Genomic DNA, 144,179 nt, shown 5'->3' with positions numbered 1-144,179 from the left:
ACGGGCCGAATGGCCTTCTTCTGTGCTGTAACCGTTCTATGATTCTATAATTCTATGATTCTATGAAATAGGTAGAAGGCAAAGTAAGCATTGTTTACATCCCATAGATGAAGACAAACACGTTGTATTTGGTGTTATAACACCAACAAATGGTTACTAGTTCCCCATTTATTTTTGATCATCATATCTTCCCTCCTACCATTTTGGCAAAGCAAGTGGAACCATGGAATTACAAATAGAATTAGCAATCCTCCTCTACAGGAAGAATCCTTTTGAAGAGGTGGACAGTGCAAAACACTGCAGTTCTACATTCAGTGTAAACACTGAATAATTTAATGAGTGAATCTTCTGTGGTGTTGCATGGTAAATCAATGAATATGGTCTCTCTCTCCTTTACCTATCTTTTGTCTTCTTGTTGCTGTTTCTCTGTCTTTTCTCTTCTGATTCAGTCTCTGACCTTTTGCCTCTTTCTCCCTAACTTTTGACTTCTATCTTTGTCTTGTTCTCACAATCTTATCTTTTCTACTCTCTCTGACTCCGATTCACATCAACTAATGGCAGGTGGTGAGGTCAGAGGTCCCTCATCATCAATCTGCTTTCTTCCTCCCTCCTTCAAAGTTTTTAAAGTTTTCTAAATGTAACATTAAAAAAAATAAAGGAAATCAAATTAAAATGGCGGTAAGACACTGCCTCACTGCTTTTCCTCTCTGTATCTGATGTGTTAGCAATTCGAGGCTTTCTAACAGCTTCAAAATGCAGGTCGATATGCTTTCTCAAGTTTATTGTACACAAAAGGTGTAATCAAAAGCCCCAAGTGTCAGGATGGCCAGCACTTGTATCACTCTGTCCTCAATATCAATTCAACCTAGTCAACTAAAGGCAGCTCAACACGCCTGCACACTTTTCATCATCATCATAGGCAGTCCGTCGAACGAGGATGACTTGCTTCCACACCAAAAGGGATGAGTTTGCAGATGTTTCAATGAAGGACCCAATATTCCAGTCCTGAACTCCAGGGGTAAAAGATGCCTGTGCATGGATTTTTTTAACATATGTTGACCATTGCACATCAGCCACCACACGGGCTTGACAGAGCTTGGCCTTTATCCAGAGGCAAGGGTTAACCAAGACGACTGGAGACCTGCTTTGCTGCACGGACCTAGTGCGCACACATATTGCGCACTTTTATTGTTCCATTCACAGACATGAAATCTAAATTCACAGACCTATGTCTCTCGTCCCTGAAGGCCTGCCTCTGATCTGCACCTTTAGGTTTTTCTACCTCCTTGTTTCTTACTTTCAGATCAGCCATGATCTTGTTGAATGGCGGAGCAGGCTCGAGGGGCCAAATGGCCTACTCCTGCTCTTATTTCTTATGTTCTTAATCAGGGACACCGGTGATGATATTGGGTGCCCATCTGCCTGCCACCATCCACTCCCCATAGTCCTAGTGCCCTAAAATAACAGGAGTTGATGTACACTTCATCGCAACTATCATATTTTCTCACACTCTCATGAGTGCATGCATACGCACATACACACCTTCTCTGGTTTTTTTTTAAAAAGCACTCAATATAAACTTGACCTGAGCATTGGAAATTTTTCCGCCAGCTTCTCTTCAAATAATCTTGAAACTAAAGAAAAATATTCAGAGCTGAGCTGAATAAATGGCTCTGTGCATCCAAGAAAACTGTGTACACAGCACATGCTCTGATTAACAAAGAAAATTATGTTATTATTTATTTAAGAGGTCAAATTCTAACAACAACAACTTGCATTATTAAACAAAATTTGACATTGAGCCACATAAGGAAATATTAGAACAGGTGAACAAAAGCTTGGTCAAAGAGATAGGTTTTCTGGAGCATCATAAAGGAGGAGAGAGAGGTAGGGAGGAAATTCCAGAGCTTAGAACCTTGGCAGCTGAAGGCATGGCTGCAATGGCGAAGCGAAGAAAACTGGGGATGTGTAAGAAGCCAGAATTGAAGTAGCGCAGAGATTTCGGAAGGTTGTGGAGCTGTAGATGTTACAAAGCTAGGGACGAGTGAGGCCAAGGAGGCATGTGAAAACAAGGATGGGAAATTTATAATTGAGGCATTGCCAGACTGGGAACTTTATCTGTGTAGGTAGCCCTTAGAGACAGAAACAGCCTCTGTGAGGAATGCATTTAACAGAATCAAATTAAACTTTGAATTTCAGCAATTATTGCAGAGCTTCATTCAACAGAATTCAGGCATGGAGCATAATGTGTCCGATTCACAGCCGAAAGGATTTTCTGTCTATTAAAATTAGTGGTCAGGAAACTGTTTAAGCCATGAATTCCTTTGTGCCCTGGTTGGGGACAGCAACATCCGTGAGGCGGGACTTTTTGCGGCAGACATGGAAGATCCACTCCGCTCTCAAAATTGGGCTTACCACCCTTGAGAGGAAGTGGATTGCAAAAAAACATGCTCTACTTCCTCCCTGGGATGTTAACAGGGTGGACAGGTCGGGAGCAGGGTGCAGAATTGGACACTGGGTCGTGTAGCTCTGCCGCGTAGGAGGGGCTCGCCCCTTCATTAAAGGGGAATGACCCCAATTTCTCCCGCACTGCTTTCTATCCTGAATTCCCACTGTGCACTGCCTTTGCATTAAGCTCTGTGATGGGAGCACAAACTCATTAAACTAGGCCTCATGTCTCTTTTTGGCGGCATGCTGTTCTCCTTGGAGCAGAGAAGGCTCACGAGGAGATTTGATAGAAGTGATTAAAATCTTGAAGGATTTAGATAGAGTTAATGAATAGAAATTGTTCCAATGGCTGAAGGGTTGCTAATGAGAGGGCACAGATTTAAGATTATTGGCAGAAGAACCAGAGGCGACATGAGGAAAACTTTTTTACGCAACTAGTGGTTAGGAGTTGGAATGCACTGCCTGATAGGGTGATGGATATAGATTCAATAGTAGCCTTAGAGAGGGAACTGGACAAAAAGTTAAAGAAAATAAATGCAGGGCTGTGGGGAAAGAGCGGGGTAGTGGGACTAAATGGATTGCTCTTTGAAAGAGCTGGCACAGACTCGATGAGCCGAATGGCCTCCTTCTGTGCTGTACTATTCTATGATTCTACAGGGCTGTAGTGATACCCATCCTCCTGTATGGCTCAGAGACATGGACCATGTACAGTAGACACCTCAAGTCGCTGAAGAAATACCACCAATGATGTCTCCGCAAGATCCTACAAATCCCCTGGGAGGACAGGCACACCAACATCAGCATCCTTGACCAGGCCAACATCCCCAGCATTGAAGCACTGACCACACTTGATCAGCTCTGCTGGGCAGGCCACATTGTCCGCATGCCAGATTCGAGACTCCCAAAGCAAGCGCTTTACTCGGAACTCCTTCACGGCAAATGAGCCAAAGGTGGGCAGAGGAAACGTTACAAGGACACCCTCAAAGCCTCCCTGATAAAGTGCAACATCCCCACTGATACCTGGGAGTCCCTGGCCAAAGACCGCCCTAATGGAGGAAGTGCATCCAGGAGGACGCTGAGCACCTCGAGTCTCATCGCCGAGAGCATGTAGAAATCAAGCGCAGGCAGCGGAAAGAGCGTGCGGCAAACCAGTCCCACCCACCCTTTCCCTCGATGACTATCTGTCCCACCTGTGACAGGGACTGTTGTTCTCGTATTCGACTGTTCAGCCACCTGAGGACTCATTTTAAGGGTGGAAGCAAGTCTTCCTCTATTCCGAGGGACTGCCTATGATGATGATGATTGTATGATTCTATGTCAACTACAATTTTATTAAACAGCGACAGTTGGAAATGACATTGTTGGACTGCCACGACCAAATAAATCCACATAAAATAGCCCTGTGCAGGATCCCATGGAGCACATGTTGGGCATCCAAACATGGTTCTGAAACAACAGAAATATGGTGAGCTTAGACGTATCCATCGAGTAAATAGATGAGGTACTAGTTTGAGAAATTCAAATGACAGACTGCTCAGACTCACACAAAAGTGTCAATTATTCTTAACAGCTGCATTGCAGCCAGGCATGTGAATAGGCCAGAAAATAATGGCCCTGAAATCTCAGCCTCACCGGGTCCGTATGGAGTGTGTACAGACCCGGGAATGCATCGCAAAAGCCGGTTTTCGGCATGCAATGCGCATGCGCCAAAAACCGGCTTTTCCGATCTGTCAAGTTCTAGCTTGACAGATCGCACGCATCTCGGCAGCCAGGACATTCGCATGGGCACGATTGCCATATTTGCCCATCTCTTGCCAAACAATGTCCTTAAAACTCTTGCGCCTGGTAAAAGCAGGTGCATAGCCTACTTTTACCAGCGTAAGAGTTTTAAAACATAAAAAAAAACATGTAAAATAAAATTTAAAACCATGTTTTTCTGTTGAAAACCCTGCTCCTAAGTGAAAAACTTTTTTAAAAAATCGGAAAAATATATATTTTTTGTAACACATTTATTAACTTTAATTTAAATTAATATTAAATATGTAACTTTTTTTCTATTTTTTATTTGTGTTTTGATATTGGGGGGGAGGGTTTCTCAATCATAATAATGGAAACTCCTACTTACGGAATTCCCTTTATTATGAATGAGAATACTTTACCTTGATTGGCTGTCCAGTGCCACGTGACTCCAGATTCTCCCTGCGCATCTGCAAAACATGAACACGCTCCGATGCACAGGGAGAGGAGGTCTCCGACCAGGACCGCTGGAGGGCGCAACAGCAAAAGGTAGGTGCAGATCTTTTTTACTGTTTTCTGGCGAGCGCCCACGGGATGCCCAACACCAGGATTTCAGGCCCATAGTTTTTTTTTGTATAAGACATCTCAGAGGCACAGCTCCCATTTAGGGCTCAATTTTCCCCAGCGCTTTGCGCCGTTTTGTTTGACGCAGGCTGTTTTTTTGGCCTAAGTTAAAAAACCCAAGTTTCCCCAATCAATTTGCACCAGCGTAACTCAGTTAGTTACGATTTTTTTTAGGTAAGTTTATTTTTCAGCCAAAGGGGACGTAACCTGCCACCCGCGCCAATTCTGGCCAGTTAGGCAGGTTTGGCCAACTGAGGGTTGCTCCAGTTCTGCTTAGGCCAGCATATGTGGCCTCTGTAGAAAAACCTTCTGGTGAGTTAAGGAAATCGGCACAGGTAAGTGCAGCAGATGCCCAGGCAGCAACAGCAGGAAAGGTAACAGACAGGGGGAGAGTGGGGGTGTGGGGGGAGGGGGGGGGTGTGGGATGCCTTTTGAGTATAGTTAGGTATGGAGACCAGGAGACCATTCGGCCTGGGATAGGTGTGGAACCGGGAGGGAGGAGGCCACTCGGTCAGGGCTAGGTGTGGGGGAGCGGACCGGGAAGCCACTTGGCCAGGGCTAGGAGCAGGAATCTGCACCAGCATCGGGAGGCAGGGAGGGGGACTTTAATAATTTAATGGAGGTAACCTACGCGAACTTCGACCCTAGCGCTCAATTCACCGCTGGGTCCCAAGCACGTCAGGTAATTCAGCGCTACCGGCAGCTGTTAAAGGGACACACATATCAATCAGGTCAGTTTGAATGGAAGGGGCTGACCTTAGTTTTTTAGATTTTATTGACGTGGTGGCTTGCTGCAATAGATGTGAAAAATCTTTTGAAGTGTTTTGGGAGTGCTGCTGGATGCTTGCATGGGCTCGGATGTCAAGTGAACGCCTTTGAGAAGACAAAACAAGCTGCGAATACTCAGCAGGTCACACTACATCTGTGGAGTTCACGTGTCAGGTTCACATGCTGCCTGACCAACTGAGTATTTCTGTCGTTTCACATTTACAGCATCTGCTTGCAGAGGGAAGAAGACGCAAATGAGGATGACGTAGATGAGGAGGAATCGAATGGAAGGATGCATCACAGACAGCCCCTTTATGGCTGGGATATCCAGGATGGAATTATCTGCCTGCGGTCTCACTGGCTGGGCAGCTGCCTCTTCTTGCTGATCCACTGGCTGGGCCTGCTGCACTCCTTGGGTGTGTGAAATAACCAAGACAAAAGGGTGGAGTTGTGTTGACTGGTGGGTGGGAAACCTAGAGGTGCATGTGAGAAAGGGGATTGTGTACGAGGATAACTGCATCGTGTATCCTTTCAGTCACGCCTCTGGCCAAGGGCTCGCCATTCCCTTGCCAAGAATGGCCTGCACCGTCTCCTCTAAGGGGGTGGGCTGATGCTAGGAGTGGGCGACGTGCCTCACCATGGTACAGATTGTTAGTAGGTGAGTGATTGGGGGTCCTGCATTGAGCAGTGTGTGAGGCTAGTGGTGCAGTTGAGAGGTGATGACCTTTGAAGGTGCATTTGCTGACCTTGGCCAGTGGTCTCAGGTCATGGAGCTTCTTTGGGCACTGGATCCAGGTGGTGGGGGCGACACTGCTGGCAGTGACAGCCTTGGTAATGTACTCCTACATTGTTCTTTCTGGAGGGCCTCCTGGCCCCTGTAGGTAGAGGACCACTCTTGCAGTGTTGACCCCCTGCACAAAGCTGGAGTGCTGCATGCAAGACCCTGGGTGCCCCTGCCCTGGCTTGCTGAGCCATTTGTGTTAGTGCTGAGGCAGTTCTCCCATTTGTTCAGTTAAGGAAAGTAATTCAGCTTTAAGAGCTGAATAATCACATTTGAAACTTCTTTTAAATATTGAATATTTGTAAAAAAAACAGAAAGGACTGAAAAATGTATTGAATCAGTGCATTTTATTTTGTCTTGCTTCAATGTGCATGGCCCCTTAAAATTCATAGAAACATAGAAACATAGAAAATAGGTGCAGGAGTAGGCCATTCGGCCCTTCTAGCCTGCACCGCCATTCAATGAGTTCATGGCTGAACATTCAACTTCAGTACCCCATTCCTGCTTTCTCGCCATACCCCTTGATCCCCCTAGTAGTAAGGACCTCATCTAACTCCTTTTTGAATATATTTAGTGAATTGGCCTCAACAACTTTCTGTGGTAGAGAATTCCACAGGTTCACCACTCTCTGGGTGAAGAAGTTCCTCCGCATCTCGGTCCTAAATGGCTTACCCCTTATCCTTAGACTGTGACCTCTGGTTCTGGACTTCCCCAACATTGGGAACATTCTTCCTGCATCTAACCTGTCTAACCCCGTCAGAATTTTAAATGTTTCTATGAGGTCCCCTCTCATTCTTCTGAACTCCAGTGAATACAAGCCCAGTTGATCCAGTCTTTCTTGATAGGTCAGTCCCGCCATCCCGGGAATCAGTCTGGTGAACCTTCGCTGCACTCCCTCAATAGCAAGAATGTCCTTCCTCAGGTTAGGAGACCAAAACTGTACACAATACTCCAGGTGTGGCCTCACCAATGCCCTGTACAACTGTAGCAACACCTCCCTGCCCCTGTACTCAAATCCCCTTGCTATGAAGGCCAACATGCCATTTGCTTTCTTAACCGCCTACTGCACCTGCATGCCAACCTTCAATGACTGATGTACCATGACACCCAGGTCTCTTTGCACCTTCCCTTTTCCTAATCTGTCACCATTCAGATAATAGTCTGTCTCTCTGTTTTTACCACCAAAGTGGATAACCTCACATTTATCCACATTATACTTCATCTGCCATGCATTTGCCCACTCACCTAACCTATCCAAGTCGCTCTGCAGCCTCCCAGCATCCTCCTCGCAGCTCACACTGCCACCCAACTTAGTGTCATCCGCAAATTTGGAGATACTACATTTAATCCCCTCATCTAAATCATTAATGTACAGTGTAAACAGCTGGGGCCCCAGCACAGAACCTTGCGGTACCCCACTAGTCACTGCCTGCCATTCTGAAAAGTACCCATTTACTCCTACTCTTTGCTTCCTGTCTGACAACCAGTTCTCAATCCATGTCAGTACACTACCCCCAATCCCATGTGCTCTAACTTTGCACATCAATCTCTTGTGTGGGACCTTGTCGAATGCCTTCTGAAAGTCCAAATATACCACATCAACTGGTTCTCCCTTGTCCACTCTACTGGAAACATCCTCAAAAAATTCCAGAAGATTTGTCAAGCATGATTTCCCTTTCACAAATCCATGCTGACTTGGACCTATCATGTCACCTCTTTCCAAATGCACTGCTATGACATCCTTAATAATTGATTCCATCATTTTACCCACTACCGATGTCAGGCTGACCGGTCTATAATTCCCTGTTTTCTCTCCCTCCTTTTTTAAAAAGTGGGGTTACATTGGTTACCCTCCACTCGATAGGAACTGATCCAGAGTCAATGGAATGTTGGAAAATGACTGTCAACGCATCCACTATTTCCAAGGCCACCTCCTTAAGTACTCTGGGATGCAGTCCATCAGGCCCTGGGGATTTATCGGCCTTCAATCCCATCAATTTCCCCAACACAATTTCCCGGCTAATAAGGATTTCCCTCAGTTCCTCCTCCTTACTAGACCCCTCATGCAGTGCCCCCAGGACGGTGTTGCACCTAAGGTTAGTGCTGCACCACCAATCACCATGTCTCCCACACCAATTTAGGTCGGTTAACGCAGTGGCCATGTTGGGTGGCTGTTAATGGCAGTTGGTGGTGACACGACACGAATACATAGAACAGTTTATGTATTTAACTCTTAAAGAATGTGGAACAGGCTGAGAAAGCCCATAAAGTCAAACCTGTAGAAACAAACACATTCCAAGAGGCAGAGATAACACATTCAAAGAAGCCAGGAGGGGTGCCAAATGCTCGGGAAGATGAAGGGATCAGCTCACACAGCAGGCAGTCTGATAAGGGTGAAACCAATGTTTAACTGAACTAAATTCCCGTCTTTCATGTTAACAAATGTTTCTGTGCTTTGTGAATTGAATGTTTTCTTTGACTGAACCAAATGCGGTAACAAATTGCATTATTTGTCTCTGCCTTACATTTATGTTATTTGTGGCAGTTAAATTGTCATTTCAAAAATTGTAGAGACCTCTGTGTTATTGTCACGGGTAGCGTTCTCAATCACTGTCACTTCAAAAGATTCGTTATCGGCCGGCCCACTAAAATTTGTATAAAGGCCGGTGAGACCTTGGGATCTTTGAAGATTCTGTCTTGGGTGACTAAGAACAGACCTTCCCCTCCATATGCCAGAATAAAATCGTTTAAAACCTATCTCTTTGAGTCTGTCATACATCAAGAGCGTCGATGTATTATTTCAGTGGATCCGTGAGGGAGAAAGGGAGATTTCTCCTCAACAGTCGTGAAAGAGAAATCATGCTCTGGGAAAGAGATCGTGGTCGGGGGGGAGAGATCGTGGTCAGGGGGAGTGATCGTGGTCGGGGGGGGAGAGATCGTGGTCAGGGGGAGTGATCGTGGTCATGGGGGAGGGAGTGATCGTGGTCAGGGGTGGGGCGAGATCGTGGTCGGGTGGAGAGAGATCGTGGTCGGGGGGAGGGAGAGATTGTGGTCGGGGGGGGCGAGATCGTGGTCAGGGGGAGTGATCGTGGTCATGGGGGAGGGAGTGATCGTGGTCAGGGGTGGGGCGAGATCGTGGTCGGGGGGAGAGAGATCGTGGTCGGGGGGAGGGAGAGATTGTGGTCGGGGGGGCGAGATCATGGTCGGGGGGGGGAGAGAGATCGTGGTCAGGGGGAGTGATCGTGGTCGTGGGGGAGGGAGTGATCGTGGTCGGGGGGGTGCAGTGATCGTGGTCGGGGGGGGGGAGAGATCGTGGTCAGGGGGAGTGATCGTGGTCGTGGGGGAGGGAGTGATCGTGGTCGGGGGGGGCAGTGATCGTGGTCGGGGGGAGGGAGTGATCGTGGTCGGGGGAGGGAGTGATCGTGGTCGGGGGGGGAGAGATCGTGGTCGGGGGGGGAGAGATCGTGGTCGGGGGGAGAGATCGTGGTCGGGGGAGGGAGTGATCGTGGTCGGGGGGAGGGAGAGATCGCGGTCGGGGGGAGAGATCGTGGTCGGGGGGAGGGAGTGATCGTGGTCGGGGGGAGGGAGAGATCGTGGTTGGGGGGGGAGAGATCGTGGTCGGGGGGGGAGAGATCGTGGTCGGGGGGAGGGAGTGATCGTGGTCGGGGGGAGGGAGAGATCGTGGTTGGGGGGGGAGAGATCGTGGTCGGGGGGGAGGGAGAGATCGTGGTGGGGGGGGAGAGATCGTGGTCGGGGGGGAGAGATCGTGGTCGGGGGGAGGGAGTGATCGTGGTCGGGGGGAGGGAGAGATCGTGGTTGGGGGGGGAGAGATCGTGGTCGGGGGGGGAGAGATCGTGGTCGGGGGGAGGGAGTGATCGTGGTCGGGGGGAGGGAGAGATCGTGGTTGGGGGGGGAGAGATCGTGGTCGGGGGGGAGAGAGATCGTGGTCTGGGGGAGGGAGAGATTGTGATTGGAGGGGGCGAGATCGCGGTCGGGGGGGGAGAGATCGTGGTCGGGGGGAGGGGGTGATTGTGGTCGTGGGGGAGGGAGTGATCGTGGTCGGGGGGAGGGAGTGATCGTGGTCGGGGGGGAGAGAGATCGTGGTCGGGGGGAGGGAGTGATCGTGTTTGGGGGGGGAGTGATCGTGGTCGGGGGGAGGGAGAGATCGTGGTCGGGGGGAGGGAGAGATCGTGGTCAGGGGGAGGGAGAGATCGTGGTTGGGGGGGGAGTGATCGTGGTCGGGGGGAGGGAGAGATCGTGGTCGGGGGGAGGGAGAGATCGTGGTCAGGGGGAGGGAGAGATCGTGGTTGGAGGGGGAGTGATCGTGGTCGGGGGGAGGGAGAGATCGTGTTTGGGGGGGGAGTGATCGTGGTCGGGGGGAGGGAGTGATCGTGGTCGGGGGGGAGAGCGATCGTGGTCGGGGGGAGGGAGTGATCGTGGTCAGGGGGAGGGAGAGATCGTGGTTGGGGGGGGAGTGATCGTGGTCGGGGGGAGGGAGAGATCGTGGTCGGGGGGAGGGAGAGATCGTGGTCAGGGGGAGGGAGAGATCGTGGTTGGAGGGGGAGTGATCGTGGTCGGGGGGAGGGAGAGATCGTGGTTGGGGGGGGGAGTGATCGTGGTCGGGGGGGGGGGTGATCGTGGTCGTGGGGGAGGGAGTGATCGTGGTCGTGGGGGAGGGAGTGATCGTGGTCGGGGGGAGGGAGATCGTGGTCAGGGAGAGAGATCGTGGTCGGGGGGGAGAGATCGTGGTCAGGGGGGAGAGATTGTGGTCAGTGGAGGGAGAGATTGTGGTCGGCGGGGAGAGAGATCGTGGTCAGGGGGTGAGAGATCGTGGTCAGGGGGAGTGATCGTTGTCGTGGGGGAGAGATTGTGGTCGGCGGGAGGAGAGACCGTGGTCGCCCAAGACAGAATCTTCAAAGATCCAAAGGTCTCAACGGCCTTTTTACAAATTTTAGTGGGCCGGCCGATAACGAATCTTTTGAAGTGACAGTGATTGAGAACGCTACCCGTGACAATAACACAGAGGTCTCTACAAGCTTTGAAATGACAATTTAACTGCCACAAATAACACAGATGTAAAAACTTTAATTTCTCACCTGTACCCAACCCAACGGTTCTTGGGGGTTAAAATGACCCCCTCCCCCCCGTGGTTTCAGTTTGATCATAAATGCCTTCCTCTCTTTGACCTTACTCAAATTATGTATTAATTGCCGAGATGAGAAAAGGGGCAGATTGCTCTGCCAATCCTGCTACTGCAGTGATTTTCTGAGAGGTGAGGAAGATTGACTGAGGGTTTCTTGATTGGTGATTTTTCTCTCCTCATGAGAAAGTGCAAAGCTTTTGCTTGAGAGTTTCCCTGAGGGCACAGCTGAGAATTACATTGTATGTAAAATCATTGACACAACTTGCATCCTTCCTCCCATGGGTCGATATCATCTTGCATCATTACATGGCTCTTCTGCTTGAATGATATTAAAATTTCCGTAATATCACCTTAAAATTCTTGTGGAGCAAAATGTTTCCCAAGTTACTTATCTATCCATAAGCCAACTATTAGGAATGATTATAAAACTGAATTCCTCACCTAAAGTGACTCAAATTGGGCTATTTCAATTACTGACGAGCACCCAAGGGACCCAATAATGCTTTGTTTTACTGTTGAAGACAACAACACTTGACATAAACCACTTTGAAAATCAAAGTACGAACTGCGATCATCTGTAACCATATCAACAATCTTGAACCTAATGGCCTGTAGCAGATGTGCCCTGTGAGGTTCTCTCGGCTTAATGTCAGTAAAATGCATGTTTCCAAACTGTAGTCACTGAACTCGATGAAAAAGATTATGAAGCAAAATGTGGAACTCTATAAGAAAGACCGTAAGCGGCTGAAATTCAGTGTTGGAATGGTGGCTGAGCAAAACTCCTGGCCGCCTTCCTCCATGGATGCGAACCGCGTCCAAAGTCCCAGGTATGGTGCCATTGGCTGCTCAGGGTGGGGGAATTGTTTATGATGCATCAGCTACTCCCAGCTCAATCTGCAAGAAGGGGAATTGGCACACTGTCTCTGCATTACAGACAATTGGAGCCCTTTGCTGGGCCAGAGGAAAAGTGGCTGCAAGGTATCTTCAGCTCCAATAGGAGCCATAACATAGGAGCAATTAAATCAATGTTGTCTATTCTCTCTGGGGGCTCAGCTCTGAGATGGTGTGAGTTTTCCACTGTGTAAAGAGTTTGAATTCCTGGAGTAACCTGACATGTCCTTCTAACATATGTCCTTGATATAGGAGGTTGGACAAAACCTAAAATGTGTGAAGCTAAAAACAGGGTGGAATCAGGTCCAACCTGGTTCCTTTCAAGTATTTATTTAATTTCCTTTTAAAAGTCACTAAGTGGATCTGCTTCCTCCACTCTTTGAGACAATTGAGACAACAATTTGCTGCATAAAAAATGTTCCTTAAATCTGTGTCCTCAGGTTACTGCCCTTTCTGCCACTGGAAACAGTTTCTCCTTATTTACTTGATCAAAACTGTTATGTATGTAAACATTACCAATGTGTAAGACTTGCCACCAGGGGGCGCACTTGTGGGAGAACCAAGGGTCACCTGCACACCCTGGGTAAGCAGGTATAAAAGGCAGACTACCATGCTGCCTCCTCACTCTGGAGTTACAATAAAGAGACCAAGGTCACAACAGTTTGAGCTGAAGATGTACAGTCTTGTGGAGTTATTCTAAACATAACAATTGTCGACGAGTAACAGATCATGAACTTTCACGCAGTTATGGCTGCTGTTGGTATTCTTGAGAGATTTGTTGATGGTGATGATTGGGAAGCCTTCATTTAGCGTCTTGACCAGTACTTCTTGGCCAACGAGTTGGAGAAGGAAGAAACCGCGGTCAAGCGCAGAACGATTCTCCTCACCGTTTGCGGGCCCACGATATATGGCCTCCTCAAAATTCTGCTAGCACCAACGAAACCAAGGGAGAAGACATATGAAGAGTTGTGCACGCTGGTTTGGGAACACCTCAAGCCAAAGGAGAGCATCTTGATGGCCAGGTATCGCTTTTATACGCACCACCGCTCCGAGGGCCAGGACGCGGCGAGCTATGTTGCCGACCTAAGGCACCTTGCGGGACCGAGCATATTTGCTGAATTTTTGGGGGAAGTGTTGCGGGACAGTTTCGTGCTTGAAATTGGCCACGAGGTCATTCTTCGCAAACTGCTGTCTGCCGAATCCCTAGATCAGAGCAAGGCCATCACGATAGCCCATGCTTTATGTCCACGAACGATAACACTAATCAGATATCATTGCAGCATTGAAACTCACCGGCAAGTACTGTGCATAAAATAACGCCAGCAACAGGCAGAACTGTACATGGCAGGGTCTACACGCCCGCAGTGGCCAGACCTATAATGACGCAGAGCCCGCAGTTGGGTGTGAATGTGAATCCATTAGCACCATGTTGGCGCTGCGGGGGTAATCATCGAGCCCATCAATGTCGATTCAAGCACTACGTGTGCAAGGGCTGTGGAACAATGGGGCACCTCCAGCAAATGTGCAGACGTGCTACGACTCACCACATGGCAGAGTCGGCAGAAGTTGACTGATCCGGCGCGGATCACGCAGAACGAGTAACTCAACCCGAGGCTGAAGAGGAAGTGTATGGGGTACACATCTTCACCATCAAAAGCCCTCCGATAATTTTAAAAGTCAAATTACACGGCATTCCAGTTTCCATGGAATTGGACACGAGGGCGAGTCAGTCAATTATGAGCCAGAAGGCTTTTGAGAAACTGTGGGGCAACAAGGCACAAAGGCCGAAACTAAGCCCGATCCACACCAAGTTGTGCACTTACACCAAAGAGCTCATACCAGTCATTGGCAGTGCGGCAGTGAAGGTATCGTACGATGGAAGTGTGCATGATTTACCACTATGGATTGTACCAGGCGATGCTGGCTAGGAAAGATCCGATGGAACTGGGATGACATCAAAGCATTGACTTCGGCGGAAGACGCCTTGTGCGCCCAAGTGCTAAACAAATTCCCATCGTTATTCGACCCAGGCATCGGCAACTTCACGGGCACCAAAGTGCAGATCCATCTAGTCCCTGATGCAGGACCCGTTCATCACAAGGCCCGAACGGTTCCATACATGATGCGAGGGAAAGTCGAGATCGAGCTGGACAGACTTCAACGAAAGGAGATCATATCGCCAGTTGAGTTCAACAAAAGGGCCAGTCCAATTGTGCCGATGTTGAAGAGCGATGGGATGGTCAGAATCTGTGGGGACTACAAGGTAACGATCAACTGAGTCTCGTTACAGGACCAGTGCCCATTACCCAAAACAGATGACCTGTTTGCAACACTAGCAGTGGGGTAGTCGTTCGCCAAGCTGGATCTAACCTCTGCTTACATGATACAGGAGCTGGCTGAACCTTCAAAAAAATTGATGTGCATCAACACGTACGTTCATATACCACAGGTGCCCCTTTGGGATTTGCTCGGCGGCGGCCATCTTCCAGAGGAACATGGAAAGTCTGCTGAAATCAGTTCCGCGGTGTTCCAAGACGACATCTTGATCACTGGCCGCAACATCACCGAATACTTGCACAACCTAGAAGAGGTTCTCAAGTGACTGGACAGAGTGGGACTCAGGCTGAAACGCCTGGCGGCAGAGGTTGAATTTCTGGGGAGGTAGATTGCGGCGGATGGCATCAGACCCACGGACTCCAAGACAGAGGCCATCAAGAATGCACCCAGACCACAGAATGTGATGGAGCTGCCTTCGTTCCTGGGAATCCTCAACTATTTTGGTAACTTTCTATTGGGGCTGAGCACTTTGCTGGAACCATTGCATTTATTGCTACACAAGAGTGCAGACTGGGTTTGGGGTAAATCTCAACAGACAACCTTTAACAAGGCCAGAAACCTGCTATGTTCTAACAAGTTACTTGTGTTGTATGACCCCTGTAAATGTTTAGTACTAGCTTGTGATGCATCTTCGTACGGGGTCGGTTGTGTGTTACAGCAAGCCAATGGGTCAGGCAAACTGCAAACGGTTGCATATGCGTCCAGAAGCTTATCTAAGGCTGAAAGATCCTACAGCATGGTTGAAAAAGAAGCATTAGCATGCGTATACGGAGTTAAGAAAATGCACCAATACATATTCAGGCTTCGATTCAAGCTCAAAACCGACCACAAGCCGCTCATTTCGTTGTTCTCAGAAAGCAAAGGTATTAACACCAATGCTTCATCCCGCATCCAAAGATGGGTACTAACGTTATCTGCGTATGATTATGTAATCCGCCACAGACCAGGCAATGAGAACTGTGCGGATGCCCTCAGTCGGCTACCATTGCCCACCACCGGGGTGGAAATGGCGCAACCCGCAGACTTGCTCCTTGTAATGGATGCTTTTGAGAGCGAGGGCTCGCCAGATCAGGACCTGGACTAGCCAGGACCCGATGCAATCACTAGTAAAAAGCTGCATCATCAATGGGAGCTGGTCGGCGGTCCCAGGGGAAATGCAAGACAAAATTAAGCCGTTCCACCGACGCAAGGAGGAAATGTCCATCCATTCGGACTGCCTCCTATGGGGGAATCGTGTAGTTTTGCCAAAAAAAGGCAGGGAAACGTTTATACGCGACCTTCACAGTACCTACCCAGGCATAGTCATTATGAAGGCTATCACCAGGTCGCACGTTTGGTGGCCCGGCATTGACTCGGAATTGGAGTCATGCATACACCAACGTAACACTTGCTCACAGTTGAGCAACACACCAAGGGAGGCCCACTGAATCTGTGGTCATGGCTCTCCAAACCGTAGTCAAGGGTCCACGAAGATTTCACTGGCTCCTTTCTAGGAAAGATGTTCCTAGTAACAGTGGACGCTTACTCTAAATTGATTGAATGTATAATAATGTCGTCATATATGTCCACTGCCACCATTGAAAGCCTTTGGGCCATGTTCGCCACCCATGGTTTGTCCGACATCCTTGTTAGTGACAATGGACCATGCTTCACCAGCTCGGAATTCAATGAGTTCATGACCCGCAATGGCATCATGCATGTCAGGTCTGCGCCGTTTAAGCCCGCATCCAATAGTCAAGCAGAACGGGCAGTCCAAACCATCGAGCAGAGCTTGAAACGTGTGATAGACGGTTCCCTGCAGACCCGGTTATCACAGATCCTGCTCAGCTACCGGACATGACCCCACTCGCTTATCGGGTTTCCCCTGCAGAATTGCTAATGAAGAGAGCACTCCTTAGTCCACCCCGATCTCAATGATCATGTAGAAACCCGGCGTCACCGGCATCGCGTGATCGCGGGGCTGTATCACGTGACATTGAGGTCAATGATCTTGTGTTTGTTCTTAATTATGGTCATGGTCCCAAATGGGTTGCTGGCACTGTGTTAGCCAAGGAGGGGAATAAAGTGTTTGTTGTCAAACTTTTGAATGGATAAACATGCTGAAAGCACTTGGATCAGACCAAACTGCGGTTCACTGACAACCAAGAACAGTTTGAAGAGGACATTACCATTATTGATCCACCCATACACACCCAACTAGCAATCAACTTCGTTGTCAACCACGAGGATGAATCCATCATGCCCGACAGTCCGATCAGACCAGCCACACCGCAGTGCAGCAATGATCCAACCGACTCACCCATGTCAGGACTTCAACTCAGGTGATCAACCCGGAACGCAAAGCCCAGGATCGTCTCAACTTGTAAATAACTTGTACATAAGACTTTGTGGGGGGAATGATGTTATGTATGTATACACTACCAATGTGTAAGACTTGCCACCAAGGGTCACCTGCACACCCTGGGCAAGCAGGTATAAAAGGCAGACTACCATGCTGCCTCCTGACTCTGGAGTTACACTAAAGAGACCAAGGTCACAACAGTTTGAGTTGAAGATATACAGTCATGTAGAGTTATTCTAAACATAACAAAAACTCCGCATGATTTTAAACACCTCTATCAAATCTCCCCTTAACCTTCTCTGCTCTAAGGATAAGAATCCCAGCTTCTCCAGTCTCTCCACATAATCTGATCCTTGGTGCCATTCAAGTGAATCGCTTCTCATACTATCTTGGATCTAATATTGTGTAATGTGACAGGGTTAATTATTCAGCGTATTGTAAAGGATCATCAGGGGAAGAGAGATCCTAATATGATAGAATTTCATGTTAAGTTTGAGAATGATGTGGTTAAGTACAAAACTGTGGGACAAAATTGCATACTGCCCCAGTTGGGGGCAATAACAGCTACGAGGTGGGACTTCCTGCCCCAGGCGCAGAAGTCCCGCCCCGGCAGCTAAATTGGGCATTCCGGCCCCGAGAGGAAGTGGAGCGCAACGTTGTGCACTCCACATTCTCTTGGGGGTGGGACTGGGGCGTTAAGATCGGAAATTTCCCAGCACGACGTGGAGAGGCACATAATACTGGTGGAAGCACAGGGCCCTCCTCTTCTATTAAAGTGGGGGCATGCTGTGGACTCTGCATTGGGGAGAAGGGGCCACCCACCACTACACCACTGGGAAGCGAGGTGCCGGGCTGCAACATCACGGCATGAACCCCACGAGTTAAAGATCAGAAGGCTGCAACTGGTAAGTCGACCATTTAAAAAAATGCAAGCGCCGCACTTCCCCTATAATTTTCACTCCGCGAGCGGACGAAGCAGACGCGGGCATCACTGGCACAGCGGCTCAGGACACTACTGGCAGGAGTGGGGCGCTACAGGTTAGCGTCGCCAATAACTCCCGCAGAATTTCGCCTGAGAAGTCATTTGTGCCCCATTAACGCCTCGAGGGGTCTAACGAGAGGTGCAAACGACCCAAATTATATCCCCCATAGAGATAGTAGGGCCGAAATTCAGGGTTGTGATAAGGGCTGTTACCCTGGTTTTGCGGCGGCCACGCAGCAGAATCGAGTGGCTGCCACGTTCCAATCAATTGGTCGCCATGACCCATATTAAGTACAGGAGTTTTTGGGGCGCTGTCCACTTCCACCCCAAACTGCAGACTTCCACTGTGGTATGGGTCCTGCGGCTGTAATAACATCATTAAAGTGCTCACTGCTGTTGCCGGCCATGCCACCTATTTTCACTCTAAATAAGCCTGCTTTTTTGTGACAGTGCCCCCACCAGCTTTTTGGGTCGGTGCACTTTGCCAGGCTGCTTGAGACCGTCAGAGGAGGAGAACGGACGTTTGGTGCGATCGGGTATTTTGTGTGCAAACGTTAACGGATTTTTCTATGGGTATTTGGAATACCTGCAGCGGGTTTTTGAGAACTTTTTGAGAGTTGACAAAACTTTTTCACTCTCATTGAATAGTCGTGGCCTGTGGGCCTCATTTTCTGCTCCACACAGGCCTGTTTGTGAGGGGTGAGCCTGCAGACAGAATGGGCTCAGTGTTGGCAGGGCAACGCCTTGAGCACATTGCGAGAGGCAGAGCTGCACGCAGGAGAAGGTGGCGCCGTCAGCAACGGGTACAGAGGCAGTGGGCAAGGGAGGCAGCAGCCATGGCTGCCCAACACGTAGAGAGGGTGGCCAGGAGGGCGATGGCGTGAGCAGGGGGGGTCAGGCACGCTGAGCTCCCGCACCATATATGGGGCCAGGAGCATTGCCAGCAGCAGCCTCCAGAGGCTTCTGAACATCACCAGGGACAGGGAGAAGGCAATCAGTCATGTGCCAATGGAAGGGCCCAACACAGACCTGGGGTAAGGTGGCCTTACCATCAAAAGGTGGACCGTGACAGTTTTCCTTCCTGGAGCTCAGTGATGAGCAATGTTTGTGAAGGCTCAGAAATAGAAAGGACATAGTGAGAGAGCTGTGCAATGTCCTGCGGCCAGATCTGCAGCCTCAGACAAGGCTGAGGACTGCACTCACTGTTGAGACCAAGGTCACCATAGCTCTCAGCTTTTACACACGGACTCGTTCCAGTCTGCCACTGCAGGTATAGCAAACATTTCCAAATTCTCCGCCCATCACTCCATCTGGCAGGTGACCGATGCTCTGTATAAGAGAAGAGTCCAATATATTTCCTTCCTGATGACCAAGGAGAAGCAGGTGGAGCTGCATGCCGGATTTGTCCAGATTTCAGGGTTCCCCAGGGTGCATTCGACTACACACACGTTGGCCTGAGGGCGCCACTGAACCATCCCGAACTTTTTATGAACAGAAAGGGATTCCACTCCCTGAATGTGTAGCTGGAGTGTGACCACCAGCGTAGGATCCTGGCAGTTGATGCCAGGTACCCAGGCAGCTGCCATGATTCATTCATCCTGTGCCAGATCAGTGTCCCGCCCTCTTCAGCTGGCCAAACCAGGATTGTGGGTGGCTGCTTGTCCACTTGGCTGCTGACTCCACTTCCGAACCCCAGGACTGCGGCCGCGCATGCATACAACGCTCATTCTGCCACCGGGTGCATCATCGAGCACGGCATCTGGATGCTCAAACAGAGGTTCCGTTGCCTGGCCCACTCTGTTGGTGATTTGCAGGACTCTTCTGAACGGGTCTCCAGATTCATGGTGTTCTGCTGCAAGCTGCAATACTTGGCTCTCATGAGGAGTCAGCTGCTGGAGGTAGAATCAGCAGTCCAATCTGAGGAGGAGGCACAGGAGGAGGAGGAACATAAGAACATAAGAAATAGGAGCAGGAATAGGCCATTTGGCCCCTCGAGCCTACTCCACCATTCAATATGATCATGGCTGATTTGATCATGGGTTCAGTTCCACTTCCCTGCTCACTTCCCATAACCCTTTACTCCTTTATCACTCAAAAATCTCTATCTCCGCCTTAAATATATTCAATGACCCAGCCTCCATAACTCGCTGGGGCAGAGAATTTCACAGAAGAAGTTCCTCCTCATCTCAGTTTTAAATGGGCGACCTCTTATTCTACAACTATGCCCCCTAGTTCTAGATTCCCCCATGAGTGGAAACATCCTCTCTGCATTTACCTTGTCACGCCCCCTTGTTATCTTACATTTCTCAATAAAATCACCTCTCATTCTTCTGAACTCCAACGAGTACAGGTCCAACCTGCTCAATCTATCATCATAAGTCAACCTCTTCATCTCAGGAATCAACCTAGTCAACCTTCTCTGAATTGCCTGCAATGCAAGTATCTCCTTAAATAAGGAGACCAAAACTGTACGCCGTACTCTAGGTGTGGCCTCACCAATACCCTATACAGTTATAGCGGGACTTCTCTGCTTTTATACTCTATCCCCTTGCAATAAAGGCCAACATTCCATTTGCCTTCCTGATTACTTGCTGTAACTGCATACTGACTTTATGTGTTTCATGCACAAGAACCCCCAAGTCTCTCTGTAGTGCATTATTTTGTAATTTTTCTCCATTCAAATAATAATTTGCTTTTTTATTTTTTCTGTCAAGTGGATAACCTCACATTTTCTCACATATGCTCCATCTGCCAAATTTTTGCCCATTCACTTAGATTGTAGATATCCCTTTGCAGATTTTTTGTGTCCTCCTCACAACTTGCTTTCCCACTCATCTTTGTATCATCAGCAAACTTGGCTACATTACACTCAGTCCTTTCATCCAAATCATTAATATAGATTGTAAATATTTGAGGCCACAGCACTAATCCCTGTGGGACCCCACTGGTTACTGTTTGCCAACCTGAAAATGACCCATTTATCCCAACTCTGTTTTCTGTTAGTTAGCCAATCCTCTATCCATGCTAATATATTACCCCCAACCCCATGAGCTCTTATCATGTGCAGTAACCTTTTATGTGGCACCTTATCGAATGCCTTCTGGAAATCCAAATACATCACATCCATTGGTTCCCCTTTATCGACCCAGCTCATTATATCCTCAAAGGACTCCAGCAAATTTGTCAAGGAGGAGGAGGACCAGGATTCCCGTCGCCACCCACCCAGAAGACGTTGTCGCCATCCCACCCTGGAAGGGAGGTGCAGAGACGTCTGATTGCTGATTGATTCAGATAATTTCATCCCCAAATGACCCTTCAGCTTCTATTTTCCATTGGTATCCCAATGAGTGCCTTCATACATCATTGCCCATTCTCTAATGACACACCTGGCCAGATATAGGTGCAAAAAAATAAAGATTTAGCATACCATCCAAATCAGTACAAAAAATGAACAGAACGAAAAACAGTCCAAAAAACGTACCCAAAAACATAATTTCTCACCCTTCTGCAGTTCGTTATAACCCCTTTTATGCGTACCTAACTACTACTATGCCTCAGTGTTTCCCCTGTGGCTGCCTCATTGGTCTGGGAAGGCTGCTGTGTTTCCTGTGTAAAAGCTGCAGATGTCCTTCTAGGATGCCATTGACCAGCTTTGGGCCTGGAAGGCTCGAATGCCATTTGGTCAATACCCTACTAGGAAGGTTCAATGTGGCTTAAGTCGGGCGAGACCATGCGTGGAGGCACTGGCGGAGTAACAGGTCTGGGGCCAGGAATGCTGCGATCCTGAGGAAGCGCGTCATCCGTATCCTGGCGCAAGGAGCCTGAGTCACTCACCGGGGGCGGCACATTATCACCACCACCAGACTGAGGGAGCTCAGGTCGGTGCTGTGACACCACACCAGAGGGTCCCCCGTGGCACATGGTGGACCCAGCCGCAAAGGTAACATTGAACTGTCGGGTGGTATGAAGCTGAGACTGCATGAGAGCAGCCAGAGTCTCAAAGCCAGCAGAATTGGCAGTAGTTAAACGCTCTGTGGCCTGTTGCCCAGAGTGCATAAGAGCATTCTGAACTTCCAGGGTCACGGCCATCCTCTCCAAATCAGCACCGATGCGCTCGTTCTCTCACGCCTGTGCTGCAATGGCAGCTGCAACATCACGTATGAGTTGCAGCATCACAGCTGTATCCGCAGGGACAATCTGGGAGTCCACCATCGCCTGCACACTGGCAATGCTGGGCTCCATAGAGCGCGCAGAACTGTCGACTATGCGGCAGGTGGACTCCTCCACACTCCTCACCACTTGCGACAACCTCTCTGATACCCTTGCCACTGCCCCCAATATCTGGGAATGCATGTCCTCCACCCTTCTCTCATAAGCCGCTACATCGATGAGCTCGTCTGACACCTCCTCAGCGGAACTCCGGTGCGGACTCGGCCCCCCGGAGAGATGGCACCTGACATTGCCTAGCCCCGTCACCATGCTGCAGCCCGCTATGCCCCGGTGCAACATCCAGTGCAGACCCCTGTACTATCTGAACTAGATCGGACCGCGCAGTCCCAGTATCTGAGCTAGTGCGTGTGGGTGAAAGCATTGACGTGTTGCTGCCAGCAGTTTCCTCCTCTTCCTCTTCCTCATCACTGAGGTCCCCAAAAGATGGAGTGCACTCCAGGGTGTGTAGGGTGTGCCCCTTGTCTCTATGACTCTCCCTTGAGTCAACCCGTGCTTTAAAACTCCCCAGTTCAGGTTGTTTCCCTTTGGATGGCAGGAGCTTTTGCCAATCATTCCTGCCTAGCCTGTCAATCAGCAGGTAATCCCACAGAGAGAGAGACCAAGGTCAGATAGGTCTTCTCCTATGCCCGATGCACAACGTCCTCAGCAGGTTTACTGTATAACCTGGCTGGTCTTCTGAATTATACTGCGAACCACAAGTCCCACAACCCCCAAGTTCGGACCCAAGGAGTTACTATGGATAGATTATAATTGACTCAGACAAAATGAAATGGTTCAGGTTGGTCAAAGATCGATTCCTTTTATTACACTCACAAAACGACAACCATTACTCCTCTCATTTGAAGCTTAAAGAGTAGGTGACTGTGGATACTAGCTTAAAACCTCAGACTAAATACCCACCCTGTTGATTACGCCAAACCAACCCCCTTCCCAGAATCTAAGCCTAGATAATGGAAACCCTTCTAACTAAACCCCTCTCCCAGTTTGGTCAGAACCCACACTTGGAAGCCTCCTCACACACACATGTGTTAACCTGCGTTTTGGACACATGCAGTTCCTCAGCTGCCAAACATGTTGGTGGTCTTGGGGATTTCCAGAGGTGTATGCTGGATATAATTACCAGCCCTTGTTTTTGATTCATGTGGTCCTGGGTCCGTTCAACTCTAAAGACAAAACGGTGCCTAACAGAGGCATGTGATGAGGCCTAGATAGTTACGTTCAGGTGGTACGGCGAGGCACTCACTTTGGGCGTTCCTGGAGAGTTGATGGACACATAGCCATGTGGGTGTTACGTATGCAATAACTGTTAGATTGAGTACTGTTTAACTCCAAGAGGTATGACCTTGGCTCTGCTTTATTAAGGTCCAAAGTGACTAATATACAAAATGGCTGGCCTTTTATACTTGAGCTGCACACACGTGCGTGCAGCCCAATGGCCTCCAACAGTGACGCCATCTAGTGGCTAGTGATCCCAAAAGTACATACATGACAATATCCCCCTTAGAGATAGTAACACAGTCTTTTACAAATTGAGACGGTCTGGTGTTTTATACTCCCGGGTTGACCATCTCAGTTCAACTCCAGCCATGGGTGAGTGTTCAGAGTCTGTTGTGACTGGTGGCTGGGTGGCTGACCTGGTGGGAGTGGCAATGGCCATGTCAGGGATTGAAAGTCCATTTTCATTGAACATGTCAGTGATTGAAAGTCCCGATTCACTGATGACCACTGAGTCCTCTGATGACTGGGGGTAGGTTGGTTGGTCATCGATTGTCTCTTCCTCTGACTATTCCGGATCGTCTGTGTGCCGCAGCTTTGTCTGATCCTTATGTTTCTTGCATGTTTGTCCATTTTTGAGCTTGACAATAAATACTTTGGCCATGACAGTACCAGCGATCCACTTGGGACCCTGATCATAATTCAGAACATATACAGGATCATTTACAGAAATATCACGTGACACAGTTGCATGATCGTGATACCCTTGCTGACTTTGTCTTCTATATTCAACATGACTATTCAAGTCAGGGTGTACAAGAGATAGCTTGGTCTTAAGACCTCTCTTCATCATTAGTTCAGAAGGCGAGACACCGGTAAGCGTGTGTGGTCTTGTCCTGTAACTCAGCAGTATGCATGACAGGCGGGTCTGCAGTGACACTTAAGTTACTCGCTTCATACTCTGCTTTATGATTTGGACAGCATGTTCTGCTTGCCCATTGGATGAAGGTTTGAATGGTGCTGACCTTACATGTTTGATACCATTAAGTTTCATGAACTCTTGAAACTCCTGACTGGTGAAGCACGATCTGTTGTCGCTAACAACAATGCCAAGCAGACCATGTGTCGCGAACATGAAACTGAGATTCTTAATGGTAGCTGTGGATGTGCTGGATGTCATGATTATACACTCTATCCACTTCAAATATGCATCCACCACAACTAAAAACATCTTCCCCAGGAAGGGACCTACAAAGTCTATGTGGATCCTGGACCATGGTTTGAACGGCCACGACCACAGTCTCAGCAGCGATTCCACTGGTGCTTTGCTGAGCTGCATGCAAGTGTTGCACTGATGCACACATGATTCCTCTCAGAGTCAATTCCCGGCCAACATACATGAGACCTGGCGATGGCTTTCATCATTACAATGCCAGGATGTGTGCTATGTAGCTCACGTACAGATTTCTCTCTCCCTTTCTTGGGTATAACAATATGATTGCCCCACCGTATATAATCCAACTGAATAAACAGTTCATCTTTGCGATGAATGTAAGGTTTGGTCTCCTCGCACCTTTGCTTGGGTATGGCAGACCAATCACCATTGAGGAAGCAACTCTTCACCACCGATAAAATCGGGTTCTGGCTGGTCCAGGTTTTAACTTGTTGAGCCGTGACAGGGGTTCCTTCACTCTCAAAAGCATCCATAACCAACAATAGGTCCGCCGGTGGTGGCGTTTCCACCTCCGGTGTGGGCAACAGCAGATGGCTCAAAGCATCGGCACAATTCTCGGTGCCAGGTCTATGGCAAATGACATAATCATAAGCGGATAATGTCAGCACCCACCTCTGGATGCGAGATGAAGCATTGATATTGATACCTTTGTTTTCGGAGAACAGTGAAATGAGCGGTTTGTGATCTGTCTCCAGTTCAAACCAAAGACCAAACAGGTATTGATGCATCTTTTTAACCCCATACACACAGGCTAGTGCTTCTTTCTCTCCCGTGCTTTAGTCTCGTTCCGCTTTAGCCAAACTTTTTGAAGCACACGCGACTGGTTGAAGTTTACCCGACTCATTAGCTTGTTGGAGTATGCAACCAATTCCATATGACGAAGCATCACAGGTCAATACTAAATGTTTACATGGGTCATAATGTACCAGCAGCTTGTTAGAGCAAAGCAGATTAGTGGCTTTCTCAAAAGCTCTGTCTTGAGACGCAACCCACACCCAGTTGTCGCCTTTTCTGAGCAGCATGTGCAGTGGTTCTAAAAAGGTGCTCAATTTAGTTATGAAGTTACCGAAGTAGTTGAGTAGACTCAGGAACGAACGCAACTCCGTCACATTTTGCGGCTTGGGTGCATTCTTGATGGCCTTGGTTTTCACGTCCATGGGCCTGATGCCATTAGCAGCAATTTTCCTCCCCAGGAATTCGACCTCTGGTGCCATGAAGACCCACTTCGAGCGTTTCAGTCTGAGTCCCACTTTGTCCAGATGATGTAAAACCTCTTCCAGGTTGTTCAGATGTTCCTCGGAGTCATGACAGTTCTGGGAATGGACTTCATTAGACTCCCCAATATTCCTCTGAAATATTGCTGCAGCCGAGCAATAAATAAACAGTCCTTTATGCATGTTAATGCTTGTAAGTCTCTTCAGTCTGACCAGCTATTGTGTCATATAGGCTGACGGCAAGTCCAGTTTGGTGAACGACTTCCCCCTGGCTAGCATTGCAAACAAGTCATCAACCTTCAGTTACGGATACTGATCCTGTTTCGAAACCCTGTTGATCTTGTCTCCACAGATTCTGACTGTGCCATCACTTTTCAGCACAGGAACAATGGGGCTGGCCCATTCATTAAATTCAAACGGTGATATGATCCCTTCACGTTGGAGTCTGTCCAGTTTGATTTTGACCTTCTCCTTCATCATATACGGAACTGCCCGAGCTTTATGACGGACGGGTCTTGCATCTGAGTCCACGTGGATCTGCACCTTGGCACCCGTGAAGTTGCCGATACCTGGTTCGGACAGCAAGGGGAACTTGCTCAGTACTTGGGCACATGTATCTTTCTCCGACAACAATGCCTTGATGTTGTTCCAATCGCATCTGATTTTTTTCAAGCCAGTTCCTGCCGAATAGCATTGGGCCATTGCCTGGGACAATCCATAGAGGTAAGTCGTGAACCGCACCGTCATACGACACTTTAATTGTGGCACTGCCAGTCGCCGTTATAAGTTCTTTGGTATATGTGTGCAATTTGGCATTGACTGGACTCAGCCTAGGTCTCACAGCCTTAGTATCCCATAGCTTGTTGAATGCCCTCTGGCTCATTATTGATTGACTCACCCCCGTTCCAGTTCCAATGATACCAACACCCCATTAAATTTCACGTTGATCATTATCAGTTTGCTCTTAGTTAGGAACGAGTACAATCCATACGCTTCCTCCTCTGGTATCTCGGATTGCATATCCGGATCCGCACTAGTCTGACCATCATCCTCCACGTGGTGTGTTGCAGCACGCTTGCTCATCTGCGGACACTTGTGCTGGAGATGCCCCACTCTCAGACAGCCTTTGCAACTATATTGCTTCAATCGGCACTGCTGGTGCTGGTGATTTCCCCCACAACGCCAACACGGAGAAATCGGATGCATTCCCGCTGGCGGACTTTGGACAGCCACAGGTTTCGCATGCACAGTCAGATAGGCCCTGCCATGTACCGCTCTGCCAAACACCGAATCAATCATATTTATAGTACTTGTCGAGTTTCGATTTTTCACTGATATCTGCTTTAGACTTCTAGCCATCGTCATACATGACTGAGCGATCGTAATGGCCTGTTCAAGTCCAACGTCTCCGCCGCCAGTAGTTTACGCAGGATCACTTCGTGGTTGATGCCGATTACAAAGAAGTCCCGCAGCATGTCTGCCAACACAGCCCCGACCTTACACGATCCCGCTAGATGTCTCAGGTCGACAACAAATTCCGCTGCATTCTGGCCCTCTGAGCTAATGTGTGTGTAAAATCTGTACCTCGAGATGATGATGTCTTCGTCTGGCTTAAGTTGGTCCTGTACCAGTGTACATAATTCTTCATACGTCTTCTCTGTTGGACTCACAGGCAGGAGTAGATTCTTTATCAGACCATACATTTTTGGACTGCAAACCGTGAGGAACACCGCCTGGCGCTGACCTCCTCCATTTTGTTGGCCACGAAGAACTGGCTCAAACGGCTCACAAAGTCTGTCCAATCGTCTCCTTCCACGAATCGCTCCAACAATCCAATTGTGCTCATTTTTGCATGCAAAAGTTCTTGTTCTCTCTTCGCCAAATGTTGTGTATGCAATATCTGTTAGACTGAGTACTGTTTAACTGCAAGAAGTATGACCTTGGCTCTGCTTTATTAAGGCTCAAAGTGATTAATATACAAAATTGCTGGCCTTTTATACTTGGGCTGCACATGGCCTCCAACAGTGATGCCATCTAGTGGCTAGTGATCCCAAAAGTACATACATGACAGTGGGGATTCCTGTTCCAGATGGTAGAGAAAAGTAAGCACTAAATCCCCAAAAGTTCAGCATGTTAATACCCCGTATAATAAACAAAACTGGTTACCATGGTTACCATGGTTCCTGGTGACGTCTCTGTCTGGATTGGTCAACTTGATGAAAACAATGGTCGGCCATTTCTGTAGATAAGCAGTTCTTGAAGTACTAACTGTTTGCTGAGTTCTTGACTGCTCCTTCATTGAAAGCGTCCAGAGGTGTTACTTTTGGCCTGCTAACCTCATTGTCCATCCAGACATCCCGGCCCCATGGACAAAAGGTGTTTTTCCACAAATCACACAAAGTTGTAAATGAAAAGGCCCCTGCCTTTCATGACGTCAGCATTGAGACTGGTCCCATGGCAACCCAAAAGACAGACAACTCCTGCTATAATTCACAGAAACCAAAATCAGTCCTTTTAAAGTCCAAAAGTCCACTTACCTTAAGTGCGCCAACTTTGCGTGCTGGAAAGGGCGCCAGAAAAAAGGGGCCCCATCCTGGCCACTCTTCGGAGTCCCCGGAGACGTGGCATGGCGTGCAGTCTGAAGTGCGGGGTGGAGAAACAGGCCAGCGCAGAAAGCACTGCGGCATCTGTGCACATGCGCAATGAAGGCTGCGCGCATGCTCCTGCCCTCCCAGCACGTCCTGTGGGCTGTGAGCAGGACTTGATGTTTGCAGCCCCTATCCCCAGCCGAAGGGACGCCCCGATCTCGCCGCACCCTATCCCCAGCTGAGTGGCCTCCCGCACCGGCCGGCCGGCCCGCTGAGTTCCCGGGCGAGGTAGGACTTTGGTTTATTTTTTATTTATTGGTTGTGCTTCAGAGTTTTGATTGGGGGGGGGGGGGGGAGGGAGGAGGAGAGTTTTGCGGGGGGGTGGAGAAAGAGTGTTTTGGGGAGGGGAGGAGAATGAGTATTTTGGGGGTGGGGGGGAGAAAGAGTGTTTTGTATACCAGCATTTCTCTCTCTCTCTCCCTGGTTACACACCCCCCCGCCCCACCAGCAGTTCACATTTCTCCGGTAGGATTTACTTCATTTTTATTAGTATTTTAATTGTTTGAGCTTTTCCTTCCAATGTTTGGTGCTTGGTTTTTGAGGTCCTCTCCAGTTCCCTTCCCTCCCCTATCCCTGCCCTAATGTCTGCCGAATGTGCGCTGCTTTTTCTTCACTGCCCGCAAGGTTTTTCAGAGCTGGCCACATACGCTGACCTAAGTTGATTTGGAGTAACTTACTCCAAAAAAACTGATGCAAGTCATGGCCAAAGTTGGGCCCAATATGTAGTGAATATCAGTTGTAACAACCAAGGACTTTTCCTGCAAATGAATAATCTTTGTTTATAAAGATGAACATAACATTTTGGTGAGGAAGATGCTTCCTCATAGCATCTATGAGAGGCCCATAGATAATCTGGGGAATTAAGGATAGTTCAAGAGGTATGAATATGATTAATGAACTCATGTGCATTCTGCAGGCTTTGTGGAACTCTCGGCTGTGTATGACAAATGGACCCTATGTATCTATATCTGTTTGAATATCAATACAATTCTACTGATAACATGGTCTCAGGATTGCCATATATTATCAACAAATCCAGTTACTGTTGTTTTACTATGAGTTGCATGTGACGCTTCACCATGCACAGATTCTGTTTTCATTTGGTACAAAAACGTCTCTAACAATACTTGGTGAATTTTGTGTCTGCTGAATCTTGCAATTAAATGGTCTCAGTTGATGTGTTTGTCACAAAGGGAAAAGCTGGTTGTTACTTGGCCTACATACAGCAAAATCAGTACAATTCTATAATCCAACTTCCACAGAATCAATATACCAACATCAGAGGATGTTTTCTTGTGGTGAATCCTCTCAGGTTTTTCACAGTACAGGCAAGTTGAAGGGTATGCAGGTCAGATTGAATATAGAAAAGTCTTTTATTCCTATTGCTTAGCGTCATTATCAAGAAACCATTTTCTCTATAAAAGAAAGTTGAGGTAAAGCTAAAAACAAAACTTAGAGGATAAAGGGGCATAATTAAAGATGTAGATAGCCCAGGAAAAATTGGCCAGTTTACATTCTGGAAGATGTGGTTATTTGTTTTAGAAAAAAAGATAAAGGGGAGGATTTTCTTCAAAGGTAGAATCACCACCAGAAATGGGTTTTGGTCGGACCTCTGCCCACCTGTCCAACCCTGCAGTGACCCCGTCCCATTTTTTCTGGATTGCAGTCAATTCAGTATTCAGGGCAACCACTGAGCTGTGTCTCCACCCTTCAGTGGGATTCCATCATTGCAGGAGAGGAAAATGTTCAGGTGCTGCAGCAGGAAACTCGCTTCAGCACCTGAAACGGGGCAACTTAGGTCTGCTAGATCTACCACTTGTAAGCTTCCCACCACCATAGTCCCCTATCAAATCCTTCCTTCTAGCCTTCCTCTCCAATGGCGGTGAATGGATGGACATTAAACAGAATCCCAAGCCAGTTATTCATATGTGGCAGGGCTTGTAGTGGGCAGATGGAACTGTTGGTAGCTAATTTTAGGGGCTGAGTTCATGAGGCCTCACTGATCAATTTTCCTTCTTTCTCTGCTTTAGACCTGCCTGTTTTTGCGTGGGAATTCAGAGGAAGAGCCTTTTCCTATTTTCAGTCTATTATAAAGGAAGGGTGAAATTTAGGCCTTAAAAAAGATCTTTGACCCTGTTCTGTCAGCACGAGTGTTGAAAGTGAGCGGTTTGGTGGGGGATGGGGAGGGTTCTGGCTGTCTGCCTTGTGGTCCTATTCTCGTTGAAGTATGCGGGAAAGGGCAAGATTAGTTAATTAACATATTTTCAGTGAGCTCCTGCAAGCATGGGTGCATCTTGGGCGTGCACCAGAGGAGGGGAGGATTCAAAGTGCAGTGCTGGCTAGACCCTTAATGGCCAGCTGACACCATTGGTTCTCAAGATTTAAAAAATTTTGGACAATCAGTCCTTTTTATAAGGGGCTAATAATGCAGTGTGCTGGCTAGGACACTGTCTTGAACCTGCAGGCAGGCCCTCTTCTTCCCTTAAACTGATCTGTTTGCTAGTGTGTATGTAAATAAACAGACTAACTGAACCAGAAGTAAAGTAACTTAACTGTGTCCTTTATAGCAACACCCAAAATGGTGTCCCAAAACCAGCATGAACCAGCCTGTTTACAGTAACTGTGAATAGCTCCTGCAGGGTCCTAATGCCTGCTTAGTTTCCTGCAACAAACAAATGGAGTATGAACACAACAGCTAGGTTCTTTCTGGTGTCCAGATTGTTGTACAGGAGGGAGACGGACCTGAGGAAATTCCCTTTATGAGGAATTCCTCCCTTCGGCCCTGGTGGACTCTGACATGAGGGGTCACATTTGGGGCAGGTGGAAGTTATGGCCACCTCAGTGTAACGTGGTCGCCATTAATTTTCCGGGCCGTGTCCCAGTATTTTTGCCTCCTGCCCAGATTTCTGTCCCTGCTGGGCCTCTAGCCCCCTATTTGCCAGCAGGGGTCAAAATCTTTGGGTTCGTAATGTAGTCATCCAGACTCTGAAAGAGGAACTAGGAGTTTTCTGTTGGAATAAAAACCATGCAATGATTGTATCACTTGTAACAACCAAGAACTTTTTCTATTGATGAATAATCAATGTTCTTAAAGACAAACATAACAAGCAGTTACAACAATGTCCTTCTTGGCAGCTATCACATCAAGCTTTCAGTGGAAGAAGCAACATGGTAAGGGGTTTCAGTATAGCCTTTGTTAACAATAAGTGAATGAGAGAGCATAATGAAAATAATAACAGTAGAGGACCATCACAGACCCTGGGATGGTGCCAGTCCTCCTTGTCCCTTTATCCCCGACCCCCATGGATTTTGAAGGTTTCCTCATCTTATTGGGTTAGAGATCAGAGTTAGAGGGGGACCTGCTCCTGTGTGTGCTCTCTCTCTCTGCTGTTGTGGCTGAACTCTCCTATAACCAGACTAGGAATGAGAAGTGTTCATTGTCACAATGACATGCAGTAATACCCAAGCATTGACATCCAGCTACATTAGATGGAAGGATTGTTTTGGGCTAAGTTTATGTAAGGCTGTGACTGTTCCAGTCGAAGGTGCCGAGTGCTCTTGTGGGTATTCATAATTAGGTCCGAAAATAGTTTATGACAGAGTGAGGGGGAAGTAAATGATAGTGCCATACATAGCTATGGCACTGGAAGGTTGTGCTGGTTGTTCCAATTTGAGCCGCCCTAGCCGTCTTTCTAGTTGCATTTTGTGGTGGAGATGACGTTCGCACTGGTGGCCACCTGCTGTCATTTCATGGACTGCTTTTCTTAGGGGCCTTTAAGGCTCACTGCCAAAGAGGGTCGCCCTCTTCTGTCTCACTTATTCCTGTAGATTTTCAGAGTTCCTTCAAACTTGCCTTTTGGTTGCAAATTTGCTGTCTTCCAAATTTGAAAAAATCACCTGTGTAAATCATAGAAACATAGAAACACCGACATAGAAAACATAGAAAATAGGTGCAGGAGTAGGCCATTCGGCCCTTCGAGCCTGCACCGACCGCCATTCAATGAGTTCATGGCTGAACTCAATGAGTTCATGGCTGAACAATGTCCTGCCACAGCATGCAATTCCCCACCCAGCAACAGAGAAACATCCAATCACAAGTGCTTTTCACATTTGAAGCTCACCCACTGTATTAAAGTGAGGCTGACCTTGGAGATTTGCGTTGGTCTGTACATTGCACATGGGACAATGTGATTCCAACACTGCCACCTTATTAATAATCTACTTTTCTTAGTACATCTTGACAAAACCCACACAAAAACATCTAAGCTGCACTTACTTTCCTGATTTCACAAAAGTAATGACTTGCCAGGCATGTTTCCACAACCAGAAAAAAATAGTAATTGATCACTGAAAGTATGTACGTATATCACCTGAAGCAGGCAAAGGACATGGGAATCATTATTATCATGAAGTCAGCAGAACTCCATTCAAATACGGATTCTAATCACTAAGCAGCAAGGTGTTTTTCTGGAGATACTCAACCATGTTGATTTAATGATGCTGATGTGACGTGCTTTCAATGGCAGTCGGCAAAGCACAATACTCATTTTACATCTTCTGCCAGTGTCAACCTGACAATTCAGGTCCAACCTCAACCTCTGGAGAATCCTCCACTACATCAGGTGACATCTGTGCTCTTCACACTGCAAGAGCTGCTTCTTTCTGTCAATTGATGTGCATAGAAAATGAGCTCTGAGCTGCCAATCCAGCTTTTTATTAGCACAACTGTGTATTCCCAGAGAAAGAGGAGGAAGTTTATATCAGAACGGTTTCCGTTCATGAGGCATTGAGCTTTCAACACTGGATGTAAATCAATTTGATGCAATGTCAAAATAATTTTCTCCTGGACTACAGTAATCAAGAGTAATAGAAAATCATAAATGTACACTAGGATTTGGATCCAAACCTAGCAATGAAAATGCTCAGTTCGTACTCTATCCTTCCTAATTAGTTTGTCTGATAATTTTTAGCATGATTTAAATTTTCTTTCCCCAAATTAATCTTGTTAAGCTTTCAATGATAATGTCAAAAAAGGAACACCTGTACCAGGAACCTTCAACACACCATGGTGAGAGGACAAACTGTACATCTATCTGCAAAATGATAGAACTTGGTCCTTTCCACCATATGTTACAACAACTACAACTTGTACTTATATAGCACCTTTAACATAGTGAAATGTCCCAAGGCACTTCGCAGGAGTATTATAAGTCAAAAAGTTTGACATTGAGCCATATAAGGAGAAATTAGGGCAGATGACCAAAAGCTTTGTCATAGAGGTAGGCTTTAAGGAGCATCTTAAAGGAGGAAAGAGAAGTAGAGAGGCGGAGAGGTTTATGCAGGGAATTCCAGAGCTTAGGGCCAAGGCAACAGAAGGCACGGCCACCAATGGTTGAGCAAATATAATCAGGGATGCTCAAGAGGGCAGAATTAGAGGAGTGTACATTTCTAAATATGTGTTAAAATGTGTTAGATCTAGGTATGTGTTGAAATATCCAATGCATTCCAATTAAACACTATACAAAGGATCAAATGTGTTGAAATTCAACTATCTGTTAATATAAAAAGACATTTTAGGTGCATGATGTATGAGATATTGTTATCACATTTAGGAAATACTCTTGTTTTATCGTATTTGCAATACACACTGGATGTATCTATGTGCAGATGAATATTACTGCTCTGTCTTTCTGTCCATATGTTTGTCATCAACAATAACTTGCATTGGTATATTGCCTGTAACATAGAAAAATGACTCAGAGCAGTTTGCATGGAAAGTATCTAAGGAGAGCAGACGGATTAAAAGCAGGGGGAACAAAGTATTGCCAATGGGAGGCTTTTAGGAGGCTTTTGAGGGAAAGGAGAGAGATAATAAGGCATTAAGACTTAGAGGGAGCTTCAAAAAAAGGGGAAAAATGACTGAAAGAATAGTTTTTAATTGTGACGTGGGGAACAAGGATTCATCCAAGTCAGAGGACCGGGGCGGGAGTGGGGGGCGGAATGAGCTGTGATATATGATTGGAAGAAATTCCTCGGATAAGATGAAGTGAGTCCGTTGAATGACTTTAAAATTCATTCAAGGACATTGGAGCTTGTATGCAAAGATAAGGGTGATGGGTGTTGAGGGAGCAGAGCTCTGGATTAACTGAAGCATGCAAAAGCAGAGGAGGAGACTCCAAGAAAGACAGTGTCCCTCTGTAACTGAACATGGATAATGAGTTTAGGGATGAGCAGAACTTCAAGATGCTAGAGTTCGCAATCAATCTTGGCAGCATTCGTACCAAATTTGATTTGTAAAATTTTGGTTAAATTTTACCCATTTGAGTCATTGGGGTTTGAATGGTTCAGTACATGGCAACATGCACAAACTACCTTTTGCATGTATACAATTACTTTATATTTGATCCTCATCACCCATTTGTTTTCCTGTGGGCAGGATTACTTGCACATTCTCTGGTGCTCAAGACAGACTTGAACATTGACTGGCGGAATTAGGATCAATTATTTTGGATTGGTTTACAAAATGCCTGAAAGTTGGATCTCTAAAGTTAAATCTAAAAGTAATTAAGTTCTCACACTGGCAGATGAATTTTGTTTTCTGTTCATCTGTCATACCATCTATGTGGCTGAGAGTCGACCTGAGACCTTAATAATTAATAAAGGTACAAAATAATACTTATTCAATACAGTATAGAAGAATAAGAAATCACTTTTTCTCATGTACAACATCTGGGCAAAAGTAGACAACAAATCCGAACCACAGTTAATAGGAATGAAACAAAAGAAAAATACTGCAGATGTTGGAAATCTGAACTAAAAACAGAAAATCATGGAAACACTCAGCAGGTCAAGCAGCATTTTTGCCTTTTGTCCGAACGATATTTAATAGGAACGATCGAGTTTCCTCTCGGCAGAATATGATTCAATTTGCACCTTGAAAAAATGCAATTTTGCCAAATTTTGTAAGACAAATCTATTTTTCCCTTGTGTAAACCTACTCTCATCACCAAACAAACATGAGATATGATATAGATTTTGAAATAAAGAAGGGAATGGATAAATGGATGTATTTTAGATGCAACTAGGACAGAAGAACTACATAACAATCCAATAAGGTGTGATCCAAACTTAGCATGAACGTAATTTCATCATACTAAGAATCATCAATTTAAGGAATATTCTGTTACGTACGGTGATAAATCCTAACATTTGAACATGGAAAAAGAATTTGGATTCCTTTCTCGTTCGGCAGTGCCTGAAGTGAAAATAAGATGGATTTTGCCAGGCTCCACTCCTGGTACGGAGCTTTGCACAATGGGAGTGAGGTTCAGAGAGTCAGGCACAGAAATCAGTTGCAAACCTAACTATGTTACTAAAAAATGCATTTTATCTTATGTGGTTACTTTTGGCCCACAATCACTCTGCAACCAAACCTTCACTTACCTTTACCCCAACTTAGCTTTTCCTCGAAGCTAGAGGTTTCTCTCTTTCAGCCTCAGCTCCAGAATTGGTCCCATTCCCTCTCAATTTTACAACCAATCTCCACCCTTTAACATCCTACATATCAGTCCCCCACATCCCCCATTCATTTCACAAAGATAACAAAGTGACACACACGAGTACTAGCACTCGCACATCCAAAGGTGAGATCATCTCTGTGGCTATCAGAAGATCATAACTCTCGCTCTGTATCCAGGTCTTCACAAAAGATGAAAGGAAAATAGAGATATATAATAGAAAGTGAGCCAAAGATAAAAAATGAGGTAGTGTATAAGATGCATACAGTGTCAGCCAGAAAGACATAGAAAAAGTGTGTGAAAAGTATATAGAGATTAAAAGACAAACTGAGAGAGTAAGATGTATACAAAACGGAGAAAGCAGACAAAGATAGATTTACACAAAGTGGAGATAGAGTAAGAAAAAGAGACAGATCAACACCTGGATAGAGTAATAACAACAGGAGAAATACCTACATTAACTCACCATACTCAATTTTCCCATATCCATTTTGCTCATGTGAATTGTCAATGGCACTAAACTAGGTGAAAGTGATGTTGGTCCCTTTGTTTGTTCAAATTTTTCCTCTCAGTTTTGATACCAAATACAGTGGCAGCCTTTAGTTATCAGTGAGAACATATTTTGTCAGTGAACACTAATTGGAATCAATTTATTCTGTACTAATGACTAGAGAAACAGCCCCTGAATTTCTGTGGAACAAAACATACTTTTGAAATTTGTAGCACTGTAATACCAAAATGAACAGCATACCAGAGTAGGTTCCACAGATACGGTAACATAGTGGTTATGTTACTGGACTAGTAATGTAAGCATCGGCTCCCCAAGGATTGTTGGATATCTGGACATTGGGTTTTAATATTTCTCACTGCAGAAAAAGCTGGCAGTCTGTTGTGGGAGGGGCCCAGGTACTTTTCCATGTTGTACTCAAAATCCACATCTGATGGGCGGGGGTGGTCTGGGAAGTTACAATAACCAGGAGAAGTTAATTCATCACAGGTAATGGGCAAAGATGGAGAGTCCATTGTTAAGCAATGTGAACTGGTCAGTACCAGCCATGACCTGGAATGAGATAACCCTGAGAGGCAGGAAAGCAGAACAATAGAAAGTCATTAAGCCCCAGACGTGTTGAAAGCACAACCCCATCACCAGCCATCACTGGAATACACATGGGACACTCAGACAGAAGCCTCGGGCCAGAAGAAGCAAACAAACAGGATCCTTTAAACAAGGAAAAACTTTATTTGGCCAGAAAAGGCAAACAGACCTTGGATATAAAAGATGGCCACATGGACATAGCTCTCTCTCTTTAGCTCTCGCTTGCTTCACCTCTACAAGGACCGAGCACTCCGTCTGGGATGGAGAAAAGGAACCATAGACAGTACTGAACCAGAAGAGTCACATTTTCACCATGAGAAGCAGCGAGTAAGCCAACGAATTGGTGAGCACCATCCCTGCCCACGCATTTTTAAGATCACAGTCACTGTGTGAGGAGGTGTGTGTTCTCCCAACCAAGTCTTAGAAAGGATTTTATTGGGGAGGTTTTGCTGCGAGGACCATAGAGGTATGCCCAACCGATTGGTACAGATTCGGGGGTACACTGTGGATCCGAGCAGAGGGTTTAGATGTTGGGTACTTCACGATAGGGGCAGTTTAGACACGCCAGGGTACTGGATTGTACTACATCGTCACTGTGTTTACTTGTAGTGTTGCTGTGTTGAGGTAGCTTTAATAAAGCATTGACGGTTGAGAGCGAGATATTTGTCCATGACTCATTCATCTGTTCAGTACAGTAATCACTCCCAGGTCTAGAACTATTGTAAGATGGGGGTGCATTGAAAACACCTAAGCGAAACCACTTACAGAATTTGGTGACCGTGGCAGGACCTGGGTGTACTGAACAGAAAGTTATAGAACATATTAAGACCAAGAGATCGGCAATGGGGGGGGGGGTAGGATTTCCTCATATATCTGTGGGAAAGTTAACGTAACACAACAGTGGATACTAGACCTTTTGCGGGCTGAGAGTCCGGAGGACAAAGCCGCTGAGTGGACGAGGAGTAAGGAGCATAGAAAGGCAAAATAAAAGGCCATCTGGCTCCTGTGTCTGCAGAAGCAAGTCCAACTGCTTACGGCAGAGCTCAAGGAGCCCAAATGGCAGTCACCTATAAGGGCCGTGGTAGCAATGAGGCTTTTAGACGAGTTGCGCGAAGAAAAGCAGGAGAGGCACACTCAGGAGGAATTCTCCTGTAACACCAGGAAGTACCTGCAGTATCAGGTAACAGAGGCCAAGCTCAATGAGCAGGTTGCACGGGAGGAGACTGCTCATCTAGCAGGTAAAGCAGACGGGCTGGAGGGGCAACTGAAAGATATTAAGACAACGTATAGGGTAGCCACCAGTAAGGGTTTTGAGAGAAGGAATCATAGGCCCTGCCAAGAGAAAATCCAAAGCTTGACCCACGCTCCATCCAAGGCCAAAGGAATGGTCTGCCTAATGGCCTCGAGGGGAGCTCGGGCAGACTGGGAAGAGGAAGGGGAAGACAATGAGGATTGGGAGCTGGACAGGGACGCACGCCCTCCGCCAGAGACGCCGGGACTCATGAATCCCATATGGCAGCAGAAATATGGTGCAGCCATAGACGGCCAAGGTTAGGGGGCGCTGCAAAGCGATTTTGTGGTTCCATTGACAACCCACCGCAGCTGCAAAATATGATTTCAGGGGTGCCACTTCACAGAGGTGGAACAGGTGGGAGAGATTAATGGGTGTAATGAAGCAAAGGTTCACAAGCTGCTATTGTTTTCCATGGAGGGAAAGATGTATCAGGTCTTGAAGGCAAGAGTGGGTAGGGAACTATAGAGGGCTTAAAAGAGGAAATCCTAAGAGCCACGTGTCACACCCAAGGTAGTCCATTCTCCAGGGTGGAAAGGCCGCTACAACGGGCTGGGGAAGCACCTCGGGCTTTTGCAGACTGGTTCTGGCCAGTCAAAAACAAAGCCTGTAATGGAGTGCTGGGCCGAGCACAGTTGCAGGGGGAGCCAAGGAACCATTGGCTCAGGACCCTAGTGTCAAAGAGTTTGCCATGGAATAGGGCAAAGTCCGAGAATTGGTTTGACCCTGAGGATCTCCAGAACACGTCATGTGCTCCATCACATGAGTCTGGCATTCAAGGCTGACGTGGAGGAGTAGGTCAAACCAATTAAAGGGAAGATTCACGAGATGAAGCCCAGTGGGGGTAGTAAAAGGGAATGGCGCCAAGAAGGGGGTAGCTCAGAGAGAGTTAAGATGTGTTTCGGGTGTGGGAAGCTGGGCCACTGGAGGAAAGACTGCCCAGCCCTGAGGAAGGGGCAAAGGAAAGAGGACCCTCCAACGCCCAAGGTGAAACCGAACAATTCAATGTTCTGGTGGCCGTCCTTCGAACAGTTTTCGTGCCGGAGCAGGGAAGGGGAGACGCTGCGATGAGCAGAGAAGTCCCGACCGCCCCGGTAAACCTAGCACCTTGACTAGCATGCGCCCAGCCTGAGTACCTGTGTCCGCTCATTTATGACGAGTGGAAGAGACCTTGTATGAAGATGGGGGTGGAGAAGGTAGTGGGGAAGTATTTGTTGGACACCGGAGCTTCCAGCACGGTGATTCACGCAAATAATCTGACTACCTCACTTTTGTCTCGCAAGGTTGCCCAGGGTTTCCACAACAGCCCCTCCATTTTTCACCAATGTATGGCCAACAGTTTTAAGGGTTTCAGCAGCCCCCAGCAGTTGGTGCAATATGTAGATGACCAGCTTCTGCTCTCCAACGAGGGGGAGGAGCATGGTCTGCTGCTGGCCGAGCTGCTGGAGCTGTTGAAGGACACCGCGTTCAAGGTCAATCGCAAGAAAGCTCAGATCGGTCAAAGAGAAGTGAAATTCCTCAGGCTGACCATGAGAGCTGGGAAAAGGGTTATAGATGAGGCCAAACAGAAGGTGGTACAGGGGTTACCAGCCCCCACGACCGTGATGGGGGTGAGATCCTTCCTGGGGTTCACGGGGTACTGCAGGGACTTATTGAGGATTACGTCGCCACGGCAGCCCCTCTACTTCGGCTCCTCCACAAGAGAGTCGGATGGGAGTGGGATGAGGACTGCACGGCAGCGTTCAATCGTCTCAAGGGAGACCTGCAGACGACACCCGCACTAGGGGCGATTAAAGGTGGGGAGGACTTCTTTTTAGAAGCCAGCGGGTGCAGTTTGAGCATGGTGCTGTTCCAGGAGCGGCACGGCAAACTGAGACCCATGGCTGACTCCTCAAGAGTCCTCACAGGTTTAGAATGGATGTACTCCAATGGCGAGAGGCATCTCCTTGCCACGCATTGGGCTGTGAAGCGCTCCCAGCTCTTCACGGGGTCATCCCAGATCATTCTACTGACCCACTATAACCCCACTCATATGTTGCTAGTTGGGAGAATAAAGGACGGCATGGTGAGCAGTGCTTGCATTGCTCATTGGACTTTATTGCTCTCACAGATGAACCTGAGAGTGCAAGGCCTGTGTGAGCCCAAGCTGGCCGCTAACATGATCTATGCAGGGGTGGACCATAAGTCTCCGGTAGAGGCAATATGGGACGTAGACATAGGATTTCAGGCCGGGTTACACCCCACGGGCCGCGAAATATATGTCGACGGATCCAGTTTGCTGGTAGCAGCAGAGCGTTTCACCGGACACGACTTATGACACGACGGCAGGCATTGCAAGAGCCATTAAACTCCCGAGCACCCTGAGCGCTCAGCATGCCGAACTGTCAGCGGTGGTGTATGTCATTACCCACACTGACGAGTTCCTGATCCCATACACCATCTGCTCGGATTCCATGTTCACATGCAATTCATGCACCGAATACTTGGCCATCTGGTCTCGTCGCAGTTTCGCTTCCGCAGACGGGAAGCCCTTAGCAACCAAACCACTGTTGCAAAGGATCTTAGAGGCCACGGGAACCCAGGGAAGCCATTACATTCATAAAGTAAAGGCCCATTCCAAGACAGAGCCCAGAGGGGAAGGCAACCAAAAAGCTGATGAGTTAGCCAAGGAGGGAGCCAAAACAAGAGAGTTTTAGGACCCATATGGGTCCAGCCCAGTAGCAGCGATCTGGGACAAAGGGGGAACACAAGGGAGTGTAGGGATAGCGTTGGCCCCGGACCTGAGGAAAGTCCAGGTACAGGATCCCATTCTCAAGGTTGTCCTGGAGCAGCTGGCTAGGGGAGAAAAGGTAGAAGGCCTGTTCGGGGTAGCAGGCATTACTTTAAAGAAGGGAATGCTTTTCAGGGGAGATCAGTGGGTGATTCCAGAACAGCACCAGAGGGAATTCCTCCAGATAGCCCACGGAGGCCCAGGAGCGGGACGCCCAGGGCTGGAGACAACCTTGCAGAGGGACAACAGGCAGGGTGGTGGCCGCAACTGAGGGAGAATGTCCGCGATTTTTGTGCAGACTGTCTGTTGTGAGCAGCGAACAACCCTGATCCTCAGAAAAGAAAGGTTCCCTTGGGACACATGAAAAGGGTAGAGGGACCATGGCAGTCGGTACAGGTCGATTACATCAGGCCATTGCCCACCGCAAAGGGGGGTTACTAGTACTGTTTGGTCCTAGAGGACCTTTTCTCGAAGTGAGTTGAAGCCTTTCCTTGCCAATCAGCCACGGCACTGGCGACGACAAGGATCTTGGTGAGGGAAGTGTTCTCTAGGTGGGAACTGCCACAGATCGTGGAGTCCGATCAGGGGAGCCACTTCACAGGGCAAGTCATGCAGGCTACCTTGAAAGTTCTAGGGATAGAAGGGAAATGGCATGTGGCTCACAACCCGCAGTGATCAGGGATTGTGGAGTGACTTAATCGGACCATCAAAGAAAGGCTGCAGAAAGGAACAGGACAGTCCCCGAAAAAGTGGGTTGAGGTCCTGCCGTTTGTCCTGATGGGGGTCCGAGCCAGCCTCTCCAGAAGCTCAGGGTATTCCCCGCATGAGCTCATGACTAATAGGGTCATGCCCACGTCCACCCATGTTCTGGCACCGGTTCTCACAGCGAGGCAGGTGAGAGAGGTAAACCAGGACAAATTTGTCAAGAATCTGTTCGATTACTTGAAATAGATTCATTGGCCAGCTGCCAGCAACATGGGGAAGCAGCACCGGAGCAATCGGTTGCTGCTCGAGCCCCGGAGAACCCATGAGGGGAAGGTAAGGGATCAGGTCATGGTCCGCAATTACGCTCGGATGGGCACATTTGAGCCTTTGTACATGGGACGCTACAGCATCGTAGATAAGGCCAGTCCCGTAGTATACGCGGTTTAGCTTCCGAAGCGCACAAAGTGGTTCCATGTGAACCAGTGCAAGTTGTTTAACCCGGGGGAAAGAGCGAGAAACAGAAAGAAGTACCAAGGCACTGTAAGCAGCATGGTGGACGTTATTCTTCCTCCCATAGCTTGGGACAGTGAGGAGCCCATGGTGGTGGTGGTTAGGAGGAGTAGCAAGATCCCACGGCCAAGAACGCTGTGGTCGTCTCCTTACCCGTAAAAGGCCCAGGATCGTAGGGACCTAACGGGGCCATCCAGAGACGGGTGGCGGTGTATATAGTTTCCTTCTCAGTTTCGTGTTTTTACAGAGTGTGTTTTTGATGAAGCCAGACCTGTGGAGGTAAATCCTCTCATAGAAAGGTTGTTGCTTCTTTGTATCTTCACAGGAAGCCAAGAGAAAGATGGAGACAATCTTGGTAATCGATCTTTGGAGCTTAGCCGGAACAGGGTACAGCAGGAGGGGAGACGCCGAGTCATCCTTCCTCTACGGAATGGACTCACCATGACACAGGGGGGTAGGACAGGGGACATGGATGGGATGGCAGCCTACTTCCATGAGGGAAGGTAGCCAGGGTGGCTGGGGTCGAATTCGACAAAATACTCCAACCATGCCGGGTTCATATACGGGGAGGCTTCCAGACTGTGTCCCAGACTGAAGGTGACAGCCACACAGGTTGGGGTGACTGAGGGCAAGTACGTATGCTTCAAGTGCAAGGGACACATTCCCCTGGGACGATGGTGGTGGCTCAGGAAATTGAGTCAGGACACGGGGAACCAGACAGTGGACTGGGAAATGATATGTACCGACAGATCACGGGGTCAAAGGGAGGGAGTGGAAATGTGTTGGGACAAGTGGTGGAAGGAGGAACAGGTAATTTGTGTGTGTATGTGGGGGTAGGTATGGATCTGCCCAACAGGGGTGTCGATTGCCTTTTCAAGGCAATGGCAGGACGCCGGGGCTGGGATCAGATGGGATTGGAGTATGGACTCCCACGTGATCGCAGACCCTCCCAACACAATAAATGCCACTGAGCTTGTAGCACACAAGAGGAAGCCCTTGCCCACAGCCCCACCAGTACAGATGACAGAAATTAGATGTTCAGCCACCACACCAGGCCCAGGGAATGGTTTCGTTTTAGTCCCGACTGGAAAGGTTTTATTCCAGGGGGTGCATTACGCGGTCGTGTCAGTTATTTTAAACTTAACTGGGGTACATCTGTCCGAGTGGTGTCCAAAGGAAACTGAACAGATATATGAGGCGCTCATGCAAGAAATGTTCCGCCAGTTCTTTGAACTCAGTTACGGGGATGTGAGTCGGGAAACATTGTGAGTGAGGGATAACGTTAGTCTGGGGAGGCAGAGGTAAGGGGTTCTCAATGATGTCGCTATGACATTTAGTATGGGTACATCTCTCATCAAAAGTATGGACGACGTGCAGCTGCAGATACAGATCAGTGCTTTAAAGGACCAGCTGCGGAAAATCCTGGGGGAAGGGAACGCGGTGGTAGGGTCGGAGTTAGAGGAGGACCAGGTAATGACTGCCCATTTAAAGGAGGTTATCACAGAGTTGGAGACACACGCAAAGACTGTAAATGAGCCCGTGTCAGCTCCGTCTAGCCTCCGAAGCCTCTCCAGTCTCAGAGGATTGTGGTCGGTCCAACCACACAGTCATGGGGACAATGTTGCGTATACCGGTAATGGGCGGGACATCATAAACAGCGCCGGTATACGGGGTGGAGAACATTGGGGTCATACAGAAAGGGGTGCACAGGCGGTATCATGCGGTCCCACCGTTTGTTATAAAGGGGGAGAATTCCATGACCGGCACTGAACTCAAGGGGTGCCAGAGCAGGGGTGCACATGTCATATTGTGTCCCCAGCATTTGAACGTGTTCGATCGGCCAGAGTGCAGGTTTGAATCCGAGAGTCGAGAGCCTATCAATTGCACCATGGAGGTGATGGCCCTGAGCCACGTTCCACCTTAGGTCGCATATGCGGGCAACGGGGCATACTGCATAACCATGAGTGTGGACCGGTATCGAGTGCACCGGGACACTTGGTGTCCGGTCACTGACAGCACTTTCTGCTTCAAACCCCACGCTGAAGTTCAAGTGGCACAGGAACATATTATTCCGATCCCAGAACCATCCACGGTACACATTACGGTAAATGACACGATCCCGAACCTGCAACGGTACATTACCCAGTTTGGGTATCAGATTCCTTTTCTGCTGGAACACCTAACAACGTTATTAAAGGCCATAGAGCTATCACAAAAAAATTTCACATTGGAACAGACGAACCGGAACACAGGGGAAATTAACATAGAAACATAGAAACATAGAAAGTAGGTGCAGGAGTAGGCCATTCAGTCCTTTGAGCCTGCACCACCATTCAATATGATCATGGTTGATCATGCAACTTCAGTACCCCATTCCTGCTTTTTCTCCATACCCCTTGATCCCTTTAGCCGTAAGGGCCACATCTAACTCCCTTTTGAATATATCTAACGAACTGGCCTCAACAACTTTCTGTGATAGAGAATTCCACAGGTTCACAATTCTCTGAGTGAAGAAGTTTATCCTCATCTCAGTCCTAAATGGCTTACCCCTTATCCTTAGACTGTGACCCTGGTTCTGGACTTCCCCAACATCGGGAACATTCTTCCTGCATCTAACCTACCCAATCCCGTCAGAATTTTATATGTTTCTATGAGATCCCCTCTCATTCTTCTAAATTCCAGTGAATATAAGCCTAGTAGATCCAGTCTTTCTTCATTTGTCAGTCCTGCCATCCCAGGAATTAGTCTGGTGAACATTCGCTGCACACCCTCAATAGCAAGAATGTCCTTCCTCAGATTAGGAGACCAAAACTGCACATAATACTCAAGGTATGGTCTCACCAAGGCCCTGTACAAATGCAGTAAGACCTCCCTGCTCCCATACTCAAATCCTCTCGCAATAAAGGCCAACATGCCATTTGCCTTCTTTACTGCCTGCTGTACCTGCATGCCTACCTTCAATGACTGATGTACCATGACACCCAGGTCTTGATGCACCTCCCCTTTTACTAACCTGTCACCATTCAGATAATAATCTGCCTTCCTGTTTTTGCAACCAAAGTGGATAACCTCATACTTATCCAGATTATACTGCATCTGCCATGCATTTGCCCATTCACCTAACCAGTCCAAGTCCCCTGCAGCCTCCTAGCATCCTCCTCGCAGCTCGCACTGCCACCCAGCTTAGTGTCATCTGCAAACTTGGATATATTACATTCAAGTCCTTCATCTAAATCATTAATATATATTGTAAATAGCTGGGGTTTCAGCACTGAACCCTGCGGTACCCCACTATTCACTGCCGGCCATTCTGAAATGGACCCGCTTATTCCCACTCTTAGCTTCCTGTCTGCCAACCAGTTATCTATCCACGGCAATAAATTACCCCTAGTCCCATGTGCCTTAATTGTGCACATTAATCTCTTGTGTGGGACCTTGTCAGAAGCCTTTTGAAAGTCCAAATACACCACATCCACTGGTTCTCCCTGATTCACTCTACTAATCACATCCTCAAAAATTTCTATAAGATTTGTCAAGCATGATTTCACTTTCATAAATCCACGCTGACTTGGACCGATCTTGTCACTGCTTTCCAAATGCGCTGCTATTACAGCTTTAATAATTGATTCCAACATTTTCCCCATTACCGATATCAGGCTAACCGATCTATAATTCCCTGTTTTTGCTTTCCCTTCTTTTTTAAATGTGAGGTTACATTAGCTACCCTCCAGTCCATAGGAACTGAACCAGAGTCTATAGAATGTTGGAAAATGACTACCAATGCATCCACTATTTCTAGGGCCTCTTCCTTAAGTACTCTGGGATGCAGACTATAAGGCCCTGGGGATTTATCGGCCTTCAGTCCCTTCAATTTCCCTAACACCATTTCCTGACTAATAAGGATTTCCCTCAGTTCCACCTTCTCGCTAGACCCTCGGTCCTCTAGTATTTTCAGGAGGTTATTTGTGTCTTCCTTAGTGAAGACAGAACCAAAGTATTTATTCAATTGGTCTGTCATTTCCTTGTTCCCCATAATGAATTCTCCTGATTTTGACTGCAAGGGACCTACATTTGTCTTCACTAATCTTTTTCTCTTCACATATCTATAGAAGCTTTTGCAGTCAGGGATAAATTTAAGGGATAAATTCCCCACCCTGGTGGGACCTTGCTATAAATGTGGAGGTTGCTCTGTGGATGTGGATATGCTCACATGCTCTTGTCATTGTATAGTTTTTGATTGTGATATACCTGTTGTGGATTTCTTGTAAAAAGAGAAGCCAGGTGCTCCGGAGTCAATGGGAGGCCGTGAATGTAACTTTCTGTTTTTATATGGTAACAGTGCGGTACACGGTTGTATTTCAGAGATGTATATTCGGGGTGTTTTAAAAGTAAAAGTGATAGGATTGGTTGGGAACCACGATGCTTGCTCACCAGTGGACGTTGATATGTTCTAGAAGGACTCTTGAAATATCATAGGGGAGACTGTAAGCATCGGCTCCCCAAGGATTGTTGGACATTATCTGGATATTGCGTTTTAATATTTCTCACTGCAGAAAAATCTGGCAGTCTGTTGTGGGAGAGGCTCAGGTACTTTTCCGTGTTGTACTCGAAATCCACATCTGTGCGCGGGAGTCATCTGGGAAGTTACAATGGCCAGAAGAAGGCAACTCCTCACAGGTAATGGGCAAAGATGGAGGGTCCATTGTTAAGCAATGTGAACTGGTCAGTGATCAAGCCATTACCTGGATGAGATAACACCGAGAGGGGGGAAACCTGAACAATAGAAAGCCATTAAGCCCCAGACCGGTTGGAAATGAAACCCCATCACCAGCCATCACTGGAATACACATGGGCTGCTCAAACAGAAGCCTCGAAACAAGGAAAACTTTATTGGGCCAGAAGAAGCAAGCAAACAGGATCCTTGAAACAAAGAAAAACTTTATTTGGCCAGAAAAGGCAAACAGACTTGGATATAAAAGGTGGCCGCATGGACATAGCTCTCTCTCTCTCTTTTGCTCTCACTTGCTTCACCTCTACGAGGACCGAGCACTCTGTCTGGGATGGAGAGAAGAAACCATAGACAGTACGGAACCAGAAGAGACAAGTTTTCACCAGGAGAAGCAACGAATAAGCCAACGAATCGGTGAGCATCATCCCTGCTCACGTATTTTTAAGATCACAGCCACTGTGTGAGAAAGTATCGTGTGTTCTCCCAATAAAGCCTTAGAAGGGTTTAGTGGGGAGGTTTTCTGCAAGGACCATAGGGGTACGCCCAGCCGGTTGGTACAGATTTGGGGGTATACTGTGGATCCGAGAAGAGGATTTAGACGTTGGGTACTTCGCGATAGAGGCGGTTTAAACATGCCAGGGCATTGGATTGTACTATATCGTCACTGTGTTTACTTGTAGCTTTGCTTTGTTGAAGTAGTTTTAATAAAGCATTGACGGTTGAGAATGAGGTATTTGTCCATGACTCATTCATCTGTTCAGTACAGTAATCACTCCCAGGTCTAGAACTATTGTAACGTGGGGGTGTGTCGAAAACACCTAAGGGAAACCACTTACAGTAATCCAGAGGCCTGGACTAATGATCCGGAACCATAAGCTCAAATCCCACAGTTGTAGCTGGGGAATTTAAATTCAGTTAAATAAATAAATCTGGAATATAAAGCTAGTATCAGTAATGGTGACCATGAAACTACTGGATTGTTGTAAAAACCCATCCGGTTCACTAATGTTTTTTAGGGAAGGAAATCTGCTGTCCTAACCTGGTCTGGCCTACATGTGACTCCAGACCCACAGCAATGTGGTTGACTCTTAACTGACCTCTGAAATGTTCTAGCAAGCCACTCAGTTGTCAAGAAGGCAACTTGCCACCATCTTCTCACGGGCAAGTAGGGATAGGCAATAAATGCTGGCCTTTCAAGCGACGCCTACATTCCATGAAAAAATAAAAAAAACTCTATTCATTTCCTTCATAATTTAAAATGTGGATGCCAAACATGTTCTTAGATATGCTCATCTCATGTCGATTGCAAATATTGATAACTTTCTGATAGCAATTGCATAGAAGGAGCAAAATAATGTTTCTGTACATGGATACCAGGTTATGTTTGTTCAGTCACAACTTTCCATTCAAGTTATGGGATGCACCTGGAAAGATTAAAACTGATGCAAGGTACTTACCAAATATTTTAATCATGGAATGTAGACTTTATTACTTTTACCATCATAAAAGTTTAATGTTTCTGTTTTGAAATATTCTATGTCTTAACCAATCAATTTTCTGAAGTACAGCTCATTTTTTATCAGACACTGGAATGTGGGACATTCATTTAACACCCTGCTGTCAATCATTAACAGGGCTATGTTGCTTGTCTTTAAAAATGTAAAGAATTCTCTCCAGGGAACTGCACTGTCCCAGCTTCATAAAATATAATTCCAGCACGCATATTGTGCCAATTATGTATGTAATTTTGATGGTCTGTCAACTTCTTTACATTTTAACATCAACAACAAATATCATTTAATTTTTTAACATAAAAATGAATAATCCTACGCTTCTGTCGCCTACTTCTTCTACCCGACAGTCCTACAGTAAATCTAAGAATAGAATTCACGTCTTTGGCAGTAATATTGAAATAGTTTCCCATCTAGATATTGCACATGTTTCCATTATTTTTAATGAGAATAAGCAAGTGTGCGCCTCAGATTCATAGCTCTGGTTAATGCTCCGTCAATAGTTTTCTTCCCACTTAGAAAATATGCAGCACTCTCAAACTCTCCTCCATTACTCATCGCCATCTAAAAATTTTTTGGCCTAATTTTCAAGATTTTTTGGGGATCGTTCAGTAAACTACATGAGTTCTTGATTTCAGCAAAGCCCTCTAGAGCTGGCACCAAGCAGCAGCCAAGTGTTTTCCATAGGAAGAAAAACCAGCAGGGAAATCAGTTACACTTCCTGAGCACCACCAAACTGATGGCTCATGAATGGCATTTGTAAAAGGCAGGCCACAGATTGCCTACTGAGTCAGAAAATGGCATTTAGCTCAAGAGATCTGCAAAGAAAGAGAATCTAACTTGCTGTATTGTACTGTGGTTATTGCTTCACTTCCACAAATGTGTTTCTTTCAATGAACTTGCTTTGAAATATAACAGAAACCCAAGCATTTGACTTTCAGATACATCTTTATCAATAATGCAGCTGAGCTTATTGAAAAGCTCATACAGTTTATTTGCCTGTACAATGTTATTTTGCTTTTACAAGAATTTATTGCACAAAACAATGGGATCTCTGGTTTCATCCTGGATCACAGGTGCAGGGCAGTTTCTTTCTTGCACATGTTATAACCCTCTCCCAAGAGAATAGATTTGAGAATCTTTGACCGGCATTAGAATTGCAAGGTGAGAGGCAGTAAGGATGCAAAACTGTATAACATCTTGTCCTTCTCTGTGCCAGCCCAGAGATTTAACCCACCAACTCAAATGGCCTGACTAAAATAAGGATCTCCACAAGCACAATGGTGAACTCACACTGACCAAATTATGGCCAACATCTATGTAATGCTGAGATAGTTTATGTGGCTGCCACTTTAAAATTCAGATTTTCTGGTAAGCTCCATTTGAACAACCCAAAACTGACCCCTTGCAAAAGCAACATTTAATTATTGCTAATAGGGAGTTATAGATTTTTTAATTATTTTTGAGTCTGTGAAAAAGAGTTGCATTAGTCATAAAATTAGTCTCTTTGTACTGTTAGGTCTTAAGGCCATAGGGGACACTGGCTTAATTTTGAACTTGTAGGTTAACTGCTTCAAGTCCATATTTACGAAAGTATATAGTTGTTTTTGAGGCAGTTCAGAGAAACATAGAAACATAGAAAATAGGTGCAGGAGCTGGCCACTCGGCCCTTCGAGCCTGCACCACCATTCAATATGATCATGGCTGATCATGCAACTTCAGTACCCGACTCCTGCCTTCTCTCCATAGTCCCTGATCCCTTTAGCCATAAGGGCCACATCTAACTCCCTTGTGAATCTAATGAACTGGACTCAACAACTTTCTGTGGTAGAGAATTCCATAGGTTCACAACTGTCTGGGTGAAAAAGGTTTTCCTCATCTCGGTCCTATAAGGCTTACCCCTTATCCTTAGACTGTGACCCCTGGATCTGGACTTTCCCAAAATCAGGAACATTCTTCCTGCATCTAACCTGTTCAATCCCGTCAGAATTTTATATGCTTCTATGAGATACCCTCTCATTCTTCTAAATTCCAGTGAATATAAGCCTAGTCGATCCAGTCCTTCTTTATATGTCAGTCCTGCCATCCTGGGAATCAGTCTGGTGAACCTTCGCTGCACTCCCTCAATAGCAAGAATGTCCTTCCTCAGATTAGAAGACCAAAACTGCACACAATACTCAAGGTGTGGTCTCACCAAGGCCCTGTACAACTGCAGCAAGACCTCCCTGCTCCTATACTCAAATCCTCTCGCTATGAAGGCCAATATGCCATTTGCTTTCTTAACTGCCTGCTGTACCTGCATGTCTACTTTTAATGACTGATGTATCATGACATCCAGGTCTCGTTGCACCTCCCCTTTTATTATCTGTCACCATTCAGATAATAATCCGCCTTCCTGTTTTTGCCACCAAAGTGGATAACCTCATATTTATCCACATTATTCTGCATCTGCCATGCATTTGCCCATTCACCTAACATGTCCAAGTCACTCTGCAGCCTCTTAGCATCCTCCTCACAGCTCACACTGCCACCCAGCTTAATGTCATGTGCAAACTTGGAGATATTACATTCAATTCCTTTGTCTAAATCATTAATATATATTGTAAATAGCTGGGGTCCCAACACTGAACCTTGCAGTACCCCACGAGTCATTGCCTGCCATTCTGAAAAGGACCAGTTTATTCCTACTCTTTGCTTCCTGTCTGCCAACCAGTTCTCTATCCACGTCAATATCCCCCAAACCCATTTGCCTTAATTTTGCACACTAATCTTGTGTGGGACCTTGTCAAAAGCCTTTTGAAAGTCCAAATGCACCACATCCACTGGTTCTCCTTGATCCACTCTACTATTTACATCCTCAAACAATTCTAGAAGATTTGTCTAGCATGATTTCCCTTTCATAAATCCATGCTGACTTGGATCGATCCTGTCACTGATTTCCAAATGTGCTGCTATTACATCGTTAATAATTGATTCCAGCATTTTCCCCACTACTGATGTCAAGCTAACCGATCTATAATTCTCTGTTTTCTCTCTCCCTCCTTTTTTAAAAAGTGGGGTTACATTAGCTACCTTCCAATCCATAGGAACTGATCCAGAGGCCATGGAATGTTGGAAAATGACCACCAATGCATTTACTATTTCTAGGGCCTTCCTTAAGTACTCTGGGATGCAGACCATCAGGCCCTGGGGATTAATCGGCCTTCAATCCCATCAATTTCCCTAACACCATTTCCTGACATAAGGAGTTCCCTCAGTTCCTCCTTCTTGCTAGACCCTCAGTCCCCTAGTATTTTTGGGAGATGAGGGGGTTGACTTATGAGGAAAGGTTGAGTAGGTTGGGCCTCTACTCATTAGAATTCAGAAGAATGAGAGGTGATCTTATCGAAATATATGAGGGGGCTTGACAAGGTGGATGCAGAGAGGATGTTTCCACTGATGGGGGAGACTAGAACTAGAGGGCATGATCTTAGAATAAGGGGCCACCCATTTAAAACTGAGATGAGGAGAAATTTATTTTCTCAGAATGTTGTAAATCTGTAGAATTCACGGCCTCAGAGAGCTGTGGAAGCTGAGACATTGAATAAATTTAAGACAGAAATTGAAAGTTTCTTAAATGATAAAGGGAATAAGAGGTTAAGGGGAGCAGGCAGGGAGGTAGAGCTGAGTCCATGATCAGATCAGCCATGATCTTATTGAATGGCAGAGCAGACTCGAGGGGCCGTATGGCCTACTCTTGCTCCTATTTCTTATGTTCTTATGTTCTTAAGTCAGCACTTCACAAGCAGCAGCTAGTGCTTTCATCTTTAGAACACAGGTACAAATTCAGATCAGAATTACATAGAATTATATAGAATGTACAGCACAGAAACAGACCATTCAGCCCAACTAGTCTGTGCTGGTGTTTATACTCCACACGAGTCTGCTCCCATTCCATCTGCCTTATCTCAGCCTTTCCGCATATCTTTCTCTGCCCTATTGGGTACATGTGAGGCAAACTGGAGGAAAAACGTGGGTGGAGATCAGTTGCCCATAAAGTGCATCACATTCATTTCTAGTTGTTTCCAACAGCACAGAAATATCCCACTAAGGTGAGGTGGGATTAATATTTGAATGGATTATGGGAGGGTGTCTTATTGACATCATTCTTATTTTGTGAGCCTTGAATTTCTTCCGTAATATGCCCAGTAGCATGCCGAATCTGGGTGTTGTAGAGCCACCTAGTGGACTACTGATGTAATAACAATAAAGCCATGTGCTATATCAGTTTTTACCCAGATGCCAGGTTGTGTAGTTGTGTGCATCCACTGTGTCTCAAGATATCCCACTGGCCACAAAACAATTACTTGGCTGAAAAGAATTTTGGGCATATGTTACGTACATAACTATAATATGCCCAGATCGATTTTCTTGCAGTTGAATTACAACCTGATTTTCAGGCACAACAGGAAACAAAGTTAATTTTTATGATATTTTGTTGCAATTTTTATGAGTTTAAAAAAATATATATCCTCGTTGAAACCTGCACCGTATGTTCTTTTTCTTTTAATACATTTTTATGGCATAAGTAAAAGTTACATTAAAAATTGAAAAGCTTCCCCAATTGCAGATTCTTAAGTTTGTTGTGCCAGATGTGCATGAATAATGGTTAAATGAGATGGAACTTTAATTTGCATTTTTGAAGAAGGAATGTATGGTGTGAGTTTGGAGCTTTCCTTGGGCCCTGGTTGTTGATGTTGATATATGCCATTTATGCTTATTTTTACATTCTAATGAGATTGGCAGGAAATTTGAGCGTAACTTGACATGGGAGAATGGAACTGGGAATGGGCAAATTTTGGGGGCTAGTTTCTGCACTGTTGGAGGAAATTCCAAGCCCTTGTGTTCTCACCAGATCAAGACTCTGTCATCCACATGCCCACGCACAATAGGTGTTACTGGGCAGCTGTTCAATTCAGAAGTGAAGATTTAAAGGGTTCTCATGCAGTACAACACCTATTTTGCCAGATATGAAAACATAAGGTTGGGTTCTGGCTGCTCCTTCACTTGCCCATAGACTTTGCATTCTTGTTCCACATTGATGTTCCTTCCACTTCACCTTTCCATTATTTCACGCTCTCCTCCTTCAGATTGAAATGTTTTTTTAATCCTTCCTAAAAGTTGTAAGAATTATTTCCTCCTACGGATCCATTTCACCTACACTGCAATGTTATGGTCATTTCCTCTCCATCTTCTCCCCCACCCCCTACCCCGTGATGTTAAGCTTGCTCCCTGCCCAAGGACAAAGCAGCATTTGGAGTTGCATCTAATTATGGAAATAAGATGATCAGGGAAGAATTTCAAGCAGTCGTTGCGTTATACTTACATCCACATATACATTAGCACCTAGTTATTCTGAGCAGAACTTTGCCAGGACCCAACAACTAAGCACATAACAGTATGATGAAGGTGCAACTAAACAGTCTTGATGTATGTTGAGATTGTGCGCACAGCGCTTGACTACTTGCAATGAAATTTAATTAACATCCTGTCTACCATTGCTAACATAAACCATACAACATCCATGTGTTTAAAAACAAATTATTAATAACATTATTGATCATCTAATTAGATTATATGAAGCCATGTTCTTCACTTAACTATGATTTAAATGATTATTAAAAGTTAAGTAACTGTTTTTTTAATCACATGAGTCATCATTAAAAATTGGAATATTTATGGTTAGTTTCAATTCTAATAAAAAGGGGGGAATTTTAACCTAAAAAAAAATGGGTGGTTTGGGGGCGTGTGGGTAGTTAAAGTATGACTACCAACCTGAATGTGCCTCTAAGCTGCACACATCCGGTTTTAACAGGGGTGAGACGGGGAGCAGACAGCTAACCCGCTGGCAGGAGGTGGACCATCTATTCAAATATTATAAAGAACTTAGAAACATAGAAACATAGAAACATAGAAAATAGGTGCAGGAGCAGGCCATTCAGCCCTTCTAGCCTGCACCGCCATTCAATGAGTTCATGGCTGAACATGAAACTTCAGTACCCCCTTCCTGCTTTCTCGCCATAACCCTTGATCCCCCGAGTAGTAAGGACTCCATCTAACTCCCTTTTGAATATATTTTGTGAATTGGCCTCAACCACTTTCTGTGGTAGAGAATTCCACAGGTTCACCACTCTCTGGGTGAAGAAGTTTCTCCTCATCTCGGTCCTAAATGGCTTACCCCTTATCCTCAGACTGTGACCCCTGGTTCTGGACTTCCCCAACATTGGGAACATTCTTCCTGCATCTAACCTGTCTAAACCCGTCAGAATTTTAAACGTTTCCATGAGGTCCCCTCTCATTCTTCTGAACTCCAGTGAATACAAGCCCAGTTGATCCAGTCTTTCTTGATAGGTCAGTCCCGCCATCCCGGGAATCAGTCTGGTGAATCTTCGCTGCACTCCCTCAATTGCAAGAATGTCCTTCCTCAAGTTAGGAGACCAAAACTGTACACAATACTCCAGGTGTGGCCTCACCAAGGCCCTGTACAACTGTAGCAACACCTCCCTGCCCCTGTATTCAAATCCTGTCGCTATGAAGGCCAACATGCCATTTGCTTTCTTAACCGCCTGATGTACCTGCATGCCTACCTTCAATGACTGATGTACCATGACACCCAGGTCTCGTTGCACCTTCCCTTTTCCTAATCTGTCACCATTCAGATAATAGTCTGTCTCTCTGTTTTTACCACCAAAGTGGATAACCTCACATTTATCCACATTATATTTCATCTGCCATGCATTTGCCCACTCACCTAACCTATCCAAGTCACTCTGCAGCCTAATAGCATCCTCCTCGCAGCTCACACTGCCACCCAACTTAGTGTCATCCGCAAATTTGGAGATACTGCATTTAATCCCCTCTTCTAAATCATTAATGTACAATGTAAACAGCTGGGGCCCCAGCACAGAACCTTGCGGCATCTGCTTTAACCTCCATTTTATGTTTAACTTTAGGTGGTTGGGTTTTGCATACCTCGTGAAACCAGCCAGCTAATGCAAGGCGAGGACAGCTGGATGTAGGAGTTAAGTGCTTTTACATTTACCTCCTGGATCCAGCGTCCCTGCCGAACCAACCCCCGTGATCAGAGACTGCCCCACAGGCCACCAATTCCCACCACGAGGCATCCCCCACTGCTCCTTCGGCTGTTGATATTTGCTGACATCCCTGTGCCCCCGTGCTCCTCCCAGTTCGTGGTTTCAACACCACTCTCGCTCCCAGGCCCGTTCTCTCGGCCTGCGATCTCTATAGCCCCCAACCCCGCCCCACACCCCACCTCCGTGCACCTCCCGGCCTGCGATCCTTGCGATTCCTCCCACCCCCTGCTCCCATGGCCGCTTCCCCTTGCTTTTCTGGCTGCTGCTCGGCCAGCTATCTTTGCGATTTCCCCCCGCCCCTCCCGCACGCCTCTACGGCTTCTCCATGCCCCCCCCCATCAGTGCGCCTCTGGCTGCCCCCCGGCCCCCACACGATCCCTCCCTCTCTTTTCTATGTGGCCTAGTCTCAAGGCCTACCTGCCCAGAGTCAGCCAGCCTCTCCATCTGACTGGGTGAGGGTGGGAAACAGAGACGTCCTATGCAAATCCGACCCTACTGTTAAATTTGGCAGGGACTACAGGAAACCCATTCTCTCGGGTTTCCCGACCACCTCGGAGCCAAAATCCCTCGCTCCCAACCCATCTTGCCCATTAAAGTTCAGCCCATAATCTTCCATTTAAATTTAAAAATGTGTTTTTAAGCTGCAACGTCTGGTTGAGCCACGTCACTGTGTCAGTATTAGATTGCAGTTATACTACCACTTTTACAAGGTACAGAGGACCTTTTAAAGATTCAGGTCCCATTAAAGCCATTCAGAACATTTGAGCCTGGTACTGTTTGAGGTATATCTCGCATGCTATCTGAAGCAGGGTTTAAAAAACTTGCTGTCGAATTAAAAAAAATGTTTTGAGAAACATTAGGGGGCCAAAAATCCGAGGTCCTTCCAGAACATAATGTTGGTTGGAGTCCAATGGAAGGCCTGTAAATTAGTCCTAGATTCACATATGCCGGGTGCTGGCCTACACTCAAATTTCCAAATGGCCTCTTGGGGCCTAGCCTCGAATTTGCCCAAACAAGTCCATCAACACAAAGGGGAGGAGGAGGTCAGGAGTTCCCACTTGCCTGATCTTCAGATTGACTGAGTAGGATCAGCGGAGGTACGCCTGGAAAGACGAGGCGGCAGCAGAGATGGGTCCCATCTGGAAGAAATTGGTCATAGAAACATAGAAACATAGAAAATAGGTGCAGGAGTAGGCCATTCGGCCCTTCGATCCTGCAGCACCATTCAGTAAGATCATGGCTGATCATTCACCTCAGTACCCTTTTCCTGCTTTCTCTCCATACCCCTTGATCCCCTTAGCCGTAAGGGCCATATCTAACTCCCTCTTGAATATATCCAATGAACTGGCATCAACAACTCTCTGCAGTAGGGAATTCCACAGGTTAACAACTCTCTGAGTGAAGAAGTTTCTCCTCATCTCAAAAATCTTTTAAAATGGGACAGTTACAAAAGGGCAGCTTACAACTGTTTTCGCGAGGTCAATCTGACTGGCTGGACTTGCAAACTTCTTCTGCTGGCAGGTGTCCTAGATGCATTCTTCGTGGCTCAGGTGCTCATCATTGTGACTGAAAAAAGGGACCATGTCAAATTTGGCAGGATCAGCAGTGGCACATCTCCATACGTACACCAGGACATACACACCTGAAGATTCTTCTTTGCCTAAAAATTTGGGAATCAGATAAGCACATACATATATGTGGAGTTTTATTATGGTGGGTAGATTATGATTACCAGCTAGGCACAGCTCCCCATATAACAGGGGTCTTGCTCCCAGCATCAGACAGGTAGGAAATCAAGGGCGGTATCCAAATAAACACAAGGGCATACAAAGTGGCCAAAACTAGTGGGAGGACAGAAGATTGGGCAGCTTTTCAAAGCCAGCAAAAAACGACTAAAAAATGATTGAGAAAGGGAAGATGGACTATGAAAGTAAACTAGCACAAAATATAAAAACAAATAGGAAGAGTTTCTATAGGTGTATAAAAAGGAAAAGAGTGGCTAAAGTAAATGTTGGTTCCTTAGAGGACAAGACCAGGGAATTAGTAATGGGGAACATGCAGATGGCAGAAACTCTGAACAAATATTTTGTATCAGTCTTTACGGTAGAGGACACTAACAATATTCCAACAGTGGATAGCCAAGAGGCTATGGGGGGGAGGAACTTAACACAATCATAATCACTAAGGAGGTGGTACTCAGTAAGATAATATAACTAAAGGCAGATAAATCCTCTGAACCTGATGGCTTGCATCCCAGGGACTTAAGAGAAGTAGCGGCAGGGATTGTGGATGCATTGGTTGTAATTTACCAAAATTCCCTGGATTCTGGGGAGGTCCCAGCAGATTGGAAAACTGCAAATGTAACACCCCTTTTTTAAAAAGGAGGCAGACAAAAAGCAGGAAACTATAGACCAGTTGGCCTAACATCTGTGGTTAGGAAAATGTTGGAGACCATTATTAAAGAAGTAGTAGCAGGAATTTGAAAAAGTAAAATTCGGTCAGGCAGAGTCAGCATGGATTTATGAATGTTTGACAAATTTGTGGGAGTTCTTTGAGGATGTAACAAACAGGGTAGATAAAGGGAAACCAGTGGATGTGGTGTATTTGGACTTCCAGAAGGTATTTGACAAGTTGCCACATAAAAGGTTACTGCACAAGATAAAAGTTCACGGGGTTGGGGGTAATATGTTAGCATGGATAGAGGATTGGCTAACTAACAGAAAACAGTGAGTCGGGATAAATGGTTAATTCTGTGGTTGGCAACCAGTAACTAGTGGGCTGCCAAAAGGATCAGTGCTGGGACCCCAACTATTTACAATCTATATTAACGACTTGGAAGAAGAGACTGAATGTAACATAGCCAAGTTTGCTGACAATACAAATATGGGAGGAAAAGTAATGTGTGAGGATGACACAAAATATCTACAAAAGGACATAGACAGGCTAAGTGAGTGTGCAAAAATTTGGCAGATGGAGTATAATGTTGGAAAGTGTGAGGTCATGCACTTTGGCAGAAAAAATTAAAGAGCAAGTTATTATTTAAATGGAGAAATATTGCAAAGTGCCGCAGTACAGCGGGACCTGGGGGTACTTGTGCATGAAACACAAAAGGATAGTATGCAGGTACAGCAAGTGATCAGGAAGGCCAATGGTATCTTGGCCTTTATTGCAAAGGGGATGGAGTATAAAAGCAGGGAAGTCTTGCTACAGCTATATAAAGTATTGGTGAGGCCACAGCTGGAATACTGCATGCAGTTTTGGTTTCCATATTTACGAAAGGATATACTTGCTTTGGAGGCAGTTCAGAGAAGGTTCACTAGGTTGATTCCGGGGATGAGGGGGTTGACTTCTGAGAAAATGTTGAGTCGGTTGGGCTCTACTCATTGGAATTCAGAAGATTGAGAGGTGATCTTATCGAGACGTATAAGATTATGAGGGGGCTTGACAAGGTGGATGCAGAGAGGATGTTTCCACTGATGGGGGAGACTAGAATTAGAGGGCGTGATCTTAGAATAAGGGGCCACCCATTTAAAACAGAGATGAGGAGAAATTTCTTCTCTCAGATGGTTGTAAATCTGTGGAATTCGCTGCCTCAGAGAGCTGTGGAATCTGGGACATTGAATAAATTTAAGACAAAAATAGACAGTTTCTTAAATGGTAAGGGGATAAGGGGTTATGGGGAGCAGGCGGGGAAGTGCAGCTGAGTCCATGATCAGATCAGCCATGATCTTATTGAATATTGGAGCAAGCTCGAGGGGCCGTATGGCCTACTCCTGTTCCTATTTCTTACGTTCTTATAATATAATAGCAGGCTCACTTCCCTGCTTGTTCCTTCTGGTCTTTTGTAAAATCTTTCTTCTCACGCCGACACTGTCATCCTGTTTCTCATTCGTTTTGTTAGTCTGGAATCTGTCATTGCTATCTCTTGTCAATCTTTGCTATCTCTCATTTATTTTACCATGATCTTCAGTAGCTTTCAGACAATTGTCTCTACTCTTCACACATCCTACTTTACAACAGTGACTACACTTCAAAAGTGCTTTATTGGCTGTAATGTGTTTTGCAAAATCCTGAGATTGGGAAAGATGCTATAACTGCAAGCTATTTCTTTCTTTCACACCCATTGTGGCATTTCGTTCTCTCAGATCATCTCTTGATCAATCATGCTCTGCTATACTTCTTCAACTTTTTATGACATTGCTCAAGTTGAATTTTAAAAAGCTTGCTGTGTTCAACAAACATCTAGAGATGCTGATCGATCAGAATTGTATTTGGAAACAATGTGAAACAAGCACATCAGAATCTGAATTAAAATAAACAAACTTTTGCAAACTTTATGAAAAAGCTTTGGAGCCAAAATTCAGGGTCTCAGAAAGATCTGTTACTGCCCATCCTTTATCATTGTTCTATTAATGAGAGAACAATGGAAATTACCTAACACCAAAGGTCGTAGTATAACAAGAGCATTATAAATCAGGAGCTACTATTTAAAAGGCGAGAGATCGTGGCGGAGGTGCGGCGAATGTTTGTGGCTGAGGAGCGGCGATACTTCGTGGTGGAGGTGCGGCAAATGAGGTTATGGGGCCAAGAAGAGCCGAGGGCCCAGGGGCAGCATGGGCCAGCCCACACTGCGATATATGTGCACAGTAGGTCAGTGCAGCAGAGCAGGTCTCCAGTCGTCCTGGTTAACCCTTGCCACTGGTAAAGGCTTAGCTCTGTCAAGCTCGTGTGGTGGCTGATGTGTAATGACCACCACACGTTAACAAAAACCTCTTCAACTGGAGTTCAGGACTGGAATATTAGGTCCTTCATGGAAACATCTATGAACTCATCCCTTTTGGTGTGGAACCAAGTCATCCTCGTTCGAGAGACCACCTATGATGATACTGCCCGTTTGCGACGGCCATGCGGCAGAATCGTGTGGCCATCATTTTCTGGTCAACTGGCCGACCTGACCCAAATTCAGGTTGGGGATTTTTCGGCCTGGACCCGATTGCGCTGCGATGCTGATGACCGCCACAAGCTCGTCATCAGAACGCGTGCCGCCGCTCTCCCTTTCCTGAAAAATAAATTGACAGAAATTCATCCAGAAAAATCGATGCCCCGTCGCATAGTGCCCCCGTCAACTTTTTCTGTCGATGCACCTTATCCGGAGTGTGTGCAGCCCGGCAGCACTATGGCCCTTCAAGGGGAGGGCCCACTGCCACGGCCACTATGTATTTATTTTTGCCGGCCGACTTCCCGATCGGCCGACAAGGTAGTGCCCACGGGTTCGGCTGGGCCGCCAATGGGCAGCCTGCCACCCCCTCGGGTGCCAGGCCGCTGGCCCAGCCAAAACCTTCCCTGGTGGCCCAGTAGCCGAGGATAAAAAATTATTGATTCTCTCCTCTTCAACGGAGGGGAGAGAGCGTGGTGATGCACACGTGCTGTGACGTCACCACTACTCCACCGCTGATTGACAGCGGCAGAGTCCCGGTCCCGACCTAAATTCAGCCGCTCAGCCTGTCTTCCTGTCGATCTCCCGCCACAACTATGATCGACTTCTGGTGGGACTTTGAAAGTCCTGAAAATTGATCATGCGTCCGCCTCATGGATCCCAACGGTAAAACCAGGTAAAAGCTCATAGGTGCACCAGCATTCGGCATACTTGAATTTCAGCCGCTTTGTCTCTACATGGATGGATGTAGAGCTCCTCCTGACTATCTGATTGGTCTTTAATAACTGCAGTTACGACCAGATTGTAAACCTTAAAACAGAAAATCGCTGTTGCACTCACCGATGTTGATATTGATGTCTCCAAGAAGACAATACATTTAAAATATTTATGCTTTAAAACCCAGGGTCTGATTCCTGGCTATATGAGCAGAGCAGAACAAAGCAGTACTGTTGCAAGTGGGATGTTCACTCCCACTGAGAGCTGATGATGCTTTCTGTCTGTTTAATTTGTTCCCGATTAGCAAACCAACTGTTTCTGCTGACGTTTTCTTTGAGGTGAGTGCGTTTTCTTAATTCTTACCTCACTCATCTGACGGGAAAATGAGGTAGGATTCCTTTTGGTACTTGGCAGGCCCATGTTTAGACCAATATGCCTCCAGCCTCGCCATGAGCAATGCCACTTGAAACCCATTGGTAAATGCAATGTGCCAACATCGTATTTGCACCTCTGATTAGGCTTCATTGAATTTCCCACTGAGTTAAAATGCATGACTTGAAAAGTCGAATTCAAAAGACAGGACATCCAGAAAAAAACAGGAATTTCAATGCCTACCAATAGATATTGTTACTCCTAAAGCCCAGCTTCTCTGATTATATGTACTTAAGGAGAATCAGGGATTTAAATGGAAGTACAATTTGCCAACATGTAGGAGATAATGGGGTCATTTTAAAATAATTATTGATCCTATTCAGGGAATACAGTACTCTCCTGCCAACTTAATCGTCCTTAATTGCTTTTATAATTTATTTCTTCCATTTTATTACATACTTATTTTTTAATTGTCTGTTTTTATCGGTCTGATGTAACTACTTCAGCAGCATATCTATTAATTCCAGAGACAGCAATCTACCAAAAGGTAATGAAGAGAACTGAGGAGAGATTTTGCAGTGCTTCTCAGAAATAGTTTAGTTGCAATGTCTCTTTGTTAGTTTGCAAATGTTTTTGTGATGATTTCAAGTACGCACCTCTTGAAACTATTTTGTGAAGGGTAACACACAAAGTGGGTGCAGGAGTAGGCCATACGGCCCCTCGAGCCTGCTCCACCATTTAATATGATCATGGCTGATCCGATTATGGACCCAGGTCCACTTCCCTGCCAGCTCCGGGTAATGTGAGGCCACTTCTCTGCTGCCATGGCCTGGAAGAATATAGGTGCTTAATTAGATTTTCTGAGCGTACAGTGGTGGGAAAACAATGTGGAGCAGGCTTTGTACACAGCTGAGTTACAGACAACCATTTTCATGATTATTTCTCTGTCAGACCCCATTTTGCATACATTGTGAGCCCCTACATCCTACAGTAAGAGGAATTAAAGCCAATGGTGAAAGAAAGAGATCTAAGGAGGCTAATTCCGGACTGACCCAGTTGGGGGCGGTAACAACTGTGAGGCAGGACTTCCTGCCCAGGTGCAGAAGTCCCACCCCGGCAGCTAGATTGGGCTTACCGGCCCCGAGAGGAAGTGGACCGCAAAGTCGCTCATTCCATTTCCTCTCGGGGGCGGGACAGGGGCGCTAAGCTTAGGGAATTTTCCAGCGCTAGGCAGAGAGGCGCATAGCACTGGTGGGAACACAGGGCCCTCCCCTTCCATTAAAGGGAACTTAATGTTGCAGACTCTGCATTGGGGAGAAGGAGTTACCACTACACCCCTGGGGAGTATGGTGCCATGGCTGCAGCCCTCCATAGAAGCGGAGTGCTAGGCTGCAACATAGGCCATTTAAAAAAATGTCAACGCTACATCTCCCCTTTAATTTTCACCCCGCGAGTGGCTTAAAGGCCGGTACACGCCCCGTGAAGCTGGCGCGGACATTACCCACGGCAGCCTCACGGGATGTTCCTGGTTGAAAACGGGTCGATGCAAACAGTGATGACGTCGTCTTCGCCAGTGGAGTGGCCCAGAGTGCTACAGATTAGTATCGCCATTAAACTCCTGTTAAATTCCCAAGAAATCGGGAGGCGCAAACGACCTGAATTTCTCCCCTTAAGAGTTTCAGTGCATCAATCCTTGATTGTTCATAACCTTGGGTTTTGTTTTTTGCCTCTCCTGGGAGATTATATAGCTCTGGGTGGGTGGGGAGTATATGTATTGTGATGCATAAGGCATCACTGCTGCCTGGGACAGGCTGGATGAACCTGTAGGTCTTTTTCTGTCCACACTTTTTTGTATGTTCATATGATTCCGTGGGTAAGAATGCACTTAATCAGAACACCTCTGATGCCAGTGCCTCTCTCTGGCATTCATTCTTTCTTCAACCTTGACCAGAATATTTATACAGAGGGGAGTAGAAAGTACAAAACATATTTGTTGCATCAACCTAAACAACCTCACAGGGGGTGAAATTTGTCAATACCAGAAGTGCAAAATGGGCTGATAGCTTTCCGCCCATTTCAAGTGGACATCTGGCTCATCTGATCCCATAGAGTTCTCACCAAAGATTTCCAACTTGAGCCATTACTTTGCTGGGTGGGATGGGGTAGTCGTGGAAAGATACTGATTAGAGTGTTAATGCTTCCTCAGTATGATGCTATCCCAGCAATGATTTCAAGAATAATTCTTCGAGAAGCCCAATAACAAGGCATTTGTCTACCCCTGGGCCTTACTCATGTAGCAAGAGGGACTTAAAAGAGGGGAGCTAAATAATAAGAACATAAGAACATAAGAATTAAGAGCAAGAGCAGGCCATTCGGTCCCTCGAGCCTGCTCCGCCATTCAGTGAGATCATGGCTGATCATCTACCTCACCTCCCATTTCCTGCAATATCCCTGTTTTCCCTTGATTCCCTTAATATCCAAAAATCTATCAATCTCTGTCTACTCAAAGACTGAGCTGCCACAGCCCTCTGGGGTAGAGAATTCCAAAGATTCACCACCCTCTGAGTGAAGAAATGTCTCCTCATCTCAGTCCTAAATGACCGAACCCTTATTCTGAGATTGTGACCCCTGGTTCTAGACTGCTCAGCCAGAGAAAACATCCTCCCTGCATCTACTCTGTCAAGCCCTGTAAATGTTTTTATAAAGATAAAGAAGGAGTGTTTGATAAGCTATTAGAATATTAATGATTGAGGATCAATCCTTGAGTGACTTCCATAGGAAGCACTATCTATTAGCACCAAAAGCTAAAGAACAATTCAGAATAAACTTATAGCAAAATTATACTTTTAATGACTGAAATGAATAATTGTAATAATACGAATGATCCTAGGCATACTTCACAATTCAGCACATGTTCTATATTAAAATGTACAGCTTGAATACAAGCAATATGAATGATCTATATGGAAACAGATAACGTTGAAAGTCTAATAATGCTTCTAAAAAGGGACACCAGTTCAAACAGTAAAATTACTTTCAGTGAGAGCTAAAAGAACTAAATACAATTGCTAATGAAATCTAGTTTATACTATTTGGCACAAATAGGTATTGCATTCTAAAACAATTCTAAAGACACAAATATTCATCAAACAGTTAAATCTCGAAGATTTATTGTGGCTAATAGAATCTCTATTAAATATCTTGTCTGTGCTGTCAACCCCATATTTAAACTTTACTTTTAAGTCGTTGATCCATCCTCCCAATTTTTACAATTGGCAAGCTCACACATATTTCACGTTGGTTGCTAGGCAATGTTTTAAATTGTTATAAATCATGCTCCTGCATGACTAATTATTTGTCTGTTCCCTTGACCTATAATACCAACAATTTCACACAATTTGTGTGCAAGATCATTCTTCACTGCCTGATGTCTGCTCTCTGTGGGGAAGACTCAGGCTTTCTTCAAGGTATTGATAAAAAAACCCTCGTATTTGTTCGTTGCAAAATTGTGCTCGTGTAAGCTAACAGAATCATTTTTAAAGCTTTTTTTTCAAAGCATTTTTTTTGGCCATTTTTTGGCCTTTTGTGAAGGCATTGGCCCTACTGGGATACAGTTCCCTGTCACACTCTAGTAGCTCCAACAAATGGCCATTATTCTAAAGTCAGTAGCCTATTTGCCCATGGGATTTCACGGCTGAGCCTGATCCTGCCTGTAGTATATGTAGGCACCTTTAGTAATGACTCCACGAGGCAGGGTATGGTACTTAAACTGTGCAGACCTGCAGACCTTTATTAGCAGCTCCTGAGTGCCGACAACAAGCTATGAGTTCCCTTTTATGCTGGGTTACCTGCCGTGTGCAGGCAACCCCTGGGTCTCCAGCAACAGCACCCTCTGGTGTACCGGTAAGATGTGTACCGTACAAGGGTACATTCAATGTGGCATAACAGTGTTACAGACATCACACAGTGAACAGGCATGCCTACACAACAATACTCCCTCCTGAGCATTTTTCATATCCTTATTGTCATGACCAGGGGAGGTGATCAGTGGTGGGCTATGGGAGGTTGTGGTGAGGGTCGTGTGGTTGCCAGGTGTGACCCCTGTGCTTGAGGCTGGCCTCGTACATTTCCCCTCCCTCACACACAAACCAAGTGGGTGTCACTGTTGTGGGATCCCTTGGGGAGGTAGCAACGGCAGCAGTGGGTGGTGTGTATACTCTATGATGTGGGTAGTTGTGGGGTGGTGGGTAGGGCCACAAGACTGGGTGGCTCCTTGTCCACCAATGGGGATGAGGGTCAGGTCATCCCAGGGTTTGCCAGGGAAGCTGGAGGGTATTGGCCTCATGTGTTGGCCCTGATGGCCAGGGGTTGTAGGGCTGGTCTGGTGCAGGTTGCCATTGGTGGTGGCTGGGCTACCCATTGACCACTGTCCCTGTAGTGGGTCTGCTCCCACTGCCTGTGTGTGTGTCCTGCAAGGGGCATCACATTTGTTCCAAAGGTCCAGGCTACATGGTCAGGTAGCCTGCTGGATCTTTGGTAGCTGCAGCCATTTTGTGGTCTTGCTGCAGGTAGGCTGTGGTGCTCTTTTTTTCCACAGCACCACTTCGCCTGATGTGGACCCGGTTCATCCAATTCCTGCCCAGCAGTGTGGGACTGTCACCGGCTAAAATCCACAGGATGAGTTTGTGCAACATGCCGCCCTGGGAGACCTGGACGTCTACACTGCCAATGATTTGGATTTTACCTTTGGTATAGGTGAGCAGCTTTGCCTGGACAGGAGACAGTTTTGGTCGAGTGGCGGGATTCCTCCAAATTTTATCAAAGGTCTTTTGGCTCATCACAGACTGGCTCGCCCCTGTGTTAATCTCCATGAAGACTGGGACCCCATCGATGTCCACTTCCATCATCCACAGAGAACTTCTGGTGGAGCAGGTAAAGATTCCATACTCTTCTCCCAGGGGTTGAGCAGCTTCATCTTCATCTGTGTCGGAGCCCCGGTGATCAGCCAACTCATCAGAGACACAGTGAGTACAGCCTTTTCTGCATATTCTCTGAAGGTGCCCTTTTTCTTTGCAACCCTTGCATGCATAGTCTTTGTAGTGGCACTGGTGGGCCCTGTGATTTCCTCCATAGCGCCAGCACGGGGCCATCCGGTTTGCCCCATGTGGCGAACTCAGGGTTGCGGGATTCGGGGCAGCATTTCTGCGTGAGAAGTGTCCATGCGGTGCACTGCACTCACCGGTTTAGAGTCCTGGGTCAGTATTCCCCTGGAGTCGCTGGCCGAAACCATGTAGGCCTGGCTCACTTGAATTGCTTTCTGCAGGGTGACCGTGATGTCAGCCGAGAGCAATTTGTGTAGGAGGCCTTCGTGGCCGATTCCGATGACAAATATGTCCCTTAGTGCTTCATTAAGGTGGTCGCCAAACTCACACGGTGCAGCTTGTCTTCTTAAGTGTGCAGCATACTTGGCAATTTCTTGGCCCTCAGGTCGCTGGTAAGTGTAGAACCGGTGCCTGGCTGTGAAGATGCTTTCTTTCGGTTTTAGTTGTTCCTGTATGATTGTTACAAGTTCCTCATAGCTCTTGGTGGTTGTCTTCTCCGGGGCTAGTAAGTCCCTGATGAGACCGTAGATGGTGGGCCTACAACTGCTAAGCAGGATGGCCCCGCGTTTGTTCGGTAGTGTGGCCGGTGTGTCCCCGTCCAGGTCGTTGGCTATAAAGAAGTGTTCCAATCTTTCCACAAAAGCATCCCAATATTCCCCCTCTGTAAATTGATGAAATTTGCTAAGGTTAGACATGTTGAGCGTGTAGTTCGAGATCTCGTATTCCCATCGCCAGTTGTAGTGTATGTAGGCACCTTTAGTAATGACTCCATGAGGCAGGGTATGGTACTTAAACTGTGCAGACCTGCAGTCCTTTATTAGCAGCTGCTGAGTGCCAACAACAAGATGTGAGTTCCCTTTTATACTGGGTTACCTGCCGTGTGCAGGCAACCCCTGCATCACCAGCAACAGCACCCTCTGGTGTACCGGTAAGGTGTGTACAGTACAAGGGTACATTCAATGTGGCATAACAGTGTTACAAACATCACATAGTGAACAGGTATGCCTACACAACACTGCCCTTGCCCAAAGTCCACTTCCAAGCAGAGTGGCTGGGTAGCAAGCATTCAGTGGTGGGAACCCTGGCTGGTTTCTCCTTCCCTATAGCAATAGTATAGAGGCCATTTTAGCACCACCTCCAACTCATCTGAGATCAGTTAACTTCCACAGATTGGAGATCAGACCTGGGACCATCTGTGTCGATGTGGCTTAGCTGCTCCCAGCATAAACTCTGAATCATAAGGGGTGCTCAATTCTTTTTGGTGAAATCACTCTGATTCTACTATCCGATGAAAATAATTCTGAAGCCCTTATGATATGTGTCCATCATTCCCCCTACTGTATCATAAGCAGGATCCAATGGTCCTATATTGGGGTTAAATATTATTGAAACCAGTCATCCTGGCACCATGGAAGTCTATTATTGACTTCCGTCTCTCCAAAGGCTAGCTTCCCAGAATCCTTCACTGTTGTAGCTCTGTTTAATAAGCCACCAACATTGAAGGGCCAAGCCAGCCCAAAGGAACTCCACAGCTGATGGACTTCGCACAACCTGAAACCCTGTAGCAAGCAGCAGGATCTGAACCTCTATCTCTAAACAACTGGGGGGCCGAAATTCAGTGGCGACAGAAAACTGGTGCACTTACTGCCTTTTTCCTGCGATTACCACCGCTATGTTTGCGGCAGCCAATGGATCGATTTTCACCTTTAAAAAAAAAGGCCTGCACTGCTAATTGCTCTTTTCAGCGGTGTGGGTGGGTTGAGTGGGGTGCTATTCACATAGGGATATTCACCCTAATGGTAATATGTAGCCAATGAGCTAGCTGCTCCCTGGCCTTCTTAAAGGCCAGGATTTGCAGCTAGGCCCTGAGGAGGGAAGGCCTTGCATTGAAGGTCATGGCTGGTGCTGCTGTGGGAATGAGGGTAAGCTGATTTTCGGAGGCGGAGCTGAGACGCGCATGCAGGGTGAAGGAGGCGGGAAGGAGGCGGATCCTGTATCCAGGCGCCGGGAGACCATGTCTTTAGTAATGCCTGGAGGGAGATCATTGTAGAGGTGTTGGGGACCTCCATCTATGATCAGACGGTGAGTCAATGTCAGAAAAGGATGAACAGCATCATTCGTTTGATGAAAGTGTATACCTGTTTCACCAACTGCTCACCTTCCATTTGCGAGCCTCTCCTTCATCCTTCTCTTATTTCCCACCTTCACTCTTTAATCACTGAAGCAGCATTTCATTGCTGATGCCTCTATATATATATGCATGTGTGTTCGCAATAGAGACCCTCTCATCTCACATTTACAGCTGCATGTCACGGACACACACTTGTGCACTCATTTCTGATGCATCATCACGGTGCTTCAAACGAACCATTCTTTGTCTTGCAAGCCAAAGTTGCTCATAATCGCATGGCGCAAAGGAAGACTGGTGGTGGCGAAGCTGACATTCAAATCCTCACACCCTTGGAGGCGAGGGTCGAGGCACTCATCGGCAGACATGGTGCCTTCCCTGTGGCCCACGATACAGCCGATGCTGATGAGGATAAGTGAAGGCCCTTTTTTAATGCTATCTCTCCCTAAATGCTCCAGCACCTATAGTGCCTTTCCCTCTGAAAGTGTGCTAGTTTCAGGCTCCATGTGTTAATTCCCCACCTCCCCCTCACGGCAGTACTTCCCCCATTTATGCTTGCAGATGAGGCCCCCCCCTGTGGCCTCTGGCACTGGCAATGCTAATGTGGGCAGCATGGGCAAGAGAAGGCCTTCCTTTAGTGCAATCTCTCCCTGAAAGTGATAGCACACTGTGCCTTTCCTTCTGAAAGTGTGCTAGTTGCAGCCTTGATGCATCAATCCCCGATCTCCCCTCACGTCAGTCCTTCTCCCATTGATGCATGCAGGTGAGAGGCCGAGTGGCAGCCGAGGTGAGGGAGATGCTCCTGCTGAGACACCGTCGTGAGGCCTGGAGGAGAGTATTGATGACAATGAGATAGATCAACATTCTGACACCATTGATGACATTGAGGGATCTCACTCCATCTTTTGGGAATGTGTCCCATGAGGTAGAGCAAGAGGAGGACACTGCTGGCAGCACTGTGTCACTGTTTACACCACACGTGCCAGCTCAGATTCTGGGAGTGCGCAGTCCGATCTAGTTCAGATAGTACAGGGGTCTGCACTGGGTGTTGCACCAGGGCCTAGAGGGCTGCAGCATGGTGACAGGCAGAGGGAGCCTCGGGTATCATCTCTCCAGGGGATGAGTCTGCACTGGAGTTCTGCTGAGGAGGACTCAGACGAGCACATCGATGTTGGGACTTATGAAAGGGTGGAGGCCCTGCATTCCCAGAAGTTGGGGGCACTGGCAAGGGTGCCGGAGAGGCTGTCGGAAGTGATCAGGAGCGTGGAGGAGTCCGCCTCCCGCATTGTCAACAGTTCTGAGCACTCCATAAGAACATAAGAATGCCTTGTGGAAATCCAAATACACCACATCCACTGATCTCTGCCATTTAATATCATAGCTGATCTGATCATGGACTCAGCTCCACTTCCCTGCCCACTCCCCATAACCCTTTATTCCCTTATCGCTCAAAATCTGTCTATCTCCGCCTTAAATATATTCAATGATCCAGCCTCCACAACTCTCTGGGGCAGAGAATTCCATACATTTACAACTCTCTGAGAGAAGAAATTCCTCCTCATCTCAGTTTTAAATGTGCGGCCCCTTATTCTGAGACTACATCCCCTAGATTTAGTTTTCCCTCTGAGTTGAAATATCCTCTCTGCATCTGCCTTGTCGAGCCCCCTTATTATCTTATATATTTCGATAAGATCTCCTCTCATTCTTCTGAACTCCAATGTGTATAGGCCCAACTTACTCAACCTATCTTCATAATTCAACTCCCTCATCTCCGGAATCAACCGAGTGAACCTTCTCTGAACAGCCTCCAATGCAAGTATATCCTTCCTTAAATACGGAGAGCAAAACTGTACGCAAGACTCGAGGTGTGGCCTCACTAATCCCTGCACAGTTGTAGCCGCACTTTTCTTCTTTTATACTCCATCCCCCTTGCAATAAAGGCCAACATTCAATTTGCCTTCCTGATTACTTGCTGTACCTGCATACTAACGTTTTGTGTTTCATGCACAAGGGCCCCCAGGTCCCTCTGTACTGCAGCACTTTGCAATTTTTTTCCATTTAAATTATAATTTGCTTTTCTATTTTTTCTGCCAAAGTGGATAATCTCACCTTTTCCCATGTTATACTCCATCTGCCAAATGTTTTCCCACTCATTTAGCCCGTCCAAATCCCTTTGCAGATTTTTTGTGTCCACTTCACAATTTGCTTTCTCACCCAATTTTGTATCATCAGCAAACTTGACTACATTGCACATGCTCCCTTCATCCAAGTCATTAATATAGATTATAAATAGTTGAGGATCCAGCACCGATCCCTGCGGCACCCCACTAGTCAGTTTGCCAACCAGAAACTGACCCATTTATCCCGACTCTGCTTTCTGTTAGTTAGCCAATCCTCTATCCATGCTAATATATTACTCCCAACCCCATGAACTTTTATCTTGTGCAGTAACCTTTTATGTGGCACCTTATCGAATGCCTTCTGGAAACCCAAATACACCACATCCACTGGTCCCCCCTTATCCACTCTGCTCATTACATCCTCAAAGAACTCCAGCAAATTTGTCAAACATGATTTCCTTTTCATAAATCCATGCTGACTCTACTTGTTTGAATTATGCTTTTCCAAATGTCCCGCTACTGTTTCCTTAATAATGGACTGCAGCATTTTCCCGACAGATGTTAAGCTAACTGGTCTATAGTTTCCTGCTTTTTGTCTGCCTCCTTTTTTAAAAGGGGCATTACATTTGTGGTTTTCCAATATGCTGGGACCACCCCAGAATCCAGGGAATTTTGGTAGATTACAACCAATGCATCCACTATCTCTGCAGCCACTTCTTTTAAGACTCTAGGATCTAAGCCATTAGATCTCGGGGACTTGTCCACCCTAAGTCCCATTATTTTACCGAGTACTACTTCATTAGTGATAGTGATTGTATGGCGCCCATCATTGCCAGTGTGCAGTGATGGTGGACTCCCAGAGAAACCGTGCCAATCCAGATGTGAGGCCACAATTTACAGATGATGTGGCAGCTGCCATTTCAGCTCAGGTGCAAGGAAACGAGCATATCGGTGCTGGTTTGGAGAGGATGGCCGCGGGCCCTGGAAGCTCAGAATGCTCTTATGCGCTCTGTGCAAAATGCCATGGAGCTTCTAAGTGCTGTCATATCTTGTGGCTTTAAGACTGTGGCTGCTTTCATGCAGTCTCAGCTCGATACCACCCGACATTTCAGTGTTGTCTTCGCAGCTGGATCCACCATGGGCCACAGGGGACCTTCCGGTCTTGCACCACAGTACCGACCTAATCTCTCTCAGATTGGTGGTGATGGTATTGTGCTGCCCCCGGGGAGTGAATCAGGCTCCATAGACCAGCATAGGGATGATGCACTCCCTCAGGATCGCAGTGTTCCTGGCCCTCACTCCACCAGTGCCTTGACACATGGCCTCGCCCGAGCCAAGCCAGACTGACCCCTCCCAGGAGGGCGTTGACCAGTCTCGAGCCAGCCCTTCTCGGCCCAAAGCTGGTCGAGGGCGTCCTTGAAGTACATCTGCAGCTTCCACACAGGGAACACAGCAGCCTTCCCAGACCCATGAGTCAGCCACAGAGGATACACCAAGGTGCAGTAGTAGGGTAGGCACACATAAGAGGAGTTATATGGAAATGCACAAGGGTGACAAATGATGTATAGCTGTTACTTTTCTGCACTGTTTCTTGTCATGTTAGTTGTTTGCAATGAATTTGATGATGTATTAAATCTTTATTTTTTGCACCTATATTTGGGCAGGTGTATAATGTGATGTTGGGCAATTATATATGACGGCACTCTTTAGGATGGCCATGGAAAGTAGAAGCTGAAGGGTCATGTGGGGATGAAATTATCTGAATCGAGCAGGAATCAGACGTGTCTGCACATCCCTTGCTGCATTAGAATGGTGACGACGCCTCCTGGGTGGCTCGCAACATGCATCCTGGTCTTCCACCTCCTCCTCCTCCGCTTCCCCCTCCTCCTGCACCTCCTCCTCCTGATGCTGCGCCTCCTCCTGCGGTGGTACTGCTGGATTGACCTCCAGCTGCTGTCCCCTCATGACAGCCAGGTTATGCAGCATGCAGCAGACAACCACAAAGGTGGAGACCCGTTCAGGCGAGTACTGCAATGCGCCACCAGAGCGGTCCAGGCAACGGAACCATTGTTTCAGCATGCCAAAGCAGTGCTCAATGATGCAACTGGTGCCAGAATGAGCGTCATTATAGATATGCTCAGCCGCAGTCCTAGGGTTGCGAAGTGGAATGAGCAGCCAAGTGGACAGGGGATATCCCTTATTACCAAGCAACCACCCACAATCCTGGTTTGGCACGGTGAAGAGGGTGGGCACACTGCTCTGGCGCAGGATGAAGGCATCATGGCTGCTGCATGGAATATTTCAGTTGCCCTTTGCTTGGATAAGGCTTTCTATTAATGGTAGTGCTGAACAATTAAAATAATTGATATTGATGCAATAATGGAATCTTTTACACATGGGGTAGGAATTGATACACCAGAATTCACTGCATAAGAATTATATTTGGATCAGAAGTACTGGAAATGAATTGGTTGCGGAATAATAGAATGAATGAAGAGGGATGACGAACACCCTGCATCGATGAATTGGAGCAAGAGAAGCGACTTGGAACATATTACAATGTTAAAATACTATAGGCCCGAGATTCATGGAGAAAACCGCCCCAATGCTCATGTACCACCTGCTTACCGCCCAAAAATATGATTTTGGTGAAAAATCACCGACATACTGCCGACATACCGATCGGGGGAAGATTCATCATTGACATACCGCCGAGCAGTATGCACACCGTCCGCCATGCAGAACTGCCGACATAGCACCCAAAAAGTCCGATTTACATGGCATACTGCCGACATACCACGAGAGCTGCATACCGTCCTGGAGAAGGTGTCTTTTCTTGATCTTAAGTGGGTGAGAAACAAAGAAACATAGAAACATAGAAACGAGGTGCAAGAGTAGGCCATTCGGCCCTTCTAGCCTGCACCGCCATTCAATGAGTTAATTGCTGAACATGCAACTTCAGTACCCCATTCCGTTTTTCTCGCCATACCCCCCCTTGATCCCCCTAGTAGTAAGGAATTCATCTAACTTCTTTTTGAATATATTTAGTGAATTGGCCTCAACATCTTTCTGTGGTAGAGAATTCCACAGGTTCACCACTCTCTGGGTGAAGAAGTTTCTCCTCATCTCGGTCCTAAATGGCTTACCCCTTATCCTTAGACTGTGACCCCTGGTTCTGGACTTCCCCAGCATTGGGAACATTCTTCCTGCATCTAATCTGTCTACACACATCAGAATTTTAAACGTTTCTATGAGGTCCCCTCTCATTCTTCTGAACCTCAGTGAATACAAGCCCAGTTGATCCAGTCTTTCTTGATAGGCCATCCCGGGAATCAGTCTGGTGAACCTTCGCTGCAGTCCCTCAACAGCAAGAATGTCCTTGCTCAGGTTAAGAGACCAAAACTGTACACAATACTCCAGGTGTGGCCTCACCAAGGCCCTGTACAACTGTAGCAACACCTCCCTGCCCCGTACTCAAATCCCCTCGCTATGAAGGCCAACATGCCATTTGCTTTCTTAACCGCCTTCTGTACCTGCATGCTAACCATCAATGACTGATGTACCATGAAACCCAGGTCTCGTTGCACCTCCCCTTTTCCTAATCTGTCACCATTCAGATAATAGTCTGTTCCTCTGTTTTTACCACCAAAGTGGATAACCTCACATTTATCCACATTATACTTCATCTGCCATGCATTTGCCCACTCACCTAACCTATCCAAGTCGCTCTGCAGCCTCATAGCATCCTCCTCACAGCTCACACTGCCACCCAACTTAGTGTCATCCGCAAATTTGGAGATACTACATTTAATCCCCTCGTCTAAATCATTAATGTACAGTGTAAACAGCTGGGGCCCCAGCACAGAACCTTGCGGTACCCCACTAGTCACTACCTGCCATTCTGAAAAGTACCCATTTACTCCTACTCTTTGCTTCCTGTCTGACAACCAGTTCTCAATCCATGTCAGCACACTACCCCCAATCCCATGAGCTTTAACTTTGCACATTAATCTCTTGTGTGGGACCTTGTCGAAAGCCTTCTGAAAGTCCAAATATACCACATGAACTGGTTCTCCCTTGTCCACTCTACTGGAAACATCCTCAAAAAATTCCAGAAGATTTGTCAAGCATGATTTCCCTTTCACAAATCCATGCTGACTTGGATCTATCATGTCACCTCTTTCCAAATGCGCTGCTATGACATCCTTAATAATTGATTCCATCATTTTACCCACTACTGAGGTCAGGCTGACCGGTCTATAATTCCCTGTTTTCTCTCTCCCTCCTTTTTTAAAAAGTGGGGTTACATTGGCTACCCTCCACTCCATAGGAACTGATCCAGAGTCAATGGAATGTTGGAAAATGACTGTCAATGCATCCGCTATTTCCAAGGCCACCTCCTTAAGTACTATGAGATGCAGTCCATCAGGCCCTGGGGATTTATCGGCCTTCAATCCCATCAATTTCCCCAACACAATTTCCCGACTAATAAGGATTTCCCTCAGTTCCTCCTCCTTACTGGACCTCTGACCTCTTTTATATCCGAAAGGTTGTTTGTGTCCTCCTTAGTGAATAACGAACCAAAGTACTTGTTCAATTGGTCTGCCATTTCTTTGTTCCCCATTATGACTTCCCTTGATTCTGACTGCAGCGGACCTACGTTTGTCTTTACTAACCTTTTTCTCTTTTCATATCTATAGAAACTTTTGCAATCCGTCTTAATGTTCCCTGCAAACTTCTTCTCGTACTCCATTTTCCCTGCCCTAATCAAACCCTTTGTCCTCCTCTGCTGAGTTCTAAATTTCTCCCAGTCCCCGGGTTCACTGCTATTTCTGGCCAATTTGTATGCCACTTCCTTGGCTTTAATACTATTCCTGATTTCCCTTGATAGCCACGGTTCAGCTACCTTCCCTTTTTTATTTTTACGCCAGACAGGAATGTACAATTGTTGTAGTTCATCCATGCGGTCTCTAAATGTCTGCCATTGCCCATCCACAGTCAACCCTTAAGTATCATTCGCCAATCTATCCTAGCCAATTCACGCCTCATACCTTCAAAGTTACCCTTCTTTAAGTTCTGGACTATGGTCTCTGAATCAACTGTTTCATTCTCCATCTTAATGCAGAATTCCACCATATTATAGTCACTCTTCCCCAAGGGGCCTCGCACAATGAGATTGCTAATTATTACTCTCTCATTACACAACACCCAGTCTAAGATGGCCTCCCCCCTAGTTGGTTCCTCGACATATTGGTCTAGAATGCCATCCCTTATGCACTCCAGGAAATCCTCCTCCACCATATTGCTTCCAGTTTGGTTAGCCCAATCTATGTGCATATTAAAGTCACCCATTATAACTGCTGCACCCTTATTGCATGCACCCCTAATTTCCTGTTTGATGCCCTCCCCAACATCACTACTACTGTTTGGAGGTCTGTACACAACTCCCACTAACGTTTTTTGCCCTTTGGTGTTCTGCAGCTCTATCCATATAGATTCCACAGCATCCAAGCTAATGTCCTTCCTAACTATTGCATTAATCTCTTCTTTAACCAGCAATGCTACCCCAACTCCTTTTCCTTTTATTCTATCCTTCCTGAATGTTGAATACCCCTGGATGTGAGTTCCCAGCCCTGATCATCCTGGAGCCACGTCTCTGTAATCCCAATCACATCATATTTGTTAACATCTATTCGCACAGTTAATTCATCCACCTTATTACGGATACTCCTTGCATTCAGACACAAAGCCTTCAGGCTTTTTTTTTTTAGCACCCTTTGTCCTTTTAGAACTTTGCTGTACAGTGACCCTTTTTGTTCTTTGCCTTGGGTTTCTCTGCCCTCCACTTTTCCTCATCTCCTTTCTGTCTTTTGCTTTTGTCTCCTTTTTGTTTCCCTCTGTCTCCCTGCATTGATTCCCATCCCCCTGCCATATTAGTTTAACTCCTCCCCAACAGCACTAGCAAACACACCCCCAAGGACATTGGTTCTGGTCCTGCCCAGGTTCAGACCGTCCGGTTTGTACTGGTCCCACCTCCCCCAGAACCGGTTCCAATGCCCCAGGAATTTGAATCCCTCCCTGCTGCACCACTGCTCAAGCCACGTATTCATCTGCGCTATCCTGCGATTCCTACTCTGACTAGCATGTGGCACTGGTAGCAATCCCGAGATTACTACTTTTGAGGTCCTACTTTTTAATTTAGCTCCTAGCTTCTTAAATTCGTTTTGTAGGACCTCATCCCTTTTTTTACCGATGTCGTTGGTACCAATGTGCACCACGACAACTGGCTGTTCTCCCTCCCTTTTTAGAATGTCCTGCACCCACTCCGAGACATCCTTGACCCTTGCACCAGGAAGGCAACATACCATCCTGGAGTCTCGGTTGTGGCCGCAGAAACGCCTATCTATTCCCCTTACAATTGAATTCCCTATCACTATCGCTCTCCCACTCTTTTTCCTGCCTTCCTGTGCAACAGAGCCAGCCACGGTGCCATGAACTTGGCTGCTGCTGCCCTCCCCTGATGAGTCATCCCCCTCAACAGTACTCAAAGCAGTGTATCTGTTTTGCAGGGGGATGACCACAGGGGACCCCTGCACTACCTTCCTTGCACTACTCTTCCTGCTGGTCTTCCATTCCCTATCTGGCTGTGGACCCTTTACCTGCGGTATGACCAACTCGCTACACGTGCTACTCACGTCATTCTCAGCATCGTGGATGCTGCAGAGTGAATCCACCCTCAGCTCCAACTCCGCAACGCGGTCCGTCAGGTGCTGGAGGCGGATACACTTCCCGCACATGTAGTCGTCAGGGACACTGGAGTTGTCCCTGAGTTCTCACATGGTACAGGAGGAGCATAATATGTGACCGAGCTCTCCTGCCATGACTTAACCCTTAGATAGGCAACAACAATGCTAAAGTTTACTCACTGTTATAGAAGAGAAAAAAGAAAAACTACTCACCAATCACCAGCCATTCACTTACCCCCTTGGCTGTGACATCACCTTTCGTTTTCTTTCTTCTTCTTTTTTGCCTTCTCCTTTTTAAAGGCCTCTCCACGCACCTCCGACGCTGCTCCCGACTGCCGCCGACGCTGGGCCCCGGACTCACAGAAACATAGAAACATAGAAAATAGGTGGAGGAGAAGGCCATTCGGCCCTTCTAGCCTGCACCGCCATTCAATGAGTTCATGGCTGAACATGCAACTTCAGTACCCCATTCCTGCTTTCTCACGATACCTCTTGATCCCCTTAGTATTAAGAACTACATCGAACTCTTTTTTGAATATATTTAGTGAATTGGCCTCAACAACTTTTTGTGGTAGAGAATTCCACAGGTTCACCACTCTCTGGGTGAAGAAGTTTCTCCTCATCTCGGTCCTAAATGGCTTACCCCTTATCCTTAGACTGTGACCCCTGGTTCTGGACTTCCCCAACATTGGGAACATTCTTCCTGCATCTAACCTGTCTAAACCCATCAGACTTTTAAACGTTTCTCTGAGGTCCCCTCTCATTCTTCTGAACTCCAGTGAATACAAGCCCTGTTGATCCAGTCTTTCTTGATAGGTCAGTCCCGCCATCCCGTGAATCAGTCTGGTGAACCTTCGCTGCACTCCCTCAATAGCAAGAATGTCTTTCCTCAGTTTAGGAGACCAAAACTGTACACAATACTCCAGGTGTGGCCTCACCAATGCCCTGTACAACTGTATCAACACCTCCCTGCCCCGTACTCAAATCCCCTCGCTATGAAGGCCAACATGCCATTTGCTTTCTTAACCGCCTGCTGTACCTGCATGCCCACCTTCAATGACTGATGTACCATGACACCCAGGTCTCGTTGCACCTCCCCTTTTCCTAATCTGTCACCATTCAGATAATAGTCTTGTCTCTCTGTTTTTACCACCAAAGTGGATAACCTCACATTTATCCACATTATACTTCATCTGCCATGCATTTGCCCACTCACCTAACCTATCCAAGTTTCTCTGCAGCCTCATAGCATCCTCCTCGCAGCTCACACTGCCACCCAACTTAGTGTCATCTGCAAATTTGGAGTTACTACATTTAATCCTCTCGTCTAAATCATTAATGTACAGTGTAAACAGCTGGGGCCCCAGCACAGAACCTTGCGGTACCCCACTAGTCACCGCCTGCCATTCTGAAAAGTACCCATTTACTCCTACTCTTTGCTTCCTGTCTGACAACCAGTTCTCAATCCATATCAGCACACTTTCCCCAGTCCCATGTGCTTTAACTTTGCACATTAATCTCTTGTGTGGGACCTTGTCGAAAGCCTTCTGAAAGTCCAAATATACCACATCAACTGGTTCTCCCTTGTCCAATCTACTGGAAACATCATCAAAAAATTCTAGAAGATTTGTCAAGCATGATTTCCCTTTCACAAATCCATTTTGACTTGGACCTATCATGTCACCTCTTTCCAAATGCGCTGCTATGACATCCTTAATAATTGATTCCATCATCTTACCCACTACCGATGTCAGGCTTACCAGTCTATAATTCCCTGTTTTCTCTCTCCCTCCTTTTTTAAAAAGTGGGGTTACATTGGCTACCCTCCACTCGGTAGGAACTGATCCAGAATCAATGGAATGTTGGAAAATGACTGTCAATGCATCCGCTATTTCCAAGGCCACCTCTTTAAGTTCTCTGGGATGCAGTCCATCAGGACCTGGCGATTTATCGGCCTTCAATCCCATTAATTTCCCCAACACAATTTCCCGACTAATAAGGATTTCCCTCAGTTCCTCCTCCTTACTAGACCCTCTGACCCCTCTTATATCCGGAAGGTTGTTTGTGTCCTCCTTAGTGAATACCGAATCAAAGTACTTGTTCAATTGGTCCGCCATTTCTTTGTTCCCCGTTATGACTTCCCCTGATTCTGGCTGCAGGGGACCTACGTTTGTCTTTACTAACCTTTTTCTCTTTACATATCTATAGAAACTTTTGCAATCCGTCTTAATGTTCCCTGCAAGCTTCTTCTCGTACTCCATTTTCCCTGCTCTAATCAAACCCTTTGTCCTCCTCTGCTGAGTTCTAAATTTCTCCCAGTCCCCGGGTTCACTGCTATTTCTGGCCAATTTGTATGCCACTTCCTTGGCTTTAATACTATTCCTGATTTCCCTTGATAGCCACGGTTGATCCACCTTCCCTTTTTTATTTTTACGCCAGACAGGAATGTACAATTGTTGTAGTTCATCCATGCGGTCTCTAAATGTCTGCCATTGCCCATCCACAGTCAACCCCTTAAGTATCATTCGCCAATCAATCCTAGCCAATTCACGCCTCATACCTTCAAAGTTACCCTTCTTTAATTTCTGGACCATGGTCTCTGAATTAACTGTTTCATTCTCCATCCTAATGCAGAATTCCACCATATTATGGTCACTCTTCTCAAAGGGGCCTCGCACAACGGTATTGCTAATTAATCCTCTCTCATTTCACAACACCCAGTCTAAGATGTCCTCCCCTTTAGTTGGTTCCTCGACATATTGGTCTAGAAAACCATCCCTTATGCACTTCAGGAAATCCTCCTCCACCGTATTGCTTCCAGTTTGGTTAGCCCAATCTATGTGCATATTAAAGTCACCCATTATAACTGCTGCACCCTTATTGCATGCACCCCTAATTTCCTGTTTGATGCTCTCCCCAACATCACTACTACTGTTTGGAGGTCTGTACACAACTCCCACTAACGTTTTTTGCCCTTTGGTGTTCTGCAGTTCTACCCATATAGATTCCACATCATCCAAGCTAATGTCCATTCCAACTATTGCATTTATCTCCTCTTTAACCAGCAATGCTACCCCAACTCCTTTTCCTTTTATTCTATCCTTCCTGAATGTTGAATACCCCTGGATGTTGAGTTCCCAGCCCTGATCATCCTGGAGCCATGTCTCCGTAATCCCAATCACATCATATTTGTTAACATCTATTTGCACAGTTAATTCATCCACCTTATTACGGATCCTCTTTGCATTAAGACACAAAGCCTTCAGGCTTGTTTTTTTAACACCCTTTGTCCTTTTAGAATTTTGCTGTACAGTGGCCCTTTTTGTTTTTTGTCTTGGCTTTCTCTGCCCTCCACTTTTCCTCATCTCCTTTCTGTCTTTTGCTTACTCCCTGCTGTGCCTTTTATAGGCCTCTCCACGCACCTCCGACGCTACTCCCGACTGCCGCCGACGCTGGGCCCCGGACTCCCTGATATGCCTTTTATAGGCCTCTCCACGCACCTCCGACGCTGCTCCCGACTGCCGCCGATGCTCGTGTGTGGTAGTGCTCGGAGCTGCCATTTTCAAAACGGGAACATTCAATAAAAGCAGCACCTCAGTATTTCAGAGGTGAACAGTGACTTTACAGTGTGATTTACAGTGGAAAAGGCATTTTCATTGGTGCTGAGTACATTATTAAGAATAGAGGCATTTTAGTTATATTTTTTTCATTGAAAAATATTCTGGAGATTTAAAAGAAAACTATCTCAACCTGTATTGCCGACTACCTGTCTAATGGAGGATCCAGATGGAAGAAGGTTTATTGCGCAGAGTTATCAGGGTAATGGAGGACGCCGCAGACTGATGAGGAGGAGCAGGCCTTACTCCAAAATGATTTTCAGGGAGAAGCGCTCATACTTGGACCTGACCGATCGACAGTGTGTTCGAAGGATGCGCTTCCAAAAAGAGATGATCGATGAAATTTGCCAGCTCATTAAGGCAGACCTGCAGCCCAGTACCACCAACATTACTGCACTTTCTGCTGAGATGAAGGTGACTGCGGCACTTTCCTTTTATGCATGTGACTCTTTTCAGGCATCAGCTGGGGACATATGCTGTATTTCTCAGTATGCTACTCATCGCTGCATTCGACAGGTAACTGAAGCACTGTAAGCACGCCGGATGGAATTTATAAACTTCCCCATGACCAGGGAAGCACAGAGTGAGAGGGCTTTGGGATTTGCACGCATTGCCAGCTTCCCCAAGGTGCAGGGTGCTGTTGACTGTACCCATATTTCCCTGTGAGCACCATTACAGGAGACGGAGATGTACCAAAACCATAAGGGATTCCACTCTCTCAACATGCAGCTCGTATGCGACCATACACAGCGTATAATGGCAGTGAATGCCAACTTTCCAGGGAGCATCCTTGATGTGCACATATTGCCTGAGAGCATTGTGTCTGACCTGTTGAAGTCTGAGCCATAAGGTAAATGCAGGATCCTGGGGGACTAAGGGTACGGCCTCGCCACCTGACTCTTGCACCCGCCTGCGGAACCCTCACACATAAGCCAAGCAATGATTTAATAAAAGCCATATAGCCGCATGTAATATTATCGAAAAGACAATTGGAGTGCTGAAGCACTCGGGACCACTCGGGAGACAGGCTGCAATACCACCCTGAGCAGGTTGCTCAGTTCACAGTGGTGTTCTGCATGTTGCATAATTTAGCAATCATGCGGGGACAGGAATTGCCACAGGGGACTACGGGACCACCTGAGGAGAGAGTGCAGGAGACAAGGAGGAAGAAGAGGAAAATGAGAGGCAGGAGGATGAGAAGGAGCTTCCAGATGAACCCATTGCATCACCCCCTCCCCCCAACACCACAGCGGTGGGCACGCGGAGCATATGCCACTGCAAAATTGTTACATCTGCAGCTCATAAATAAACGCTTTGCTTGAATGTGGAGAGCTGAATTTTGGGACCCTGATCATTGTCACCCCAAAAGTTTGACACTGTACAAGAGAGTGCTTAAATTCACTTCAAACGTTTATGTACAAATGTAAAAATATACATATATTTTTAAACTTTGTAAAACATATAACTATAAAATAACTGTAACAACTTTAATAGCAATTTTAACAAAACTTTAACAACTTTAATAACAACTTTAATAAAACTTTAACAACTTGAATAAACTTTAAAAAATCAAACTTCAATTATTAAATGAACAAGTACAAGAAAACACCCTTTACTGTCCTCAACCACGACCTCGACCGCATACTCCACCGAACTTGGGACTATTCCCCCCTTTCTTACTCCCGCCCTTCCCTTTCCCACTGCCCCTGAACCTGGACCTCTCTATGTGATACCAAGCTGGGGTGCAGCAGTGCACCCCGAGTGCTGTTGCTGTCGTTGGGGGTCAGACATTGCAAGCGCAATAAATGGGGCCTCAGGAGAAGCTTGTAATGTGGAAGGCACGGCTTCAGGGCTGGAAGATGCTGTGAGCTCCCCACCCTCAGGTGCTGTTGACCTTACTACAATTGCACAGGGGGGATTATGCGCCATGTACCGATACCGTTGATGGCTGCATGACTTCGATAGAGTCGTCGGTTCGCTCCATCGTGGTGATCATCCGCGACATGGCCTCCGGCTGATGCTCCGATAGAGCCGCGATGTTTGCGGCTATCGTAGCCATGGCCTTGAGCAGCTCTCGACCTATGTCGATGCTGGCCTGTGACAGACACACCATATCCTGATACACGCCTACAGCAACCGACCTTTTCTGCACCAACCTCCGTTAGTGCGGCAAAGGCGCTGCAACACTGGGGGTGCCTTGCTGCACACCACTTGGTCCCCCAGAATCAGAGGAGCCATGGGGGAATCCCCTGACTGCAGACTCAGTGGTGGAGGGTGTTCCAGCTAGCCCACATGGAGCTGGTGTATCCTCCTCCGTCTCCACCACCAGCTCCACTTCCATTGGCTCCAGGATCAGCGGCTCTTCCTCTTCCTCTTCCTCTTCCTCTTCCTCTTCATCTTCATCTCTGCCAGTGGTGAAGTTGGGAGAGGGCTGGGTGACACCAGAGGTGGAGGCAGTGGGTCTGTCGTCTGGCCTCTCTGTGGAGGTCTGGTCTGAATCGTCCAAGTCTGGAAGTACAAAACAACATTTAAAAATGCTTGGCACCAGGGGAGGGGTCAGCGTTACATGAGTACATAGTATAGTGACTTAGCACAGTCTTATTTAAATGTCCACCACTGTTGCATTACTGCATTACATATCACAGACAGATAATACATATATGCATTGCGTTACATGTCCCCAACATTGCAGTAGATCACGAGGCCAACATTACAGTGCAATAAACTTACATTACATTACATGAGATCAACATTAAAGTTATAGTTGCATTCCATGACATGACAGGACCGCAACACAGACCGGGGATTGTATTCAATTTACCATCCTGTGTGAGCTCCAATGCCGGAGGTGGCACGGCTGCTATCAGGGACAGGGCACGGATCTCTATTTCTGTCAATGGTTCTTGTGTTGGGGGTCCCCCCGTACGCCGCTGATCGACTGCTAATGTAGATGTCTTCTTCTGCAGAAAGTGAAGTAAATGAAAGTAAAAATCTTCAATCCATTTAACATTGCAGACACACAGGGTCACACACATACACACACATCAAAACACTGCGTTCATCCTCTTGCCACTGCCTGAAAGCACAAATACATCGCCGTAACCTTAAGATAAATAACATCATCCGTGTGACACAGAACCTACTTTTACATGGTACATGGCACATGGTGGGTGCATAAATAAAATCATGACTTACTCTTGCTACCCTCACCAGGTCGTTCCAACTCTTATGGCACCTTTCCCCGAGGCGTTCCATGGTACTTGTGGAGGACACAGCCTCCCTGATCTCGTCCCATATCCTGTTGTACTCCTTTGAGGGGGGCTTTCCACGACACCCTTCATTAGGTCGGAGTATCTCTCTGTAATATTCTCGAGAAGGGTAGGTAACTCCATCTCGTTGAAGGTGGGTGCCCTCAACCTCCTGTCCTTTTCGACGTTCCTGCGCTTCGACTTTTTTTTTAACATCTCCATTATATTTATGCTGTCATGATTTTTGCTTTGTAAAATATGTCTTATGATTGTTCAAACTGTAGCATTATAATTTGTTAATATTTTTTAACTCTGCAATTTGTTTTAAAGTAACTGACCGTCGATTAGCTTGCTGGTCCTTTTCATTCTCTCTCCCTCGACTTCAACTCAATGTGCATGCGCGGGTGACCCCTGACCCCCGAAATCGTGGGTAAAACGCTTCTGTGAAAAAATTGCACATGCACAGTTAAGTGCCACACCGTGCATTGAAAAGAAAGTCGATCTGGATCGACTACTATGTGACCTACCGCCCGCTGCAGACCGCCGGCATACCGCCGACACACCGCCGACATACCGCCGAAAATAAATCGACCAATTTTGTCCTCTTCGGTCTCGGCGGTATGCCGGTGGTTTGAAATGACGCATTGCTGGCATACCACCGAGAAATGGGCGGACTTTATGTATTGACCAATTTTGGGCCCATAATAAATGCAAGTAACTCTTGATTTACTAACCATATCTTGGACAAATATTCCAATAGTAAAGACATGGATGAGTGGTAGGTTAGGACATAGCAAGGAAATTGGGATCACAATTCAACCCAACACAGATGTCAAAGCATACAGAGAATAATTCACCCAGAAGTCTTCAGTTACGAGGTGATTCATTCTTTACTATCTCTGTGAGCCCCAGATGAGCAGAGGAAACACTTCAAGGACACCCTCAAAGCCTTCTTGATAAAGTGTAACATCCTCACTGGCACCTGGGAATCCCTGGCCTAAGACTGCCCAAAGTGGAGGAAGAGCAGCCGGGAGGGCGCTGAGCACCTCGAGTCACATCGCCGACAGCATGCAGAAACCAAGCGCAGACAGCGGAAGGAGCGTGCGGCAAACCTGGCTCCCCACCACCCTTTCCTTCAACCACTGTCTGCCCCACCTGTGACAGAGAATGTAATTCCTGTATTGGACTGTACAGCCACCTGAGAACTCACTTTTAGAGTGGAAGCGAATCTTCCTTGATTTCGAGTGACTACCTGTGATGATGACTATCTCACTATAAAATTAGTTGAAGTACATACAAAGCCATTTTTTTTTGCATATCTCTTTGGGACTTAGTCACAAAAATTAATAGCTTCATAGTAAATTAACATTTCTTTGAATCATAAATGTACATTGAAAGTCATTCAAATGAAATGTCTGCCCTATTAGCCATTTTTCGATCTGGCTTTCCAGTTACCAGAGTATGCAATGATGTCCCGCATTGATGATAATGATATTACAGTAATGCACAATTGGAATTGCTACATGATATGATAATAATGAAAGTTTCAATGTGTTTTATATTGAAATATGACTCTGAAAACTGATTAAAGCACAAAGTGCAGCCAAATGCTTTAATCAGTTCAAAGACTTTTATTCCACCATAAAACATGTTGAGATGTTGGCTACTATCATTAGTAGGTATTGGACAATTTTAGGAATCCAGGAATCACAAATTAATGACTTTTACCTAATTAATTTTAACACTCATTTTGTTTAATCCATTCATTGCCTATAGACATAATTAGAGATAATGGAGCCCAACACGTGCAGCCCATAGCAGCGGAAATCCTGTTCTTTGGGCGTTGCGTATGAATAGAGTGCTCCAAACTGACCTTGTACGCTAACACAAAGGGCTAGAACCTCCATGTTTGAGATTAGCGCCCAAAAATGGGTGTTATTTCTGGCATAGGCGTTAAAAAAGGGTTTTCAGATCACCGGCTTCTCGCCCATTCTCAAAACATCTAGTTTACAATTTTGAAAATGGGCATTACTGTGAGCGATATCAAATGGGCGGTAGCGTTAAATTTTTCTGACCTTCTGCCATAAAGTGTGGCCGTCCTTAGCAACGGCATGGCAATGCTCCATTCCCATGATTCTGCAGGTTACCATGACAAGAGCAGAAGAGGAGACAGAGAGAGAAGGAGCTCAGATGCACTGAAAGCGTGTGTGGCTGTGGTGTTTGCTTGTTTTGCTGTTGTGGGAGGAACGACGGAGATTCACCAGCAGCAAAAAGCCCACTAAGCACCAAGAACATAGTTGGCACCGAGTTTTTGTCTAACAAATAACCATAAAATGGAAGGGATGGAGGAGGCCCTGGAGCTGGTAGCCAGGAACACTGGTGGCAGAGGGCACCGCACTGCACCCCAAGGTGATGCACCCCCATTGCCAACCACACAAGAGAGCCAGCAGCAACATTTTGCTTATGGTTCGGAGCTTGCTCCCACCTCTGGACTGTCCTCTCCTGTATCCGTCCAAACAGTGCTTCGACCATCGTCGTTCCCCGCTCTCCCAATGAAGCATCACCTGAGGACCTCCTCGGCCAGGCGGCGGAGTAAGGAGGGGAAGGGTAGAGGTGGGGAAGAGAAGCAGGTGGGGAGGGGAGGGGCGGGCATTGGGAGATGGGAGGAAGTACTGGTTTGTACAGAAATACTGATGATTTCAGGCTAATGTTCCGTTTAAATGTTTTTTATTTAACAAAACCTTGCAGCACATTGGCTCAGATAGCTGCACCATTACACCCTGGTGATTCCTTAACTTCAAAGGATATAATCACACTTAACTTCAATCAATTTAAACTTTAACTGTCACCAAGGTGATGCCCACCTGCACACCCGGCAGTGTGTCAGCCTTGTAAATAACACCAATGTTCTTTCAGGCAAAGCGATCATTGATGAGCTCCTGATGTAAGGCTCCTGCAGCTATCATGCCACCATGCGCCCTTTCATGCGGTCTTCAGGGGGGTGGGGGCATGGCTTCAGTGTCAGCCTGATTGACTGGCCCGATGTCACTGTCTACCTCCTCATCCTCCTCTTTCTCTCACTGGTAGCATAGAGCAGGCCACCACGAATTGAGCTACCTGCTCAGCGTGGTATTGGAGCTCGCCTCCTGAGTGGTCCAGGCATCTGAAGCTCTGCTTCAGCACTCCAATGGTTTTCTCAACAATATTGCTAGTTGCTCTGTGGCTCTCGTAGTATCGCCTCTCGGCCTCGGTGTGGGTGTCATGCAGAGGGTTCATCAGCCAGGTGGCGAGGCCATATACTTTTTCCCCAATCATCCAGCATTGACCTTGTGGCTCATTGTTAAACAAGTCTGATTCAGTGCTCTCACGCAGGATGTGCACGTCATGGATGCTGCCAAGAAATTGAGCATTCACTGCCAGTATAATTTTCTGGTGGTCAACAACCAGCTGGACATTCAGGGAGTGGAATCCCTTGCAGTTCCTGAAAATCTCAGCATCCTGGAAAGGTGCCCACATCGCGATGTGCGTACAGTCTATTGCTCCCTGCACCTTGGGGAAGTTTGCATTTCTGGAGAAACCTGGAGCCCTCTCACTCTGTGCCTCCCTGATCATAGGGAAGCTGATCAAGTCCCTCCTGCATGCGTACAGGGCTTCAGTGACCTGTCTAATGCAGCGATGTGTGGCATGCTGAGAAAGTCCGCAAATGTCGCCAGCTATGGCTTGAAAAGAACCCGAAGCGTAGAACGATAGTGCTGCGGTGACTTTGACCTCGACGGACAGTACAGTTCTCATGGTGCTGGCAGGCTGCAAATCTGCCCTGATCAGCTGGCATACCTCATTGATAACCTCTTCGTGGAAGCACAGTCTCCGAAGGCAGATAGTGTCGGGCAAGTAGAGGTAAGTATGCTTCTCCTTGTACTTGCGGGGGTTGTAATGTCTATTCCTCTTCATCTGTCTGTCACTTCATTCATTGGGCACATAATGCAATGCAGCATTCCTTTGGCGATATCGAGTCTGCTGCATGTATTTGGTCACCAAGAGAGGGTGAGAAAGGACAGGCCCCATTGCAGTAGTTCTCTGTTTTCCACCAATTGCACACAAACAAGGAATGTCCTGACGAACACACCTTTTCAATTCCAATCGGTCACAGTGTGGTCAAGATGTTTTTAGAGATGTTCACATCAATTCCAACGACCTGCAGAGTACATCCGAACTCCGCCGAGGTTGAAGCACAGCAGCCTTTTAAAGGATGTGACACGTGATCTACAACATGATTCGTCCCAGTTAGTTCCACTTTTTGTGGGTGTTTTTTTTAAGCGAACGATATTCTGGGCGAAATGTGTGCGAGGTGGTGAAATTGATGATGGGCGATCTCCAGGGCCGCTACTTTGGGTAAATATGCTCTTTACGACAAAAAACAATCGCTGCCTGTTAATATTGAATCTCAGCGTTAATTCTGTGTGGAAAGTAACTCTGGGCGATATTATTTGCATTGAATTCGCCCATCCTGCTGATTCCGCTCAAAAAAATTGGGTGGGCGGTAATTTTTTTTTTGGTGCTAAGCACACGGGGAAAGTAACGCTCGGCGATAAGTTTCTGAAAAATGCCCATCAGTTTCCATTTTGTGCCAAAATGGGCGATATATGGGCGTTATATGTCATATCAGCGGTAAAATGGGCGTTAAGTGGGTGTTAAGCATGCAAAAAAAGTGGAGGTTGTCGCCCAAAGTCAGTTCCGAGTGCCTATCAAAGGTAGTTAAAGGATATTTGTGGCTCATAAAATTGATCATGCAACAAACAGCAAGCATTCAATCCATACAAGGTACTTGCATTTTGCATGTTCACAGACTCACATAAAGTGGTTAATGACCAGGATGCTGTCTGGCGGCTGTATTTCTTCTTCTCCACCTGTCCTATAACAATGGCTTTTTGTTGGGCTGTTGTGTAAGACACAACAGATTGCAATTATCTTGAATACATTGACTAGCCTGCACTTCTGATCCTGTTTTTCCTATTCTACAACCAGCAGATAGGGATGAACAAATTAACTTACAATTACTTTTCAAATCCTCAGTTCATCCCAAAGCCATCCACAGCCAATTACTTACTTTGAATAATATAGTCACTGTTGTTTTATAAACACAGCAACCAATTTATACCGCCTGAAAGGTAGAGGCAGAAACCCTCACCGCATTTAAAAAGTACTTGGATATGCATTTGAAGTGCCGTAACCTACAAGGCTACGAACCAAGAGCTGGAAAGTGGGATTAGGCTGGATCGCTCTTTATCTGCCGGCATGGGCACGATGGGCCGAATGGCCTCATTCTGTGCTGTAAATTTCTATGATTCTATGATTCTATAGAAAGCAAGGTACGACAAAGAACAATGAGATTAACGATCAGTTAATCTGCATTGGTAGTATTGATTGAGGGATCAGTGTTGGGTAAGACTTTGGGAGGACTTTCTGCACTTCTTTCAAAAGTGCCGGGGAATCTTTAAAATGCACATAAAGTGCACATGGGCAGGCAGCCTAGTTTAACATCTCATTTGAAAGACATTAACTTTGCAATGCAGCAGTCTCTCAATACTGCACTAAAATGCAAGCCTAGACTTTATGCTCAAGCCCAAGAATGGGTAGAGCTAAATTACAGTTCCCTTGGCTAACATCCTCAGCTGGCAGAAAGAAATAAACAAATAAGTTGTTGGGTTAACATCCTGCTACTTGATACAACTCCCTTTTAAGGAATAGAAACTAACATAACATAAGGTAAGTATAGCATTCTTAGGAAGAACTATGGAGGTGACTTTGGACATATGGGCTGGATTTTCAGTTGTCTATAGCCTGTTAGCGGCCAAAGGGTGCGTTAATGCAAGCATTAGAGCTTAGTGACCGGGCGCGCAGCTTTTAGAGCCCCGATGGAAAATTCATTAGAGGCTCAGCGGGGGCACAAACTATTAGCCCCAGGCTGCTGACTAACATGACGTAATCCTGGTGCAACGCGTACGCTTGCGTCCCAGTCGATAAATTCGATGCGTGCGCCTCATTGAGCGCCCGCCAATAACATCTGGAAAAACAGTCGGTACAGGCTTGCAGAGTCGTTAGCTGGTGGTTACTTAAAGGGATGAGGAAGCGCTTCCCCCGGGGCTCACAGTCAATGCAATGTTTACACAGAGCACGGTACATGAGCCTCCGAGTTTGCAGCGACAGACAGACATAACAGTACAGGTTGAGAACAAGAGATTTTGAAAACTTTAATGGGTGCATTACTATGCCGTGCCTTTAAGACTCAGCTTTTCTCGGGATCTGATTATGAGTTCCGCGCATGCGCAATAGGTCTGCAAAATGTACCGACCAAACTTTCGTTATCGCCCCCCCAGCTCTGGTGCGCAACAATTGATTTTTCGCCCCTGTCAGCTTTTCGACCGATTCTGATGAATTTCAGGGTGGGAGGCTCAAACTTTTTCAATGTGTTAAAAGTACCACTCCGCCTGCATTAAAGCCGCAACAGAGGCATGACCAAATTCCCCCCCCCAAATGTTTCCATCACTGGTGGGTTTTTCTCCCTTCATGTTTAGATCTCTTGTGGACTAATTGATAGTGATTTTATAGAATGACAGGATTCCGGAATGTCTAGGGTTATAGATTGTAACCCCATGGTCCTACATTCTCTATTACATAATGTCACTACCTTCATCAATCAGAAGTCATTATGCTCTCAATGTTCGGCTAATTATCGAACTAAATTCTTGCAACTAGGTTCTGGCGAAAGGTCATCAACCTGGATGTTTCTATCTCCACAGATGCTGCCTAACATGCTGAGTATATCCTGCATTTTCTGTATTTATTTCAAATTCCCAGCATCCGCAGGATTTTGCTTTTGCAACTATTATCACTGGGTTATGTCACTTTTCAGACTGCTGCCATGATGCTTTTGCTTTAAGGCTGTCCAACATCGCATCAATATTTGAAAGAGGAATTCTCAGGATAGTTCCTGGGCAATGAAGGCTGCCATCTACAATGACGGTTATGATACTTATGTGGTATTCAAGACAGCAGCTGGGCAAAGATATAATGAGATGCTAGCATCAATGAGAGCAATTATCAAAAACACCATTGGCAGTACATTAGGTACCTGCAATGTAACTCAGGCGAGGCTTCAAGGATTGCTGTTGTAAGCTGACAAGTGGCTTTATAATGGAGGCTACGGATCAAGAGAGCCTTCAAGTACAACAAGGAACAGCTTATGATGGCCAGTGAAAGCAGACGCATTATACTGCCTCATTTCCACTGGGAGAATTTATTCCGCTTTCTGTACATGATTTTAATCTAATTCTCTGAGAAATAAGCTCTCTCTGGCATCCTTCACTCTTTCCATGACATCCTTTCACACAAGGTTACGGAGTTTAAAATCCATTAGGCCTGCCCTCACAAATATAGTTAAATTACATTACCATGAAATATATTTTTTTTAACCTTTATTATGTTCAATACCCTAATTTTAGCCTATACTTGCCAGACTGAGGACAAAAACAAAATGACAGATGATTCCCCCCCCTCACCTAAGAGTGTTTGGAGTGATTTGATTGATTTGCCCTTTCCTTTATTTTAATCATAGATTCTTCTGATTGGTCATTTAGGGTTGTTTATTTGCATAAGTCCTTAATATCTCATTTGTAGTTTTCTCATCACTTTCCTTAGTTTTCATTTACACATTCCCTATCTTCTCAGTTCTGATTTGTTGTTTTACTTTGAGAAAATCAATAAAGTTTGACTCAATTGTGACATCTGACATGTGATGGTCACATGACAGGAAGTATGTGCAAATGTACCATTTTTACTTTATTATACATTGATAAGTTATGCAAAATCCATGAACCATAAATGCATTGTTTCATTTCTGAATAGATTTTCGTGCAGATGAATTATTTGCTTTCAATGGATGAATAGATGTATTAAAAATTGATATTATCTATGCCCATGGTTAGAAGACTTTCCAATTAGGTGTTCTTCTAATGACGATGGATATAACGTTAAATAAATACTTTTGATCCAAATAATTTTTTTAACGAATAATTTAATATTCTTTCTTGTTTACCAAACTTGAATACTACTAAATGCAGTAACTATCATGACATATTAATGTCCAACTTTTCATTTTCTCATGCTCCAACATAATTTTAAAAGAATATTACATGAGATTACATGATTTCTGCTGTAATAGTTTTACCCTAACAGAATGCAATAACATTTCTGCACCAAAAGCAAAACAACAGTTTACTATTTTGGGTTCATTCATCAGAAACTGATCATGCAAACAAAATGACCCGGAATTTGCGGTCGGGCGAAGGAACGACGCTTGCTGTTCACTACATTGATAGCTTCCCACAAAGTTTTCACAAGCTTTTGAACGCAGACTTGCTCAAGTCTGGAGTCTGATCCAGTGCTGCGCCCTCTACAGGGCATCTACATAGATTACATAGGATATACCGCACAGAAACAGATCATTCAGTCCAACCAGACCACATAAAGTTTATGCTTCACTTGAACCTCCTCTCGTCTTTCCTCATCTAAATCTTTTAATATAACACTCTATTTCCTCCCCTTAAATGCATCTATACTATTCACGTCAACCATTCCCTGTGGTAGCGAGTTCCACATTCTTACCACTCTCCGGGGTAATGAAGCTTCTCCTGAATTCCCTATTTTGGCATCTGTGGCATCTGTGAGTGGAGCAAGAAACATCATGGCTCTCCAAACAATCAGATTGAACAATACTCACTGAGACACACAGAGACTAAATGAGGAAGTATAAAGCAGGATGTAGAAATTAGATTTAAATCATGTACAGAAGGTGGAATAAAGATTAAAAAAGACAGATGGGATTAAAAGAGAGATAAAAGAGACAGACAGAAAAAGTAAAACATTTTATTTAAATATAATCTACAACACTAATTAACTTCTGAAGGAATGAGACTCCACACTTGTAAAATTCAATTATCAGGGCCAGAGAGGTTGTTTGGCAATAATGATCAATGATGACACTGTTAAAAATTCACTTCCTCCTGAATGTAAGAGCCCAAACTTTATATGCCATCTTTAGTTCTTTCAATGCCAAATCTATCAGTGATGACTGTTATAGCGCAACCTGTGCAGGAGCTGGGTATCTCTGGCAGCAACATCCGGATTTCCGTGTTTAAATGCGCACTTGTGGATGTCAGTTGAAGTCTGATTTTCTCTGTAATAACACTGATATCCTCACTGTAATTCTCCATGCAAAATCTGGGCTGCTTCAGTGATTTCTGCTTTGCCAGACAAAAATTTGTGTATGTCTGTAAATTGATCTTTCAGAGATGGTATCTGGCGGTGAACAGTAATAGTTATTCTTTAAAAATGTCTTACAAGTTGTGATAATCCATATATGATTAAAATAAAGTAATTGACAGCATTATGAATCACTAAGAGCCAATCAAATAAATTGCACCATTTCACTTCACAAGAATTATTTAATTTGCACAATAGTGAACAAATCAAGTTATAAATTGACACAAGGTAGTGTGAGCTCACACACAAAGAATGCTTTTAGGTGACAGCAACTACTGAGTGTTCACCATTAACAGACAGGTTTAAGCAAGTCATATTTTAAAAGATAATTTCTATTTTTCCTGATCATGATGGCAATGTCAGTTTTGTGTGGAAAATTTTGATTTTGTTGCACAAATCTGTTACTATTTTCTACTTCAAGCATCTCTGATCCACTCCTTAGTAAAGAGGGTGGTCCAGTCCAAGCCACAAATACCTCCATGGATACCATCAATGCCACACTTCGGCCTGTCCATCAGAATGTATGTTTGTCTGGTGTGGATCTCCCTTTTTCTTATCTTTCTCTTTATTAATAAGTTAATCTTTTATTACTGGACATTATATCAAAAGATAAGACATTTTTCTTTAAAACTTTGTAGTGAGCATTTGCTCAATTAAATAAAATCAGCAAATCTTTTGCTTGATGAATACTGTAAATTATATAATTTGTCTCAGAAAAGATTATTATGTCTGCATATTTTCTAACTTTGTAATCATAATCATTGTTTGACATTAGTTTAATGCTGCCTGTACTTTGGTAAATTGCCTTTTTTGTCCTGTTTTTTTCTCTATGAATCATGGCCAGCATCTTAGCTCTACTGCTCAAAGTAAATTAAGTGCTCATAATCTTTCCAGTGGTGCTATTTTTAAATCTTACAGTTGAGGCTGAACCTTATCCAGAACCCTCGGGACCTGGCCTATTCTGGATAAGGGATTTTTCCGGACAAGGGGTGGTCACGTTAAATTGGATGCTATAGGTACTGAGCAAGAGGATATCGGGCCTGGCTGGCTTGGGCTTGGGAGTGCGGCAGAGAGATCATGGTAGGAGAGGGGGGAGAGGGTAGGGGTGTGGATCGCGAAGTCAGGCCAGCGATTGCGGGAGTCGGCAGCGAGGAAGGACTTCGATTTGTTCATGTTGGAGCGTCCGGGAATAGTTCTAGACGAGGGGTGGTTCCGGATAAGGGCGTTCTGGATAAGGGAGGTTCAACCTGTAGCAGGGTTTCCTTAGCAACAATGTAGTATTGTTCAAGAAGACATCTCACCACCACATTCACAAGGACAATTAGGGATGGGCAATAAATTCTGGCCATGTCAGCGATGCCAACATCCCATGAATGAATACAAAAAATACACAGTCCTCATAATATATTATACGATGCTGTGAACCAACGGTTAAAAAGTCATTTGTTAACAAGTGTTAGACAACCCACTTGCCTTGAGTGATATTTGAGCATCTTCAATATCCTTTATTCTCCTTGCTCAAATACCAAATTAAAACAACATCTTATAATTTTCTAAACAAAACACCCTGACTGTTTATTTGTTGCAAGAACATTTGTCAAAATTACTGTTACAAATCCTCTCATTCACGGATATGCTTCAAATGTTCAGTTCGTAAATACGGATTCCTTTCATGTTGTTGTGATAGGGATGAGATACCCTTATACCAGTGCAACTTTTTTATATCAGATTTGCTCTTGGAGTCTCTTCATCACTCTCTTGGTGTTTATCATAGACGGTCCCTCAAACGAGGATGACTTGCTTCCACAAGAGTTCACAGATGGTTCGGTATTCACTAAGGAGGACACAAACAATCTTCCAGATATAAAAGGGGTCAGAGGGTCTAGTCAGAGGGAAATCTTTATTAGTTGGGAAATTGTGTTGGGGAAATTGATGGGATTGAAGGCCGATAAATCCCCAGGGCCTGATGGACTGCATCCCAGAGTACTTAAGGAGGTGGCCTTGGAAATAGCGGATGCATTGACAGTCATTTTCCAACATTCCATAGATTCTGGATCAGTTCCTATGGAGTGGAGGGTAGCCAATGTAACCCCACTTTTTAAAAAAGGAGGGAGAGAGAAAACAGAGAATTATAGACCGGTCAGCCTGATCTCAGTAGTGGGTAAAATGATGGAATCAATTATTAAGGATGTCATAGCAGCGCATTTGGAAAAAGGTGACATGATAGGTCCAAGTCAGCATGGATTTGTGAAAGGGAAATCACGCTTGACAAATCTTCTGGAATTTTTTGAGGATGTTTCCAGTAAAGTGGACAAGGGATAACCAGTTCATGTGGTATATTTGGACTTTCAGAAGGCTTTCGACAAGGTCCCACACAAGAGATTAATGTGCAAAGTTAAAGCACATGGGATTGGGGGTAGTGTGCTGACGTGGATTGAGAACTGGTTGTCAGACAGGAAGCAAAGAGTCGGAGTAAATGGGTACTTTTCAGAATGGCAGGCAGTGACTAGTGGGGTACCGCAAGGTTCTGTGCTGGGGCCCCAGCTGTTTACATTGTACATTAATGATTTAGACGAGGGGATTAAATGTAGTATCTCCAAATTTGCGGATGACACTAAGTTGGGTGGCAGTGTGAGCTGCGAGGAGGATGCTATGAGGCTGCAGAGTGACTTGGATAGGTTAGGTGAGTGGGCAAATGCATGGCAGATGAAGTATAATGTGGATAAATGTGAGGTTATCCACTTTGGTGGTAAAAACAGAGAGACAGACTATTATCCGAATGGTGACAGATTAGGAAAAGGGGAGGTGCAACGAGACCTGGGTGTCATGGTACATCAGTCATTGAAGGTTGGCATGCAGGTACAGCAGGCGGTTAAGAAAGCAAATGGCATGTTGGCCTTCATAGCGAGGGGATTTGAGTACAGGGGCAGGGAGGTGTTGCTACAGTTGTACAGGGCTTTGGTGAGGCCACACCTGGAGTATTGTGTATAGTTTTGGTCTCCTAACTTGAGGAAGGACATTCTTGCTATTGAGGGAGTGCAGCGAAGATTCACCAGACTGATTCCCGGGATGGTGGGACTGACCTATCAAGCAAGACTGGATCAACTGGGCTTGTATTCACTGGAGTTCAGAAGAATGAGAGGGGACCTCATAGAAACGTTTAAAATTCTGACGGGTTTAGACAGGTTAGATACAGGAAGAATGTTCCCAATGTTGGGGAAGTCCAGAACCAGGGGTCACAGTCTAAGGATAAGGGGTAAGCCATTTAGGACCGAGATGAGGAGAAACGTCTTCACCCAGAGAGTGGTGAACCTGTGGAATTCTCTACCACAGAAAGTAGTTGAGGCCAATTCACTAAATATATTCAAAAGGGAGTTAGATGAAGTCCTTACTACTAGAGGGATCAAGGGGTATGGCGAGAAAGCAGGAATGGAGTACTGAAGTTGCATGTTCAGCCATGAACTCATTGAATGGCGGTGCAGGCTAGAAGGGCTGAATGGCCTACTCCTGCGCCTATTTTCTATGTTTCTATGTTTCAATGAATGACCTGATGTTCCAGTCCAGAACTCCAATTGAGGGGGTGGAAGATGCCTGTGCGTCGATTTTTTTAACGTGTAGTGACCATTGCACATCAGCCACCACACGGGCTTGACAGAGCTAGGCCTTTATCCAGTGGCAAGGGTTAATCAGGACGACTGGAGACCTGCTCTGCTGCATGGACCTAGTGCGCACTCATATCGCAGTGTGGGCAGGCCCGTGCTGCCCCTGGGCCCTCGGCACTTCTGGGCCCTCATTCGCCGCACCTCTGCCACGATTTTCCAGGGCCCGGTGCTCCAGCTCTATTTATAGCCCCGACCTGCGGTGGTGTTCTCACTATACCCAATATACCTGTATTAAAAGCATTTGTTATAATCTGAACAAGAGTCTCCTAGTTTGAATTAAATATAAACCCTGAGAATAGTGGAATTGCTATAATTAGCAAAGCTGCAAAAAGCTGTTAAGTAGTTTAAAACTACACAAGAGCCAAACAAAATTAATGCTGCACATGTTGGTCAAGCTCCGAGAAAAAAAACGTTGACATTTACACGTTGCTGGGCTTTTACTTCCATACTTCTAGTACGATTTGAAGTGATTCTGGATCAATCACCATTTCACAACATTACAGCAGCAACACCAAAGCTTCTGGTGTTTATATAGCGTTGTTGGCATGTTACCAATATAGGATGAAAATGCATCCCCTGGATATGTCCCCGAGGATTAGTGGGGTGGGTGGAGAGGGATCTCATGAAATTTCTCTCTTAGCATTTTTTTCCCAGGTTCTCTCTTGAGCCCACTCTCTCAAAATACCTCCCTTGGATTAATAGATTCCAACTTGATACATGTGATACACATACACAACCAGATACACATATGGCATGATTGAGATTAGAGCTCGTAACATCAAATATATTTGTTTTGTATTTAATCTAGCAATTTTATATTAATGTATTCATACTTGACTAAAAACAGGCAGTTATATTGCACTATTACATGTTTGTTGCATGGATAATTCCAGAGGTGATTATATTTAGGGAAAGAAGTGATCAACATCTGTTCAAGCAACTTAATTGATCTCAAACTCTTTCTGAAATGAGTCACTTTTTCAGTGAGGTGTTGTTCTGAATTTGTTGACTGTTAATCTTATAAAAGGCCTAAAATTTCCCGTACTTCGCCACCTGGTTTCTCGGTGGTATTGGTTGTTTTGGGTGACAACCGGGTCGGCGAAAAATTGCCCAGCTAAGTTCCGCCAGCAGTTTTGATGTACCGCTGGGGAGCAGACCGCCAGCGTAACCGCCCACAGATCGCCAGGGAGCAATTTTTGGCTCAGCGGTGACCCGTAGGTAAGGTGAACAAAGCCACCCACGAGAATCAGCGGAGCTGGGTGCTAGGTGAGTAGCCCTGCAAGAAAAAGGTTAGAAATTGTTTTTTTATTAGGTATTTTAAAATTCTCTTGCAGTGATTTAAGTGAAAAGAGTCCTGAGAATGTTTTTATGATTTTTTTATTTTATGTTTTTTGAAAAAATATTTTTTGTGTTTTTCTCCTCCTCGGCCCAAGAACCACCCAATTGCCAAGATTCAATTTTTTGAGAATCGGGGTGCAACGGCCATTTTTTTTGCTGGGTAAATTTTTTTCTTTTTTGTGGGGAATTTTTCACCAGCGATAAATTTGAGAATCTTTGGGTCTTTTGGGCGGCAATCGGCTGGCGGATTGTTTGGAAATTCTAGCCCATAATCTTCACCTCCAAACCACACTGAGGCAAGTGGCCAGGGAGAGCAGTGAAACAATTCAAAGTTTTAAAAGTAAATTTAATTTCACTAATGAACTGGGGAAAGCAAGTCTAGGAACACATGACAGTCAGAAGGCATATGTCAGTCTTTTGCTAATCAGACGAGATTGCGAAAATCAAAGACCAATTTACAAATCTGATGAGAAAATCAAGTGGCAGAACAATAAAGTACTAACGAATCAGGAACCAGAGTAGTATTGTGAACATCTGAAATAATCATACAGGATGGAGAAAAGTGAAAACTGATTTATGAAAGAACACAGTGAATCATGTCAAAGTTTGCAAAGATAGTACCTTTTAATGAACTAGAGTTTCATTTGTAAAGTAAAAACTTCTGAATTTTAGAACACAATTGTCTTCCTTGTTAGTTAATTAATAAGAATGTTTTGGGGCGATAAGCAGGGGCTTAAATTCATTCATTCCCAAACTGGGTGCGGTTCGTGCAGCAGGCAGCCAAGGCTAGCCAGAACAGAGGGGCCCGAGAACTAAATTGGTCCTCGGGCCTCAACATCATAATTCCGGTGGGGGCTTGACCAATTTTGGCCAGCTCAGACGCCGGCCGAGAAAAGACCCATGTCCTGGTGGAAAGGAGGAGATCGAGAGCGGGTGGCGAGCACAGGCCTCCAGTGGCCGCAGTCTTAATGTGTATACAGGAAGAGCAGCCTTGTTCTGCCTGGGTCCACATTAAGGTAAGTTACCTGCAGGCTTCTTCTAGGCTGCTGTAGAGCCTGAAATATTAGCTCTGACTACTGTTAACCAATTTATCGAACGGGTCTGGAAAGGGCCAGAAATGGGCCCTTTCAATATTGCAATGAGGCCTGTGTTCGCCCACTTAATAAAAGTAACAGTGTTGCAATAAAAATCTAACAATGGCCGGCCATGGGCCCTCTCATTGGTAAGCTTTAATTTCTACCCCAGATTTTCTACTCACAACTATGTTCCCCCAAACACTGGAAAGGAAGGTTGATTGACCTCAGTGAATGCAAATGGAACCTCTCACAACACAAAATAGTTTACTTGTATGTATATTATATTTATATATACATTACTGTATTCTACTTGCAACTAATTGAGAGACAGCTAATTTCCAGTTGATTTATATTTTAAGGAAAGAAAGCAACTTTGAAGTATGAAAGTAAAATTTGCATGATGCAGCAAATAGTATAACTTCAATTTTAAGTGGAAAAACTTTTTTATATTGAACACAGGGTTATGGAGTAGAACTTGTGTTAAACATAGAATTTCCCATTAACTAATTGCAAATCATTTAATAATAAGCTTGCAATAATAACTACTAATCCTCTAAAGTGAACATTATAATGCATCAATAGCAGCACAGCGCTCTGATGGCTAATCTGTGCACCAACAGCTGCTGTCAGCACATAAGAGGACCCAAAATTGAATAAAATGTTCTGAATTAAAATTAATAATCAGTATGTATATATGAATTGTTAATTGTTACTAAGGTTTATAAACTTCAGTTTTCACCAAATTTCTAAATTAGAAATCAGTGGGGTGCAACTTTGTCGATCGACACTTTAGTGTGGCTTTTGTGATATTCTTCCTGTATGCAAGTTTTGACAAATAAACTATTCCTTTGGCTACTGAAAGATCTCTGCAGTTTTCAAAATAAGGACGTTGTTTCTTTCTCCAAAACATATCCTCCATAAAGTTGCAAAGTTAAGTTTTAAGTCGAGTTTGAGAATTTGAACGTCAATGTTGGGTTCTTGTCTATTCCTGGAATGAGTTATCATCTTGTACTCTGGATACATTGGTGCTGCACTGCTCGCAGTGTCAATACTGCAAAAAGCAGACATATTTATAGTGGCTGCAGAGTACATCGTTACTCTAAGGGGAAGTAGTATAAATTAAATTCTGAAGCAACGTGCATTGAAAAAGAATGCATTTTTCTTTGCACTTCCAAAATCCATGGCTGCTTCCCACGGGTAGATTGAATCATCAAGTTGTTGTAGGTCTCAATGCGGCGCCGACACGACCTGGTTGGAGACACCAGCAGCAACACCGGGGATAAGAGGAGCGAGCCTCCACAGGGAGCAGCCCGCGCCCTCCTGAGAGGGTGACAAAATCAAAGTGTGACATCATCGGAATCCAGGTAGCTGATTGGCTGCATATCTTGGCGCGAGGTCAAGCCCAGGGGTGAGGTCGGGACCCAGGAATGGCGAGGTCCGGAGGCCAAGGAGCAGAGGTCGGGAGTAGTGAGGAGCAGAGGTAGGGAGCGGCGAGGAGCAGAGGTCCAGAGGTCGGGAGTGGTGAGGAGCAGAGGTCGGGAGCGCCGAGGAGCAGAGGTCAGGAGCGGCGAGGAGCTGAGGCTGGGAGCGGTGAGGAGCAGAGGTCCGGAGCTCCGGTGCGATGAGGAGCAGAGGTCCGGAGGTCTGGAACAGCGAGGAGCAGATGTTGGGAACGATGAGGAGCAGAAGTCAAGAGCGGCGAGAAGCAGATGTCGGAAGTCCAAAGAAGGGAGGAGAAGAGGTCGGGTGCAGCGAGGAGCAGAGGTCCGGAGATCGGGAGTGGCGAGGTCCGGAGGAGCGGTGAGGATGGGGCCCAGGAGCGAGATCGTCACACAGCATGGACTAGCAGTTGGGTCGGGACCCAGGGAAGGAACAGCATGGGTCAACAGCGAGGTCGGGAGGCCTACACTGCGTCCTGTGAATCACAGGGAGAGAGGACTTGCGGGAAGGAGAACGGAGGACTGTAAGAATATGTATGTGTGTGTGTGTGTATGTATAGGCCCATGCAACAGAGCCTGGTCTCCAGTCGTCTTGGATCCCCATGTCACTGGACCAAGACCTTGCTCTGTCAAGCCCGTGTGGTAGTTGGTGTGCAATGGCCACCCCACATTAAAAGAATTCAAGCACAGGCATCTTCCACCCTTTAAAATGAAGTTCCGCACCTGGAACAACCCTCATGGACAACTCCAACAGCAACAGACCGGAACGCCATACTGCTATCGTTGCCCGGAAACTCAGGCATTTCGGCGTAGACATTGCCGCCCTAAGTGAGACTCGGTGGGCAGGGGAAGTCCAGTTCAAGGAAAAAGGTGGTGGTTACATCTTCTTCTGGAAAGGTAAACCATAAAAAGAACACCACCTCCATGGGGTAGGATTTGCCATAAAAAATGAGCTGGTTGGCTGCCTCAGAGACTCCCCTTGTGGGATAAATGAATGCTTTATGATTCTTCGGCTCACCCTAGCCCACAACCAGTGCGCTACGGTCATCAGTGCATATGTCCCAACACTGGAAGCTACAGACGAGACCAAAGAGGAATTCTACTGCAGCCTTTAACAATCCCTGACCCGAGTCCCAACGGGCGACAAACTGATCCTCCTTGGCAATTTTAATGCCAGAGTTGGAAAGGACACAGACCCCTGGGGAGGTGAGACCGGTAGAGAGTGGGTAAGGAAAACCAACTCCAACAGTACCTTCCTCCTGATAAAATGCTTAGAACATCATCATCATAGGCAATCCCTCGAAATCGAGGAAGACTCGCAGTAAGGTAGGACCTTGGGTGCTTGGGCCGTAGATGGTCTTGACTGCGCTAAAGAATCCATGCATGTCGTGGTTGTCGGCTAACACTCTCTTCCGAAGGCGTAAGACAAAATTCCTCCACCAACCTGACCCCACCACACAGCACTGCCCCCCGGGTCATCAAGATTCACAGCATGGCCCTTGACAACGTGGACCACTTTCCATATCTTGGGAGCCTACTATCAGCATAGAACATAACCTTGTCATAACCAACACCTTGTTCCGTCAGAGAGACGAGTACAAGGCTTCATGGCAACACCCTTGCTCCAAGCACTGGCACCTGCTAGACTACATCTTCATCCGAGCAAGGGATAGCAAGGACATGTGCATCACCCATGCCTTGACAGCAGCTGATGACTGCTGGACAGACAACCTCCATCAATGTAGCCCCAAAACAACGGCAGCAACAGAAACAATGCCGCAGGAAAATTAATGCTGGAGCACTCAAAGACCCTGCTTAGGAAGCCCTATTCAGCCAGCGCCTCACATCCAATCTGACGACTCCCAGTGATTCAGAGATGCAGTGTCCACAGGGCCTGGTCTGCCATCAAGGCCTCCATAATTAGCACCTGTGAAGAGATGCTTGGTCACTCCACCAGGAAACACCAAGACTGATTCAACGAGAACAACCAGGAGATCCAGGAGCTAATAAGCCGCATGCAGAAGGCATTCTTGAAACAGCAACACAACTCGAGAGCAAGAAAGCAACTCGACAGACTCTGAAGGCCGAGGTCCAACAAAAAACTCGCGACCTAAAGAACAGATGGTGGGTGGAGAAAGCGCAGGAGATCCAGCAACTAGCTGACAACCATGACATGCGTGGATTCTTTAATGCAGTCAAGACCACCTTCGGCCCAAGCACCCAAGGTCCTACCCTACTGCTGGCCAAGAACAAGGACAGAGAGGCAGCCAGTGCCCACTGGAAGGAGTACTTCCAAGACCTCCTTAACCTCTGTCTTTGACATGAGTGTCTCGATTCCATCCCGCAGCATGCTACCCGCCATCACCTGAGCACAACCCAGCCCGGCATGAGATTAAAAAGGCCATCCGACAACTGAAGAACAACAAGGCTTCAGGAGCAGATGGAATCCCCGCCGAAGCACTAAAGCATGGCAGAGAAGCACTATTGGCCTGAATACATGAACTCATTTCTCTTATTTGGAAGGAGGAGAGCATGCCAGGGAATCTCAGAGACGCTGTAATCGTGACCACCTTCAAGAAAGGTGACAATTCCGATTGCGGTAATTACAGAGAAGTTTCCCTGCTGTCTGTCACAAGGAAAGTCATTGCAAGAATCCTCCTCAATTGCCTTCTCCCTGTGGCTGAAGAGCTCCTCCCAGAGGCGCAATACGGATTCTACCCACTAAGGGGCACAATGGACATGATCTTCACCGCGCATCAAATTCAAGAGAAATGCAGGGAGCAGCACCAACCTCTACATGGCCTTCTTTGACCTCACAAAGGTCTTCAACACTGTCAACCGTGAGGGATCATGGAGTGTCCTCCTCAAATTCGGCTGCCCTCAAAAGTTTGTCACCATCCTCTACCTGCTTCACGATGATATGCAAGCCATGATCCTGACCAATGGATCCACCACAGGCCCAATTCATATACGGACCAGGGTCAAGCAAGGCTATGTCACCGCACCAACGCTCTTCTCGATTTTCCTTGCTGCAATGCTCCATCTCACCCTCAGTAAGCTCCCCGCTGGAGCAGAGCTAATCTCCAGAACAAATGGGAAACTGTTCAACCTCTGTCGCCTCCAGTCCAGATCCAAGTTCATCCCATCCTCTGCCATTGAATTACAGTACGCAGACGACGCTTGCATCTGCGCACATTCGGAGGCCAACCTCCAACCATCGTCAATACCTTCACCAAAGCGTACGAGAGCATGGGCCTTACACTAAACATCCGTAAGACAAAGGTCCTCTACCAACCTGCCACTGCCACACAGTACTGCCCCCCGATTATCAAACTCCATGACGAGGCCTTGGACAATGTGGACCATTTTCCATACCTCGGCAGTGTACTGTCAACAAGGGCAGATGTCGATGACGAAGTCCAACACTGCCTTCAGTGTGCCAGTGCAGCCTTCCGTCACCTGCGGAAGAGAGTGCTTGAAGACCAGGACCTCAAACCTGGCACCAAGCTCATGGTCTACAGAGCAATAGTGATACCCGTCCTCCTATATGCTTCGGAGACATGGACTATGTACAGCAGGCACCTCAAAGCACTGGAGAAGTACCGCCAATGCTGCCTCTGCAAGTTCCTGAAAATCCATGGCAGGATAGGTGCACCAATGTCAGTGTTCTCGCTCAGGCCAACATCCCCAGCATCGAAGCATTGACCACGCTTGATCAGCTCCGTTGGACAAGCCACATCGTCCGTATGCACAATATAAGATTCCCAAAACAAGCACTGTACTCGGAGCAAGTGAGACCCAGGTGGGCAGAGGAAGCGCTTCAAGGACACCCTCAAAGCATTCTTGAAAAAGTGCAACATCCCCATCGATACCTGGGAATCCCTGGTCCAGAAGCACTCAAAGTAGAGGAGAAGTACTGGGAAGGCGGCGAACACCTCGGGTCTCTTTGCCTGGAGCAAGCAGAAACCAGTCCCTTCAACGACCTTCCGCCCCATCTGTAACAGAGACTGTAGGTCCCGCATTGGACTCATCAGTCACCTGAGAACTCATTGTAATGTGCAAGCAAGTCATCCTCGACTCTGAGGGACAGCCTTAGAAGGAAGAAGATAGGTCTCATAAGTCTCAAATAAAGTGAGATACTCAATCCTAATATTATCTTTAACTATTTATATCATGTATCCTACATGGTTACTGCTAGTACTATTACAAGGTGTGCCACCAGAGGGCACCGCAGTGGGAGACTTGCAGGTTACCTGTACAGGTGTGCCTGGCCTAGTATAAAAGGCAGGCCACCTTGTGTGATCCTCACTCTGGAGTTATCAATAAAGGACTAAGGTCACTACAGTTCAAGTACAACACATTGCCTCTTGGTGTATTATCAGAGCATCTAAAGACATAACAATTTATATATGAGTCGATCCCACATGATATTGCACATAGAGAAGCAAGACCTCAAGTGCAGTCTCCATATGAAGCAGGGTTAGAAGGTATAATTGAACCAGGGCACACAGATGTAATTCAATTCCAATTTTAAAGTCATACATTCTGTCCTTATTTTTATATTTTCCATGAATTCCTATGTTCACATTTAGAATGGAAACTGTCTATGTAAACTTGCCACACTGTAATTATACCATTCTGCCATGATGATATTGCCATGGTTTAATTGGCTGGAGAGTACAATTATAGTGTGACAAGCTTCCAGAGGAAGTTTCTATTATAAGTATAGACATAAGGAAAATTTTGACAAGCAGTGCACAATAAGGAGGTATAAATTCGGTCGCGCCTCTGTTGCGGTATTAATCAAGGCAGAGTGGCAAATTTTGCGACGGCAAATGGTTTACGTCTGCTGCGGCAAAATTCATGAACTGGGCCCTGAGTTTGGAGCGGTGCACTAAGGGAGGCATTACACACCTCTTTTAGGGCACGAGGCCAGCTAATCAACTGAAAATCCTGAGCTAAACAGCCGGCCTCGGAGTGCCCTAAGAGAGGCTGCGGGGGAAAAAGAAAATCTGAAACAAAACCATCACAAACATTTCCAATACATTACTCACGATACCACAACATAAATCGCAAAAAGTAAATAAAACACAATCACACTTACCTCAGGTCGACACTACTTACCTCACTGCAGCCGCTACAGCTTGGAACGCCAACTTCTGCAGGCGTTCCCACTAGGGAGCGCCACAGATCAGGCGTAAAGCAAACATCGAGCTGGTGTCACAACCTAGAGCATTGCACACCAGCTCGCCTCTTCTGGGAGGTAATGCTTTGTGCCCCCTCAAAACCAGCACCGAAGTCCCAGCAGGGTGCCAGGAGTCCTTACTGCCATCATTGCCACCCCTCTGGGGTGCTAACAGGGGCGGCAGAATAACAAAATTCCAGTCCAAGATTTTTAATATAAAGATATACGTAGAATTTTGTGCATCATATATGTTACAAGATAAATTACTATTAATGGAATTTGGGATAGATAAATAAAAGTCTATTCTTTAAAAAGTGCATTATATTTTCTGACATGTACAAGTAATGTTCCATGAGGCTATATCAATTAATTTGCATGTGTTGTAGTAAGACACTCCAAATGTCATAATAAACAACAATTATGTTATTGATGATTTAGTCACGCGGAATCACGTTGACTTAATGAATACTTGATATGGTAGAAATGAAAGCACATTGCAAAGAAACATTTAAAATCATTTCACGTATAATGAATTACATCGGAGTGCACTGATTGTTGATATGTAGGAAAACATCTCAGCCATTTTGCAAACAGGAAGATCTCAAGAAAATATAAAATGAATGACAAATAATCTGAGTTTCTTGGGGTCATTTGGTTATCATAGTAGCAGTCATTCAATAACACACAAGCAAAGTGATTCCATGTGTTTAAATGATCAATAACATCATAATTGCTGTTTATTATGACATAGAAACATAGACAATAGGTGCAGGAGTAAGTCATTCGGCCCTTCTAGCCTGCATTGCCATTCAATGAGTTCATGGCTGAACATGCAACTTCAGTACCCCATTCCTGCTTTCTCGCCATACCCCTTGATCCCCCTAGTAGTAAGGACTTCATCTAACTCCTTTTTGACATTTGGGAAAAGCATAATACAGTCAAGCAGAGTCAGCATGGTTTTATGAAAGGGTAATCATGTTTGACAAATTTGCTGGAGTTCTTTGAGGATATAATGAGTAGGGTGGATAAGGGGGAAGCAGTGGATGTGGTGTATTTGGATTTGTAGAAAGCATTCGATAAGGTACCACATTAAAGGTTATCGCACAAAATAAAAACCCATGGGGCTGAGGGTAATATATTAGCATGGACAGAGGATTGGCTAACTGACAGAAATCAGAGAGTTGGGATAAATGAGTAATTTTCCAGTTGGCAAACGAAAACTAGTGGGGTGCCACAGGGATCGGTGCCAGGGCCTTAACTATTTACAATTTATATTAATGACTTGGAGGAAGGGACCGAGTGTAATGCAGCCAAGTTTGCTGATGATACAAAGATGGGTGGAAAAGCAAGTTGCGAGGAGGACACAAAGAATCTGCAAAGGGATATAGACAGGCTAAGTGAATGGGCAAACATTTGGCAGATGGAGTATAATGTGGGAAAGTGTGAGGTTATCCACTTTGGCAGGAAAAATAAAAAAGCAAATTATTATTTAATTTGAGAGAGATTACAAAATGCTGCAGTACAGCAGGACCTGGGGGTCCTTGTGCATGAAACACAAAAAGTTAGTATGCAGGTACAGCAAGTAATCAGGAAGGTAACTGGAATGTTGGCCTTTATTGCAAGGGGGATAGAGTATAAAAGCAGGGAACTACTGCTGCAACTGTACAGGGTATTGGTGAGACCACACCTAGAGTACTGCGTACAGTTTTGGACTCCTTATTATAGATTTGCATTGGAGACAGTTCAGAGTAGGCTCACTAGGTTGATTCCGGAGATGAGGTGGTTGACTTATGAAGTAAGGTTGAGTAGGTTGGACCTATACTCATTGGAGTTTAGAAGAATGAGAGGGGATCTTATTGAAATATATAAGATACTGAGGGGGCTCAACAAGTTAGATGCAGAGAGGACGATTCCACTTGTGGGGAAATCTAGAACTAGGGGGCATAGTTTAAGAATAAGGGTCACCCATTTAGAACTGAGATGAGGAGAAATTTCTTCTCTCAAAGGGTCGTAAACCTATGGAATTCTCTGCCTCAGAGAGCTGTGGAGGCTGGGTCATTGAATATATTTAAGGTGGAGATAGACAGATTCTTGAAAGATACAGGAGTGAAGGGTTATGGGGAGCGGGCAGAGAAGTGAAGCTGAGTCCATGATCAGATCAGCCATGATTTTATAGAATGGCAGAGCAGGCTCGAGGGGCCGAATGGCCTACTCCTGCTCCTATTTACTATGTTCCTATGACAGTATTGACAGCTTTGAACCATAGAAGATTTCAGCATATATGCCATTCCCAATGTCGGTGTTTACTCTTTGCTAGAGCAATCCAAAACTAATCGCGTGGCACCAGTCTATCTCCATAGACTGTGGGGTACAAATTGCCCCCTGCCTGAAATGGCGGTTGTTTTTACTGCAGCTGCGGTTCAGGTCAATTCTTTCATAAAATTGCGCTCTTTGTTTTTTTTTGTTTTGATCCAGAAGTCGGTCATAATGGCGGCGGTGACTACACCTGAGGGGCAAAAACGCAGCGGTGATAGCAACTGAGGGGCAGAAGTTTGGGGCGCGTGCGGAGTCACAGCTGCAATGACGTCATCACAGTGCCGCATAACCACGGCTCTCCCCTTTGCTTAAAGGGGAGAGGCTCTGTGCTTTTTAAACTTCGGGCCACTGGGTCACCAGGGAGGGTTTTGGCCGGGCCAGCGGCCTGGCACCCAAGAGGGGGTGCCAGGCTGCCTGTTGGCGACCCGACCAAACCCAGGGGCATATTGTTGGGTCAACAAAAAAAAACATGGCGGCAGCGGCAGTAGGCCCTCCCCTTTAAGGGAAGACACACTGCCACTGTAGAAGGCCACAGCCTCATTAGACCACCGGGTGAAAGTTTATTTTGGCACCGCTGGGCTGGCCGAAAATTTTCAGAGGGGAATTTCGCCGTCGAGGCGTTAGATTGGCGGTGCGCACGGTAATGATGTGCATATCATGGATCGGCAGCAGTGAAGTGGGTGAGGGGGGGGGCGGATCGGGGCACCGGCAGGAAAACTCAGGAGGGCAATTGGGCTATCAGCGTCCATTCCACCAAAAGTTGCCATCCGCTCCAATCCACAGTGTGGCCACCGATTTACGGTGGTAACACGCCTTAAGGCAAGGGGCAATTTTGGCTCCTGTATCTTTTCGTGCATTACATATTTATCAAACTTTCCCTTAATTATTCCCTCTGGCAAAGTATCCCATCCTGCAATAAATAACCATCTATATAAAAACATTTCCTGTAAATTTTCTCCTCAGTTTCTTAGTGATAATTGTACATTGATAACTGCTTGTCATTGACTTTTCCAACCAGAGGATCATGGGTTAGAAATTCGGTATCGCCGCTTTGAGGTGGTTACGCTGCCGGGGCGCTACCATTAGTGCCAGGCGATGTCTACTGCCTCAAAGTGGAATATTCAGTTGTATCGCCCCAAGAGGAGAGTGGAACGCTAAGGGAAGCGTTGCACAATCCTCTTGGGGCGCTCGAGGCCCATCGCAGGGTGGCAGCGCGGTAGCGCTTTTCAACTTGAGGCTCTACCAATTTCTTTTTTAATATCTTAAAAAATATATCCAAAATAGTGAAAGCTGCTACTAATTTTGGTGAATGGTACACAGGTGGAAGGATTCAGCTTTAACTAATCCTGAACATAAATTAGACTTAAAAACATCTTTGCTTTCTCCTTTGAACAAATTTGTGGACATTAAGGGAAGGGCTCTGATTTTTATACTGATCAAGATCAAGCAATTCATGTCAGGTGAAGTGTATGCTGGGTTCTACATCTCATCTATTCAATTAATATAGCTTTACCCCATCTACAACAAAGCATCATGGGGCTAGATTTTCCACATTTTTTGCATGCTTAACGCCCAATTAACGTCCATTTTACCGCTGAAATGACATATAACGCTCATATATCACCCATTTAGCCACAAAATGGAAACTGACGGGCACTTTTCAGAAACTTATCGCCGAGCGTTACTTTCCCCATGTGCTTAACACTGGAAAAAAATAATACCGCCCGCCCACCTTTTTTGGGCAGAATCATCAGAATGAGCGAAATCAATGCCCATAATATCACCCAGCGTTACTTTCCGCACGGAATTAATGCCGAGATTCAATAGTACTGCCCGCCCATTTGTTTTTGTCGTAAAGACCACATTTGGTGAAACTAACGCCCAGGAGATCGGCCACCATCACTTTCACCGCCTCGCACACATATCACCCACAATATCGCTCGCCCAAAAAAACGCACAGAAAAAGTGGAACTGTTCTGAACTAAAGCCAGCAGTGTGGCTTCCATTTTAAAAATTGCAGGTCGCTTTCTTCAAAAGGCTGCTTCAACTTCGGGGGAATTTGCATTGACTTTGGAGTTCTTCTCAGGTGAAGTGACCATCTCAACAGACATATTTTCAGACTCTGGACTATTGGGGGTTTACTCTAGGTGTATTTTATTGAGGAAATTATTGCTTCTGATCAATCGCTATTATACTTCCATTGCAATGGGGCCAGCCATTTCTCAGTCTGCATCAATTAACACGCAGATGCTGCAGAGTGCAGATGGCTCAATGCGTGCTGCACATCATTATGTCCCCAATTTAAGATGTGCAAGAATGAGGAGGAGGGCCAGACCATACACACCCCGCATGTACAGGGAAAAGAGGTCTTACCTCGACGTATCCAAGCACACTTGCCTTCGGAGACTGCGCTTCGACAAGATGGTGATCAATGAAATATGTGAGCTCATCAGGTTAGATATGCAGCCTGCCATCAGGACATCAGTGTCGGTTGAGGTCAAGGTCATCGGGGCACTGTCTTTCTACGCGTCCGGTTCCTTTCAGGCCTCCGCGGTCGAGATTTCCCCTGTGTCTCAGCATGCCAACCATCGCTGCATTAGACAGGACACAGACGCCTTGTACGCGAGAAGGATGGACTTTATCAGCTTCCCCATGACCACGGCGGCTCAGACTGACAGGGCTGGACCATTCTACTGCATTACTAAGTTTCCCAGGGTGCAGGGAGTTAAACAGTGCACTCACATCGCCATCTGGCCATCTTTTCAGGACCAGAAACGTTTTCGTAACACAAAAGGGTTTCACTCCCTGAAGGTCCAACTAGTTGTCGATCACAACCAGATCATTATGGCAGTGAAGTCCAAATGTCCGATGAGGCTCACAGCCTACATGAGAGCACTGTCTCTGACATCTTTAAGAGTCAGCCACAAGGACAATCCTGGATGCTTGGTGATAACCGATATGGCCTAGCCACCTGATTGATGAGCACCTTGTGTGACACCAACACCGAGGCCGAGAAGCGATACAACCGGAGCCACAGACACACACGGAATGTGGTCCAGAAAACAATAACTGTGGCTTAAGCAGCGCTTCAGATGTCTGGACCACTCAGGAGGGGAGCTACAATACAACCCTGAGCAAGTAGGTAAATTCGTGGTTGTGTGCTCCATGCTGCACAACCTGGCTATCAGGAGGAGCCAAGAATTGCCAGAAGGGACTGATGCTCCACCTCAGGAGAGAGAGGAAGAGGACGATAAGGGGCTGGACGATGACCTAGGGCCAGATAATCAGGCTGGCTATGCAACCATACCCATGACCCCCTCCAGACCGCAGGAAAGGGCCCGTGGTGGCTACATAGCTGCAAGACTTTTACATTAGGAGCTGATAGCTGAACGATTTCCCTGAAAGAGCGTTGCTGTGAGTGACAACACTGACACACTACTGTGTGTGTGTGCAGCTCAGACATCACTTTGGTGCCAGTTAAAGTTTACATTGATTGAAGTTAAGTTTTATTTAACCCTTTCATGTTAAGGAATCACCAGTGTGTAACGATAAAGCTATCTGAGACAATGCGCAACAAGTATATGTTCAATAAAAACATTTTGATACCAACATTGGTCTGAAAACATAAGTATCACAGGCAATAACACCCAACCTCTACCCACATCCCACGATAAGCACAAAAATGTAAAATCTAGCCCCATGTATTGTTCCACTGTATAACTTCCAGTTCCCACAACCTGACATCCAAATTTAGTGCTCATTAGTTCGGAAGTAAAAGTAGTTACATATTGTTCACATCTAACAAGATCTGGCTTAAGTCATTTTTTTAATTCATTCGTGGGATGGCAAGGCAGCATTTATTGCCCATCCCTAATTGCCCTTGAGAAGGTGGTGGTGAGCCGCCTTCTCGAATCGCTGCAGTCCTTGTGGTGAAGGTGCTCCCACAGTGACTTTGTTTGTGGTGGCGGTTTGGCACAACTGAATGACTCACAAGGCCATTTCAGAGGGCAGTTAAGAGTCAACCACATTGCTGTAGGTCTGGAGTCAAATATAGGTCAGACCAGGTAAGGATTACAGAACATAAGAACATAAGAATTAGGAGCAGGAGTAGGCCATTTGGCCCCTCGAGTCTGCTCCGCCATTAGTAAGATCATGGCTGATCTGATCATGGACTCAGCTCCTAAAGGACATTAGTGAACCAGATGGATTTTTACAACAATCCAGTAGATTCATGGTCACCATTACTGATACTTTCTTTTTAATTCCAGATTTATTTAATTAACTGAATTTAGATTGCCCCAGCTGCCGTGGTAAGATTTGAACCCATTTCTCTGGATTATTGGCCCAGGCTTCTGGATTATTAGTGCAGTAACATAACCACAAGCTTACTGCACCACTAACTGCCCAAACTTATTTTGCCTTAAAGCATACAGAACATTACAGTTATATGATAAAGCAAACTTCCATCCTATTAGTTTGAGATGGATTTAAATCCATGGAGGTTATAAATATTATATGTCACCTGCTTGCTGCTATATAATTTGCATCTTATTATTCTTTCAATGTGCTGTGATTAGTTATTTACTTGTAATCATGTTTTATTCTTCAATACCTCATATTGAGCCATTTCCCACGTAGCTGTAAACTTATTTCCCGCAACAAATTAAAAAACAAAAATTCCAGAGAAATAAAGACCAAATTATTAACAGCTGGATTCTTTTATAATTATCACTGAAAGCACTCACAATGTGGTATTGGCCGTATGTTGAACAAAATTCATATATCATTATTGTTAATCATTGGCTATAAATCAAACTTTACTTATGCTGTAGCAAGTCATGCTTGTCTTTCATGAAATTCTTAAATTATTTAGGTGGTGATAAATTCATCCTTTTGATGCTTCTAAACCTGTTATAATGCTTGACGACATGACCCAGATAGAGCTAGGATCCAAACTGAAGTAACCTGAGTACGGCAATTTTAAATTAATTGCAAAGACCTGGGGCTAGCGATTTGGTTGGTTAACACTACCCGTTAGCACTCCAGAGTGGCGGTACAGCGTCACTCATGGTGTACTGTCCGGGCGTGGCGATTTTAGTGCTGACTGTGAAATTCGGTTGACTTTTAACAGCCGCACTAATAGTTACCACCTTGCCCTTTAGCGCCAGGCAGATCATGACGTGAGTACGCGAGCAACACCCTGCTAATGTCCGTGACGCGAAATAATTTTTTTGTGCCTCACTTACCACCTGGCATTGAACTTGCCATAGAAATCAAGCATTCATACCTGCATGGGGCACTGCTGGGCCTGTATTTAAAGGGATGACTAATCAGGTCACAGAGGTCAGAGTGAGTGCTATGTCAGGCTCACATCAGGACCAGGACCTCGCTGTCAGTGGAGTGAAGTTCACAGTACCGCTGAGCTTCTACGCTACCGGCTCCTTCCAGGCTCCAGGACAGGATATCTACAACATCTCGCAGTTTGCTGTGCATTGCTGCAGCCAGCAGCTCACAGACACTCTATGCAGCAGGAAAATGGAGTAGATCAACTTCAGCATTATGAGGGAGAAACAGGAGGAGCACTCATGTGGCTTCGCCAGGATAGCGGGCTTCCCCATAGTTCAGGGGACCATTGACTGTACCCACAGAATGTGGAGGTGTTTCGTAACTGCAAGGGCTACTACTTATTCAATGTTCAGTTGGTGTGAGACCACAGGCAGCTCATTCTCGCTGTGAATGCCCGATACCCTGGCAGCAGCCACAATGCTTTCATCCTGCAGGAGAGCACTGTGCCACGACTCTTCAGGCCACCATATGCAGATTGTGGCTGGATGCCCGGTGACAAAGGCTATGCTCTAGCCAGCTGCCTGATGACACCCCTCCGCAAGCCCTCCTCCCAGCTGAGCAGCGCTACAACGAAAGCCACAGCGCCACCAGGAACATTGTACAACAGACTATCGGGGTGCTAAAGCAACGGTTCCACTGCCTTGACCACTCTGGAGGGACCCTTCAGTACTCCACTGATTGAATCTCCCTCTTCATTATTGTCTGCTGATGCTGCGCAACCTGGCCATCATGAGGGCCCAGGCATTGCCACCAGGGATGGCAGCTCCACATCAGGAGGAAGACGATGAGGACAAACAGGAGGCACAGCATGGCGATGCAGACCAGGAGGAACATCAGCAGCCTCGGAGAAGGCAAGTGACACTGTTGCCACTGCAAAGGCCGTGCCTCAGTGCCTCTTCATGCAGCGATTCCAGTAAATGATGCGAGTGCCCATCATACTCATATTGGTCTGTGTTGAACTCATTGTGCAGTACCCTGCAAATCTCAGAGTATATACATCACAATAATCCAAAGGGCAAATCATGAATTTATTGTCTTCAACAAGAGTGTATCCTCAACCAGCACAACACAGAACCATCATCCACAACTAATTAGCAATGAACCAACACCCCATGAAACATAATAACCCAAAAGTTAGTGTGACAATATATATACAAACAACCCTCTGAAGGGTTGACCATGAGCAATATTTCTCCAAACAACCTTCCACACATAATAACCATAAAACACCAACAACTATGTAATACATGTACAGTAATAGTCCAAAAATATGTAGAGATGTTGCGAAATATCTTTATTGGGACATATTCCTTTATATCCGACCCCTTCCCTTTTCTCCCTTCCCACACCTACTGCTCCTCCTTAATGTGGCCACAGTGCTTGCAGCAAGGCTGCTTGAAGGCTGCTCCATCTGTGGCACAGAGACGTCAGATGGCCGAGCAGGATGCCCCTGATCACCTCTGGGCCTGGAAAGGCCCGGCTGCGGACTGCAGCACCTCAACATGGGCGGCAGCAGCCTCAGATAGATGGGGTGCAGACAGTGGCAAGTGCAAAAGCAAAGTGGCAGTGGTGGGAGCCGGAATGCTGTCACCCTGAGAGAGGACAGCACCTTCAATTGCTACAGACACGAGAAGCTTCAGCATCCGAAGCATTCTGCTGGAGCTCAATTGCTGGCCTGTTTCGGCACTGTGAATTCCTCGTTGGACTGCTGGGGACCCAGAGATGATGGCAGCAGTTAATGCTTGTATGGCATCAATCTAACTCTGCATGAGAGCAGACTGAGTATTGATGTCATCAAGCATTGACTCCATGTCAGCACGAAGGCCTTGCATAGCCTCGGCCTGTGCTTCAAGAGCTGCTGCACATCAGCCATGGCATGTGCTATGATGACTGGGTCCCCACGGTCGCACGCCGATTCTAACATCCATTGGTAAGTTCCAAGGATGGGCTCGATGGGCTGCCGAGAGGCATAGCCAATGCTCAGCCAATGCACTGATAAGCAAGGGTGCCTCAGAGTGCATCCAAACTCTGGGGCACTCTTGCCAATGCACCAATAAGCTCGCTGTACATCCGCAATGATTGTTTGGCCACAACCTCCACATCATCTGAGTCCTGCTGAGCACTCCCCCTCCGGGGAGCTGGCCCCCGAGCTTCCCTTCGCCCATGGCGTTGCTGCAGGCCACTGGGTCCCAGAGCATCACTAACCTCAGACCCCACGAACATGTCCTCCTCCACTGAGGTGGAGTCCCCACTGTCTGCAGCCGCTGGCTCATAAGAACATAAGAAATAGGCACAGGAGTAGGCCACCTGGCCACTCGAGCCTGCTCCGCCATTTAATAACATCATGGCTGATCTGATCATGGGCTCAGCTCCACTTCCCTGCCCGCTCCCCATAACCGTTTATTCCCTTCTCGCTCAAAAATCTGTTTCTCTCAGCCTTAAATATATTCAGTGACCCAGCCTCTGCAGCTCTCTGAAGCAGAGAATTTCACAGATTTACAACCCTCTGAGAGCAGAAATTCCTCCTCATCTCAATTTATTCTGAGACTATGTCCCCTTGTTTTAATTTCCCCTATTAGTGGAAATATCCTCTCTGCATCCGCCTTGACGAGCCCGCTGATTATCATATGTTTCGATAAAATCACCTCTCATTCTTCTGAAATCAACCTACTCAACCTATCTTCATAAGTCAACCTCCTCATCTCCGGAATCAACCTAGTCTCTGAACAACCTCCAATGCAAGTATATCCTTCCTTAAATACGGAGACGAAAACTGTACGCAGTACTCTAAGTGTGGCCTCACCAATACCCTATACAGTTGTAGCAGGACTTCCCTACTTTTATACTCCATCTCCCTTGCAATAAAGGTCAACATTCTATTTGCCTTCCTGATTACTTGCAGTACCTGCATACTAACTTTTTGTGTTTCATGCACAAGTACCCCCAGGTCCCTCTGTACTGCAGCACTTTACAATTTTTCTCCATTTAAATTATAATTTGCTTTTCAATTTTTCTGCCAAAATGAATAACCTCACATTTTCCCATATTATATTCCATCCGCTAAATTTTTGCCCACTAACTTAGCCTGTCTATATCACTTTGCAGATTTTTTATGTCCTCCTCACAATTTGCTTTCCCACCCATCTTTGTATCATCACCAAACTTGGCTACATTACACTTGGTCCCTTCATTCAAGTCATTAATATAGATTGTAAATAGTTGAGGACCCAGCACCGATCCCCACTAGTTACTGTTTGCCAACCAGAAAATGATCCATTTATCCCGACTCTCTGTTTTCTATTAGTTAGCCAATCCTCTATCCATGCTAATATATTACTCCCAACACCGTGAACTTTTATCTTGTGCAGTAACCTTTTATGTGGCACCTTATTGAATGTCTTCTGGAAATCCAAATACACCACATCCACAGGTTCCCCCTTTTCCACCTTGCTCATTACATCCTCAAAGAACTCCAGCAAATTTGTCGAACATGATTTCTCTTTCATAAAACCATGCTGACTCTGCTTGATTGAATTATGCTTTTCCAAATGTCCCACTACTGTTTCCTTAATAATGGACACCAGCATTTTCTCAATGATAGATGTTAGGCTAACTGGTCTATAGTTTCCTGCTTTTTGTCTGCGACTGGCACAAAAGTGTACTCTCTTTCATCCCCTTCTCCCCCGTCAGTGAAAATGCATGGTTCATGGACAGGCTCCTGGGCTTTGGCTGATTATGTGAAAGCCAGAGAAGAATGGTTACGTGCACGAGAGGGTGCAGGAATGGAACAACGAGTGGAGAGATGACAGTTACATATAAAGCAGGAAAGGCTTGTGGTGTCAGGGGTAAGTGGTCTTATAGAAAAGGGAAATGTCATGAACATACCATCATTGTCCTCAGCTTAACCGACTGTAACCGCACTCACTTGCGCACCCATGATGGCGGACACACGGTCCTCGACCTCCATGAGGGCCTGGAGGTCAGGCTCTGCTCTTCCAGTGCGCGTCTGTTCCGAGCGGTTTTGCACTAGCTTGGCCTGCAATAACAAACAGAACATCTGAATTAGTGTGCATCTATCCGTCTGTCAGATGTGCCTTGCATAGTTGAATAGCTGCTACTGTATGGAAGTCGTCAGATGTTCATTTAACTCTCACTAGCTGGGCACAGTTGATGTGTCAATACTGGGATTTGGGGGCTACCAGCTAACATTAAAAATATGGCTAGTGTTTTCCATACGCATATAAAAAGTGAAAAGGTAGCGAGAGGAGGGGTGGGGCTGACTAGGGAACAAAAAGGAGACCTGCGCATGGTGGCCCATTGTATGGCTGAGGAAGTGAAACTTAACTTTGCATCTGTCTTTACCAAGGAAGAGCATGGGGCCCTAGACATATTGGGCTCAATTTTACCAGTATTTGCGCCGTTTTTTTGGGGAGCAGGTGTTTTTTTTCTGGCCTAACTTAAACATCCCCAGTTTCCCCAATCAATTTGCACCAGAGTAACTCAGTTTTTTTTCAGCCAAAGGGGGCGTAACCAGCCACCTACGCCACTTCTGGCCATTTAGGGAAGTTTGGCCAGCTGAGAGTTACTCCAGTTCTGATTAGGCCAGCGTATGTGGCCTGTCCTGAAAAACCTTCCCTAAAGTTAAGGAAATCGGCACAGGCAAGGAAAGTGGCGCAGCAGATGCCCGGACTCACTGAACGAATTGTAAAACACATAGCAGCAACTTACCTCCAACCCGATTCCATTCTTGGTCCCTGGTTCACACACACAGGAAGGCTGTCCAGTTCTATTCTTAGTCCCCAGTTTACATACACACAGTCAGGTCCCGAGAGTCGGTCCCCGGTTCACACATCAGCTTACGCACACAAAGTCCGAGAGAGAGAGAGAGAGAGAGAGAGATACCCGAACCATCGACCGAGAATGGGACCGGACAGCCTATGGGTGGGGAAGCAGGTGAGAAGGTGCTCTGTCTTTTTCAATTCTTTTCATGTGTTGAGAGGTGGCTGTATGCTTAACTTTGCAGCCTCAGCTCGCATTGTGTCCCTGGTTACCATGGCAGCCTGATCTTTTTGGCGCAGATCAAGGCTCCACTCCTCTCGGATTAGGCCATGTCAAAATGAAGACATCAAACGGGGAAACTTACAACACTTTTTTTTTGTCGTATTTGGGCCTCAAAAAATAGGGCATAACTCTTCAAGTACGCCAAAAAAATGCTTTGGGGAAAATTGAGCCCATTGAATGAGGAGATACTGCACGCACTGAACATTGTGTGAGACAGTGAGGTTCAGATGGTAATGTATATGGAAAAGGTACTCACCCTGATGACCCGAGTGAAGTCGTTGAAGTTTGTGTGACATTGTGCCGGGGTTCTGGGCACGGTGCTCCCGACCGACACATGCTGTGCCGCCTCCCTCGATAGCCGCCTAAAGGCATTTGGCTGTGCCCTTCTGCCATGTCTGGGTGCAGGACATCCCTTTACCTCCCCACTGCATCGAGGACGGCATCTGAGAAACAGTGGGCACACTGGTGAACTCTCACATCTGTCATCTTCTCCCTCTCAATAACAGTACACAGGCTGTAATGATCAGAATGAGGCTGTACAGCGTCATGTTACCTGCCCTTTAACAAATGGATGGCGCCAGTAAGTCTGATGTGCAGCTCCTGACCATGAATAGCACAGTGACCTTAGCGCCCCACTTGCCGGCTTTAGCGCCCCAAGAGTAGTTGTAATGTTTGATTTGCCGCTCCACTTCCATCTTGGGGCAATGAAACTGAATTTCGCGGTAGTGGCGCTAATTATCGCCAGGCACTAAACTTACTGACCAGGCGGGCTTACCACCTCAAAATGGCTGATACTGAATTTCTAGCCCCTGAACTTTGGCCGTTTCAGGTCATGTTGGATTGGATTGTGCTAAATATGACATGCAAAGAAACACAACGGACCGTTCCTTTTTCTCTACACTGCATAAGTTTTCACACCAATGGCCGGACTTTGCAGAGCCGATATTGGCGTATGCCATCATAAGCCCTCAGATAGCCCTGTAAGTTCCGGGTGTCCGCATGCACTGCGCACTCATGAAAACCTGGAACTTGCGATCTGTCGAGGTTCGCTTTGACTGATCGATCGCATGCGCCCCAAAACGCTTTTGCCAGCGCAGAGTTGGGCTATTTGTCCAATTACTGCCCAGCAAGTACCCATGAAACTCTTACGCCTGGTAAAAGCAGGCATAGGGCCTGCTTTTACCAGCGTTAGGGTTAGAATAAATGTTAAACTGAAAGTTTAAAAATGATTAAAACATTTTAAATTAGTTCATGTAAATTTTGGCCCGGATTAGAATGTTTAAAATTATTTTTCACCAGATTTAATTTTTATTTTAAATGCTTTATGAAAGGGACTGCGAATTAATTTTGAACATTAGAATATTTATTTTTAATAGACTTGTGTTATTCATTTATTTATTTCGGGATTCCTCATAAGATTATGGAGAATCCCCATAAGCATATGAGGAATCACTCGTTCTAATTGATTGACCTGGCACACGTGATCCCAGGTGTACTTCCGAACTGCCTGCATCCCTGGGATCTGTGGGCCTTTACGCAGGCATATGCCTGCACGCCTAGGACCCGAAGACTACGAAGCCTGGAAGCCAGCGGGTGAATTTGTATGTATTTTTCGGGTCAGAAGTGTACTCCGGAAGTACACCTCCAACCACAGATGTCGGCCCATTATGTTGGATGGCAGATGCCTCCTGCTGATTGTTTTTTTCATAAGGTATAAGCGGAGAAATTGCTGTCACAGGAACAGAGGTATGCAGGAACAGGAATAGGTCGGTCAGCCCCTCAAGCCTGTTCCGCCATTCAAGTAGATCATGGCAGACTTGTATCTCAACTCCATTAACCCGCCTTTCTCCATATTGTTTGCTACTCTTACTGAACAAAAATCTATCTCCTTCTTCTTTCGTATGGTACTGGCAAAACAAATCAAATGTCAATATCTAAGTCAGACTTCCAGGCCAAAGCTTCTGGTGTAACAGTGTGGATATCTTGTAGGCTGCCTGTAAATTTCCTCTGAGGGCAGTGCTCAATGATTTGCTCCAGGGTCTGATTAGGAGCTCCTCAGTCACGTGATGGGGATGCTTTAATCTTTCACCAATGGAGAAGGTGACAACATCTACCATGACCAGTTCTGAGCGGTTGATGGTTGTCCACTGTTTGTGAGGAAGGTTTGATCCTTCAGGTTGTATCTATTGATCTTATTCTTAAAATTTCAATTGACCCAGCATCCACAGCTTTTTGGCAGATGGAGTTTGAGATTTCCACTAACCTTTGTGTGAAAAAGTCCACCTGAATTCACTCCGAAATGGTCTTGCTCTAATTTTACATTTATGCCCCCTCATTCTGGAGTCCCCCACAGAAGAAATAGTTTCTCTTTAGAATCCCTTTATTATTTGAAACACATCAATTAAATCACACCTCAACCTTGTAAGCTCAAGGGAATATAAACCAGATGTATGCAATCTGTTCCCATAAGTTAACTCTTTAAGCCCTGGTATCATTGTGGGGAAACTGCGCTGTACTCCTTCCAAGACCAAAACACTTTTCCTGAGCTCGAGTGCTCAAAACTGAATGCAATACTTTAGATGAGGTCTAACCAAGGCTCTAAGCAACTAAAGCATCACTGCCTCACTTTTGTATTCCAACGACCTTGAGATGAATGCCAACATTTCATTAACCTTTGGAATAATTTTTTGTACCTGTGCTTAATGTTCCCTTTAAGCTCTGCTTTGTTCTACGCAGCCTGTTTTATGAATTTTTCTTCAATATTCCGTGTGGGACCTTTCCGATTACTCCGCGGCCACACTTGCAGTTTAGCAGGAATATTTCATATATTCTAGCCAATGTTCATGTAAAGTTGCTGTTAATGTGGTGTCAAACATTGAAACCTTTAGTTTCAACTCTTTGCATTCTTGGACAGATTTGTCTGCACCTTTTGAAGTGGCTTAGTGAGTTGCAGTGATTGGTGAGACATAACGGTACCTCCTGCAATAGTGATGAACGTGAAAGGAATGGCTTGGACATTGTTGGGAAGCTTTATGGTGCTGGTGTGGAGTGGTGCCAACCTGGCGCATCATGTGGCAGCCAGTGTGTGCAGCGTCGTGAAGTAAATGTGGCCATGGTGAGGCCATGGCTGGTGTCCCGGGCAGCAATGTGGTCAGGTGCTGATACCCTCTGTCCTGTATCAGTTGATTGGTGCTGCTGGTGTGCCTGCTGCTGCTGGTGTTGGGGCTGATCGTGGTGAGATTCTGAGTATCAAGGTGAGATAGTTTCAAGGACACTGATGCTGATGTAATAAATGGCAGGGGAACTTGAGATGACAGAAGCGATCTGTGAATGGTGAGAGAGGTTGTTCCAATGAATGTTAAATATGATAGATGCTTCTCACTTGGGAATGGGGGGGGTCGGGGTGGGGGGGGATGAAGAAGTAGTGTGAGGAAGATAAAAAATATCAGTGGGGAGGGCAAAGGCAACACTGATGGTTTTTCAGGTGTGATATCAGAACTGTTGTGATGTGAGAGTTGATTGTTGGTGATGATGATGATGATGATGAAGTTCCAATGAGATGTCACTCGATAGAGAGTTTACACCGAACCTGCATAAAGCTCAATCTCTCTTCTAAATTTGGGAATTTGCAAAGTCTGGAGATTCGGATAAGAAGGGAAGGACTTAATTGAGGGAAGTATCAGCGGCGTCAAAACCTTCGATGATTTCCCAAAAAACACCCAGGACAGCAGGTTATTAAGGTTATTTTTCTGTTTTCTCACTAACCTAGGACGGAGGTTTAAACTAGGTGCGAGAAACTATAAAGTACTGTATTAAACTTATAGGTTAACTAGTAAAACTTATTCATATAACTATAAATAATCATTAAATTAAGCCTTTAACTAATTAAATAAATAAATAAGGCTGGACAAAGATATGGCAGAGCAGGTTGTGTGACTGGACTGCAGTATGTGGGAGTTTGTGGACAGCGAGATTGTCCTGAGCAAACACATCTGCAGGAGATGTCTCCATCTCGAATCACTCCGGCTCAGAGTCATTGAGCTGGAGTGCGAGTTGGAGACACTCTGACACATAAGGGAGCGGGAGGAATTGCTGGACAGTTTTATCCAGAATACAGTCACACCCCAGAGGAAATCACAGGTCCAGGAAAGGGAGGGAGTGACTGTTAGTGAGCCAGGTAACAGGAGATTTAGGAAAGGTTGAGAAAGAGGTCCTGCAGACACTGGTCCTGTCCAACAAGTACGACATACTATCTACCTGTGAGGACTAGGAGAAAGACTCCAGGGAGGACAGCCAGAATGCAGACCAAAGCACCGTGGCTCAGAAAGTTGTCCAAGGGCGGGAGGGCTGGCGGGGGGAAAGAGCAGAATAGAAATATGGTAGTAATAGGGGAATCTGTAAATAGGGGTTATATAGCGCCCTCTGCAGTCAAGAATGAAAATCCTGAAGGAAATGTTGCCTACCCGGCGCCAGGGTAAGGGATATCTCATGGTGGCATGAGAGGAGCTTGAAAAGGGAGAGGGTAAATCCTGTTGTCATGGTCCATGCTGGAACAAACTACGTAGGTATGAACAGGGAGGAGGTCCTGCTCAAAGAGTAGCAGGAGTTGGACTCTAAATTAAAAAGCAGGAACTCGAGGGTAATAATCCCTGGATTATTGCCCGAGCCATGTGCAAATTGGCATAGAAGCAGACAGATCAGGAAAATTAACACGTGGCTAAAGGTCTGGTATGAGAACGAGGGGTTCCTTTTCATGGGACACTGGCACCAGTTCTGGGACAGGAAGGAGCTGTACCGATGGGACGAGCTCCACTGAACCAGTATGGAGCCCTGTCCCAGTGGAAAGGGTATATAGGGAGGTGGCAAAGGCTTAACACTAGTAAGATGGGGGGATGGATATACAAGAAATGTAACCAGCCCAAATATAAACAAAACAGGAAAAAAGAGCATAAGAGGGAATAAAGTAATGGAGGACATTGATGGCAAGGGAATAAATAGACTGAAAGAACATAGGATTGGAAATTAGGTTGTGTAGTGCCTCAGTTAGTGCCCTGGAGGGGTGTTAATGTGTCTCAAATTGCTTACCACCAGGCCACGTAGCTGGCAGTGCCCAGCCGGAAAATTTACTACCGATACGGCACAAAGCACTACCGCCTCGCTGTGTACTTTCATTCAGATCATGATGTCAGTCATAGTCCACTGACCCGCTAGCACTCTGTGCGCAAAATTAGAACATAAGAACAAAAGAACATAAGAAATAGGAGCAGGACTAGGTAATTTGGTCCCTCGAGCCTGCTCCGCCATTTAATAAGATCATAACTGATCTGATCATGGACTCAGCTCCACTTGCCTGCCCGATCCCTATAACCTTTTATTCACTTATCACTCCAAAATCTGTCCTATCTCCGCCTTAAATATATTCAATGACCCAGCCTCCACAGCTCTCTGAGGCAGAGAATTCCAAAGATTTACAATCCTCTGAGTGAAGAAATTCCTCCTCATCTCAGTTTTAAATGGGCGGCCTCTTATTCTGAAACTATGCCCCTATTTCTAGATTCCCCCCTGAGTGGAAACATCCTCTCTGCATCTACCTTGGTGAGTCCCCTCATTATCATATATGTTTCAATAAGATCACCTCTCATTCTTCTGAATTCCAATGAGTACAGGCCTAACCTGCTCAACCTTTCTTCAAAAGTTAACCCCTTCATCTCAGGAATCAACCTAGTGAACCTTCTCTGAACTGCCTCCAATGCAAGTTATCCCTCCTTAAATAAGTAGACCAAAATTGTACGCAGTACTCTAGATGTGGCCTCACCAATACCCTGTACAGTTGTAGCAGGACTTCTCTGCTTTTATACTCTATCCCCCTTGCAATAAAGACCAACATTTCATTTACCATCCTGATCACTTGCTGTACCTGCAAACTAAGTGTTTGTGTTTCATGCACAAGGGCTCCTCAGTCCCTCTATACTGCAGCATTTTGTAATTTTTCTCCATTTAAATAATAATTTGCTTTTTTATTTTTTCTGCCAAAGTGGATAACCTCACACTTTCCCACATTATACTCCATCTGCCAAATTTTTGCCCACTCACTTAGCCTGTCTATATAGCCTTGCAGATTTTTTGTGTCCTCCTCTCCACTTGCTTCCCCACCCATCTTTGTATCATCAGCAAACTTGGCTACATTACACTCGGTCCCTTCATCCAAATCATTAATATTGATTGTAAATAGTTGAGGCCCCAGCACCGATCCCTGTGGCACCCCACTAGTTATGGTTTGCCAACCGGAAAATGATTCATTCATCCCGACGTTCTGTTTTCTGCTAGTTCACCAATCCTCTATCCATGCTAATATATTACCCCCAACCCTATGTACTTTTATCTTGTGCAGTAACCTTTCATGTGGCACCTTATCGAATGCTTTCTGTAAATCCAAATACACCACATCCACTGCTTCCCCCTTATCCACCCTGCGCATTATATCTTCAAAGAACTCCAGCAAATTTGTAAAACCATGCTGAGTCTGCTGACTGAATTATGCCTTTCCAAATGTCCTGCAATTGCTTCCTTAATAATGGACTCCAACATTTTCCCAACGACAGATGTTCGGCTAACTGGTCTATAGTTTCCTGCTTTCTGTTTGCTTCCTTTTTTAAATAGGAGCATTATATTTGGGGTTTTTCAATCCGCTGGGACCACCCCAAAATCCAGGGTAAATTGGAGTTCCCATTATTATGATTGAGAAGCACCCCTCCAAATATCCAAAACACTAATAAAAAATAGAAAAAATACTCCACATATTTAACATTAATTTAAATTAAAGTTATTTATGTCTTATAAAAAAAAATGTTTTCCGTTTTTTTTAAAATTATGGTTTAAAATAAACTTACCTTAGTGGGCAGGGTTTTTAACAAAAAATGTGTTTTGAAAATTTTATTTTACAATGTTTTTGTGTATTTTATAACTCTTACACGTTATCAGGCGCAAGGGTTTTCAGGACATCGCTGGGCAAGATATGAGTAAATACCACAATCTTGCCCATGCAAATGTCCTGGCTCTCATGATGGAGCTTGACAGATCGTAAAAGCATGTTTTCAGCACATGCCCATTGTGCGATGCCTTCCTGGGTCCGTACACACTCAGTATGGACCCGGGGAGGCCGGGATTTCCAGGCCATTATTTTTTTTCCGTCTATCTTTGCTGGTTTTTAAAAGTTTCCCAATCCTCTGGCCTCCCACTAATTTTGGCCTCTTTGTATGCCATTGTTTTCAATTTGATACCATCCTTTGGGCCTGAGTTTGGTGAAACCTAAGTTCCGCCCAAGTACTGTCCAAAGCACCGCTGAGATCCTGACGGTACTTTGGGCGGAAGTTTGATGAAAAAATGTTGGAAAGACCACCCGGTGGCAAAAATGGGCCTTGCACGCCGATTCAGGGTGGCAGCAAGCGTTAGCTCCCATTCTGGGCGGCAAATGGAATCCTCGGCAAAGTACCGCCGAGGATAGAGTCCTCGAGGGCCCAGGGAGGGGGGAACTGATAAATAAAATATTTTCAAACCAATAAAAAAATACACCAGAAATCCTTCCAGGGACCCCATCCATCAAAATCCCTGCAAAAGAAATAAAGAAAAGAAGTGCATTAACCTTTTTTTGCAGGTCTTCATACTCACCGTTCAGGTAAGTCCTGCTTCCACGCAGCAGACTCTTCTGCTGCTGGGGCGGAGGACCGCCCGGACCAAACTGGGGACTCAGTGGGCGAGAGGATTTTTGTGGGCGTTGCACGCCAGCAGATGCCAGTGGACGGTATCGAGCAGTCTTCACTCCCCACGTGAGGACCGTGAGGACCTCACCAAACTCGTTCGGAGAGCATTCAAAAACCATCGAGACCACCAAGAAAACTCGATGGCAGCTGACGGCAAGTCGACCAAACTTGGGCCCTATATTTCCTTAGTTAGCCACGGATGGTTATCCCTTCTCTTAAAGTCTTTCCTTCTCATTGGAATATAATTTTGTTGAGCGATATGAAATATCTCCTTAAATGTCTGCCACTGTTCATCAACCGTCTTACACATTTAGCGTCTGCCCCTAATCATGCCAGAGAAACCAGGCATTTCCACCTTCCATTGCCGCTATCTACAGCCTATTAAAGGAAGGAGGAAGAGCATTCATTGGAGGTGTCATTGAGTGCAACGTTTCCGCAGAGCATGTTGCGTGAACCTCTGACGTTAAAGTGGCAGATTTATCTGATGTTACAGGGTCATTGCAATTTGAGTTAAATAATTTAATGGATGCATTATTAAATCACTAGCGTCGCCTACTCCATGATCTTGTTAGGCGGCATCAAGATAGAAAGGCTGTTGGCTAAGTCTGGCCATGAATGAGGAGAGGTCATAGATGTCAGGAAAGGGGCCATTTCCACCTCTGATTCACCAGCAGCAATGCTCATACCTCCACCTTCCACCTCTCTGAGGAGCGTTGTGTGAGAAGGCTGCATTTCAGAAAGGAAGTGCTGACAAAGAGATCCCATCTCCTACAGGCAGACCTGCAGCCTCACATCGACAGCAGGACTGCGCTGCCCGTCGCAGTGAATGTCACTGTGGCGCAGGTCTTCTATGCCTTCAGCTCCTTCCAGACTGCATCAAGGATATATGCAGTGTCTCTCAATACCCTGCAGATCACTGCATTCACAATGTCAGGAAGGCTCTCTACATCCGCAGAATGGACTTCAGAAGGTTCCTAATGAGCAGGTAGAACCAGAATGAGCGGGCATGTGGGTTTGCCAGGATTGCGATTTTCCCGTGGGTTCAAGGAGCCATTGACTGCACACACGTGGCCTTGTGAGCACCATTCGAGTACGCCGAGGTATTCAAAAACTGAAAGGAATACCACTCCCAGAACGTGCAGCTGGCATGCGACCATACGCAGTGCATCCTCGCAGTGAATGCCCACTATCCAGGGAGCGCACATGATGCATTCATCCTGCGTGAAAGTTGAAGTCCCCTACTATTACTGCTCTATTATTTTTATATTTCTCTGAAATTTGCCTACAACTTTTCTGCTCTATCTCCTTCTCACTATTTAAGGGTCTATAGTAAACACGCAGCAATGTAACAGTTCCTTATATGTTCCTTAACTGTAACCAAATAGGTTCAGTCTTTGGCTCGAATATTATTAATATTTGTACTGTTTTCCCCATGGGCAGCTACTTGCTCCTCAGTGCCTTGTAGTCACTCATCGTCACCCTCTTCTGTGTCACCCTTCTTTATCAGTGTTGCTGAGCAGTAATTTAGTGAATTCTAGGTAGCTCCCACATACTCCTCCCGATTTTACAATGCACTGCGAGATCCCATTCCAAGTACAGCTACCTGAGGACCAAGAAAGGGATTTGTCTAATGAGGCTGCGGTTGGGCAAGGCGGCAGTGATGGACCTTTTTTCATTCCTTCAGAAAGATCTCCAGTCAGGTTCTAACATCTATAAGGTGCTGTCAGTTGCCATCAAAGTCACCTTGGCCTGCATTACGTTGGGCCCCTTGGGGACATCTGTGGTGTTAGATAGTATTCTGTGCACAGATGTAGTAAGGAGGTCACAGATATATTATTCAACATGGCCAACAATATCATTATTTGTGCCACTGACCAACAGCAGCATCATGACAGGAAAATCAAATTCCACGGGTCTGTCACCTTTCTAGGAGTCTGGGGATCATCAATTCAACTTACATTGCCATTCGAACCTCTGCACACAATGCTCTATGAACCAAAAGGGGTTCTATTCTTTCAGTACCTAGCTGGTTTATGGCCATTCGTACAATCTTGCAGATGAATGCCTGCTCACAATGCCCTCATCTATGGCGCCATTATTTGAAGGGGGAGGAAGATTGGTTTATAGGCAAGTAAGCCTAACCTCGAGTAAGCAGGTTCATATCACGGAACACCAAGAACATACAAAAGCAGAGCTCAGATGAAGCTGATGCTATATTCAGAATTATTATCGACTGGAATCTTGAAGCAGTGCCTCAATTGTCTCAATTAATCAGAAGGTGCCTTGCTGTTTAGTACATATATCTAATCCATTTTGTGGTGTAAACAATGCTAGCTTGAGTTGGCACTTTGCTGCCCCAGTGTGCTTGGGTTTTGTTACAGATGCGAGACATTTAATCCATTACTTCCTCTAAGTGATTCCCTTGTGCAAGTAATATGTATGCTGGGTAGTTGCAGAGTGTCACTGACCACTGGTTGGGGTTGTGGTAGCCCTAGATCTCCTTATCTGAGTCAACCACATCCCGTATTATGTTGGCTGAGTTGTCTTGCCTGAATGGTTATGCAAGCAGTGACAATAGGGGGTGCTGTTCTGAGGTTGGCGGATAAGACACATTTTGGGACAGAGTCAAGACAGCACTGAGCATCCTGTGGTGAAAGTGGAAATTGATTCATTCCCCAGTTCTGACCTAAATTAACAAAATTAACCAATTAAACAAAAATTCACAGCTTTTGGAAAATACCAGGTGCTCAAATAATTGAGCTGTGGGAAAGGATCAGGGAGCTACTTCAACATTACATTAAAACATGTTTGCAAGCTTTAAGGAAAATGTGTTCCTCAGTTGGAATAATCCCTAACACTGCCAACAAGAAAAATGCTCCAGAAGTGACGGTTGTGCCCAAATATTATTCGCTTTTGCAATACCTGCATTGTAAAGTGAGCTTCTCATTTAATAACTGTATGATGACCAGCCTGGCCAACAAATGTAAGATGATCCTGATCTGAGGATTAACATGACGAAAGTGTTTGCAGAGAAGAGAGCGATAGTCCATATATGACAGCAGCGCTGATGACGAGTGCTATGGTTATTATACTGAAGCACACAAGTTCAGGTGAAAAGGTGTTTATTTTTCTCTCATAAATCTCTACTATGGCCACTTCAGATAACACATACCTAATCCTAGAATGGAATAGAATTTCAGATTTTCAAAATTCTTCTCCTTTGCTTTTTCTGATCCAGATATGAAACTAAAACATGAAATCCTGATCAAGCAGAAAACGTTTTGCAATGCAAAACAACATACTCAATGCACTGTTAAATTTCACCTTCAGAAAGCAGCAATCAGTTCTCATCTTGTACAATATGTGTCTTGTTTAAGTGTGTTCTGCTGTTTCTGTTTAGATTGAATTGCTGGATGAATGATTAAATGGACTGTGTTGCAAAGATTTGTAAATCAGTAACTTTATTCTGCACTTTTTAGAAACCCTGATGCAAGCCTCACTCTGACATGAGGAAAAGGGCTGAAAATGTGATGATTTGGTGGGGTGCGGAGCCTCACTAAGCACAAGCACAAGTTGGAGATAGGGTTACAACCAGATAGCGCAGGTTCTAGGGACAATTTAGACTTTTACCCGCCCGATGGAAACTGAGCGGGCAGGCAGTTAAAATCAGTCATGTGACTCACCTGATGATGTTCTGCATCGGTCCTGTCATCTTCAACTTTAACCTGCTCTTTTGAGCAGGCAGCGAGGACATCTGCCCGAAGCCAATGGGGTCCTTCTTTAAATATGCAAGTTGATGTCTGATAATGTCATTGGGCCCTGAATGTACTTTTTACTGTGGTCTGAGCAGGGAAGCCTTTGTGGCTTTCCCACAACGTGAAGACAAAGATAAGATACTCTGGGACGAGTAGAGACCTATAATGTATTTGCTTCATGGGTTCTTTGCTTAAGAATTCATAGCAACACTTTGCTACTAAGAGCTCGTTAGTTTATTAGCAGAAGGTTTAACTATCACACTACACATACAACAGGCTCACAACCGCCTGCCTAATCGTAGATTCCCAGACCCAACTGGGGTTTTAAGGGGTTAGAACTTCCACTTTTGTGCTTATCGCCCAAAAATGGGCATTATTTCTGGCGTGGGCATTAGAAAAAGGTTTTCAGATCACCAGCTTCCTGCCCATTCTCAAAACACCTAGTTTCCCTTTTTGAAAATGGGCATTACCGCGGGCGATATCAAATGGGCGGTAGCATTGCATTTTTTTAACCTTCTGCCGTTCTTAGCAACGGCATGGCAATGCTCGATTCCCGCGATTCTGGAGGTCAAGGGTCACAATGACATGCGCAGAAGAGGAGACAGAGAGAGAGGGAGCTCAGAGGGACTGAAGGCGTGGCTAGGTGTGGTGTGGCTGCTTTGGTACGAAGGAAGGAGACTTTAGAGCTTCACAGCAAGTAGGCAAGCAAAAAGTAGGTGTTACCAACCACATATTTGATCGAATTTGGCCTATAATGGTGGGAGAGGAGGAGGCATCACAGCACGCTGTGGAGACTGAAGCTGGAGAGAGCAGTGAGCTGGGAAAGGAGCACATTGGAGGGCGCAAAAGAGCCAGGAGGTTCTCGGACGAGACAAATGCCTCCCTCCTGCAGGAGGTCGAATTACACTGGGGTGATTTGGCACAGGGAGGGTGTGGGAAGCCCACCCCAAAGGCATACCACAGGATATAGACTGAGATAGTAGAGATGGCCTCGTCGGCGACCAACGAGGTGTGTGAGGGCAACCAATGCATCAAACGATGGAACAACCTTGTGGGATCCGCAAGAGTATTACATTGATTTACGTGTACTTATGTATTTATATAATTTGATATTTAACAGTCATGAGTGACTATCAGCAGGTGTGAGGTCTTACACTTTTACCGAGTATGTTTTACTCAAAGACTATGGTCACAGTGTACGTCTTTAGGTAAAGAATGATAATTATGATAATAATCATGATTACATCTGTCTGTTATGTGTTGTATCAGTGTCTGTGACAGTACCTAGCAATGATATCACACAATGATCCCATGCCACGTCATCCTGTCACCTTTTACAGAAGAAGCTATCGATGATGAGGTCCGTGCAGAGGCGAACGGTTGGGGGGGCCATCAGTCTCCAGCGACATCAAACAGATGGAGGAGCGAGTGCTCGCACTCATGGGGAAGCACACCCGGACAGTCACGGACGCATCTGCAGACCCTGAAATGATGTCACATGAGTAAAGCTTACACCATTGTGTGATGTAATGTCAATAGATGCCACAACCAATCAGATCCGAACAATCATATATGATAGATGATTTCTAAAATTGTCTTTTAAATGATGCTGGCCTGATGAAAATCATTGCAATGCACAATGTGTTGATGGTCATGAAATGTGATGTCTGCGATGATTTTGAGAGTGGTGGTGCTTTTGTCATGCATATGCTGTGTGTAGCGCTGGACTCACCTTGTCACCCTAGCACCCCCTTCTCCTCTAATAACCTAATTTGTGTTTTGCAGCTCAGCCAGCAGCGTGGCCCCAGGCAAGACCACAGAGGCCAGAAGGTGGGGGCAAGGGGCAGGAGTTGGCGGACGATCCTACTACATCTGGTGCTGAGGAGCTCCGATTCTCGCCCGTCAATCCGCTGGATCTGTTCTTCATGGATGAGAGCGCAGACTTTGAAGAACCTGCATCGCCACTCTCCAGAAGCCATGCCAACCCAAGGCCATCTAGTGGTCCTCTGGTCATTCCCGCCACCACTCTGGAGGTACCGGCTCCAAGCACCTCGCCACAGGGCACCCCATTTGTCTGCGGGATGGCGCCGACCCCGCAGAGGCTTCGTGGACACGGCAGGTCTGTTCCATGAGTGCCACATGACAGCGGAGAGATAGTACAGTTGACAGGAGGACTGTATACATTGGTGACCAGCTCATCGAAGCATTGTGGGGGGCATATCCCGACAGCTAGCCACCATGACCGAGTACATTCCGCGCATGGCGGAGGCCCTGGATGCAATAGCCAGGGACACTGCTGCCACAGGCCTCCCAGTGGTCCCCAACTGTGCCACTCCACCACTAGGTTGCGTATCACCACTGCGAACGACAGATGAGAGCAAGGACCAAGGTCCTGCTTCTGCATCAGAGAATGTTGCCCCCTCGGCATACCCCGCTCCCGTACCCTTGCAACGACCGCATCTGCCTTCATCCCCCCCCATTGAGGCAACGCCTGAGGAGCTCCTCGGCCTGGTGTCATGGAGTGAGAAGGGGAAGTGGTAGAGGTGGGGAAAAGGAGAAGGGGAAAGGAAAGTGAGGTGCATGTGCGCAGATGATGGCTGTGTTATATCTCCATCTGGGTATATGCAATTTGTTGTTTGAGGGCTAGGGACCACGTTCCTGCTTTGCCTTTGTATTCTATGTTGCTGGACATGTTGAACATGTGATTTATGTCAATGGTGGAAAAAGTGAGGTGTGGGCAGGAGTTGGGTGTTATTGGCTGTGATACTTATGATTTCAGATCACTGTTGGTATTAAAATTTAGTTATTGAACATAACCTTGTTGCGCAGTGTCTCAGATAGCTGGACCGTTTCACACTGGTGATTCCTTAACATGAAAGGGTTAAATACAACTTAACTTCAATCAATGTAAACTTTAACTGGCACCAAGGTGATGTCTGAGCTGCACACACACAGCAGTATGTCAGCGTTGTCACTCACATCAGCGCTCTTTCAGCCAAATTGTTCAGATATCAGCTCCTCAGGTAAGAGTGGGATTTTAAAATTCCAGCCACACCACTGGCGTCGTTCAGAACAGTTCCACTTTTTGTGGGCGTTGGGTGAGCAATATTGTGGGTGATATGTGTGTGAGGTGGTGAAATTGACGCTGGATGATCTCATTGCCGCTAGTTTGGGTAAATCTGCTTTTTACGACAAAAAAAAGTAGGCGGGCGTAAATATTGAATCTCGGCGTTAAATCAGAGCGGAAAGTAACGCTCGACGATATTTTAGGCATTGATTTCGCCAATTCTGATGATTCCGCCCCAAAAAAGTGGGTGGTAATATTTTTTCCCAGCGTTAAGCACATGGGGAAAGTAATGTTCAGCGATAACTTTCCGAAAAATGCCTGCCGGTTTCTATTTTGTGCTAAAATGGGCGATATATGGGCATTATACGTCATTTCAGCAGTAAAATGGGCGTTAAGTGGGCGTTAAGCATGCAAAATAGTGGAGATTCTAGCCCATGAAGTCTTGTGAACATCACGTGACTGGCTAAGCCACTCCTACTCAACAGCTCTACAACTATTTTTGTAAAACTTTTAAATCAAGTGCCCTTTTTTAAGGGCACAATCAACAGGTCTACAAACCTGTGAGCATCCTCACAGATGAATAGATTACAAGACTCAAACAGGTAAGTCTTGTTTTTACTTTCACTGTGGACCCTCTAAAAAGGCAAATTTTAGGCCTGCAACGTAACTTCCCTTAAAACCTACAATTTCTTCACTGCAAAATGTGGTATGGTTTTGCCACTGATGTATGAGTCTTCAGGCCCAATTTTGCAATTTATGCTGACTCCCAGTGAGCAGCCACTGCTGTTGTGGAGCCTCATAAAATGTACTCTTATAGCAGATTAAAAAAAGAACTAAGGGCCCAAAATTCATCATATTATCGCCCACTACCACCCACTTACCGCCCAGAATTACAAGTTTCGTCAAAAGAAATCAATTACTGCCCATTTACTGCCCACGGCTCAAAAACGAAAATTTGATCACTAAGATCCATTTACTGCCCGCTCTAAATACCGTCCTGAAAAGTAAGTTCTTACCGGATCTTAGCCGATCTTAAGCAGATGGTAGAGTGTGCCATGGCAGCAACCCCCCAACACCAGCTTTGTTTGCCCACTGCATGGAGCCCACATGACTGTTACCCTTCATTTTCTAAAAGTTAGACACAGTACAAGATTGGTTAAATTCAATAATATTTATACCAAATTTTAGAACATTAAAACTTGGAAAGCTTTGATAACTTTCAAAAATGTGAAAAATTTAAAACTTTATTAAGTTTTTGGAAAAATTTACAATTTACAATCAACAGTAATAACATTTTTAATCACACAACATATAAAACAGCAACAAGAACAACATCAACAACATTAACAAAACAACCAACACCCAGCCTTCTACCCCGACGACTCCCACCACCTCTTCCCTCCCCTTGTCCTCACCTCCCCACTATTCTTCCCATTCTAACCCTAGGCGTGGCCCTCCCCACATTGGCACCAAGATGTTGTGCATCAATGGACTGGGTGGTTCACTCCACCATGGCAATCAGCCTCGACATGTTCTCATCATGTCGGATTGAAAGTGTCGCAATGTTCCCAGCTATCGCAGCCATGGCCTGGAGCAGCTTTCGACCTATGTCAATGCTCATCCTAGGCAGTCTGACCAGGACCTGGTATGTGCCTGCCTGTCTTGTAGCATTTCCTCTTTGCTACAACAACCTCTGTGAATGCGGCCTAACAGCTTGAGGAGTGCATTGCTGGACATCGTTTGGTCCCGATAGTTCGGAAGAGTCGGGGAACCCCAGAAATACTGATGTCGATGAGGATGTGCTCGCAGGTGCAGACCCAGACGTTATTTGAATGGTCTGTTGCTCCTCCTCCTCCCCCCCCCTACCTCCACCTCAACTGGCTCAACCAGTTCCCCTTCACGGCTCTCTTCTTCCTCTTCATCTTGCTCATTCACCCAGATCTCCATGAAGGAGGCGGAGGTCGAGGCGAAGGCTCTGGGGAGGTTCAAGGCGGAATCTCAATGGATGCCGAAGGTCGAGGCGGTGGGGTTTTGGCTGCCGGAGGTCGAGGCGGTGGGATTTTGGATGCCAGAGGTAGAGGCGGTGGCTCTGGCGGGGGTCAAGGCGGAGGCTCAATGGATGCCGGAGGTCGAGGCGGTGGCTACCTCGGTGTCATCCGAATCAGTATCTGCAAGTACAAACAACATTTCAGTGGTTAGCAGCAGGGGAGGAGTCAGGGTGACATGAGCACTGTCACGTAGCACAGTCTTATTGCAAGGACTACCACTGCTGCATTACTATGTTATATATGGCCAACAGACACTACATTAAAATGCATGCCCATTACATTACATTACATCACCCCAACATCACAGTACATTATGTAACTTTGAGATGACAGTACATCACTGCAACATACCATGCTGTGGCAAGGGATCAGCACTATCTGGGGGGCCTCCTCCCGTGCGCTGCTGCTTGGAGGCGTTGGTTGACAATTTCCCCTGCAGAAATTAAAGTAGCAATCTTTAACCGATTTGTGCACATGATACACACATACACAGACACACACAGATAGCCATCAAATCACTAGTCCTTAGTTTTATGTCCCATTAATCTCATTTAGATTTACATTGTAAGTAGGAAAGGAGTGCATCAATAAAATCATTACACACTCTGGCTGCGGCTATAGTGTCATTCCACCTTTTGCAACATAGATCTTCATCCTTCATGAATGTCCCCACTGCGGACATAGCCTCCGCAAATTTCTTCCAGATCCACTGGTACTGGACCGGGGGTGGCTTCCCATGACCATCCCTGGTAAGGTCCCGATACCTTGCCTCCACCACAGAGACAAGTGCGTCCAGCTCCTCATCCTTAAACATGGTGCCCTCAGCCTCTGCCTATCTTTGATTTTTCTCAGGGTCTTCTCACTCATGATTTTCTTTAAGATCATTCATAAATCTTGCACAATTAGTCATTTTTTTCTGACTTTTCCTGCTTTGTCCATTGTCTTTGGTACTTTCTGTTTTCTCTCTCTCTCTCCAATCTCCTCACTCTCTTCTCTGTCTTTCGAAGTCGCTGTTCCACGCATGCGCAGCCAACCCCCAATCATGCCAAAAATGACGTCGACATCATAAAAAATAAATAAAAATAAAAATTGCGCATGTGCATTAAAAAAAATTGCGCATGCGCACAACTCGGCTTCCGATATTTGCCGAGACTAATGGTCTGCACCGCCTGCCGATGCCTGCTACACACCACTCTCACTGTCGCGACATTTCCATGAAAGTCACACTGGAGGATCGCAGTGGGTGGTGAAAAAGCACGGACCGCCCGAATACTGCCGAGAATCGGGCGGCAGCGGGAGATCATCAATTTCAGACCCAATATAATAAGTTCAGGCAAATGGGGTTCATTTAGATAGCTTACTTTAAAGTCTTGGCACCAGCAAAGCTACAAAGGGCTGAATGGCCATCGTCTGTGCTATATTTTCAGAGATGCTTTGATTGGATATCACATGGAAATCAACATGAGCCCGAATTTGATCAAAGCCAAGTTCCTCCCATTTACCATTGAAAAGAGCGCTAAGATCCTGACAGTACTTTGGGTGGAAGTTTGGTGAAAAAATAGAAAAAAAAACACCTGGCAGGAAAAATGGGCATTGCACATGGATTCTCAGTGGTCCTGGTCAAATTAAGTCTGATGCTAGAGTCGGCCGAGTGGAGTTGGAAAACACGAAAAATATTTTTTCAAAAAATAAAAAATAAAACATCAGAAAACATTCAGAGAACCCTTTTCCACTGAATCGCTTCAAAAGAATTACAAAAAAATGTTCACTTACCATTTTTTGCAGGGTTTCATACCTATCGTCCATCGAAAGGCTGGTCAAACTGTGCATTTTTTTTTAAGTAGTATGGAGCACTGCTCCCACCAAACTTGGGCGGGATCGGTTTTCCCAGCATTGCACGTTGGTGGTCGGCTCCCCAGTGGTATTTCGAAACAGCCGGCGTAAGGCCCTGATGAAACTCCCAATGAACGGAAGACCGCCCAAAACAAGGAAATACCGCTGGAAAATTGGGCAGCAACCGATGGTAGGGTCATCAATTTCAGGCCCCATGTACGCTAAAATGAGTTGACATTTCAAGATCAAAACTGCAATGATATAATTGTTAGTTGATTGCTCAATATAACATGTCTGGCTCTGTTGCACAGGAGGGCAGGAAAAAGAGTGGGAGAGCGATAGTGATAGGGGATTCAATTGTAAGGGGAATAGATAGGCATTTCTGCGGCCGCAACCGAGACTCCAGGATGGTATGTTGCCTCCCTGGTGCAAGGGTCAAGGATGTCTTGGAGCGGGTGCAGGACATTCTAAAAAGGGAGGGAGAACAGCCAGTTGTCGTGGTGCACATTGGTACCAACGACATAGGTAAAAAAAAGGGATGAGGTCCTACGAAACAAATTTAAGGAGCTAGGAGCTAAATTAAAAAGTAGGACCTCAAAATTAGTAATCTCGGGATTGCTACCAGTGCCACGTGCTAGGAATCGCAGGATAGCGCAGATGAATACGTGGCTTGAGCAGTGGTGCGGCAGGGAGGGATTCAAATTCCTGGGGCATTGGAACCGATTCTGGGGGAGGTGGGACCAGTACAAACCGGACGGTCTGCACCTGGGCAGGACTGGAACCAATGTCCAAGGGGGAGTGTTTGCTAGTGCTGTTGGGGAGGAGTTAAACTAATATGGCAGGGGGATGGGAACCAATGCAGGGAGACAGAGGGAAACAAAAAGGAGACAAAAGCAAAAGACAGAAAGGAGATGAGGAAAAGTGGAGGGCAGAGAACCCCAAGGCAAAGAACAAAAAGGGCCACTGTACAGCAAAATTCTAAAAGGATAAAGGGTGTTAAAAAAACAAGCCTGAAGGCTTTGTGTCTTAATGCAAGGAGTATCCGTAATAAGGTGGATGAATTAACTGTGCAAATAGATGTTAACAAATATGATGTGATTGGGATTACAGAGACGTGGCTCCAGGATGATCAGGGCTGGGAACTCAACATCCAGGGGTATTCAACATTCAGGAAGGAGAGAATAAAAGGAAAAGGAGGTGGGGTAGTATTGCTGGTTAAGGAGGCGATTAATGCAATAGTTAGGAAGGACATTAGCTTGGATGATGTGGAATCTATATGGGTGGAGTTGCAGAAAACCAAAGAGCAAAAAACATTAGTGGGAGTTGTGTACAGACCTCTAAACAGTAGTAGTGATGTTGGGAAGGGCATCAAACAGAAAATTAGGGGTGCATGCAATAAAGGTGCAGCCGTTATAATGGGTGACTTTAATATGCACATAGATTGGGCTAACCAAACTGGAAGCAATACGTTGGAGGAGGATTTCCTGGAGTGCATAAGGGATGGTTTTCTAGACCAATATGTCGAGGAACCAACTAGGGGGGAGGCCATCTTAGACTGGGTGCTGTGTAATGAGAGGATTAATTAGCAATCTCATTGTGCGAGGCCCCTTGGGGAAGAGTGACCATAATATGGTGGAATTCTGCATTAGGATGGAGAATGAAACAGTAAATTCAGAGACCATGGTCCACAACTTAAAGAAGGGTAACTTTGAAGGTATGAGGCGTGAATTGGTTAGGATAGATTGGCGAATGATACTTAAGGGGTTGACTGTGGATGGGCAATGGCAGACATTTAGAGACCGCATGGATGAACTACAACAATTGTACATTCCTGTCTGGCGTAAAAATAAAAAAGGGAAGGTGGCTCAACCGTTGCTATCAAGGGAAATCAGGGATAGTATTAAAGCCAAGGAAGTGGCATACAAATTGGCCAGAAATAGTAGCGAACCCGGGGACTGGGAGAAATTTAGAACTCAGCAGAGGAGGACAAAGGGTTTGATTAGGGCAGGGAAAATAGAGTACGAGAGGAAGCTTGCAGGGAACATTAAGACGGATTGCAAAAGCTTCTATAGATCTGTAAAGAGAAAAAGGTTAGTAAAGACAAACGTAGGTCCCCTGCAGTCAGAATCAGGGGAAGTCATAACGGGGAACAAAGAAATAGCGGACGAATTGAACAAGTACTTTGGTTCGGTATTCACTAAGGAGGACACAAACAACCTTCCGGATATAAAAGGGGTCAGAGGTCCTGTAAGGAGGAGGAACTGAGGGAAATCCTTATTAGTCGGGAAATTGTGTTGGGGAAATTGATGGGATTGAAGGCCGATAAATCCCCAAGGCCTGATGGACTGCATCCCAGAGTACTTAAGGAGGTGGCCTTGGAAATAGCGCATGCATTGACAGTCATTTTCCAACATTCCATTGACTCTGGATCAGTTCCTATCGAGTGGAGGGTAGCCAATGTAACCCCACTTTTTAAAAAAGGAAGGAGAGAGAAAACAGGGAATTATAGACCGGTCAGCCTGACGTCGGTAGTGGGTAAAATGATGGAATCAATTATTAAGGATGTCATAGCAGCGCATTTGGAAAGAGGTGACATGATAGGTCCAAGTCAACATGGATTTGTGAAAGGGAAATCATGCTTGACAAACCTTCTGGAATTTTTTGAGGATGTTTCCAGTAGAATGGACAAGGGAGAACCAGTTGATGTGGTATATTTGGACTTTCAGAAGGCTTTCGACAAGGTCCCACACAAGAGATTAATGTGCAAAGTGAAGCACATGGGATTGGGGGTAGTGTGCTGACATGGATTGAGAACTGGTTGTCAGACAAGAAGCAAAGAGTAGGAGTAAATGGGTACTTTTCAGAATGGCAGGCAGTGACTAGTGGGGTACCGCAAGGTTCTGTGCTGGGGCCCCAGCTGTTTACACTGCACATTAATGATTTAGACGAGGGGATTAAATGTAGTATCTCCAAATTTGCGGATGACACTAAGTTGGATGGCAGTGTGAGCTGCGAGGAGGATGCTATGAGGCTGCAGAGTGACTTGGATAGGTTAGGTGAGTGGGAAAATGCATGGCAGATGAAGTATAATGTGGATAAATGTGAGGTTATCTACTTTGGTGGTAAAAACAGAGGAACAGACTATTATCTGAATGGTGACAGATTAGGAAAAGGGGAGGTGCAACGAGACCTGGGTGTCATGGTACATCAGTCATTGAAGGTTGGCATGCAGGTACAGCAGGCGGTTTAGAAAGCAAATAGCATGTTGGCCTTCATAGCAAGGGGATTTGAGTACAGGGGCAGGGAGGTGTTGCTACAGTTGTACAGGGCCTTGGTGAGGCCACACCTGGAGTATTGTGTACAGTTTTGGTCTCCTAACCAGAGGAAGGACATTCTTGCTATTGAGGGAGTGCAGCGAAGGTTCACCAGACTGATTCCCGGGATGGCGGGAGTGACCTATCAAGAAAGACTGGATCAACTGGGCTTGTATTCACTGGAGTTCAGAAGAATGAGAGAGAACCTCATAGAAACATTTAAAATTCTGATGGGTTTAGACAGGTTAGATGCAGGAAGAATGTTCCCAATGTTGGGGAAGTCCAGAACCAGGGGCCACAGTCTAAGGATAAGGGGTAAACCATTTAGGACCGAGATGAGGAGAAACTTCTTCACCCAGAGAGTGGTGAACCTGTGGAATTCTCTACCACAGAAAGTTGTTGAGGCCAATTCACTAAATATATTCAAAAAGGAGTTAGATGAAGTCCTTACTACTAGGGGGATCAAGGGGTATGGCGAGAAAGCAGGAATGGGGTACTGAAGTGGCATGTTCAGCCATGAACTCATTGAATGGCGGTGCAGGCTAGAAGGGCTGAATGGCCTACTCCTGCACCTATTTTCTATGTTTCTATGTTTCCTTTTGTATTCAAATTTTGACAAGTTTGACTTATTTCAGTCCTAACCTGTTGCATATTCTGAAACTTCATGATAATCTGTTTGTCTATAATTTGTTTTTTGTTTGAACTAAATTGACAATTCGATACATACTTCGGAACTGAAATTACGTGTGGTTCAAAAATATTATCCATTTTATTTCAAACTGTTAGGACCCTATGCCATGGACCCTGACCCTGTCATATTCCACAAGCAGTGAAGTGGAATATGATTAATTGAGCCCTTACTCATTGGTAGATATAGTGCATTTATGATATGTATATGTGTGATGCTCATCAAAGTAGGAGAAGGTGCGACTGCAAAATGAGACATTTTTCACATTACTCCTACTGACAGCAAAGGCTCCTTGATAGGCTCCAAACTTTGTAATTACAGCAAGATGCTAAAGCAGTGGAAATGGCAACCCGTTTCCAACCAGCACCACCATCCACAGCTGCAGCCGGATTTTCGCTACTGAAAAAGAATATAGATAACACTAATAAAAAACATTGCTGAACCCAGATGGGCGGAGATTTTCCTGCACGTTAATGGATCACTTGCGAGTAGTACATGGAGAGAAATCCATGCACGCATCTATAGTAAAAGTGAGGTTCACAGATGAATGATTGTGATTGCTTGCTCCTTCAACTCCCGAGAGAATCTCCCTGAGCAAAGTGCATGTTACTAAATCAACAATGCAACATTTGCCCCTCTCTGAGGAAGAGATTGGCCTCGAAATCCCGGTTCTCTGGTTCCTGCGGGCACTCGACAGAAAAAGATTTTAAAAGTTCCGCACCTGCCTTATCCTGCTGTGCCCACCAGCAATCCCGGTCCTGAGGCCTCCTCTCCCTGCGCAACGGAGCGCGTGCACGTGGGGACGTCAATATGCTGGAGCTGGAGTCACATGGCACTGGGCAGCCAATCCAGGTACAGTACTTTCTCGATCATAATAATGGGAACTCCGTTAATTAGGAGAGCCCATTTTTATGATTGAGAAACACCCCCCCAAACACCCAAACACAAATAAAAAATAGAAAAAGTACATCACATACTTAAGAGTAATTTAAATTAAAGTTAATAAATGTCTATTAAAAAATATATTTTCCCGATTATTTTTTAAAGTTTGTTATTATTAGGATTTAAAATAAACTTACCTGAGTGGGCAGGATTTTTAACATTAAAGAGTGTTTCTTAAATTTTATTTTACTGTTTTTGTATGTTTTAAAACTTTTATGCCTGTGAAAGTAGGCTATGTGCCTGCTTCTATAGGCGCAAGAGTTTTCAGGACATCCGCTGGGCAAGATGGGTAAATACCACAATCTTGACATTGAGAATGTCCAGGCTGTGGGATATGGAGGATCCTGCTTAATAGATCAGAAAAGCCGGTTTTCAGCGCATGCGCATTGTGCGCTGAAAACCGGCTTTTGCGAAGCCTTCCCGGGTCCATACACACTCCGTACGGACCCAGGGAGGCCAGGATTTCTAGGCCTTACTTGCTACATCATAGGTATCTGGTGAAAGCCTGTGATACCAAGACAGTCATATTATGAGCTATGTCATGCTATTAACACGTGAAGCTACAGGTTGGCATTTGTATGCCTATAATTAAACATTAAAAAATCCTTAATTTGTAAAGGTCCAAAAAATGTCCTTGGTGTTTTCTCGATATCCTATTGGAGCTTCAGCAGAAGATCAGCATGAACCTTGCAGTTTACGCTGTTTCTTCAGGTTCTCCACCAATCTTCTGCTGTAGTCATAGAGGGAGATCGGGAGACCCTTCTGGAAAAATAGTTTTTATACCAGTATATCAGATAGTTTTATAGATGGTATAATATTGAAATAAAGACATTTAAAAGGGCATGTTAAAGTCGTACATTAAGGGTGCCTTTGCACCACAACTTTTTAGCTTAGCGGCCACGCTGTAGTTAGATTGGGCTCAAGTTTTGACCTGAGTTGCTCCTATTTTTTTGGAGCAACTAGTTTAGAATGGAGCATCTTAGAAATTGCAATTCTCAGCATTTAGATTGCTCCAGTTATAGTGAATTAGAATAGTTCCATTTTAGAACAGTTTTTTTTTCAAAAGGGGGCGTGTCCAGCCACTTACGCCTGTTTTGCTAGTTTAGGCATTGAAAACTTACTCCAAACTAACTTAGAATGGAGTAAGTGTAGATTTTTGTACGCTCAGAAAAACCTTGCCTATACTT

The sequence above is a fragment of the Pristiophorus japonicus genome, chromosome 14 (assembly GCF_044704955.1).
Source record: "Pristiophorus japonicus isolate sPriJap1 chromosome 14, sPriJap1.hap1, whole genome shotgun sequence".
Taxonomy (NCBI): Eukaryota; Metazoa; Chordata; class Chondrichthyes; family Pristiophoridae; genus Pristiophorus; species Pristiophorus japonicus.
The sequence above is the reverse complement of the archived record's forward strand: the minus strand, read 5'-3'. Positions refer to the sequence as shown.